Source organism: Lepisosteus oculatus, chromosome 9 (assembly GCF_040954835.1).
Source record: "Lepisosteus oculatus isolate fLepOcu1 chromosome 9, fLepOcu1.hap2, whole genome shotgun sequence".
Classification (NCBI taxonomy): domain Eukaryota; kingdom Metazoa; phylum Chordata; class Actinopteri; order Semionotiformes; family Lepisosteidae; genus Lepisosteus; species Lepisosteus oculatus.
Window position 1 is genome coordinate 2,214,096 of NC_090704.1, and position 127,762 is coordinate 2,341,857.

At 44.0% G+C, this 127,762-nt stretch overlaps 1 protein-coding gene and 1 long non-coding RNA gene across 7 annotated transcripts; one reads left to right on the forward strand and one right to left on the reverse strand.

Moving 5' to 3' along the window:
• Window positions 1-34,570: 34,570 nt before the first annotated feature.
• LOC107078363 (uncharacterized) lies at window positions 34,571-44,226 on the reverse strand. Its single transcript, XR_001479310.2, has 3 exons — window positions 43,955-44,226; window positions 42,813-42,949; window positions 34,571-35,470 (listed from the first exon to the last, which is right to left on the reverse strand). It is a non-coding gene; the product is annotated as an uncharacterized lncRNA (long non-coding RNA).
• On the forward strand, window positions 36,846-121,562 carry pbx1b (pre-B-cell leukemia homeobox 1b). Of its 6 annotated transcripts, none has more exons than XM_069193940.1 (10): window positions 36,846-37,329; window positions 39,107-39,180; window positions 103,686-103,930; window positions 105,911-105,976; window positions 107,369-107,559; window positions 108,773-108,908; window positions 110,327-110,486; window positions 112,151-112,263; window positions 114,269-114,358; window positions 117,148-121,562. In XM_069193940.1, the coding sequence occupies exons 1-10, from the start codon at window positions 37,139-37,141 to the stop codon at window positions 117,238-117,240; spliced, it is 1,359 nt and encodes a 452-aa protein (XP_069050041.1). In that variant the 5' UTR covers window positions 36,846-37,138; the 3' UTR covers window positions 117,241-121,562. The 6 variants fall into 6 exon arrangements, with proteins under 6 accessions (XP_069050041.1, XP_069050043.1, XP_069050042.1 ...); XM_069193942.1 differs by having other exon boundaries at window positions 110,327-110,375; XM_069193941.1 differs by lacking the exon at window positions 105,911-105,976.
• The last annotated feature ends 6,200 nt before the right edge of the window (window positions 121,563-127,762 follow it).

Genomic DNA, 127,762 nt, shown 5'->3' on the forward strand with positions numbered 1-127,762 from the left:
GACATCCCATTGGTGTCCCATTGGGACCATTGGGTGGTAAGATGCTCTTCTCTATCAGGATACAAGGGTTACATGGGCAACCTGATGATTTTAGAATAATTTCAATCATGAAGTGATCACTCTGATAAACAACTTTATTTCATTTCCACACCAGTCAAAACAGGCACGGTTTGTCTCTAACCTCTCGAGAAGTCTGTTATTGTGCCAAGACACTTGTACTGTTCACACCAGGAAGCAATTCTTTGTTTTCTAATCAACCGCCTGAAACCTGTAGATAATTGTGGAGAATGCCTGGAGATTACTGTTAAAGATAAAAATATATATGTGCTTACTGCAGAATAAATAGTCTATGTTTTTATAACATTCTAACTTGAAAACAATGTAAAGGAAAAAATAGCCTTTTTTGTATGGACTGGAGGAAAGAATGAAGTATAGTGCTACAGCAATGAACAAGGTTAAGTACTGCAATACAGGGAAAAATTTAATAAAAGATAACATATTCTTTATGGTATCTATGAAATCCCTAGTGATAAATGAACAAAGACAGCTACTTCACAACGCAATGTAGCCTAGCAACAGATATTGCGAAATTTAAAAAACATACTCCCATATTTATGTTTACATGTAAGAATGATTCGTCTGTCAGTTTGATGGCTTCTAATGTTTCCTACTCCTGAGAGCAGTTTGCTTGCTTTTCTTTGGAATGCGAGCTTCTCTGAAAGTGGCCTAAACTGCATGCATTATCTGTAGCAGAATCATGAATAACTAAATAAGCATGGAAGCTCTTGGGCTGGAATAGGGAATAAGATTGCTCAAAGCGAAACACAGCTTGTTCCACTTTGATTTTTTTTTTTGACGCAGCCCAATCTGTAGAGCACATGTGGAGACCGGGAGAACTGGGGCATTATGACATCATAACCGGGGCTTGGAGAGGGGGGGTCAATGACAAATGAAGGTAAAACGTGTTTCAGGAAATTGATGTGGAGTCTAGCTGGTATAGTTTGCCATCACTTACTCTGTAACAGGCTGTGCACACCAGCACTTCCCCAAACCGCGGGGAAATGGCAACGTCACCTCTAGAGTTTTGCCGTGGTTTACCGTGGTAATCGCAGTGCGACATTACAGCCCAGCAACACCCTTGGCAAAGTGTGGAGCAACACAGAGGCATGTGGTTGCGAGAGCTTGTAAGTTACTTTCGAGACCTGGCTGAACGAGACCCTCAGATCAGCTCACTACTGACTGCCACAAGAACTCGATGCGCCAAAAGGCTCCCTCCTTACCTTCTTATGTGTGAGAAAGCCCAAGGCACACCATGGGGAATCTACCCTTGCAAGGGAAAAGGAGACGTGAAGCAAAATACACTCTGTGCACCGGTACGCTGAGGTAAGCCTTTCTCAGGGATGACTGAGGTGATGGTAATTCAGGACATGTCGGATTATGAAATGTTGAAAAGCTGAATAACGTTTCAAAATTGCCGCAGCCCATCCCAAACCTTATTCAGCTTTTGTGTCATAATCCGACGCTGGCTGAGTGGCGAACCAGTAAATGGTATAGCGCGACTTGCAGAACTGAATGTGCCGTAACTCCAAGGCACAGGGATTCATCACCAGCAGAGCCGACGAGACATTGCCAGGCGAGAGGCTATTTTAAGAGACGTGTAAAGAATCTGAATCATTCGCAGTTTCCTTATACAGAGCTAAAAATAGCTAAATAAATACCTTTCCACGTGTTTCACACATCCGGCTGAAAGAACCCACCACCTGATAAGAGGCTCCCTCATGAAGGTGCTGAAAAGTTGTAACTCAGGGATTCCCCATGCTGGTCCAGGAAGACCAGTGTGGCCTCAGGTCTCCAGTCCAGCTGGTCTTATAATGGCCTGAATTAGCCTGTAATTGGTTAAATTGGGTCAATTTAACAGCTTCTCCCGTTTTTCAGCTGCTGCTTCTCTACAAAGCCCTAGAAAACGGGCAGGTGTCCCCTGGCCAGAACTTGGGAGTATTCATGGTAACTCTGTCATAACAGACCATGCCTGAAAATGACACACATTGCAACTTAGTTTTAAAATTTGCTGTTTCTTTCCAGTTACAGAAGATGGGATCATGAAAGATACTGGTATTCTAACCAGTCACTTAAAAAAAACCAAAACCTCCCACAACTTCTAGGTTTACCGTTCACGGAGGAAAAAGGCCATTTCGAATAAACAGTAGAGAAAAATGTGTTTTGGATGACCTCCTGTGCACCTTTATGTTGATGGTGTTTCCTGCATATGCAGCTAAATGTGTTGCAGTCTTCATGTTTAAAATGGCTCCTTTAGGGACTAATTTCATTGACTTGCAGAGTCTAGGTATTAGCACTATAAATTTCATTCTCTATCTGTTGTTTACTTAAGAGATTTGCTGTCAGGGTAACAAGATTAGAATCTGTTTTTCAGAAGAATATGTTATTATGTTATTATATTGCGAAAGGGGGGAAGTTCAGATCCAGTTTGTTTACCTTCATGACTCGCGTTGAAAGACATCATCAGGAGCCGACGTTGCTTTGTCTGAAGGCTCAGTTCTGACCATCAATCGTCAGTGACATCATTACATTCCCATTAAACTTTATGTGCCCCTTTACAAAGTTACTGGCTCACTTAAAGTTCTGTCTCTCATTCTCTCACTGTTTTCTGCCCGTCTGTGTCTGTCGCTGCCTGCTTAATATCCATCTTTCTGTTTCTCTCCCTCGTTCTTTCTCCCCATCCCTCTGTCTCCCCCCTCTCCCCTCTTTCCCTCTCTCCCTCTGTGTCTCTTCCTCTCTCTCATGTTTCTCATACATCTTCTCAACCCATGATACAGAAATTCCTACACACCTGGGGCACTGCAGGCCTTGTTAAGTTGTTTCCATAGTTACAAAGGTGTACTGGTATAAGAGAATTCTGGGCACTGACAGGCAGTTATAATTAATACTCTAGGTACCTCCCCTGTCATCACCCTGAAATACTGCAGTGAAAGAAACTACTGCGCTGAGGATTGTGGGAGAAACCGGGGGAAAAAACGTAAATGAGTGCATTTGTGATCGCGATGGTAATTTCAGGATGTTTTACTTTTTTACATCTGCCAGATTGATGTTTGACTTTACTTTTTTTTTTCTTTCACAGTGTCAAACTCTGTAATCTTGAATACAGACCTTATAGCTAAGCGACTTATTATAACCATTTCAGTCAGCGTTCTTCAATTCTTTTCTCAGATGGCACATATTTGCCATTTAATAGTTACGCTGATGAAATGCACAGCTCCAAAAGCTTTGAACCTTCAGTCATTTCTAATTTTAATTGCAGGGCTTTGTTATTAGGAGGTACCTAATTGCCAATTAAGTCGTTTGCATAGTCTAATAAAAAAAAGAAGAGAAAATGGATGAGCTAATAACCACGACAGAAACAATGAGGAAGCTGGAAGTTGAAATTTAGGGTTGTGGACCCCAATGCATTCAGAAAAAAAACCTCATTGTGCCTCAGTCTGCAGACAGAGGTCCATACAGTATATCATTGCCTGGGAGAAAGGACACTCCAGGGGTAATACTGCCATGTCCTTAGGTGATGCCCATTCCAGCACAACACTGCTAAGAGCACCAACTGAGCTTCTGAGCCCCTGTTCTGGCATGAAAAATGTGGTCTCAGCCCTTCAAGAGCTCCTGGTGGACAGCTGGGGCACACGATGCTAAATGTCACCACTTGCTGCTCCCCAGTTCTCCCAGCATGGGCACAGTTCTCCCAGTGAGACTCTCCCAACCCCTTCTATTCCAAACATTCCTTTGAGAAATCAGTTGCTTTACCGATATTTATCAGATATGTTCTGACAGAATCACATCATTTAAAAACAGGGGACCTCAGCACCCAAGAGAGCCTTTAAAAGTTTTCATGTCAGAGTAACTCATCGCAATTGAGGGTGAGCACAAACGCAGCTGCAGGGACTGCGAAGGGTTTAATACGAGAGAAAATGACTGCGGTGTTGTTAGCCACATGCTCGGTTCTTTGAATACAATTTATTGTAAGGGTTAACCAAACACTACTGCAACACATGACTGGGCTTTATGAGGCTGATGCTCAGAGAGAGGCCTACAGATGATGCTAAAGAGCCAATAATGACAGCAATTCAGAGCAATCCAATTATGCAAACGGGAATCTAAACAATTTCATCATCCCCAAATTAGATTGTCCTAATGAGATAAAGACACCAATTAATCCTGAATTAATTTCAATAGCTCATTTCAAGAAAACACTCTAATATGCAAATGCAAATGGGAAGCTAAGCCTGCAGTTGAATGCCAGAGTTCAAATCATTTTATTTTCATCTGCGTCTGGTGTACACAGAGGCTAATAAATCGGCCAGAAAAAAAGAAAAAAAAAAGCATTTGAATGTGCTCATATCACCATCGTGCTGCTGCACACTTGCTCAACCTGTAATTCCGCATGCCAGAGATCAGTGCCTCTGCCTCTCTCTGCGCCGCGTGGATCCTGCCTTCTCCACTGATCAGTCATTATTAACGCAGAAGTAAAGGAATTTAACCAAAACTTTGAATAAATCCCGCAGTAGTTAAAAGCATTGAAGCCACACGCAGGCTGTGTTGTGCAGATGTGCGAGAACTCTTCCTATTAATATTATTGACATTAAAAATAAGCCGCACACTCTTTTGTCCATGTCCTTCCTACTATTCTGTGACTGTCATTTAAAACCTGAGAGACTTTTGAGCACCGACATGAGGAAAAACACAGTCAAGCCTGTGACTGGAAGCCAAATGAAATGGCGAAAGGATTACTCTTCAAATGCAGAGTGGGGGAATTTTCACGAGAGAAAGTCCCACATCGAGATGGGATCTGAAAACACAGTGTGTGCTGAGAAATTGCATGAACACTGATGATGGGCTCATTTCTGCAGCAGACATTATCCGCTCACACACTTTGGGTAGTCCGGTTATAGTTCAGTGTGTACGCCGCGCAGTAGTTGTTAACCTTCAGTAAGGCCTGTGACATTGCTGAGCTGACAAGCTACAGACTGTAACGGGATGATGGCCTGTGGCTGTTATTAACGTATTGTATCCTGCTTAAGGCAAGAATTAATAACTGCGGGCTGTGATCTGCTCCAGTTTAGAAATGCGTGATGTACCTACAAGGATCGCATGAACACCGGTGGGCTAAAACTAAAAAACAAAACAAAATACTGTTCTGGTAAGTTGCAAAACAATGGAAAGTGTAATCAATTCTTAGCTCTCACTGAAGAGCTGGGGTGGCTGATGACAGCCAGGGATGCTGAGCCATCATTCCCTGGCAACCCTCCAGCACCCCGTGGTGACCCCATACAAGGGGGTCCCAGCCTCCTGGTCCTGTGTGGGTTCTGATTTTCTGACTATGCCTTAACCCCTCAACAGACCCCCCCCCAGATAAGATACAAAGTTAACCTATGGACTTCTTCAGAAAAAACAGTCCAACGTGAACCAGGTGACACAAATGGGAGCTTAGTGCATTAAAAACTGAGAACAAGAGGCAGGTCTTAACACAGTTAACACAGGAATCTGGAACAAAGTCAATGCACTTTGTCAATACATATCACACTGGGTGATCTAATTAACGGAGTATCACACAGATGACCATTAGGAAAAATGGTCTTTCTCAAGTACATAAATAATGTCGATTTTGGTACAGTATACTTATGTTACTGTAGTTTATTATAGTACATTAGTAAGCATGGATGCAAAGCAAATTCAAACATTTAAGCAGAATTTAAACAAGGAATTTAAAAGCACGGTACTTCTTTACACAGTGGGTAGTGGGAGGATGGAACAAGCTACTCAGCCACATCATTAAAATTGATAGCCTGACTTCTGTCAAGAAACGGATGATGAGGCCTTCTGATCAGTTAAAACCCAGCCAGTTAGATTTCCTGTCTGGCTGAGCTGATCTGGATGAGCCCATTTCACACCTTCTATGTCAGTTTGGTTTCATCCTATAGTAGCAAATCTTCAGAGAGCGTAGCCCTGCTGTGGCTCTGCAAGAAGGAATACATAGATGCACAGGCTCTGATTGAAGCCTTGAAGACAATTTGACAGGTGGGAGAGACTTGAAATTACAGTGAAATCATAGTAAAGCCTGGAGGTACAGTAAGGTTTTTATGCAAAGTGCAGGAAACCATGGTAACATATGGTAGATTCCTGGTAAAAACTCTTGTACGAATTTGCTGTGACACATTTTCATAAGGGATTGTGCTGAATTCACTTCCCTTAACGTACCATTGGAAGCCCGGCGTTGTTAATTAGACATGCAGCCACCCAGCCTTTTCCAAACCCATTAAGAGTTAATGTGACCAAAGGTGGCCAGACCCTGATGGTCCGTGGCACACATCCTGAGCCTCACATGTCCACTGACAGGCTGGCCGGGCATTATAAACAGATCATTTAACCCCATTGATCTCCTGCAAACGGGCAATGAAAAGAGGAGCCCAACCAGTTAGAGCAGAGACAGGCAGGGGGATCGATTTTATGACAATGGGAAAAGCCGGTGTCAAATCAAGCAGCAAAACATCTCAAGAAAGTTTCAATTAGGTCTTTGTGGCTGAAATTAGAGGCAACAATGAATTGTACAGCAGTGCAGCCCGGTGTAACGGACAGACCAGACCAATACAGGGACTCGTTCTCTGTCTGAACTCCAGGCATTCGACTGTCCCTGTCAGGAGAAGGGAGAATCTGTATTTTCCTTTCCCTCAGTACTTAATGACAGACAAAGGGATTTGGATTTTTTTTTTTACTTTTTTTAGATCTTTTTCACAGGTCGCTTTCAGACTTTTTTCATACACGTCAGATTCTATTTTTCTTTTTTATTACCACCATTCTCCCCGTTTCTTACGGTAGGTTATAAATTAGGTGTGCAATGTATTCATATCGGTCCTGATACACCTGGAGGTAGGTTATAAATGTGCAGTTTACGTAAACCTTTTTAAAGTGAAATATATTAACAATGGACTCCATTTGTATGTCCTAAGCAGCTGTTGACCTAAATGCTAATGCAGTCTATTTGCTCAATTTCCATTTTTGTTTTCCTACGTGTTTGTGCTGCTTCTGTGGTGTGTGTCCAGCGCGCTCTGTTGTTTTTTCCATGAAGACTTCAGATTGGCATGGCAGCAGACTGCGCCGTATCAAAGCTTCCTCTCGGAGGGTCTCCGAGCTGAACGCGGAGGCCCTTCAGCCTATCCAGCTGTTCAGCAGTGAGCAGCAAAGAGCTGTAGGACGAGCTGCCCAGCCGAGTGGCTGAAGCCGAAACCCTGGCTTCAGTCGAGAAACGTTCGGATGAGCCCCTGGGATCTATCAACTACTCTGGGGTTCCCCTTTAACGTCCTTGATGGGGACCGTGAACCGGGAACGTTAAAACGACGGCAAGTGAAACAACGTTAAACGAGGAATTGTTTCCCACAGGAAATAACACAGGGGTCAATGGGAACCAGGAGGCTGTAAATATTCCCTGGGGAATGGTTCCGTGTAAGAATCTGTGTATTTCAACAGTAACAGCGGCCAGGGCCTGAGGACGCAGGTCTGCAGCAGTGATCAGGGCCTCCTCGTTCTGTGTGTAAGCACTGTAACGAGCTGCCGAGCCATCAGGCCGGGCCCTCACTCCGAACATCTTCGGCAGGACGCTTTGTGCTCGTAGGATGTAAAGTCAGGACATCGAAACACCTCATAAAACAATGCTTCAATAATATGTTTATAATGATTTTATATAATACAAACCTGTTTGGCACTTGATTTTTCTGGCATGATTTTGCCAGACATTTTTTCTAGAAATATGCCATTCTTAACACTCTGGATCCTATTTCTTGAGGGTGCAATTTTTATCCTTTGGACATAAATTTGGGGAATTTCTACATCCACAGTCACAAAAACCTAAACAGTCACTTAAAGAGGGACAAACCGAGAATGCCTAATGGGCTCCTCTCATAATCTCCGAAGCTCGTCGTTCTCAGTTGATGAGGAGTATTTTGAGGCCCACCGACGAACTGCACAGCTCTTCTTCGCCCCTGCACCTCTGCATGACCTGTTTAAGATGATGAGACAGACAAAGCTGAATATGTTTGCTTTTGTAAAAGAAGAGACATATCTTGTTTATTTAAAAAACGATTATGTATTCCGTTCATCATCACCATCATTATGATCGTCACAGTCCTAATTGTTTGGCAGCCAGCTGTTGAGAGTTGTGATAATTGAGTAATATGACATTGTGAGACAGCATCCCGAAACGATCTCCCCATCATAAGCGAATGCTTGTTTGTTTGACAATTCCGGTTGATATGTGATACAGTAATTCGGAGAGGAACTGAAGCTTTCTGCTCGAGATTGATTGCCTGGTGCTTATTAATAAACACAAAGGCATGTTCTAAGTTTTTTCACACAAAAAAAATCTGGAGCTATTGGCTGTGTAACATTTCTTAAATATTAGTGCCAAGTTACTGTCCCTTAAAGTGTAGATCTCAGGCAAGGGGGTGCGATGATTACATTATTTAATTTGCATTTGCAAATGCAACTGCATAATGTGAATGATTTTTTTTAAATATGTGTAGTTAATTGTAAATGTCTGCTGTTTTTAGGTCTGAAGTGTCTTACAGATATTGCTTTGGAAAATGTGACTGGGAATCTGATGGGGCTCATGACTTTGTGAGCGTTGATCAAGGACCTTCAGGGCTGAATAAATTGCCTTTCCTTTTTTGTTACCTATATGACTGTAAATTCCATCACTAAAAAACAACTGACATCCCTGCCTTCTAAAAACCCTTAATTTCATCTGGAATATCTGATCCACTCTAGATGCCTTGCTAATCAGTTTCTAAGAAGGAAGCAAAATGGCCATTTTGTCCAAAGCAAATGAAAAACAATTCAAAAGCTGTAAAGCTGGAGGAAATCATGGTGCTGCAGACTGAAAATAAAGTGCAGATATTAGCTGCCCACGGAGGATCATCACCATCATCACCTGTCTGTGAGACAGTCATCCCCAGGTCTGAGATCTGCTGCAAGCCAATGCCCTCCGTTGAACACTGATTGCCTAGAATATCGCCAACACTGAGCAAAGAAAGACCACATCCTGTTTGTTGGATGAGCTCATGAGAGAAATTTAAACCCACTGCGATGCAGGATATGAGTGTGCTGCTAATTGCCAGGATTAAGTCAGTGTGTTACGGACTCCACTGCAAGTGCATCGCGATTTCAGTTTCTTTAGGCAAATTACATCTTATTGACTTTGAGTTATACCTGTTCAATTAGTTGTGATACATTTTGCACTGGGTGAAGGGTCATTTTAAGCTGCTTCTCTTTGTGTGTTGTGCTAAAGTAGTCGGTCTGTGCCAACGTGAAATGCTGGCATCTGTAACAGTGAGGAGCCCTGAAGGTAGCTGGATGTTAGTGGGATTCCTGCAGTGTTTGAGTCTGAGTGCTGTGGCAGGCAGGGAAGACAAAGCGAAGTCTGATCTAGCAGCCACAGTGGCTCTGAAAGCTTTAAAATGGAGGAAGGCCGAGTGTGCAGTGTTCTTGCGTGAACCTCAGGGATGGGGCTGATCTTGACTGCACCGTGCAGGGCTGTAGTGCAGACTGAGACAGCAGGAACCAGCCACACACAGACTGGGCCAGACCACGCCCAGTCCCTCACAGTTTCCCCGGGAGCCGCGGGCTCGATTCGGTCACTTCTGTTCATTCTCTTCTATCTTTGTGAAGCTTGACACGACCATTCCAGTTGATCTGCTGCTTATTTCTGTTAAGGGCATTGACTCATGTCTCTTCCCTAATTCCCTGGTCTTCCCCTTCCCGAGAAACTAATCCATCTGAGGCTGTTATAAGGAAAAGATCCAGAATTAGGAATAAAGGGATTGTGGCTTTGATGCAATAGAAGGAAACTTTAATCCCGGCTACTCTCTTTGGTCAGTAAGACTGCAAATGCTGTAACCGTGGCAAATGCTAAACGTGAAGATCCTTTTATTTACAATGTCTTTGTACCTTTGTAAAAGGACTTAATCGCCCTGTTTCTGCTTCCATGACCACATGATAAAAGCATTGAAACTTCAGATCTATAGCTGTGAGCTGACAAGGGCTTGGTTAGCACCAATGTTGGATTGCTAAATGTAATGAAGGCTATGTTATAGAGCAGTCTTGAGTTAGTCTTTGACTGTACTCTCCAATGCTAAATCGTTAGCATGTGCCTATTTCGGTTAAAAAATGTGCTTATGCTTTTAAAAGGGAAAGCTAATGATCTAATTAAGGAGCCAGGTTTATTAAGGGCAACTATCATGCAGCTTACCCTCATTAAAGAAAATGATTTTGTGAGAAGCTATCTCCTCTTTTGGCACTGTCCCTGAATATAGCAATTATCTCTGCTCTGAGAACCATTCCTAATGTGCCCAACAACATAATCCTAAAAAGAAAAAAAATAATAATAGTTTTGAGAGTGTCGGCGCTGATTGTTTTTAAATACGTATCCTAGCTCCTTTCAACTGTAATAATTGATGCTAAGTGATCAAAGGCACGTCTGATCACGTTGACGATGGCTGTAACCCCAGAATGATTCACAAGTAAGAGAAAGATCCAAAGGACTGGGAATTGGGAGGATTCTCATCCCAGCCTGGCATGATGCAGGCAGCCCAGTTATTTTTGTAGCGCAAATCTGGAATATCCTTACGAAAGAAAATACCATTTATTTTGCACCAAGGACAGAGAGTTTATAACAGAATTTCTTGAGCAAAGTTAGATCCTTATCTCGCACACTTTCGCTTGCCTGCATATATAAGACTTGCACCTTGGACTTCCCTTCACATAACCCCTCCCACCTCCCCATCTACACCCCTGGAGCAGCTCCCTGGCTCATTCCTTACAGTAGTGAGGGGGGTTTGTGCAGCTTTGATTTGCTATCACATTCATTAGGATCTTACCGAGCTGCTGGTCTCAGAATACAGTAGCATCTTGCTGTGCTCAGCTGTGGAGACCTGCCGGCGCTGAGACTGGGAGGTTATTGTCTTTTCTACCCCTGGATCCTTTGTCAGGAAGAGCACTAAATGCCACAGTGCCGGTCGTCCACTGAGGCTCCAGTATAAGCATGAAATCCTTTGTTACCTTAACCGGCACCCCAACCCCAACTCTCTGCCGCTTGCAAATTTAAATCAGACTTTCACAAAAAAGCATCTTCCTCTTTTCTAAGAAAATGACAGACGCAGGGCATTGCATCAGCACTGGCGTGAGGCAGGAGCCCTCTGTGTGAACACAGAGGTGCAGCAGCTTGAGTGATTCATGAGGAAAGATTGAGCGCTCGGTGCATGCAGGTAGAGCAGTTCAACCGTCTTCTCTGCTGGGATGAAACCGAAGAGGGCACGCCGTCGTAGAACAGGAATGATGAAAAGCTGGTCTGGTTCAGAACAATGTCTGTGGGATGCATTTCATAACTCTTAACTGACAGGAGGCCAGAGTGGTGCAAATAGGGTCCCTGGTGAGAAGATTGTTTGAAAAAAAAACACTGTTGCTCCTTGGAAAAAGAAATTCAATGGAGAAATCATGGCTGGTGACACTAAGGGGTCAGTCTGGGTTAGCAAAAAATTAAACCAGGCTAGGGCTAGGGATGTCATGCCTACTGGTCTGTGCACTCAGAGGAAAAGGGGATATTTTACCACATCTGCCTTCCTCACAAATCATATAATTATTCAAAAGGCTGCAGTAGTCCAGCTTCAAATATAAAAAAAAACATCTTTTTAGTTTAGCAGATTGTAAAGAAGAGCAAAATATAATGCTTCTTTCTTAACATTTCCCTGCTGTCGCTCAAGCTTAGTTGTATTGTATTAAGCTTTCCACACACTCAGCCGAGAGGAGCTGAGGAACAGAGCTGCACATGAACCTGGCGGCGTTCAGGAGCACTCAGGAGCTGGACACTGTTTGGATCAGGGCTGGAGAAACGGCTGCTGGATCCCATCTGGACAGAAGCTGCGCACACCACCCACAGGCTTAACCACTGGGCTTCAGATGACTGTGCAGCGCTGAGTTCCTTCCCCACCCCACTTCCTCTCCGGGTGAAGGGAATGGGCTTTGAAGGGAATGCCCAGCATCAACGTTAGAGTAGGAAGTTCGTCATCACCATGAGACATCTTGAATTCTGATTGTGGAAACCCAGGGAGAAAAGATGAGAAATCCAGGAAGTCCCAGGTTACAGCTAAAGCCACTAAATTAGGCTCGATGGGCAAAATTAAGTTCACTGAGCTTTGCAAGAGCCCTGTTCGTGGAGCTGATCAGTGCACAGCTCCTGCAGAAACACCACGTCCACGGCCTCACCACTGTTGTTTCTCATCACGTTTCAGACACAACTGAAGAAGAGAAGGTTTGCATAGCAAGCGGCCAGAAACTGATGTGACCAACATCCTTTACTCCCCTAGGTATCAATGTTTGACCAGATCTGGGAGGATAACGAGTGCAGAATGTTGTTTAAGCATGAGTTGCAAGCGGGTTATGAACAGTGAATCACGAATAGAGGGCACCAGTCTGCACAATTGAGTTGGTCCGATGTAAATTACCCCTATTTTTATAAATTTGTGTTTCAGTGACCTCCCGGGTTTTTCTTAATTTAATCTGGCCTTAATTTGGTCCATTTCGTCCGCTCTATGGCTCTTTTAAAAAAAGAGACTGGCACGGTAAAATGCTAAATGGTTTTCTTTCTGGAGCGGCTGTTGAAAGTAAAAATGAATCACTATAATTACAACAGTCAGAGCTTCTTTTTTTTTTTTAGTAAAAAAGAGTCTGAAAAATAACAAGCCTTCCATCCTAGGGAATTTATCTGGGGTCTCTATGCTGCTTGGAAGGCCACCAGAACGTCCTGGACTGGGGCGAATGGCAGGAGGTGAGCAGATCGTGACAGGCTGGGTGTCAAGACAGTGTCCCCTGGGACCCGGAGTGGGGGCATGATCACCAGTCCACTTCCTGATACACCACAAGTACAGTGGCAAGGACCTGAAGGAAACAAAATGTGGAAAAATCAGGAACCCTTCTCTCCTGGTACAGCGGAGGAAGTTATTTTTCATTACAGTGCACTGGCAGTAAATACCTTGCTCTTCAGACTGTGGTCCTGGGCTGAACTCATGACCTCCCATCTCAAATGGCACTCCCAGGGTTCCCTGCTCAAGGCTACCGAAAGCGCCTTTTCTAAAATGCAGCCCTGTAATTCACAGCCTGCTAGATCGCCTGCCAGCAAGTATTGATTTTTGTTTCCCAATCTCCAAGAGAGAAGGAAAGAAAAGATTAAAAACACTTTGTCAGTTTGGAGTTGAATAAGAATTCTGCACAGGGGATACCTTAGTGTGTGAGGGGTCAGGGCTGAGGTATGTCTTTATGGCTTTAACTGTTTCTCTTCTGAAGCAATCCTCTCACATCTCCCCGCATTACGGAGAGAGTGGAAATCCCTGAGTGGGACAGAAGACAATTATGGCTGTGTTTGCTTGTCTAATGCGCTCTCAGATTGTATAAGCCCTATTTGTACACTGATGCCAAATGAAGACTGAGTGTTCTCGGTGCTGGTTATCTCTGTATATCGGTTTGTTTTAATGAAACCAATCCAGCTTAAGGGCTGCTGATAAAAACAACCTACAACCGTCTTCCTTAGATAAGCCCACATCAATGCAGTATGAAAAGGAGCAAAGCAAAGTATATCATAAAAGGGCCAAACAAATTAGTAAAAGAGTCGCCTTATCTCCGCCATACTGTCCTGCTACATTATAATATTTTATTTCTGCCTTTTTCCCCACGGGACTTTAAAAAGATTGAATTCTAGCTTGGAAAGGCCTGAACGTCGCATGTTGAACGGCTGGGTCAGAGCTAAGCTGCAGAGGAATGAGAGTGAAACACATTGTTTGGGCTATGAAGCTTCAGGTGTCACAAAGCTCATAGGTCTTTTCCCACAGCTTACCAGTTCCTCATTGATTCTTTAACGATCGCTTGCGTTCGTGGTCTTTTGGAGCTTGTCACAGTGAATGAAAGCAGTCTACATGGGTATAATCTATTTCCAGCTATTTAACGCGGGCAGGCTTTGAGAAGTTTTACAGTGGAGACCTTTTTAAAAAAATCTCTTTTGAAGTAAGGTTAAAAGTTCAGAAGAGCACCACAGCGCCAGCCCGTCCTGCTGCTGAGGCTGAGATGTCGAACGCGGTCCTCATCTCCTCCTTCAGTGTTTAACTGATAGACTCCGCCCTTGCGTCTCTCACGGCGGATCAGAGTTCTGGACGGCGAAGTGTCCTGCTGCAGGTTTTGGGCCGTACCGTCCCTGCCCCCGCCCGTCTGAGGGCACGGTGCCACGGTGCCCCGTCTTCTCCACGAGTGTACCTGGAGTTCGTGAGGCACGCTCGCCCGTCTCCCGTCTTTGTGTCTCTGCCCCCCGTGGAGTGAGAGCTCTTCCTCTGCCGCCGAGCGCCCAGGCCTTTCCCGCCAGCCTCCGTCTGCATCCCCACCAGCGCGCCGCTGTCATGTCCTCTCCACAGAGCAGGCTGCACTTTCCAGGCCAGCTCACTCTGGCGGAACGGATTTCACTCCCAGCCGAGAAGCCGGCTTCACGAATGACACTCTTCCCTTAGGTTTGGTTAAAACTTCGCCAGGTGGGGTGGCTCAGGGAGAATTTAAATGGAAATTTTCACATCAAGGAGTCTGATTCACGGGCTGCTGGACCATTCCAACGGACTTTTAAAAAGCCTCCAGTAAGCAGCTTGCATCTTCTTCAGATACATCCTTGCTCATTTTCATTTACCACGTTGTATCACAGAATAGTTAAAACAGCGTGCGTGTGTTTACAGATGTCTGTGATATTGTCTTTGTCAATTTATAGATTTACAGTAAGGCCCTGCCCGGGTGATTTCAATCAGTCTATAATGTGGACTCCTGGAGTCAGGGACGGTGCACATCAAGCTGTGCAATTTCCGCAGTGCACAGAAATATCACAGCGAATCTGCAGCAGCAGTGAGTTGAATTGGGCTTTCATAGTAAAGTGGGCTGGAGATGCAGCTGAAAAACAATTGATCCAGCTGCAATCATCCATATTGTATAGCTCTGTTTTAGTTTCGTCATGGATTCTGAAGACAGCAGTCTGGCAGCAGCCTTTTAAGCTATCACCAGTAAATACCGATTCTGGTTCTCTTTCTATACTCATCCTTCTTGATCTCAGTGCTGCTTTTGACACTGTTGACCATAACATCTTACTTTCTCATCTTGAGACTGTGTTTGGAATTTCTGACACTGCTCTCAAATGGTTCAAATCTTACCTCACTGATCGTTGTCACTTTGTCTCTCTTAATGGGTATAGGTCTGAAATTGGACTTAAGTCTGGTGTTCCTCAGGGCTCAATACTGGGTCCCTTGCTCTTCAGCATCATTTCTACGCTGACGATACTCCAATATACCAAACTTGACACTGATGTGGCTGTCTCTTTTCTATCTAATTGCATCTCTGACATAAAAAGCCTTTACTTAACTGGTTCCATTCTTCACCCCTCTGCTTTTCTTTGTATCCACGGTCTCCTCTGTGTGTTGTAATTGTGTTTTATCTTGTGTGTTCTTTTTATTTATTGTTGTTGTCATTCTGTAGAGCGCTTTGAGAAGCCACCTTTAAAGGCGCTATATAAAATAAAGTTTTTTATTATTATTATTAAATATGTTGGAGTAAGTCTGATTTAACACTGGCTTTGCTACAGTCATGTGCAACTGGAAACCACACGCAGCTGCCTCAGTTTCTGAGGTTATTGGAGCAACGCAGATCGGTCATCTGATTCTGGAAGTGGTCACCAAATTAACGGCTCTACAGGCTAACGAGGCACAAATACTTTTTAATTTGCTTATATACAAGAAGGCTTAAAATTACGAGTGGTGTCTTTTTTGGAATATAACCGAGGCACACAGATAAAGTGTTGTGTATCACGTAATTGACATTAAACAGAGTAAAGATGAAGACTAAGGTAAGAACTTATTAAAATCAACTGAAAAGCAATAGAATTCCACATTTTTGCTTAAATGTGTGGTGCCTAAATCCCTCCTGAGGCACCTCTTCTCGTTCTGAGTAGACCATGTAGACAGCCTTATTACATTTTCTTACTGTTATGTATTGGCTCAATTATAACAAAAATATTGAGCTTATGCTTCAGCCTTATTCAGTTGTGTCATTTTCCCCATAAACTCTTGTCAAGTGACTTTGAAAGCAATTTATTAAATAATAGCCCGAACCGTGCTGTTGAGACACCTGAAGTGTTTCCGTGCAGAGTTGCTATGCTGTGCACTTTCGTGGATATTTAAATTTCCACGAATGACTCTCATTTTATTCCCTTTGGGAATCTGCTTCGGGAATATGATTAGGTCCTCTTTCTCTCCGTCATAAATTAAATCCTGTACAATTAAAAATCCTCGCTGACTAATTTATAGTGGGTTGAACAAGTTACAAGGATTCAAATCAGAAGTTCTGTTTGGAGAAAATATGTCACACTGTTCACGTACCTGTGTTCTATTATTAATTGGTATTTGTTGACAAAGCATTGATTTCCCTTTGGGATGGGATGTGTTTCTTTGACAGCAAAAGCTTTACTGTTGATATTTTACCGACATCCACTCCCATACCCCCCGCCAAAAAAATGTTTCTTGTTTAAATATTTAAGGTACACGAGATAAACAAGGAGCAACACCTAACGTCGTGTACTGCAAACAATAGAGGCTATTGTGGCGCTCTTGTTGTGCAACGTTAATTAATTGATCAAATCTCAAAATCCCCTTGTAATTAAATCACAGACAGATGGGAATAAAACTAATGAGAAAAATAATTTCTTATTAAAATGCTCTGAACACATTTGTAATTTGTGAATGGTTTCCTCGTATGAGAGGTGAATGCCGCAAGACTATCCACTTCTGTCGCCTGCTTCAGCATTAATAAGAGCAACCCGGCCTGCCGGCTCATTAACCGTCACTCACAACGATGCGACTTGCTCGGCTCACTTCTAATCAGATCAACCCGATAAACGCACGTGACTGCAAGGGAAGGGGCCGACGGGTCCCTCTCAGCTGCGTTTTTATTTTCGCAAATGGGTCTTAATTACTTAATTGGTCTCTGTAAGCTCGTCATAAATTAAATTAAAAGACGCGGAAAGATGCATACCCCCCCTCTCTTCTCCCGCCGTGACGGTGCTCGCAGGCTGGATCCAGGCAGTGTGGGTTCTTGGGGTGTGTCACCGGCAGTTTCCACCCAGCGGGCGTTGAAAGTTAAGGCAAAAAAAAAAAAGTTTGTTTTACGTTCTCGTTCTCGGCGAAGCACGGCTGGTCACGGCGCACCCTGGCGAGGGGCACACAGCTCGGGCCAGTCTGCACGCAGTTTTCTCCTGCTGCCAGCCAGCCAGTCGGCCTGCCTTGGGGCCGGTGGGAATGCACTGAGCCCATGCTGGCTGCTCATGGGGGGGGTGCTCGCTTGGTGCTGCTGTTGCATATTCATGCAGCCAGCCTGGGAGTTTTCACAATGTGCTTGACTGGATAATGACCCACCCGGTTAGACCTGTAAGCATAAGTATCACATCTGCACTCGTTTTCCAAAAAACGCATGTAATGAATTTATACACTTTTTTTTTCAGTGGGGATGCTGGCCTCATCTGCTCCTAGCCTGCCTGCCTCCCAGCCAGGTGAGTCTGGTGTGAACGTCACCAGGGATCTGTGCTACACTCCCTCCCTGAACGCCAGGCTTCGTCTTTCATCCTGGCACAATCCCGAGTGCCAGATGTTCACATACATTATCATACTTTTACTGTGCCACGTGTTCTGTGTGGGGGGGAGCTGGGTCTCGCAATGGGCCGCTGCAGCTTACGATCGACACAGACCGGGCGTCAGTCCCCCCCGCGTCCAGACCTCTCCCGTCCGGGTCAGGATCTGAGCCTCCAGCTCGGACACGCCGCCTTCGTCTGAACAGCGGCCTCGGCGCGGACAGGCAGACGTCTGCTGGACACTGCTGTTGGTGACGCAGTAAGCAAAATCATTTTTCTTACCCTTCGTAACCGTGAAACCTTTTGCGCTTCCCCAAACGAAACCTGCCCCATGAAAATAAAAACGCAACCGAACTCCACTCGATCAAAGGAATTCCTCAACTTATAGAAAGAGGAAGGGATTTTAAGCACATGATTACTTCATTAGTAAAAGCAACGTAGTTTTGGGTTTACAAAACCTCTTCAACAGAAGCTTTCTTAATTTCAATGAGAGAGAGACGATTGTAAACATTTAATCGCAGAATGCAGTTCATTAACAAAACATTCTCTTTATGCAACTGTTTGTCAGTTGCCAAAAGTAAGTGCAATATAATGTGGGTTTTAAAGGTGTCTGTGTGATTTTTACATTAAAATAAAAAACTACTTTGACAGGTTGCGCAGAGCCCAAATTAAAATATTTCTGTTCATTGATGCACTTAATATAATCTGTTCAAAAAGCCTGTAGGTCTTATTTTTTTTCAGTGCCTGAATATATATATATATCTGTTAAGTTCCTTACGATATTTACATTATTTTCACTTAAACTGTTCATTCAGTAAGTGGTGATACCACTTTCCCTTGTTATCGCATACACACAGAGATATGGGGAAGAGTGTACTGGGGAAGCTTTATTTTTATTGGCTACTAAAATTTTATGGAGATATAAACCTGATGAGAAAAGAAACACGACCACTCTGCCGAATGCAAGGACAGTCTTTCTTTATCTCCACGTCATGTTGAACCCCTACCACAGAGGTGGTGATCTGGAAAGGGCTGCATGATCTGTGCCGGTTCTTTCACCTTTCCTATAAAAGTCTCCGGGGAAGCAGAACTCTTCCATCTCTTGTCCTCCTTCACTACATCACGACCTCTAAGAGGTGAATGCCGATAAGCTATGCAGCCTTCTTCCACGATGATGAGTGTAATACGCCACAATATTACCCCCATTTTAACTATAGTTGTGCCAAGAGACGGGTAAAATGAGCACCGCACAGTTTAGCGTCTCCTAAGTTGCCCGGGTCTCCGGCAACAGTCATGACGCACTGTGTCTTTCGAGGGCAAAACGTGCGTCGTTTCCTAAAACGATATCCAGGAAAGACCTGCTCCCCTGTAAGGCCTTTAGGAGGACTCCTGTTAATTGGCACCAGTTTTACTGGGGCACGTCCGTCAACTTCATTTCCCACGCTTTCCGGCGTAGCATCCGAACTGCCAGTAGTCCCATTTATTTAATTAGGAGTCAAACAACAACAACAACAACAACAACAACCCGAAAGGAGACAGGGACGCGCCTGAGCAAGGACTCCAGATAAAGTTCTCACATTTCAGCCTGAATTGGTGCACATAACTATTGGGTGTTTAATTGGCTGATCATTATTTTTAACGATGATTAATTGACCAGAAAATGTGTGTTCATTTCCGACCTTATTACGAGCGAGGCCGCCTGAGCTATTTCTGCGCGATTTTTTTTTTCCCTTCTCCATCGCCGAGTTCGCGTTTCCCGCGGAGCAGATGTGTGGCACCGAAAAGACACGGGGCGAAGCATCCACCGCCGCAGCTGCTGCTGCCCCCAAAATGACACTTCTTTTAAAAAAAACTGCCAGGGAGTGTATTTGCAGGTGAGTGCAGCAAGAAAAGAGGGGGAATAACAAAAGGAAAAGCGAGATAAAAATACAGCAGCTGAAGCCCAGGTGGAATTTGAGCAAGCTGTTCTCGTCAGCATCCCCACTCCCTCCTGTCAGAAGAGCTGTCAAACAGGCAGTACTCATAATGAAAGGAAAAATATTTTATTCAGATTTATTAATTTGAAAATGAAGCATGCCTGTCGACAGAGGGACAGTTCTTCTCAATCTGTCATCGTTGAACCACACGCGGCTGACATTGGGATTCATTTGTCTTGTCGGCTCTGACAGTCGGATTTTCCCAGAGCTCTTCCGCGAGGGATCGCCCTGGGATTTTAAACTGGATAAAACACATTCCGACAAGGAACAGCCTCTTTATTAATGCAAATTACCAGAGAAAAATGCTAGCAACAGCTACTGGCTCCTGATTTCTGCATCAGTCACATTTTTCAGTTTTAATAAAAGCCCCGAGTGCTGTTATATATATGGATCCTGTAGTTTTACAGGAATAATGTCACTCCAAAGCAGCGACACGGTAAATATCTCTTAGTTAAAACAAACAGTTGTGCAGGACGGCATGCCAGTGCCATTTTCCATTACTCCCTCATTCTCAAAGCCGATCACGCAGACAGATCGCGGGAAGAGGTCATCTTTTACCAAACAAGCCCCATCTACAGTAGCTGGTACACACTGCGTGCAGTAAACATTCCGCATTAAGTGAAGACGATAACTGCAGTGTGCTGAATTATTTAACATCTTCATCAGGGTGCTGTATCTGTATAGTGGATTTAGAAAGAGGAAATATTTCGTATTGGAAGGCTGCATTCTCCTTGGAAATATTAAAGATGTCGTGTTAAAAGCGCCTTTCGTGAAATAAACGAAGCGCTTGTCGGTGAGCGTTTATACGTGTATGCACATGATTGTGCGCCCTGTACGTGTGGCAGCACCGGGTGTGATGGCATCCGGCGTGTGCTGTCTGAGACGACCTCAGCCTCACTGCGTGGCCGTGATTCTGGCCCTGAAACCTACCGTTTCCGCTCTCCCAGCGCATCCTAATTGCTAGTCTGAGGTGAATCAGATATGATTCATCGGGGGTCGAACTGTACCGCGGCGAGGCCGGGGGCTGATGGATCTGAACTGGAGAAGCCGTCGTGCCCTACCAGTCTCTAGGAATGCCTTCTCAGCTGGAGACTCGCCGGAAACTCTCATTTATGCAAATCGTTTTGCATGTAATCTGTATGGATAACATCACATTTGGGAAGTCATTGTGATGATGCCCTTAAACACTTCCGTGTTCTTTAGTTATTTTTTTTCCCTCATTTTCTCTGTTATACGAATGCAGACGCATAACTCTAGCGTGCGGGTTTCGGGTTCCGGGGTGCTTCGTGCCGATTTTAATGCAGATTTTAAAATGTTTTGCCGGTTGATGACGGTAGCTGATGTGCTCCATGCACAGAAAAGGGAACAACTGCACCTGCCTTTGTTTTTTTTTTTCCACGGTTGCTTTGCTTTAGCTTGGAGAAACTAGGTGAAATGAAACATTGCGGTGTGTTATTATTTCAGTTCTGTGTTCCCTGCTGTGTCCTTTGACATTTAACTCGCCTCACCTGCTATCCACAGATATTAAATTAAGCGTGACAAGCGCTCCCTTCTCCCCCGGTCCATCAAGGCCCTGTGCTCAGCTGACATCTTTCTGCCGGCCGGCCAGCTTTCCCGTGTGACATTAATAGCATGACTGTCCACACGGTGAAGGGCCTTACCTTCAGCCTCAGCGCAGCCCGGGAGGGCACAGCCCCCGAGCCCCAGCTGGGCTGTCAGCAGGCCGGGCTGCAGGGTGTGAGGACAGGCCCTGAGTGCTTTACCTACTCTGGCCTGAAAGGGGGAGGGGCTGCCGGCCAGCTGTGTGTGAGGTTCGACAGTAACGCAGCGGCGAGCGCAACCCAGCTGTACCGAGGGCCTGCTCCCCCTACAGGACATCTCGGGGGGCCTCGCTCTTCCTGGTCCTTCAGTTCTCCCCCAAACCGGGAGGACGGGGGCTTGAGCCGCCAGTCCTTGGAATGGGCACCAAGGAGCACCTCATCCGGGATGTGGGCAGGAGCCTCGGGGGCCGTGCTCCTCCGGCTTCTTCCTCTCTGCCGCCTTCTTGCAGTTTCGGGGGGGGGGGGGGGGGAGAGTGGAATCTGGGCTGCGGTGGGTAAGGAGTTCAGGAAGGAGCCCCGAGTGAGACAGGCTGAGTCATTCTGCAGGCACCTTCAAGTTCAAGTTCAAGTTTATTGGCATTATGCTCATAGACAGGTAGATTTCATGGCATAATGAAATGCTACTTAGCTAGCTCTCGGGCGATAAGTAGTACAAAAAACAACAATACAATTGTATAAGAAAAGAAAGACAGTGACAACAATAGATGTGCAAAACTCGTCCATCAACAGAATGAAATAAAGGATAGTAAATTATAGGGGGTGAGCTTCTCGACATGTGAGGTGGAGGTAAGGGCATCTAATGAAGCCGTGACTGCTGTGGAAAGATGGGTCACGATCGTCCGGAGCTTCAACTTTTCCTCCCTTTAAATACTGCCTTGTGCCCCTGTCCTGCCTCCCCTTTATACAGGAAATGGATTCCCTCCATTTACAGTCCATCTGTAGGGCTGTGCGTGTGTGAACCTCGGCCTTATTGTAGGCTATCCCAAGATTCACCCTGCTCCCCGTTTTTCCGTCTCTAGGAGGAAACGGTAGTTGTGAATTTGGCCCCAGTGCGAGCTCTCCTACCACATCCACACCCTCAGCCCCTTTCCTAATTTTAAAAGCCTCTTTTTATGTTGTTGTTGTTGTTCTTTCATATAGCGAACGGAGCCATAACTTAATATTTTAATGCATGTTAATGTGTTGTTTAACCTTCTCGCAACAATCGGCCGCCTTTAAAAGGTTAACCTTGAATGTGAGCCAGAGCAGCACTGCGAATGACGTGTCAATCTGGGGGAACATCTCAGTCTAATGGATTGGTAGTTGATTGCTCAGCCCATCTTGAGTTAGATGCTGTATATATTGAATAGACATTAAAAAGAACATTTCTCAATTTCTCAGCACCACACTCAGGGTCAATGGATCATTGGGGCAGTGAAACGCTGAGTCAACTTTGCCTCTTAATTTATCTCTGGTTTGATTAAAGCTTAATTCTGAGTCCAGGCTCACACCACTGACTCTGTGCAGTTCACGCTACAGGCAGAGTTTAGAGTTGTCCGAGTATTACAATTGATTCATTTATTCATTCCTTGTTCTAGGAATGTGCTGCCTTATAGTATAAACGTAAGCGATTGCATTTATTACTAGAATCGCTGTGGAAAGGCTTTGGCATGTGGGAGCCCTCTTGCAATCTCTCTGAATCACATAATAATAAATTGAAAGAAATATCTGCCTATTGTTATTAGGTAGTGCTTTTCATCACAAAGGATGCCAGAATGATTAGGTTATTATTTTGACCAGCCCCCCCCACACCACCACCACTCGAATTCCAGGTCCGGTTTTGGGATTGCAGGGGCCCGGTGTGAAATTTAGCCAAGACGCTGGAACTCCTATGATAATTTTCCCTCCCTCTACCAGGGAATTATTGATCTATTTGCTACACTGCCAAGGACAAAAGTCACGGTTTTTCCGACTTTTCTTCTCCAAGCTGTATACCGGGGTGTCTGCTACTGTTTGTCAATGGGTTAACCATCAGTCTAAAGTCTGGTCCTTACTGCACTGCTGGGAGACATTTATCTCAACCCCACTCTATTGCCTGCTTGAACTCCCCCTGGGGGTGGCAATGGAATTATGTGTCAGTGCCCCAAAACCCCTCAACGCGATTGGCTAAGAGGAGTCTATTATTCTTCCTGAACTGAATGAGATCAGGAGCCCGAAAGCAATATCCCAAGGAACACTAGGAAAATTACTTCTCTGCCCCGGAGTTATATACTAGCAAGATCCACAATAGTATGGAAAATAAAATACACGTCACATATTGTATTTACTTTGTTTTCGAAGGCTAAAAATGGGTGCTGCTGGCAAAAAAGCCAGCCTTTAACAGTTCACTCTTTCTCAAGCCTCTCTCATTTCCGAAGGGGCAGACAACGATGAGAAACACTCTCTTCAGGACCTCTGGCCCCAGCCAGGTAAGGCGGCGCTGTCCACCAGGCACAACAAGCAGCAGGAGATCTTCCTGAGGTCCCGAGCAACAGAAAGCCACTCTGAGCTCAGCAGATTTCCATTCCTGGCACTTTCTGGGCTGGGCTCTCGGTGTTGTGGTGCGGAGAGTCCTTTCAAGCCAACTCCACTGTCTGGAAACCTCAGGGAATGAAGAAAGATGCCAGGTTTTTTTTTTCTTTGCTGCTGGTGAGTCCTCAGCCAAGCCCAGCAGTTCTGATGCCCCACACACACGCTGCCTAGCCTGGTGTGTTGAGATGGGACACTGAAAATCCCCCAAACCCTTTTTTTATATATACAACAGGAAGAAGGATAGAACAATGCACAACAATATGTATGTGCACCAGGGGAGACTCCTGGGAAGACTGGCCCTGCTGTGAGAATGTGTGTCTGAGTGTCTGCACTGTGATGGGCCTGTCCCACACAGGATGTACACTGGCCTGAACCTGTTGCTTGCTGGGATAGGATTGAGCTCCCATGTGCTGTGGATAAACTGGTTAGAAACCGGACGGATGGAACAAGGAACCTTTCTGGGGCCAAAACTGTCTAGCTCTCTAACGTACTTGAAGATCAGTGGGAGTGAACCCCTTTCAGATATTTTTTTAGCAGTCTTGGAAAGCTCTCTGTTCTCTGACGGGGAATGGCGTCCCCCTGCACACGTCGAGGTCAGCGGGAGATTCTGGTGAAGCAGAAAATATGGAGGAGTTATTCCGAAGACCGTCCGGTACGTATAGTTAACGTTTTGTCACCTGTTCTTTGGTAGGACTGTTGATGTTTAAATCTCCTGGCGTAGCTTGTGGTCTTGTGCATGAATGCACTGACTCTTTCTCGCCGCAGGCATTAGAACCTCTGTTTGAAGAGCGCACACACACACACACACAGAGCGAGGAAGAGACCCGTCCCACGAAGATAATCCCTGCCATGCTCAAACTGGGCTGTGAGTGATGTGACAGTGTGTGTGCTCCAAGAGCACATTGTCTGCTCTAACTTTCCCTGTGCGTGAGGATCTGCGATCTCCATGAAGTGCCTTCCTGCCTCTTCTTCCTCCTCTGGCTGTCTGGTGCGTCTTCTCGCTGTCAAGCAATATCTCCGGCCTGATTTGTTCCTCTTCTCCCCAGCAGCTTATTCGGATAAGACTTAACGGCAAATTATATTACATGCGTGTGTGTAGCCCTGTCGGAATTTGTTTTTTCCCCAGAATGTGTCCTCCTGGTCAAGTGACCAGTTGAATTTTATTACGAGGAGAGTCTCTCGTGGGACTTTAATAAAAGAAGCGGCTTTCATAGTATTTGAAAACTCTGGTTCCTTTGAAAAGGATTTGGGGGGGTGCATGTTTATTTCATCAATACAAATTGAAGGAAAAAGAAAAAACGGCTATGGAATACAATGTGAAATTCGTTGCGACAGCAGTGGAGCAATTGGCTTGTCTTTCCTGAACTTTCCTGAAGTACAGTTTCTGCTTTGTTCTGTAATGTATTGATCCATTCAGAGCTCCCGCCCAATGAGGTTGACTCATGCTAGCTCTGTTTAAGCCTGTCTGCAACATGGCTTTTTTTATTTCTCCTTCCTGGCAGCCGGCAAAGCCTTCACAAGACTGTACAACCTTGGAGCTCAATTTTTTTTCTACTCTTCACTCTGGAACACTGCCAAAGGCAAAAATAAAAGGGAAAAAGACACACACACACACGCACACACACACACAACTTCAGCATAGTTTGAAGTTTTCACTGAATTCCTCAACTGAAAAGCAAGTTCTAGTCAAAGTTGATGTCCTGGTGAAATGATTACTCTCATTGTAAGGTATATAACATTGTACAAATTCTCTATATCTTGGCCTCTTTAATACAAGAAAACCAGGAAAAAGTTAGCATTAAGCAATGTGGCTGGAACAGAGGCCTCTTTATTTTCTGCATGGAAAATAACACTTTGCTGGACTTCAGCCCTGATAACCCAGAGACGCTTACCTGGAAGTGGAACTCCATCTGATTCTCCAAGTCTGTGTCTAACTAGAAATAGGGAGACTTTCAGAAAGCAAGGAGCTGACTTAATTGACAGTAGAAAAACTGTTCCGAATGCTGCACACACATACAAATAAATATATACCGTGGGTCCCCGAATTGGTATTTTGAAGTCCATATGATAATAGTTTGGTAATCACGATGACCGCTGTGATTTATCCATCCAGTCAGTTTTGTTTAAGGCTTTGTACGTAGAGGTCCCGGTCAGGTGGTGCTTGTCCACCTGGGAGGCACAGGACACTACAGCCTGAACGAGACACTAGTCCCTCACAGGGCACATGCACACTTAATTTAGGCGCAGTTTAGGGCAGCTACAGTAGCTAACCTGGAGCATGTCGCCTGGACCTGGGCACTCCTTGCTTACACAGGGAAATAAATGCAAACTCCAGAACTTCACCCTGGGCTGGAATCGAACCCAAGAGCTGTGAGGCAGCAGTCTTTAATTCCACCCAGGTAACGACTTATGTTTGGGTTTATTCCACTTGATGGTTTCAACAGTGGAGTGTAATTTAAAAAAACACTGGACAGATGCGTCTTTAAAAACAGTCGCCATTCTACTGTAAACGTTGCGGATGTGTAGTAGACTATAATCCGAAAAACACTATTCAACACACTATTGGGACACACTAATATTTTCTGTATTATACAAGGGCAACAAGTGCGATTACAGTTATAACAAAGTAAAACATTATGAACATGGTAGTAGGGGAAATGCACAAAACTTTCATTTAGGTTTACTTTCTTGTATTAAATATTGGACTTCTCTGCCTGCAGACTTACAATGCTTGACTTCGTTAACACACCTAATCAGGGAAAACCTGATCTTTCTGGCAAACAGTCATCAGGGACTAGTGGAAAAAATAATCTAAATGTGGATTTAAATTACTCAGATCAGGGGTCACAGTTTTTCAGCATAATTGCTTTATTTTACCATCAAGGATATTTAAGTTTGCATGTTTGAATGACATTGAGTGATTATTATTGAAATATAAGAGAAGTAAGAATTTGACCTCTGACTTTCATTTACCAGTGATCCCAGTCTTGTAATCTGTGTTTGAAAACGCTGTCCCCACAAGGGCTTGGAGACACTCTGCTAAACCTAGAAGGCTCTTCAACAATGACCTCCTGTTCACTCCAGGTTTCAACATGCTATGCAATTTGGAACGGAGTTGTGATGAAGAAAAACTCATGGGCTCAGACTTAAAACACTTTTCATGAACAGAAAATAATCCCAGTGTATTCTGTAAAAAAACTGAGTTTTCTTTGAAAAAGACCTAGGCAAGAGTGGTGTGAAATAAGGAGTTTCTGCAAACATTAAAATCACTGATCAAAGCAATCACAAAATTCATTATCTTTTTTCATTCTCATTATTCATTACCAGCTTTTACCGGTTCTTGTTGGAATTACATTTTACTTAGAATACATTTCTCAAATCCTTTTTAACACTTCAACCATACTATCCAACATATGTTTTGATGTGTTCATTTATATACATAAATATAGACACATTAATATACATTTTATTTTCTGCCCTCTCTGATACAAAGAATGGAATGCTTGAAGTACACAGCTGCCCATTAAACGAATCTGTTTGAGTGAGCCTTGAATCAGTAAACTCCGTCCCACTGAACAACAGGGACTTCTTACTGGGACTGATGGATCATTTCCAGTATTGACTGATTGATTGGTTTTTGCCCAGCTGTTGTATCGGGAGACCATGAGTTAGAAAATAGCACTTTAAATGGTTTGGGAAACCAATGCATTTGAAAAGAGACACTCTATCTGCTTAAGAGTTTAGAATCATTGCCTTTTGAAATCAATAAGGTCCTCTAAAATATGATACTTCCCTGTACTCTGCCACTTATGGAAAAAAACCCAAGATGTTTTCAATGAAATGATCATTGCTTTAACTGGTGAACTGGGAGACACACAACAAACTCAATGCAGCTGCAAGCCTGTACTTATAAAAGTGATTAGTAGTTCTTTGATGCCGTGAAAATGTTTTGGTTGGTTTGGAAACTGAAGCAAAACTGATTGAGACAATAGGGAGGTATTTCGTATTGTCTGGTCACAGAAATCCTTCCAGATCTTTGTGTTAAAGTGCCGGACCATGTCTTTCCCAAGTCTGGGGTCTTATCTTCACCAACAAGATAAAACTCAGTGCTATGGATTTTCAGGTTATAAATATTTGCTTACAAATGTAAGATGAAATGAATCTCCCGAGAGCAAGAATATTTAAAGCAAAAGTATAAATATTTTTCTTACTAGACTCGCAGAGTTAATACAGCAGTAGATCTGGGGAAAAGGAAAGGATTAACATTTGAAGGAAAGGGATTTGAAGAGCCTGAGTAGTTTCTTCAAACAGTGCAAGTTCTTTATCTGTTGATGTCACAGTCCTGTGGATTATCAATGGCCCCGGTTTTGAAACATCAACACTGAGAGAAAATATTTCTGCCAAGGTCTTGGGGGTTGGGGTGTTTGAGTGAAAGCTACAATCAGCATGACAGTCCTTACAGTGTGCTTTTTACTATAAATATACATGGTACAGCGCAATTGTGTATTCCTTACTGTTCAGTGTGTCCCTTGTTGATCTTCTAATGCCCTATTTCTGAACAACAGTCCCCTCTCAGAACGTATCCAGACCTGCTTCAGTGGATATTTGACTATAATGTCCAGTTTTTCCCTTTTTGAACTGCTTGTACCATAATTTGGAACATAAGGATTTCTTAGATGTTATTACAAATATTAAAACATATGATCTTACAGAAGTAGTGGTTAACATTGCTATCTTACAGTGTTGGGACCCGGAGTTCAATTCCTGGGTGTTGTCTGTGTGGAGTTTGTATGTTCTCCCTGTGCACCGGTTTCCTCCCAAAGTCAAAATGTACTTGTGGATTAAAGGCTCTGGCTCCCTTGACCCTGAACTGCATAAAGAGTTTAGATGGATAGTGGGATGTAGTAAGTACAGTGTTCCTAGGCTTATTGTGCTATTTATAAAATGTTTTTCTAGGGCTGATTTACACAATTCAATAAAGCTCCCAGAGCATTTCAGCATATTTGATTAATTAAATGGTTTTGACATTCTTTTTCTTCAGCTATTTTCCATTACCACACACAATGCCGTGTAGTTCTCTCAGTGTTTTCACGGTGAATGCTAAAAGAATTTCTATACAGAGCTCTAGTTTACTGATTAAATGAAACCGGCATGCTTCAGTACTGCTAATTGTCCCTTTGTGACCATTTAACCTGCGTTTTCTGTTTACCCTTCCAGAACCTGAGGGGGAAATGCTATTGTGTTCATCATGACATTGGGGTGAAGGACTTGGATCACGGTTTTGTCTTTTTGTGTGTGTGTGTCTCCTTCTGGAGCTGTAATGATGAAAAGGTTACCCTGTCTGCGTCCATACTCATAGAATGTCTCCAGCTGTGCAAAGCCGCTGTGATTTTTGCCCAAGAGCCAGATTCTAAAACAGCGGATATCTAAAAAAGTCTGGGCAAAGGAAGCCCACAGCAGTGAAGGCTGTCTGCTGACTCTCCACAAAGTCTGGATGGCCAGGAAGGCATTGCAGGTTCACTAGACAGCTCAGCCGTAGAACTGTGTGATCCGGGTGCTTGATATTATTGCGTGTGTACACAATCACGTGCCATTGGCTCCTCTTTGTTTTAAAGGAGGAGACGTACGGGGTTCAGAGAGTAGCTAGCTGCAGACACCAGCCGGCTGTGGAGGCAAGGAGGCTCACACCTGCTCCAGTCTGCTTTCTCTCAGCAGGTGTTTCTATTAGAAATTATAGTTCTCAGGAAGGTGCTCTGGGCTCCAGCATTCCTCGTACAGGCGATAGGAAATAACCAGCTGAGCAATTCAGCTGCTCACTCCCCTCAGGAAGTGTCTGTAGCAAAACTTATATCTGTGCTTGTCTCCCTTTTCATTTCTGCCAGGGAACTTTAGTCCAGCACTTTGGTGGGCCCCTCTCTGCAGTGTTCAGTGTTTGTGTGGAACAAGACCATTTAGGCATCCAATGCGATTATGCTTTGTAAGTCTGCCACCTACAGTTGGTTAGGTCGCGGGTATTTGAGATAGAATGAAAGACTCATTTCACCTGGCTATGATCTGCATTCGCGATCACCGAAGCCTCCTCATGGCCGTCCGAAGGAGACATCTGGGAAGAGGTTTTGCCTCCTCCCGATCCCTTCAAGACCAGAGCTGAGTATATCTGAGGTTCACACATACTGCTTCCCTGGTACTGCCCAGTGCCCTCACTCTACATCAAGAGTCTTTCTTCTCATTTTGTTCCAATTGTCAGTTAACCTCTCCAACAGCCACTGTCCCATCAATCTAAATTCACTTCTGATTTACCTCCTGCCCTACACTGTGCACAGGCTCATCGAGCGCTGCTTAATCAAGTAATCCCATGTGGACTGAATGTTATGTTCACAGTTCAGTTATGTTCGGTTTTAAGAGCGTCTTCTTTTTGCTTAATAGAGGGCAGGCTCAGATATATACAGAGCACAAAAAAGTGTTTGCTCACTCCGCTCGATGGAAGCAGCCCTTTTCCAGGAGAGCATCAATCCAGTAATTCGTTTGTCACCCGAAATTACATTTTTAAAGATGGGGAACACTTCGAAGATACTGATGAATTATGCAGCTAGTATGTTCAATTAATGTATCTCTGACCCTTAGGAACTGACAGTATCTGTTTAAAAAATGCCTTAATTACTCCGTTTAACAAATCACCTGCAACTGGCCACAATGCAATTGTTTCAAGTCTTTAAAAATGGATGATTTAATGTCATCCTGTAAATCTTGCTGCAGTGGAACTGCCTAGGGGACAGGGCTGGAGGAGACCCCTGCTTTAAAACATCATTTAAATATTAAAAAACAGTCAACTGTATTAGAACACTTGATGTGAATGAAATACGCATTGCTATTTCAGTAGTTCTGCAAGCTTTATGCTCATTTCAAAGCAAGTGAAAAGTCCGCTGCTTCACATAACCCTCAGAAAGAATGCAAACAATGGTTCCCATATGCTTTTGTTTCAAAATACAATTTTTCTTCATTTTTCACAATTGCTCCGTGAAAGGCTTGTATCATGGTGAACAGGGGGCTGAAACACAGTGGTCCATATGTAACCAAAGACGTTTCTTTGTACAGTTATTTGCAGATTATAGATTTGTGTATTTTTCTTCAGTTTCTGTTTTTTCTGTTTAATTATTGAAATGTCAACAGACAAAATGATGCTGCTGCTGCTGTTGTTGCTGATGATGATGATGATGATAATGATAATAACAGAAAGACACAGCTTCACAGTTCCATAGCCTAGACTGCCTTTAGGCTGAAATCATTATCATACACATTAAATCAGCTTGCATTCGAATTTAGGCAACAGAGACAAGCATTTCCTTAATAACAGGCCTCCTTCCTGTCCAATATAAGCATTAGCATACTTTTCCATCATGCTGTCCTTATGTGCACATTTTTATATGTGCAAATAAAAATACGTTAGGTACCAGATCGTGTCAGAAATAATCTACACGAGGAGTTAACCCATTCTGAAGCACGGCGCTAAAGTTTTACATTCAGAATATTCAAAACTGAACTTCTTTGTTCAATCTCCCCCATCCTATTTAATCGTGATTAATGAGTTTTTGATGTCGGAGGGGTATTTGTTTGCTTAGAAGCCTGACAAATGCGTGGTGACATCCTAATGATTTGAAACAGCCTTCAGTGTAATTCTTTAAAAATTCATAGAAGCAATTTTTAATACCAACAATACTCAGCTGTACTTTTCCACAGTTCTGCTGCAGAATGAGAGGGCAGCACCGTATTTCCCTGACATAAGGTAAACACGTGTGAATATTCTCATGTTATTAGGCCCCATCAAACTGAATAAGTCCAAGGAATGTTATAGATCTGCCCCTCCCTTACTGGTACAATATTAGATCATCACGAATGTAATAGGTTTGACTGCCTATTGTCTCATCCCTGTCCAGCTACAGGGAAAACTACACACTTCTTGTTTCTAACGTACTTACAGTACAACCTTCTCTACAACCCTGAAGAAGAGAACTCTGTAACCCTGAGCACTCACTGCAGAAAATGAGACAGTCAAATCAAGAGGAAAGTACCGATGCACAGACATACACTGCACTATGAAAATGACCTGAGGCTTCAAGGGTGGAATCCTGTCTGAAGCACCGAAGAATGTCAACTGATCCACTACCAACTGCAACATTGTCAGCTTAGATTTGATCAGAGCTGGGCTACAAGACGACCTTCAGTGGAGAATATCATGCCTGTATGTGCAGCTTTCTAGTGCAGGAAATGAACAGGTGTTCAAGACTCTTCTTGATGCCGGGGTCATCTGAGCTGTCTTTTGTGTTCAGTAAAACAGAATCTCCAGTAGGAGGAAGACAAGCACTCCCCCACTTTGATCTGGAGGGAGATAATGGGACATTGTTTGTATTCTGCAGTATGAACCGGAAGACCTAGTCTGGACTTTTAACAAGTCATTGCAGGGATGGCATCCAAATTAATTTACTAGCCAGATTAATGAACCAGAAATCAAAAGGTAATAATATCTTCATTATGTCTATATAACATTATACAAGTACTGGTGCAATAGCTATTTCATGTGTAAGGAAGAAACTGCAGGTATATTAATTACGACAACAATACCAGTACAGAATGAAATGAAATGGATTGGTATCAGTACAAAAAGACCATATGGAACACAAAACCACAAGAAACACTGCAGGAGGCTGTAGTAATTATGTGTAGTGGGGAAGTCTAACACAGTCAACAGCTCTTGTTGGTAGTATAGGAGATCCCACAACAAAAGACCCAGTGGGTACCCAGGCTTCTGGATCTGAACCATTGGGAATTTATTTCTCCAAGGCTGCCTTAGGTCAAGATTGATATTCTGAAAGGTGAAATATCTGTAGCTTGAAACAAGAGCTACAGAAGGACAGCTGGTTGCAAATAAACTGAACTTCAGAACCTGATTGGCACAGGGTCTCAAACTGGAGGAAGGTTTAGTGTAAAATGCATTTGTTTTGCATGATAAAAACTATTCCTGGTCTTGTATGCTCAGTGTTCGATGAAAATATTTTCAAGGTGTTGCAAACTTGTATGTGGGATAAAATGATAAGTCCTTTCTTGAAAGCGAACAGGTGGACGTGCCAGGACTGTACTCTGCACTGGTGTTCTGCTCAACAGAGCCAGTCCAAGCAGCAGGTCTCTCGAGACATCGGGCAATTCTAGCACATTACAGCGCAATGGACAATACAGTTCAGGATCAAATATAACAGCTACACCACTGAAAGTATTCCGTATTATATTTGTAATTGCAAGTTGCTACTGCAAAAAAAAAAAGATATGTTATTAGTTTTTCTTTTTTTCCTGTAAAAGCTAGCCATTAAATCATTTCAAGCAATCTTTTCCTTAAATTGTGGGTATTTTTTTCGCACTACAAAGTCATCAGAGAATATTGATTTGTTTGTGGCAATTGGTATTGACTGTTGCTGGTGCAGCTCTTGCAGCCTCCTGTTAGATTTAAAGAAACAGTGTGTATTGTGAGGGGATGGCTAAAATCAGGGGTGGTTAATCAGTACCCTTGTTTTCAGATACGTAGATGTTGTCATTCATAGAAACAAACAATTGACTTCAATGTAGTGAATTCAGCATTGAATAAATGCAAAAGGGAGTGCAGATAACTGCCCCTGGTCTATACGACAAAACCACAGGTACTGTAAATGAGCATTTCAGAACACTTTGACAGACACATCTCTATGTGAATAGATCTCGGGCAAATCTGATCCCAGATTCGGTAGATGAAGAGTCATTTGACCCCACGACAGAGTACCCAACTGACAGACACTAGATCTTTGTATGCAAATAAAGACTCCAATAAATAATTTAGTTTTCTTCTTGAAACGACTTTCATCGGCCATGCATGTTTTTAATTGACCACTACCACTGTTCCAGGCTGTCGTATTTGGACTTGGTTCTTCACAGGGGTGAGCGAGGTGTTTTGGAAATGGAGACGTGTGGATGCAGAATTCCACTGATGTGTCTTCAGTGGCTCTGTGGAGTCAAGGATGGGTTGACCATTGCCTGAGATACAGCCCTAAGTGATTTTAAAACCGGAATGCCAAAGACTAACACAGCACTCACTAGAACCGAATACGCACAATATGGAAAAGCGGCTTTGTATTGTGGTTGAACTTAATTCGTGTTGGGTTGGATTATTACTAGCATTTTTTCATTTTCCATTTTGCGTTTGGTTGGTTGGTTGAGCTATGTCCTCAGTTCAGAACCAAACTTGCCTTTGAACATAAAACAGCAGATCATAATGTAATGATATTACTAATAATACAATTGTATTTACCAGCGCAAAGGTTACAATGTGTTCTGTGTTCCTAACATCTTCAGCGTTATATCCTTGTAAATGAAGACCCATTTGTCCAATAGTGTAGAAGATTAAAATAAATTGTATTGAATATCTAATGGGTTGTAGCTACATACGTGGTTCTTGGAGCATGAGTCCCTGTAATTTGGACTCTCTGTATACTGAGCTCATTGATGCAAAACTGGTTGCTCCTAGATCATTTGTTTCTATGTGGATATACATTGCAAATGAAGGCCCTTATGTTTTATTAGAATAAATGTACATAATGTCATGTCCCTTGTGAGTGGGCTCTCAGTCTGTTCCAAATAGAGTCCGGCTTAGTTGACTGATGTCATTAGCCAACACATAATCAGAGGTTTCCTTTATTGCATGTTAGTGCATTGCGCTGAAGACATATTGTGCATTTGTATGCTGAGTTTCAACAAGCCAGCAAATAGGCCACAAGGTGTCTGAATCATGGGCTATAAGCCACTCTCACCCTCTGTTGCTCGTGGTTGGTTATCATAACCACTACAATGACGAAAATAAGGTTTGCGGATGAGACAAGGCCATTTTGGTAGCTCAGTCAGTAGTTAATTGATCCCCAGATCTCATCCAGCCATTTTCTGAAGGAAGCCAGGGTATCAACTTCAACAACATGTCTGGGTAGCTTGTTCTATACTCCCACAACCCTCTGTATAAAGCGCATGTGTTGTCTTTTTTAAATACACTTTGTTCTTACCTGTGTTCTTTATCATTAGACTCTCTTCCTGTTGTATTACGGTTACTTCACAATGGCAGTTTGCTAATTTTGCTACTCCACCCATTTACACTTTCTTGCAGAGAGACCCCCCATTACAAGCACTGGCTTAATAGGGGGGTTCACCTGATGGGATAGTATTGGGTACCCCCTGTTTTTTCTCAGGCCCTATTCAAGCAAAGTCTGCATCACAAAAAGCCCTGCACCGGAAAGTTGCTCGTTTTTCAGCCATCATTCATTTACTTATCTGACATCTAATTTACTTATTAATTTACTTATCTACTTATCCGTCGATGCAAAACAGTTCTTTAAGAGTGACTTAATGGCCGGCAGAGTGACGTGTCCGGAGCTCAGTGGAGCACTGCGGGCCCCTACAGCTGCAGCAGGTGAGGGCAGAGCAGGGGCGTCTGGAGGTGGCGCAGCCCTGATGCCCCCGGGAGACTGGCTCCACCGCGGGGGCAGCGTGAGAGGCCGAGGAGAGAGGAGACGTGGGCATGGAGATGGGATCTGGAGGAAGGAGAGAAGGACGGTGACAGACAGGAGCACCGAGGAGGAGACTGATAGGAGCCGATCCTGAGGGAGCTGTTTTCTAAAGAGCAAATCCTTTCGGTGAGATTCTTACAGCGCTCGGATGCGTTGTTTTACTATTCAGCAGCTCTGACCCAGTGCGACATGCCGTACGTCTCTTTGTGGACAGACGCCCAGGAAACGGGGCTGGCGGCGAGGACTGGGGGCAGAGACCGGTCCGTCGCCGAGATGACTCCGCCTGTCCGTTCGGAAGGAAGACCCTCCTGGTCTCCCCCCCCCTCGGTGGCGTTGAGCGGTGGCTGTCCGCTTCTCTGTTCACTGAGAGCTGGTGGCAGCGGAGCCAGTGGGGGGGGGGGTCTGCTGACCGGTGCCCGAGGACGCCCCTGTCACAGCCGGAGGGTCCGCTGGGTCAGACCGGTCCTCTGGGGCCTCCTGGCGGACAGTTCAGCCGGGTCAGGCTCGGGCCCGGCGAGACGGCCGAGCACCAATCACAGAGACCCCGGTGGGCCCCCGGTGAAGGGCCCCCCATTCTCCTGTACACCTGGGAGCTGAAATGTGCCACTGCTGTGTAATAAAATATAACTTTTAAAAAAACAAACAATGGGGAGCTTTTTTTTCTTTCATGTTTGTTTCATGTGTACATGTAAAAGAAATCGGGAAATGAAGCATCGCTCCTTGTGAACTCCTTGGCCGGGAACCATAAAACTAAAAACGAGAGAGCGCTTTTGTGCGGTGAATATGGGCTGGGGGGGGCGGACGGGCTGCAGGGGGCTGGGGGCGGCGGGGGGGGGGGTGTTATTGCTTAGAAGAAGGCCACAGGTGTGAAAAGGGCCGGCCTCTGGCGTCCGGGGGCTGCGCTTCATTTCCAAGTTCAGGTCCAGCACCTCTCGGATCGTCGCCACCCCGTCTCTGCGCTCCTGTACCCCACCTTGCCTGCCTCCGGCCTGACGTCTCCCGTCGGGGGGGTGGGGGGGTGCGGGGAGGGCGGGGCCCAGGCATTCTCCTTGGCCAATGAGGCTGCGGGGAGGGCGGGGCCGGGGCTCCATACTCCTGCTATGTGCCAGTTGCCAGTCCGGAGCGAAACAAAAGCAAAGGCGAGCAGAAACGCACGGCGGCTGAGCCTGGTCGCGGAAAAGGGGGTGGTGGTGGTGGTGGTTGGAGGGGGTCGGGTTTTCCGTTGTTTTTTTTTTTTGCATCGCAACTGCGAACGGCAGCTCTTGGAGGATAAGAAAAACAGGAAAAAAAAAGTTTGCGCTTTTTTTCCCGGGGGCCGGTATTAATCAGGAATCGGCACGCAGGGTTTTTTTTTTAAGTTAAAGTTGAACCTTTCTTTTTTTGGAGGGGGGGGGGGAGGTTGTGTTGGTGTTAGTGGTGGGGGGGGGGTGAGAGAGCAGAGCAGAGCAGGAGTGGCTAAAACCTGCAATTCAGATCAGATTTCACTCAGACCAGCTGGGGAGAAAGATAGAGAGAGGAAGAGAGAGAGAGAGATAGGGGCTTGCGTCTTCTGCTTTTCTCCCAGAAAGAGAGAGAGTGAGATTGAGAGAGAGAGATCCGGAGGAATTTGTAAAGGCTTCTCCTCCTGCCTTTCGGGATAAGTGCGTGTTGCCTGGAGCCCAAACGCGGCGGAGAGGCGAGGACGGGCTGGAGATGGACGATCAGCCGCGGCTGATGCACTCTCACGCCGGAGTAGGGATGGCGGGGCACCCCGGCCTGTCCCAGCACATGCAGGACGGATCGGGAGGCGCGGACGGGGAGGGAGGAAGGAAACAGGACATTGGTGACATTTTACAGCAAATCATGACCATCACAGACCAAAGTCTGGACGAGGCGCAGGCCAGGTACCGTGCTCGCCTTTACCTCCAGCGTGCGTATCCGGGGACGCGTTACAAAAAAATAATAATAAAAGAGGCAGGAAAAACTGACATTTCCCCTAGGATGCCCAACAGGGACAATTACAGCTAAATCATGGATCCTAAAACACTTGCAATTACTGTACCGTACGCCCTCCAGCAGCGCACGAAAAAGATACCCGACTGCGCTTTCAGCGACGGGGGGTGTTTCAATCCCGATTGTCGTGTAGTTAAAATTTAAACTTTTCCAGAACACCTACAGTAGCTGTCTGTCGTGTTTTGTGCGGCTGCAGCGGAACAGCAGCGAGCAGTCCATCACGGGATTGATAGCTGTCATTCCATTTTCGTGTTTTATTTTCCTTAAGTATAAATAGGCAAGGCGCCGCATTGCCCTGGCTTGTGCGGGGGGTGTTTAGGGAGATTACAAATCTAAATCCCTTTAACAGTTTATAATTTCTCCCTGCGTCGGGCATCAATGCAGCCGCAGAAACGTGCGTCTGTAACACGGGGGGTTTTGCAGTGCTGTGGGGACGGACACAAGCTGAAAAGATATATAAAAATGTCTCGAAAGCAGTCCATTTACTAACGATCTTCAAAAGTAATCGTGCTTTTCCTGCACTTCAAAAAAATACGTAACCTATGCCACAGATCGCAGATACGGAATAAATAAAGCAATCGCAACTTTTGTGCTTCGTTTAGGACAAAAACACTTGGAAGAATGAAAAACAGCAACAAAAACAGAGCACAGTAGGTTTCTAATGTAAGAAGAGAGTGGAAACGGAAACTCGTACACGTGTTTAATCCCTCTGTATTGTTTATAGAAACAGTCTGTAGCGGACAGTAAAAATATGCTATCAACACACACTCACGGAAACATAAATTGAAAGGAAGTCTTTAGCGACTCTGTTACACGCAGAAATGCTTTCTGTAAACACTCGGGTTGAGCCACGGTTATTTAAAGCTGCCCTATAAATATAAATTATTAAAAATATGCAACAGTAAAACATTGTGCAACTAAAGGTTAAAAAGGTAAACGATACAGTTAAGTGAATAATAATAATACGAATAAATATTATTTCCCTAACACATGAAAGGTTATGAGGGGCGTAAAATCATTTTAAATTACAAATCAAAATAAACATAACTGTATTCTTTCAGGTTTTGTTTTACTAATATTATTTTAATAACAATTATTAGAATAAAGCAATAAATGCCTTTAGCTTTTAAACGGAAAAATAATGCCCGTGCTTTTAAGCTGTGTTTTCGAAGGTACATTAAAAAAATATATTTTTTAATGTAATAAAAGGCAAATAAAATTAAAATGGTGAGTGTGGATTTGCGTTAGCTGTTGAATGGCCTTCAATCGGTGCGTCCAGTTGTTGTCTGTGGAGAAGTCAGTTTTTCTGTAAAAAGATGAGTATTAATAAAAATGGATTATGTTTCAAGAATCTAGTTTAGTTATATAGTATCTGTGCAAAAGTACCTTAAATTGAGTGAAACATAATAACAATAATAGCTTTATTATTATTATTATTATTATTATTATTATTACCAGTTCATGTGCTTTGTGAAATATTCCGTGCATATTCCGGTGTATTTGTGGTTGCTGTGTAAACAATTTTTGAAACGTCTTCCATCAACAATGTGACATATTTAATATATATATGATGATCAGGCTGTCTGTGTCTTCCGGACGGACCCTTATGGATGAGCGTGTCCCGTGGACTCGCGGACTCGCGTGAGCCTCCCTCTGTTCTCGTTGCAGGAAGCACGCGCTGAACTGCCACAGAATGAAACCTGCACTTTTCAACGTCTTGTGTGAAATCAAGGAGAAAACAGGTAAAAAGCAAGCAAACAAAAAGCTTTCTTGGACGTTTCGAGCGGTAACTGCTGCGGCTGTGCACATTGCCCGGTGTTTACAGTATGGCGATGAGTGTGGAGGCTTTGTCGACTTTTTTTCCCCCATCCCAAAAAGATCTTTAATGCCCGCTTGATAAGTTTGGAAGGTCGACGTGGCGAGAGTTTAGGTTAGATTTAGGTGCGCCCTGCTACTTGGAATTATTTAAAAAAAGGCGTGTGACTGTATTTGCTATGCACAGAGACAGATAGCAGGTTTTTCTTTAACATTATAGGCTGGATTTGTTTTTGTTTTTTTGTTTGTTTTCAGTGAATAGGCCAGAACTCGTGCAAAATCCGTGCAAAAATACTATTTTAAGAGCCTGACATGAATCGAAAAAAATGAGTGTCTGGTATTTCGCTCTGTGGGGACTACAGCATTATGAACAATAAGCGAGCGAAAAAAAAACACCAAATCTTTAAATACAGTATATAGGCAATACAGCGGGGTAAAACATTTGCTTGGCAGCTCCAGATTAAAACAGGGCACCGAGGTGTCACGATCCATTAGCGTGGTAGTGAGGTTTGCAGCTGACACAACAGACAAGGGCCTTCAGCCCCTCACGACATCCAAGAGAATCAAGAGGCATAATCTTCCGTTTTCCATGGTGGTGAGAATTTAAGCTTTCACTTTGAATGCGGCCCTCCGCGTATTTGAATGGGTAATATTTTTATTTCACGTGCTCTGTGGGTATACTCTATTATAAGACCATGTTCATCCACTGTTTAAGTGAAAATCAATGGTAGTTTTTTTTTTTGCAGCTGCTGATTATGCAGTGTAATGAGCTTTGTAAAAAAAAAAAGAAGCAGTACCTGTCGCCCTTTTTTGCAAGAGTTTAAACGACCTTTGACGATTAATAAAAGTCTCGGATGGCTGGAGAGAGACGCTGTCGGTTTCCCTTTTCAGAACTTTGGCATTTATTGTTTAACGATCTGTGGAATTCCCAAATCCCAGCACCATGCGCCCTTCATGAGTGATGTACTCCTTTATTGGTGTGGGTGCTCAGTGGCTGATTAATATTTTTGAAGGATTTGGTGCCATTTGTTTTGGGGTTGGCTGTTCGGCGAGCGCTGTGGGGAGAGGGGATTTGGTGACATTTGTTCACCTGCAATGCCGGGAAACAGAACGTGTGAAATTTACCTTGGAGTCTCAGCTCCCTTCCCTGAGCTTGACGGAAGCTTAAGGATCAGCTCCCTGGATTGTGTGTGCGCGCAGTTTTTTTTTTATTTCCCTCGTTTAGCTGAGCTTTTTGTTTGGTTCCATGTACGCCAGAGGGGATCTAATGCTGTCTTCGAAGTTTTATTAAATTATGTTATTAAATGCAAAGTGTAAGACTTTCAGAGCTGAAGATGATGAAATGTGTGGGCCCAGATTACCGTGTACAATGTGAAAATGTTTACTGTACATGTAGGCTGTGGATTCTGCTCAGTGTGTTTCATTTACATCTGTTTTTCCTCCATTTGTGTGTTATGAAGGCACAAGTAGCTGGTATAATGACACTAAGAGCAGACCTGCTGACATTGTGAGGAATATGGAAGTCGTATTTCTAAATAATTTTATGTTGACACTTTTGAAATTGATACAACTGAGATGTTGCGCTCTACAGACCAATATAGACGGTCTTTTGGCCTCATTTTTTTCTTAATTTTCTTCGCAGAGCATCATACAAAGAAACGCTCTGAGATCTTGTTTACTGAGACAACCGCAGCGGTCTCGGGGCCTGCAATGAAAGCACTGGTTGTGCGGTTGGTAAAGTATCACCAAAATTTGGGGCAAAAGGGAGCATAGGTGCTGTTTTTACGAAGCGGCCCTGTATTTCCCTCCTAATTAGCCCCAAAGCTGAATTTATTGAGACTTCATTGCTGTGAAGTGAAGGCTGGAACCCAGCCACTGCTAACAGTTTTGTTTAAGGATGCTGTACTGGCATGCAGTTTTATTGAAGAACCCCCCCTGCCCGTAACTCAGTGTGAATCGAGCCCTGTCTCAGGAGAGCAGGGAGCCTTTTGGCCTGTGGCTTTCTTCTGCTTTTTGTGTTGTTCAGCGAGGTTTTCGGAGGAGTGAAAGAGTTATGCGGAGTGTTTCACTCCCTGGTGCTTTGCTGGGTTCATCCAGAGTTCGTATCCAGATGGAGAACAAAGTGACTGGGACCTTTTCCTGAAGGCTTGCCCTGACTTCTCCCTGCTGCTGGCAACTGGGAACGGAGGCTTTGCAGACAGGGTTTCCTGTTGTGTTGTTGTTCTGTTTTGTTGTTGCCTGAACACCTGCATTGCAGCGTTGCTTTCACTCTGTATTTTGCAACTGTGTTTTTTTTTTTTGCAAGGAGTTTGCTTTTTGATCCAACATAACTTGACTTTAATGCGCGCACGCTCGACAAAGAGACGGGATGTGTATTTGTGTTTATTAATCTCGAGGAAGTTTTAATTACTAGGAATGCTTCTGAACGCGGAGCACAAAGGCTGTTTTGTTTGGGAGTGCGCAGTGTATGATAGCTTGCTTTTCTGTCTCGGACAGGCAGGGCCGTTGGCTTTTAATGATGAGCCCCTGTAGGGGGAATCCCTTTGACTTGTGAGCTACAACCCTCCTCTCTCCCCCCCCTGTTGTGTTTTTGTTTTATGAGACATCGTGAAAAGAGATGACATTCATTTTGGAAAAGGAGGTCTTCCCCCTGTGCCTTTTTCCCCACCTACCGTCCACCAGAATCCATCACTGTTGCCATGCATCCTTAAATTGCTGGGAATTACATAAGAGCACACATTATAGAATCTCTGCAAGGTTTTTTTTTCCAAAGATTGCTCTCCTTCACAAACGCAGAATAGAATGTTGTCGGGGGTTTTTTTTTTTGCGTTACCTGAGAACAAGAAACAGAAAATCCTCCCACCTGCCAAGATTCTGAATGGAACAGATTTACGAGACTATAAAGTAGTTAATGAAGGTGAACTAAAAGCAATACAAATCTTGTGTTTTTTTTTAAATACTTTTTAAAGTTCATTGTATGCTACCGATGCCTGGAGAAAATCTCTTTTGTCGAATAAACTATGACTTGTCTTTCTAGGCTGGCCGCCAAGCTTGCTAAAAAAGTCAAGACAAGTTCCCTTTAAAGGGAGGCAGTGTCCCCATTTTTCTTGGCTCGTGACCATCGCAGTCCGAAACTGCCAAATGCCGAGTTTTCTCTGCATAGTTCTCTGAAAGCTTTGCTTCCCAAAGCCCCCGGAGCCTGAGCTGGGGAGTTCGGATTAAGTTGGATTTTCGAAAGCCACCAGTTTCTAAATCAGTGTAATGTAAATATGTCATGCTAACATGGCGTTACCGTGGCTGGGTGGCTAAAAAGTTGGATTCGGCTTTGGAATAAATTGTTTTAAAACCTAAAATATTTACAAAAGCACAAGACACATGGGGCTGGTTTGTTCTTTTTTTTTTTTACATTTCTTCACTGCTGAATGCTTTCATGCTGGGTCATATATATATATACGTGCAGTTTTCATTTTTTATATACAACATTTGTTATATGTGAGGCAGTTTACATATTATGTTTTAGGTATTCGCCTTTCGAAGCCAGTTGGCTACTTATCGCTACCTCTGCCGAGCTCCGGTCTTAAAGGTGGAAGGCGCTGGGCTGCTCGTTGTGGTCTTCCTGGGGCTGGTGCAGAGAAGCAGCGGGGGCAGAAGAGTCACTGCGCAGCCTCAGTGGTGCGCACTCCCTCTGTAACACACCTGCACGATGAAGATCCCATATAAACGCACCGCCTTATCTTCTCAAGCGCAGCTCGGTCCCAGAAAGGGAATTTTCAGTTACTGACTCTTTTTTTTTTTTGCTTAACCACACTAGTTACAGGTCTGTTTCTGAAGCCTAACTCCCATGCAGTGTACTGTAATATCCTGTGACATTTAAGACATGGCTGTTTTGTGTAGTGTTGACTGTGAACATGCTGACCAGCACCGTGTGATGATATGCCAGTTATTTTTATATTTGACAGATTTAGCTTCTCTCTTTTCTGATTTTTGGGCTGGCACGTATAGATCCCTGATGACAGACTATGCAAACTCACTGTGTGCTCTTTAAATGACCACAGATGAAGGGGGGAATATGAGAGTGTCTGGAGAAAGAGGACACAGGGATTGAAGTCCTTTTGCTTTTATGTGTGAGCTGCTATTCTCAAAACTTAAAAAAAAAACAAATGCAACAAAAAGGGCAAAGTTTTAGAAAGCATAGCACGGGTCACCAGCAAAAGCAGCTCACGAGGGGGTGGGGGGCATCGTGGACTCCTATTTAAATAAAGACATGTATTTTTGCTGTCTTTATGAGCTGTGTCGGGTCTCGGCTGCGCCTCACGGGGCTCTTGGGTGTAATCCCCAGCCAATGCAAGCAAGTACGGTGACCTGTGAGTGCGCGAACCCCCTGATCCCGAGGTGATTTACGTTGCATTTGCCGCAGGAATCTTCTGCGCACGGTTTATACGGTAGATCCGTATATATAACAGGACCGAGGGCCAGCCCCAGGCCCGGCCGACTCGCTCTGCTCGACCCCCTCTGAGAGTGTGTCTAGAGACGCTCTGGAGCGCTGCTACACAGAAGGTAGCACAATATAAACACTTGCCAAGGAACCTTTGCCGGCCGCAAGGAAACAGCTCCAAAGCCGTTCTTTCTTTTTTTCCCCTCTGTGCCCCCAGCGCACACTTTTTTTTCCCCCCGCCCGAGCCGCTCCTTTTCGTCCCAAACCTGCTTTTTGTGTTGCTCTGTGAAACGAGGAATGCCGGGTTCCTCATTCCTGCGCCGGGAGCCGAGGCCGGTGCGCGCAACAGCCATTGCGCAGGGGGGGAGCTGGCACGTACCGGGCAGGGAAGGGGAGCCGGGCGCGTCGACGTGAGCCGTTTCTGGGGGGTGTCGGGTTTCAGCCCGGTGCTCCCCAGCCCTGCTCCCGTCGGGAGAGGCCTGCCTTGGCCCTTGACCGTTGTGAGGAGAGGGGGGGCCCCCATCCCAGCACTCCTGTACCCGGAGAAAGCGGCGTGTCCTTCCTTTGAAGTTCAGTCGCAGGATAATAGACCACTACTACCCTCCTCCACTTTCTCTTTTTTGTTAAAAAAGTGCTGTTTAATTATTCCCCCCCCCCCTCTCTGAATTAAGGAAATTAACGGCGCATGTTGCAATAAAAGAAGTACGCTGTTTAGGAATGCAAGTATTCTGGTCCGGGTTTTTTTTTTCCCTCGCTTATTTTAACAGACACCTTCTAAGATAACTCGCGGAAAAAAAGTATCGCGTCCAAATCATTTAGCCATTGAAGTATGCAGCGCGGGTCGTAACGCTTATGTACAGTACGTGAGGTGATGTGAAGTTCCCATTAGTTCCACAGTTGCAGTCTTTTATGACATAAACAAACAAAGGTTAAATTAAACGAGAGCTGCTTTCTGTTTTCCATGACTAGCAAGTTTGTTTCAAAGTGACTCCTGTTTTATTTAAAGACCGCCACCTAAGGACTGTAGCGACTTTAGTGAGTACTTTTTTATTACTTTAATGATTATTAATGTTTATAGGTGAATGTTAAGGCAAAGAGAAACTTCATGAAGTAAGGCACATGAACTTGTGAGACAGTACCTACCCAGGACATGTTAAATGTTCAGACTGTTCTCAGTGGTTATCAGAGGCGGTAACTTGTGACTCTGGTAGTTTGCTTTTTCAGTTCGTGATCTGTGACTTTATAGGCCAATGTCATGGGTGAACATTATGAAATGTCTCTGGGAGAATTTCCAAAATCTATTACCAAGTTTTTTTTCAGAGAGGGTTCATTAGACATTTCTCTTCCAGAGTCGTTCCCTTCCAGATTTTTTTTTTTAAAATAAGAAAATCATCCGTACACTGCATCTGTTGTTATGCAAATAGAATCAGGCTGTTGGTACTTCTCAGTTTATACAGCTATTAAACTCTGATTATTAAATAGCTTTTTAGCTGCCTTTTAAAAAAAAAATAATCAGATGTAAATGTTACTCCAGATCATATAAGTAAAAGAACCAAGATCAAGACGCAGAGATGAAACTTTTATTTATTGCTTCTTGACTTTGTATTGAATTAGTTTTATCAGTTTTTAAATCAGATTCTTATATTAAATCAACAAACATTTGTTTGAATAAATACTCCACCATGTATCATTTTAATAAGTTAGTTATTGAAAAATATTTATATGCCAAAACAGTTACAAAACAGATGTTTTATTTAACAGAATAGCAGATTATCTTCTAAGATATACATCTTCTTTTATTGCTGGAAAGGTATTTGTTGACTTTTTTTTTGTTAAGATTCTCAATTGTAAAGGCGAGCTGTGACGCGGGTTTGGAACTGTGTGCTTTTGAAAGATAAATCTGATCACGTTATTGTTGTGTTCATTGTGAACAGATTTTGTCCAATAGCATCATCTGGTTCTAAGAGGTGAAAGGGTAGGCGCAGGTTTGATAACAATTTGGCCTTGCAGCTGTGCACTGCTGGGTGTGTGATCAAAGCTAATCCTGACTGGTACCCTGTGTAAACAGCTGGCCACTAAAACCCCGAACCTGACCGACAGTATGTCCTTATCAAAACATCTGGGGGGAAAAAACATGACTTATTTTGGTAACGAATATCCTCATTGTTTCAATTAAAATATTTATGAGGGGAGAGTTTGTGTTTATAGATAAGAGATCAATTCGGCCCTGTTTATGAATCTTTGACAGGGTCTCTAATGTCATTGGTCTGGATTAAATTAAAATGTTAATCCAGTTGCCAGTTATAAATTCTAGACATGTCACTTTGCCAGAGGTTACTTGGGTCTACTCCGTTACCTTCAAGAGCCAGTTTTGTCATTTGTAGTTAGCTGTTGGACTTAAGTTTTGGTTTAATTTGGCTGTGTTGGCATAATTGTCCAAACTTTTAAAGTACCTCGGTTTCTAAAAATAGGGACAGGAGTGATATTTAGTGTTGAAAAAGGTCATTTCTGAAACTTCTTGTAAAATTTAGTATGATTCATTAAAACACATTTTACCGCCCGTATGAGGTCTTATTTTCTCCCACTAAATTAAGATGTACTATAAATTGGATTGTAAAGTTCGTTTGGGATCATGGAAAGTAATGTAGCATAAATTATTTTAGATAACCAGTCAGCTTTTTCTGCTGGAGTTCTCCAACTTAAGAAAATTGTCTTTGAAGCTTTAAATGAAGTCTTGAGTGTGCATTGATATTAAGAAGAGGAAAGCTTAACAAAACTATTTATCTGTGGTCTTTGTTGTTAATGACTTTTGAACAATTCACATTTTATGTCCATTTTGCATACTTAATCTAAGTGTGTGTATTATTTTTAGAGAACAGCAGCTCTCTATTTATTTATAGAAACCCTAGTGACTACTTATCTTTAGCTTTTTTCTTAATGCATGTTGCTAATTGCAGGGTCAGTAAAAATGTAATTTGAAATCTGTCTTGTATTTTTTGATATAGCACCTTGCGAGGCATATATGGACACCCTGCTGAATAACATGACTAACATTAAATCTTTTGAGACGTTACATTCGTTCTGTACTAGAAAGGAACAAATGACATTTCTATAAACTCATTCAGACCTAGAAGAAAACGTTCCTGAAGTCACATAGTAAGGCTTTTCAACATAATATAATCCTCTGCTGTACTGAAGGCCTTATAAATGTCAAAGCAATAATTAGATTGTTTTTGGAATAAAATCAGAATAATCCAGAAAATCAGGCATATTGCAAATACAATCAAACTGCGTCCTACCTTTCTAAAGTCAGAATGTTGTTTCATGTAACACTTTAAATGTGGAATAGTTTTCTTTGAGACTATAAAAGCTATAAATGTACAGTCATTGCCTGAAAGGCAGATGGGCCACCAATTGTCGAAAATACTGTTTTTGCTACATACGTCTGTTACATGAAATTTCGTTGTTATGGCCTTAAGAGCCAGTTCTTTATCTTTCTTCGGCTGATTCTTCAAAGGTCAGAGACAAAATTTTCTTGTCCTCTTATTTCAAAATGCCCTCATTTTAAGAATCCAGATACAACGCATGTACATCGCCTGTTGTGCTGCTTTTTTAGCTCAAATGCTCCTGTGTGAGCTAAGAGCAGCACAGTATTCTTTGTCTTTCTCATTAGTAGGTTGAATTCTCTAATTGTTGAAAAAAGTCATTTGGAGTATGCTACATGAATTTTGGTTAATGTCCAGGGATGTCGGGCTGATGTAGAAATGCCGTTTATCTGAAGTTTTTGTTGAGGTTTTAATTCTCTTTAACAAGTACGCTGACAGTTCTTGGCCTAATTTCAGGCTTCTTTTGTCTGAACAAACGAAAGTCTACTTTACCTTATAGGTGTATAATTTTCAGCAGCTATTCTGAAGCAATATTCTGTTTTGATTATTACAGGTCCTTCTTTCTACATTTAGCTAATTTCACATTACTTTAAACAGTGATTTTCCTTACTTCAATCCTGTATGCTTCCTAATCATGTTTTTCATTAGCTCTCCATTCAGTATAGATCAACTGAATTTTTTATTGCTTGTCTTTGCAGCTTCATGCTTTAATTAAAGAGGTATTTCATTTCCAGTTAAAGTTTGTATTTCGTACGAAGAGAATGCATATGTGCATTGATTAAACCTCAGATAGGAAGGAAAAATATTTTAGCCAACAACGTTTCAGGCACGTCACGTAATTAAAAACATCATTATTTAGAAATAACAGATATTTGTCGCATGAGATTAAGTAGTATCAAAATAAAATCGCTTGTGGTGTTGAAAGTAAAACTTCATAATCGGATGTGTGTAAAATCATCTCCTCAGGCAGGTTCTAAATCATGAGTCTTCCAGAGACCCATCAGCCTCTTGGGATTCCCCATAAATGTTGGACATGGTTTAGGAGCATGCTTGTGTTCAGAGCAGAGAGCCCGTGATGAGCCGTGTCGTGCTCTTTAGTTTCACTGATGGGGAACAGTTTAAAAAAAATATTCCTTTTCTGAATGTAAGTGTCTCGGGGAGCCTTTGGATTGGTGCTGGATCTTTGGGCATCAGTCTTCTACTCGGATCATCTGACAGAAGACTTCGGCTTCTTTTTGCTTAAAGTCAGGCTCATCTCCGTGGTTTGCGAGTCTTTTGGATGGGTCACCACAGTGGGTTTTGTGTGTCGTGATCAGCTGGGGGTGGATCTTTTGCCAAAACCTTTTCTATTGGAGAGGCTGATGCTGGTGTCTGTGGCAAGATTCCTGACTGCCTGACTTGGCGTTATGAGTCCTTAAGGCAGTGAATTGGCAGATCGTTTTGCAGGCTTGATGCATCTTCACCTTAATGTAGAATAAAGTTGACCGGATTTCCCAAATTTCCCTTCCTGTGTTCTCCCTCTACCCGACAAGGCTGTTGCTGTGGATTCAGTATGTCCTGAATTTGGACAGTGATTTTCTTTTCAATAATCAATTTAAGCTTTCTAATGGTTGACTTCTCTGCGTTTTCCTGATTGTATGTAGTGAAGCTGCTCCTTCAATTATTATGTTTTCTTATAGTTATTCATTTTATTAATTATAAGTTTTGGTCGTTTTCAATGGCATATCTGCAAGCTGGGGTTGTTCGCAACAACCTGTTTGATATGAATCGAAAAGCTGGCGAGACAAGTGTGCACAAGTATGCAATATTTTATTCTGACCATACTGTGAATCCAGCATAGCTGTAATGGCTTTGTTGGCTCTGTTTCAGAGACATTATTTTTCACTTTACATTGAAAAGATTGTCCCACTTCTTTTGGGTTTTGCCTCGATGAAGGGATTGGGACACCAGGTTTCTCTTGCAGCTGCAGTTTGCACGATTCTTTTGGATCACTGTTACTACAGTTCTGCCTGTTTGGACATGGAATGTCAGTTGCCTGCTACAGATCGAAAATGAGTACGGTGTGGAGATCATGCTCTCCCTTTGACACACGATGCCCTCTTTCATTTTCATTTTGTTTTCGGGGGAAGGACTGCTGTTCCTTTCTGTGATGTTGTGTGTAAAAAATGAGAGCACTGGCTACCAGCGATGAGATGGAGGAGGAGGGGACAGACAGGAGAGCTGGTTGAACTTGTGTCCCCTGATCCTGACTGCCTCTTCGCTAGCTGCCCCTGCAAAAGCTCTTTTCCAACTTGAAATATCCACGTTTGTACCTATTCTCAGTTATATAATTAAAAGGAGCGCTTCGGAGTGAAAAGCTCACTTCAAGAACAATGGACCCTTTCATAAAGAAGCTGCAATATTTCATAAGAAGACGTTTTGCTAGCTTTTTGAACGTGCGGCTTGTTTGTCTCTGAGGGGCAAGCCCGACAAAGCTCACCTTCTCTCTGGGTGGGAAGCCCCCAAGTGCTTTTTTTCACTTCGGCACCCTTTAAACTTGAAATTCGAGAGCTGCCAAAAAGCTCCCATCTGCGACTCGCACAAACATTTAGACGATTATCACCTTCACAGTGCGTCTTGCTTTTTGAACAAATACCGATTTCAGGGCAGCTACATGAGAGCCGACGCTGCCTTGACGTGCGTACTACGGCCTGTTATAACGACGGAACTCGTGAGGAAGCCCGGTTGTGTTTTTAAATGTGCATGTGGTCACGCTGTCGATGAAAAGAATCAAAATCCCAACAGCTCCCCGCCAAAATAACATTATCGGCACTGCTTTAAAAAAAGATTATTTTTTTTTAAAGCATGAAAAAAATTGTCAGTTCCTGGGAATTGTTGTTGGTAGGTCAGGAGCAAGGTGATTAATCCTTTTTTCCACAAGAACAATTAGCTGCAGTTTGACAAAGGGCTGTGGAGTGTAAGTAGAGAGCCATTTCTAATTAGCAATGTCGTTCAGAGGCATGCAATCGTTCTGCATTGTTTTCATATTCAGCACTAGAACAGTGAGAGGCGGGGAGATGAGTCTTTTGGTTTTCTTCTGTATTAATACAGCTATTTATAGTAAGTAAAAGTCTGGTTAATTGGTTTCGTGAAAAACTAAGGGAAAAAAAGCCTTGAATTAAGGGTGCCTGATGGATTTTTTCCCCCGTTATTATTAAGGCTCTCTGATGGTTTTTGAAAAAAATGTAGAAATGTCAGGCCCAAAATTTAAACCATCTGGAGCCTGACTTTTAAGGCTGATGAAATATTTTTTACTGAATGTGAACTAAAAACCTGAGACATCAGACAAATGAACTGGAAAGCAGCAATTTTATTTCTATTAGTTTGTTGTAAAGCATGCACAATGAAATGGTTACAACTTTGAGTATGTATTATTAATTTAACAAGGAGATTTTTTTTACCATAACATGCTGAGGTTCTTATGGTATTTGTACCAGAAACGTAGGTTGAACTTTTGTTGTAGTTCAGGTGGAAAAACAAATTCTGCTCAAACCTATAGTGATTGCATTTCTTTATAATCCTGTTTTTTTTCATGTGTGTTCTTTCTTTCATTGTATGAAATCATTTTGACCTTGGAAGTATTTTCATATGAGATTAAAAAAAAAAACATCTTAAAGGAGTAGTTGATGGGTTTATTTTTCAGATTGCTTTCTTTAACGACAGAAAAATCAGGAGATACTGTAGTAGCTCCTGTAAGCATACAGGAGTTTTTTTTATTTTTCATTTAGGCTTACTTGTCATAAATGATGTGGACATCTTAAAAACGCTAAAGAAGCAAATTTACGATGTTTTCAAATAGAATCATTCCTCCAGTTCTGCGCTGCTTTCTCTTGAACTTCAACACAATGCCCACTTTTGCTGTAGCCTGTGTTTAAATAGTATTAAGTTTCAAGCCTCAGGGATGACCCATTTATAAATATGACTAGCAGCATGATGTAATGTTATTTTTCATGAGTGAAAAGCGAGTATTTTACAGAGGTCAGCAGAATAATGGCTGATGTTGGTGAAATGAGCCAAAGATCTAATTTATATAACTGGATGCATTGTTAGACTAGTTCCAACCCCATCAACTATACAGCACCTGTCTGTTTGTGCGAGACTGGAGTTGGTGATATCCTCTTACCGTTCCTCTCCTTTGTTTCACAAGGACACTGAACCGACTAGGTAGACCTTTTTTTATTTTACATTGTACGTAGTACAGGACCTGACACGCACTAATTGAGCAATTGTCACAATTTAAAATGTATGAAAGCAACTTGAGAAATAATGAGTGTAAAGCAAAGGCTTTGCACTGCTTCAAGCTACCAAAGAGTTATTTTTGTCTTCCCTGCATGAAAAGGTAGGGTAGAAAAAAAAATCCTTGCTGTTGTCTTCAGCTTCGTTCCGATGACTAAAGATTGGAAACTGGATTTCGGTTTCTCTGGGCAGTTGTGTGAGTACAGCTCTGTCTTGGTTTCACTTGCATCCTGCATGCTGATGGTTTTAATGTAAGAAAAGAACAGCTGTTCTAAAATAACATTCCTTCATCAACGTCCGAATGTATTTGTGTTCCAGGAAAAAAGAAAAGGTTGTATACAATAGCAAAAATAATTATTTTGTGAGAGTGTCTAGAAGAATACATTTGAGGGTTTTCCCTTCTTTTATCTGAAGTGTAATTATTAATCCATATATTGGCAGTCACATGGACATGCTTCACTAATGGCATAATGCATTTTGTGTTCTGTTATTACCAAGCTTAAAATCTGAACTCACGCGCAATTAGGGCTCCTTATAAATTATGCAAATTATCACTGGCGTAATTGAGACATGTTAATCATATTTTAAGAGCTTAATTGCGGAAATATATAACTGTGGTGTGATTTGGTAATTAACTGTGACAACAAGTTTGCAGTAAAATGATTGTGGCAGCATTGTTGTGTCGGTGATTTTTTTTTTTTGTTTTGCTTTGTATTTTCAGACACTCAACATATGCCTTAAAGGTCAGAAATAACTCCAAAGCCAGGTTTTGTCCTGTATTGTATGTTTACGTGGATGTATCCTGGACATTTGCTTAATTATTTCTCTTATCCTTCACTTAACATCTGTCTCATGAGAAACCAGGCTGTGGCCTGAGGAAACTAGCAGAAACGAGACAGGTGGTTTTGAGCTGAAATGGCTAATCATGACTGTAGGATTCAGTAGACAATACTTCCTACTTCATCTGTTTAATGCCTTGGTAATTACGGTGGCTGTGCCGTGTCATCTTCAGCTCCGTTTGAACGTGTGTGTGGCTTTGTAGGCCAGTGGAAGAATATAAAACCGAAAACAAATCCTTTTTTCTTTTTAAAAAAAATAGGCCAGTCAGGTGAAGTAATGTACAGGAAACTGCTCGTTTCCCCCTTGTGATGAATGCACGCTGTATTAACAAGACGCAAGTCGGATACTACACATTTTATTTATCTGGGGGAGTTTTTATACCTTTAAGTGTTGTATAAAAGTTTTTAAAGACGTTACTGCAACTATAGAGCCGCGGAGGCCTGCCAGTAGTTTGACTCCTGCACTGGGATTGGGGTTTACAGTACTACACAAAGCCTGAAATGGAAAATCTTATATTAAATCATACACTATACCAGCTTTCGGGATATGTCTTTCAAAGGTTCTCTTTGTTTTGTGTTTCTGTGACTTGAAAACCCTGCTGTATTTTTTTTCCCCTCCCAGCAACGTTATCTTTCTCGCTATCTAATAAAATAATGCTGGTTATTTTAGAGAGCTCCGCTTGATTTGACAGTTGCTGCTGTACTTAAAAAATGTTTGACAGATATCACACAAGAAATCCATTACAAACTAATGGACTGCTACTTATTGTATTAGACGTTGTTTTGTCAAGAAATTTGCCTTACACTAGATATTGTAGATTTTAATCTACCCCCCACCCACTTAAATGTTCACTAGGTGTTTTCATTTTCCGTCAGCGCAGGATACAGTCTCAAAACCCTTAAGGATTGCGTCTCTCCCAGTTAAGTGTGGAAACCCAACAGCTAAAAGTCTTATTTGGTTTTATTTTCTCTCGTTTGATCGCCGTGAGATCTCCGGTGTGCTTGTGGCAGACGACGGCCCGGGCCCGGGAACGTCAGAAGTAACATTTGTGGGGAAAAACAACAACAACAACAACAACAACAACTACAAAACAAAAACAAAAAAGGAACTGCCTTCTCCCACCACCTCCCCCGCCCCGCATTTAATCTTTGGGAAATGCTGTAAATGTATTAAAATCCCCCACCAACATTTGTTATGTACGTTTAAATTTAACAGCCGGCTAGCGCCAGTTTCAAACGCGGTTGCCATACCAACACCCCGGGAGTTCGTTTCCGTTAATTCCGTTAAGTCTCGTTCAGCCCCCCCCCCCCCACCCGCGAGCGCGGGAGCCGTTAAGGACGGCGGAGCCCCTAACCGCCGCGGCCCGGGAGGGGCCCTCTTTCTCCCGGCGCGACTTAGTAAAAATGACACAAATTAATATACGCTACTTAAACCAGACCAAGATTAATGGTTCCCTTTCACAGCGGCTTAGTCCAACTGTCAGTCGCCGGGCGCTCGTTGGACAGAATCAACACTAATCAACATTTATTCGTCTTTTGCCCTGGGCTCGGAGGAGGGAGAGCCGGTTCCCCGCCCGCCCGCCTCGCCACGCTTTTCACCCCCGATCCGGCGCGGCCGTACATCACGGCCGCCAGCCGCTCCTCGCTAGCATCGCGCTGCTCCCCGCCATCAGGCTACATTAGGGACGTGATGGACTTTCTCTTTTCATTTGCATGCGAGGGATTTGACGCGCCCTCCTTTCCCCGCCGTGCGTCCGTCCGCGTCTGTTCACCTCCGTGCGCGTTTAACCAGCCCGAGTGGGAGTATTTGCCCGTGTGCGTGTGTGTGTGTGGGGGGTTGAATTGCTACCTTCGACTTCCATATTGCAGTCTGTGGTGTCGATTCTCCACAGATCTTTTTCCCCCGAGACCTGGCCGAGTTGCCATTGTATTAAACCCACCAAGCGAGAGGCTGCAAACCCTCCCGTGTGGACGCGATTTTTATTTTCTTGCACCAGGTGTGCGTGGAGCACAGAGAAACGCGCAAGGAGACGCTGGATTTCCTGCCCCTTTAGTCTCCCTCCCCAGCTTCACGGTTGTTTCCTGGGCTGCATCCATGTGATGTCTTCTCTTCTCGCAGGGCTGCGACCCTTTTTTTTTTATGCTGGCTTGCAAATGCGCCGTAACATTGTAACGGCGTGTAACGTCATGTAATGAAAGAGAAAGATGCCTCTGTTGGGTTTTTTTTTATATTGAGTTTACATCAGGTTAAGTAGGTGGCCAACTCCCCCCCCTCTCCGAGTTAAACGTTTAAAGAGTTGCACGGTGTGGCCTTATTTTCCCCCACTCCCAGTGCTTGATGCACACGTTTCACGGCATTATTGAGGAGTACTGCACGCCGTGTGTGTCGCCGTGCTCCGGGGCCACATCTGGAGGGGCGTTAGGGGAGGAAAAGACGGCTCGTCGTGCGAGATTGTGGGGGTTCACCTATCGATTTCCTCGCCTCCCCCGGGTTTGAAAGAGTATTGAAAGAGAACACCGTCGATGGCTGTTTTAGGCGATCGGCAGTGAAGTGTCGTGGCTTGTTAAATCCCCCTCTGCCCGCCTGCGTGTGCTGGTGGCGAAGGTTGCCGCCTGTGAAATTCACGGTGTCTTTGAAAGCCATGCCTGGCGATGAGGCGTGCCTCGCTGTGCCTTATGCTAATTTATGTTAATAAACACAGTTGTTATATTCCTTTCCGAGCACGGCGAGAGACAAAGGCTGTGCCAGGGGGACAGGCAGCGCGTTTAATGGAGCAGTTGATAACACTGCGATGGTCCGCCTCTTAACTTTCGGTTGGACCCACGCCTTTCCCAGATTCCGTGCCTGCCTCTGTCGCCCCTCTCCGTGCGTGTTTGGGACTGGCAGCGAGAGGCGCATTTGGTGTCTAATGTTTTGCACAGGGGGCTGTAGCACACTGCCAAGCCGATACACAGGGGTCCTTTTGGGGGAGGCCGGATGGGATCTTGGCGTAAACCGGGAGCATGATGAATTAAAACCCTACCCCTACCCCCCCCCCCTACAGAGTCCCGGGCTGCTCCGGTGCACGGCTTAGCTCGCTTTCATGTAGCAGATCCGCCGCAGAACCGGACACGAACTGTCGCTTTTGCTTTACGCTTGTTAATATAGCCTTTATATGCAAATCGCTCTTAATTACACATGCTAATGTATAGCAGCGATAAACCGCTGGTTCTCATTATATTCTGTAACCTCCCCGCGGTGTACAAACTTGAAAAGCCAGGGTTGTGTGCGGACCGGTAGAGAAAGTCCCCGCGGAGACACGGCGGAAACATTTCAATGGGCTCGTCTTTACAAAATGGAATTTCAATAAGGGCATTTCGACGCAAAAACCAAATCAGCAAGAGGGAAAAGGCAAGCTAGAATCGAATACATTTTCTAATATTTTTACTATGATGCCGTGGTGCTTATGGTAGGCAACTCAGGAGCAATTTAATAGAAAACCCCTCTTACTTAATTAGGAAGTTTTAATTAGGTGTGATGCGTAATAGGATATTTGTCAAACACTATATTGAACGAGCGGGTGACGAGGAGGTGGGGGGGTGGGGTGGGTGAACACAGTGTTTCCCATATTTGCACTGGACCATACATTATTCATAATCCAATAAAATGAAAAGCCGCTCCTGTTATCTTCCCTGGTGCCTGTAGTGTGGATTGGCTGGGCCGAGGGACGGTAATATACAGGAGGATCAAGTCACATCGTAAGGCAGCTTCTTATTCCGGGGTTGTTCCCACCTGAAACCCCTCGAGCCGTAGGAGAGGAGCGAACGAGTAAGCAGCAGCAGCAGCAGCAGTTGAATTTGGTTTATATAGCGCCTTTAGAAGTGGCCTCTCCAAGCCCTTTACAGAACCAAATAAAATTTGCACTGAGAGGAGATCGTAGGATGGGGGGGTGGGAATACAGGGGCAGATAAAAAGCTTTGCCTTTCCCTCATTTAAAGTGTGTTGGATGACACGAGTGGCACGCCAGACCAACAGAGCCTTCTTCCTCTTCTGCCTGCGCTCCACACTGAGGCCTAACTCGCAAAGGGCGTAACAGCGGGGTCCTACCGGGAGGCTCTCGCTATTTCAAGAGGGACGTCCGAGCAGCTGCTCACAGGACAGTATCCCTCGCGGTCAAGTGGGCTGCAGGCTCCTGGTCAGGCCGCCAGGACGCGCCGTCAGGATCGGGAACTTTCCCCCCGTCGGCACCGGGTTCGAGCTCCCTGAGCAGTAGCAGCTCGGCCGCCCCCGGTCCCCTGCAGCTCGGGCCGGCGCCGGCTTCGGTGAGCTGGTCCCGCAGATGCTCCGCTGCACCCGGCCTGGGAGGAAAGGCGGGCCGCGTTCAGGGCCTCGGCGTCGCTGTCCTGAAGTCGTGCCCAGTGCGGCCCAGCTGGGAAATCCTTCAGGAACGGGGAGGTGTTGCCCCAGGACCCCGGCGGGGCGTCTCTCTGCACCAGAGATGATGTCTGCGACCAGCTGTGGTCCCATGCCTGCCTGTGCGTGCCCTGCCGTGGTCTGGTGTCCGGTCCAGGGGGTGTCCCGTCTTGTGGCCTGTTGCTTGCTGGGACCCTGCATTGGATAGGGAGGTTGGAAAAGAAGTGGATGGGTAACGGGACCCCTGACTCGTAATGAAAACATAACTGCATTTGTTCTACGTTTTGAGAGGGAAAAAAAGGTTTCAAGAGGAACAGAGCGGTGCCACACGAGCCATGGGCCACCAGCGGAAATGACGTGGAAGTGCATTCGAAACTGATCACAGGAGGCACTTCTTTACGCAAAGGGTTGTGGGAGTGTGCAACAAGCTACCCAGCCATGTAATTGAAGCTGCTACCTTGACTTTCTTTCAGAAATGGCTGGATCTTGGGCTGAACAGCCTCCTCGCATTTGTAGCTTTTCTTAAAAAAATAGTGGGATATTTTTATAGTAGGGGCTTCTGAAATGGTGAATGGAATGTGATCTGAACTCTGCACTTGCGCACAATTATTCGATGGCATTAATGTTGATTCCTGCCCTTCTATCACTTAAATTTGTCATTTTTACAGTGAACTTTATCGAAGAGCGGTAGCAGTAGGTATAAACGTTTTATGTTTTTTTTTTTAAAAAAAACTGCTTCAGATTTCTTATTGCTTTGAAACATCATTTATGTCTGCTAATACAGATTTATATACAAGCTCTCATGTGACTTTAAAAAAGGACAAAGACAGATCGGTTTAGATGACCTGAACAGTGATGGAATCAGAGACACCTTTCAATATGCACATTAATCGCTGTGGCGTCTCCTCACTGCGGGGCTGTTTTGCATTTCTGAGCCCAGTTCCACCTGCGGGACCCCTGCACCAGCCGGGCACTTGTGGGTACAGAGGGGCGGGCGTGCGAGATGGGCTCCTTGGATCTTTAAATAGGCTGATACCGTACAGCACACCTAGGGGAAAATTAGAATAACCATACTGGGCTTTATTCTGCGATAAATAAATCTGTTGCAAAGCAGGATGTTGAGAGTTTGGCTCGCATCCCAGATACGACATGAGTGACATGGCAGGTAGCTCCTACCCGAGCAGGGTGAAATACGGAATCTTTCGCAAGGGTCAGTGCTTGGCACGGTCATTTGGCAGCCAAAGCACATGAAAGTTGTGTTGCTAAGCCAACAAAGAGTACCATCTGAAGAGCACTTAAAAAACGAGAGGGAATTTAATCAGGAAGCAATTGCTGCTAAAATACTACGGCACTGGTGCATCGAGTGTTTGACATATAGCCTTGTTCTTTCAAGGTGACGTTTTTTAGAGCAAATTTAGATTTTATATTACTGTAGATGATTATCCAAATAGTTATTAACTATTTTCAGATATTAAAAGTCCACTTTTGAAAGGCTGAAGCTGTGTGAAAAAATGGAAAATTTGGGCGGCTCGCACATTTAACTGTTACCACCAGTTCCTCTGTTTTTCCCGCGAAACGTTCGGAAATCTGCAAGTAATTGCTTCCAGAATCCACATCTCCTCTCTGGAGTGCACGCTCGTGGCTGTACAGATGGACAAGGGGAAAAATCTCCTGCTGGCACTAAGCTTGTCCCCAATGGTAGTAAGGCGATTGATAAAGTGAAGACTTTGACTACCTGTGAGCCGTCTCATGTTTCAACATGAAAGCACACCTCACAGACTGGACATGTTTACGGATGCCTCCACGCTTTCTACTTTGATAGATTGTCCATGGATCTGGACCATAACTTTTTAATATTTATATTTATTTAGTTATTAATACTATTTAATATTTTATATCGGCCCCCGCCTCCCTGTGTCATTTGGTGTACCTGTAGGCCTAAATACAGTCGACCCCCCTTCTGTCTCCAGATTGCTTTCGCCTGCTTGTTATGCTCAGTTAACTCCCCCTGCCATTCAGCAAATGACTCTTTGCTTCTTCCTGTTTCCTTCTTTTGCATAATCAGCATTGTCATACACAGGGCTTTGTCCTTGCACACGGTGGTCTCCTGGGCCTCCTCTCTCATGTGCACTCCTGGGGAGAAGGTGTATGAACTCGCATCTGGACTCCCTTGCAGAGGGGGAAGCTGATAAGACCAGTGCAGTCCCATGCCATGTGGCCTTCAGCTGTTTTATTCTCCCCCTGCGTGTCCAGAGAGTGAGAGTGCAGTGGCTGTCCTAATTTAAAGCCTTTTTCTTGCGTTTCACAAATCCACTCTCCCTGCAGTGTGCACTTGTTTTTGTTCTGACATGTGCCGTCTTTCGCCTGTCCATTTATTTGCTTTTAAGATCAGGAGCGTGTTCGGTACAGGTACACGTGTGTGTTGTGGGTTGTGTTGGTGAGTTTCTTCCCGACCGAGACTAGGAAAGGGCGTGGATGTTGATGAGATCAGATGAGGTTTTCGGTGTCGTGCTCAGGGCTGTGGGGCGAGAGGAGGTCTGTGAAATTGCTGTGACTAGACATCCTCCCGAGAGGCAGTATAACTACACAGAGGAGGCCCTACACTGGGTTGATATTTCTGCACTAAACTGGCCTCCAATACTAATTGAGCATACACATTGCAGGAAACTGAAACACGTTTGTTTTATTCACGAAGTGTCGGAGCTGAGCTTGGCTTCGGTGAAAATGACGGCGCGAATCCCTGAGCTGTTTATAGGGCGACGAAGATGCTCGGTTTTGTTTGCCGTGCCAGGATTGGAATCCCCATAAACGAACACTAAAAATATTGTAATTCTGCAGTAATCTGTAGTTATCAGTCTTATCCGTCCCAAATTAGTGATAACAAATAAAAAATAAATAATCCTTACACTTCTATAGCACTTTTCTGAGCGTTCTACTCGAAGAGCTTTCCAGGTCATGGGGAATCCCACTGCCGCCACCAATGTGCAGCCCCACCCGGATGATGCACCAGTACTCTCCCCACACACCAGCTCTCAGTGGGGAGGAGAGCAGAGTGATGAAGCCAGTTCAGAGATGGGGATTATAAGGAGGCCGTGATTGGTAAAGGAAACTCAGTTGGAACTCAGTTTTATGTCTCATCTGAAGGTTGGCGCCTTATTTACAGTATAGTGTCCCGTCACGAAGTCGTGCCCCAGTATCTAGCCAGCACCAGGCCGATGATGACCGGAGAGCACTGGGGGTTTCTCTTGTTGACCCACGTGAAGGGCCTGTTTTCAGCGAAGAGGCCATTTTTATATCTTTTGATCCCAAGCACCACATGTAACTGGGGCATTTCAAGAAAAAAGATTTATTTGCATTTATTTAAATCTTTGGAGTTCTGTAATGGGCCCGTAGTGGCCCAGTGTCGGGCTGATAGGCAAAGCAATGTGGGCCCCAGAAAGCGACTGACCTTGGGCCAGTGTTGGGACAGTTGTCATCTGGAGCCTTCGGCGCAGGTCAGTGTCTGCATCAGCAGGTGTCGTTTAACCCTTCCTGCTTGTTCCAGAGCAGTTGTAAGTGTTCAGTGTTCTGCAGTTCGGTCCTGAACCTGGTTGAAAATCTCGCTTCACGGCTCTTGAATCCGTGCGTGTGGACGTGTTGTAAGTTATTTTCACTTCCTGTACTGCGCAACATGGGGAACAAAAATCCTGATAAGATTGTATTGATAAATTAATATTCTGACTCCAGACGAGAGATAAAAAGGGGTTAAGAGCTTCTGGGATGGTTTAACCTTGATAAAACAGTTGTTTCAATGAGACTGATTTTCTCCCATCTATCTTCATCCATCATGGCACTGCTGAAGTATGCAAATGAAGCTAACTGATAGGAGTACAGTGCAGTTAAATGGGGCGTTTCAAATGTTCTGTGTACCACGCTGACAGGGTGATACTACTTACTGCCCAAATTTAGTGCATCTTCTGTGAGTGTTTTTTTTTATGCTTTGCTTTAAAGATATACAGTGCAGCACTGAAATATAGTGACTCATACAATATTAATAGTGTGAGGAGTTCTTTTCTCTATTGCTGTGCTTTTCTTCATCAGACGGTATGGCAGCACAGACTGAGATGGTACGCTGTATAAATTCATAGATGTTCATTTCCATTCCCGCCGTGGGCCGGCAGCTTCCCCTGAAAAGTATTCCAGATGCCATTTGGAAACACCTCTGTTTTTGTAGCAGGTTTTGGGCAGTCAGGTAATAAGTGAGTGCCCTCACTCCTAAGGGCTAATGCTGGCAGTAGAGAGACCTTATGGAGGTCAGGGCCCCTGTGGAGACCCTGGCTTTAAGCTTCCTTGAGGGAAGGTTTGGGCTGGGGAACCCTGCGAGACCAGTGGCTGAAGGTGTAGTTGTCTTGCTCGTCAGGATTCACCTGGAAGCGGAGAAATTGTATTGGGCTTTTGTTTTTCCCATCAGGTTTCCTCCAGCATTCTCCCGGCTGTGGGGAAAGATGTCCCCCCCCGCCCCCGATTTTTTATTTCACAACAGTGTTTCAGTGCTTTTGGGTTCTGCCCTTTGGAATGTATATCATTCCTCTGTCTTCTGCTGCCTGGGTTACTGACCCCCCGTTGGCATGAAACAGATGTCACTGCGGTCCCCTGCGCCCTGCCAGTCGAGGTGACCCGGGTGAGCTCCTGAGGAAGACTGCGCTGCGGGACAGGGGGGTACCTCTGCTCCTCCCCTGCGAATTTGACCATTATTCTGAAGGGGGCCGCCTCTGCACCATCCCTCCCCCGTCTGGGCCACTGAAAGGCTCCTCCTGTCCGTTTCGCTGTTTATTGAGATAATCTGAGATTTTTAAAAACCCAAATTTCTTGACCTTTTTATGGTCCCAGTTCCTGCGCTTTGCGCTGCCAGGGAATGACGACGTGTTTAAAATGTCAGCCTAATGATCCTGCTGATGTGATTTGACTTTATTTTCCTTCTCTCCCCCTTTAATAAATATGGTACAAGACCATAATTTGTGTGGTGACAGTTTGTTTTAATTTATCTTCTAAACAAAAACACTTTTTTTTTTAAACAGCCCGTTTAGATTACTTATATGCTGTTTAGAACTCTATCATTGTGACCCTTCAGACAATTTTGGCGTTGAATTTATCCCTATCTGGAGTGGTGTTATAAAAGAAAAAACACTCAATGCTGCCATTCTGTTTAATCCTAAGATAATTGTTTAGTCCTTCCCTGAGTGAAATTTACAGCCTCTTGTATTAAATTAATCTCCCAATGCTTTAGGAAGCAGAGTACCTGGTTACAAATCATTTAAGTTCTCTGATTTATCTTCTCCTGTTAAGACGCTTGATTTTTATCTTGCCTTTTTTTTTCCAGTTCACAGCCTATTTTAAAGTCCATCAGCCAGGAAGAGCAGGGATGGGAATAGTGTCTGTTTTTTCGCTGGAGAGTCCCTGTGACGATATAGCTGTCAGTCAGTTCCTTCTGTGCCTCTTCCCTTTCCAGTATAGATCTTGGGTGGGTCTGGATGAAATTGATAGCAGCTGTAGCCAATTGGGCAGAGAGCCTCATTCGTGCCCATTCAGGACACACTAGACTGGGAGACTGGCCATATATTTCTCACCAATGTCTGCCACTAAAAATATTAGCGTTAATGAAGGATGGTTAAAAATTCTCATGGAGCAGCACCGAATGAAACTTTATGAGGCCGATGTCTGCCATAAAACGTTATGATTTATTTAGTCTTACTCAGATATGTCAGTTATTAGATGACATACCGGCAGAAGAGGTGGAATGAACAACTTCTTTTCCAAGGTGTTAGAGCTAAAAATTAGCATTGTGGCAGCTATCCACAGCACTGAAGAGCATTTGAAGTTTATAGAAGTCCAGCCTTTGTAAAAAAAAAAAAAAAGAAAGGGGGTGTTCTGAATACAATTCAACAAAGATAAATTGCACATTTAACAATTTACACAGCATCTTCTTCTGCCAATACCAGCTGTATTGTCAAAACCCTATTGTCGTTCTCTCCCGGAGGTCTCTGAATATATTGTAATGAAGAAAATTAGTTTACGAGCTGCACCCACCTCTTTTATCAAGTCAGGATGCGTGTTTTTCTTCTTCTTATTCCTTACTCTTTGGTTAATGATGATATGTGTTCAGGTACCTGTCGGATTGAGTGATTAATTAAAGAGAGGACCCGAAGCAATTTGTCAAGATTTTCCTGGCCATGGCCATAGCACAGGGGTAGGTTTAGTGACTCTCTGCTGATTCTTCATTGAAATCGCACCGAGAAGCATCAGGAGTTTTCAATATGCAAATTAGACCTTTCTTTCCTAATTAGGCTGTTTCAAGAGCCCAGAGTCCTCTGGTTTCAGTCTGAGCTGTGTGTGTCTCACCTAGTCGAGCCCACACTGAGCGTGGCCAGGAGGATAAAATAAATGTTTTTGCAGAACATGAGTCAAATCAACAGCTACTAATTGCTGTTAATCAGACCATCCCTCCCAGACCGTTAAACACCATCTTGTGCCATTTGAAGGGTTCTGATAGCTGTGGTGACACCGGGAATGGAAATCCTAGCTGCGGTCAGATTTGTCCACCATTGTCGGCACTGATCAGTGACAAACATAATTATCAACAACAGATCCTTTGTCCTGAAAACTTCTTTTTGATAGACTGCCTGTTAATCTTTTCATCTTTAGTTTTAATCAGCGATGACTCCTGCTTGTTAAAGAACATGCTAAAAAAGACCATTTTAAAGACCCCAACCGTGTGATCAGGCCAGTGTGTCAAAGACGTCATCTTGGATACCTAAGCCTGCTTCTTAGCAAACCGAATTCTAGAGGAATGTGAAAGAGGTCTGAAATAGTGTTGTGTGCCTCCACGCGTTGCTATTGTTTAAATAATCGCTTGTGTCCACGTGCCTGTGCAGTGAATGTAAAGAGTCTGCCTGGCTTGTGCTGCTTGGGGAAAGGACTGTGGCTCACAGAGGTTAGGACCGATAAAGAAGCTGTGGTGTGTTTACAGAAGAGAGAGTGGAAGGGGTTGTAGGGTTGATGGAGTTTGATTAATCACCGAGAGGCCGTCGTTTGAGTCCCTTAAAAAAAAAAACGGAAACAAAAATGTCAGCCGATTGCGCTGCGGTGAGGACGCGCCAAGGGTGGTTCGGGTTTGATGTCGACGACTCGAGCACCGTATGTAGGGCCCAGAGAGAGGCCGACTCCAGCGCGTTCAGGTCGGGACAGCAGCAAATGGAACTGGAGGTTAGCCGAGTTCTCGAATGAGTGAGAGCGCTGAAAAACACAGGCCCGGAGTTCGGCGAATGAAGGCAAGGCCTGGACGAGACAGTACTCTGTGAATAGCTGATGGAAGACCTAACATATTGAACCTGATATCTCGGCACAGGGTGTGACATGATGTCCCCCTCCTACCATGTGGTCCCAGGCTTGTCAGAAGTCCTCTAGTATTTGTCACACACCTGGCTTTCCAGAGACAACACTAGTGTCACAACAGAGCAGAGGCTCGGAGAGACAGGTGTCATTGTGTTTCGGGTGATGTCTGCTTTGATGGTGAAGCTGTCCTGAAGCCGAGCAGGGATCAGAGGAGAGCCGTTGCCGGTGGTGACAGAGGTATGTAGCACTGAAAGGCCGAATGGCGTTTGTCTCAGTAAGACAGGCGCCGGTTGCGACGGAGTTTCAGAGACAGTGTGCACCTGAGAGCCGTCTCCTGGCCTGCTTTTCTGGGTCTCATTCTCTGCCCTGTTGCAGAGGGGTGTAGTTTCATCAGCTCTTCACATTTATTACGTCGGGCCTCAGTCACGTCAACTTTAGGTTTCTGTTTTTCGCCCCTTCAGTTAACTCTTGCGATTTAAGGAGGCCTAGTGCATTCATACACCATTGCTGGTACCCTGTTCCATAAAGTGCTGCATTTTAAAGTCAGATGACGTTTTTTGATTTCCATACAAGCAGCCCAGCTGTTAACTCTGGCTGATTCGTGACATTTCTGAATTTCCCCTTTAAAATGTTTCGTGCTGACAGGTATCACTTAGATCCTATTAAAATAAAAAGAAGTGCCGGGTGAGATGAAATGCTTTTTTTGGCAAGGCATTTCTTTTTCAGTTCGTGGTGTATAACTGTAGCCAGTAGCAAACTGTCCTGTGACAAAATGAATGCAATCTCATCTGTGTCTATTTTACATATTTTTCTCTGCGCAACGCTAAAATAAATGACATTTGACTACAGAGTCTCTGTTACGTTATTATGTAGGTCTGCCTTCTTATATTATACAGTATATGAATTTTGTCAGCTTTGTCATCTGTATATTGGGTTTTAAAGAGCCCTATGTTTTATTTACACCTGTTCTTCTGTATGAATCCCAGAAATGGGCAGTTTATAATCTGCATAGGGTTTTACTCTGGATAAGGTTCTGTGAAGCCAGGGATGTCTTTGAACAACTTGGCTCTCCACATGTGCTAGGATAGCCAGAGAACCACCGTCTTGTTTTCACTAGAAAACATTCATGCGCGAAAGCTTTTTATTCAGTTTTGCTGTGATTCAAACAGTCCCCACAAATGTTATTGAGTAAATGTGATTTTTTTTTAGGTCTAATTCTTTTGGATACAATATAGTACATCATAGAAAGTCAGCATACCCTCTGCTGTTTATCAGTCATTCCAGTTTTCAACTGCACAATTCCTATATAAACCAATCCGTTGATTATCTGTACATCCTTAAAGGCTAGTTAATTACTGTCGTTGCTCAACGATATTTAACAGCTGTTTCTTTATTGTTAAGGACAGACACTCGTGCGCAAGTCAAGTCAAGGTGCTGTTTGTCTTCCAAATGCCAGAGTGATTTTGTTCCCCTGTTTCCCTGCTGGGCAGCCTGGATGTTACTTGTTACCTGTGAGTTCTCACTGGTCTCGGGTTCGACTGCGGGCTCTCTTTGACCTTCGGCCGAACAGTGGGTCACAATTGCCTGTCGTGGTCTGTATAGAAACGGGACTTAAAACTGGGTGGTCCTGCTCACGTCGGGAAAGGCTGCCCTGAGGTGACCCAGGACAGTCCCATTAAGCGAGTGTGTGAGAGGCCTCAGGCGTCAGCACCCCGTGTTGGGAGACGAGAGAACCCCCTGAGAGCACAGCCTTTCGGGAGAACGTCGATCAGTCATTGAGGCCATTAAAGAAAGTACAATTCAAAACACAAACGCAGGTTCTCTCCCTTCTGGAAGCCGGGGAACGTTTTTCCCCCCATTAGGGTTGATCGATATGGCCCTGGCTGTTCTTCAGTTCATGTTAGATTTTGCATTTTTGTAAATAGGGATCGTAAAAGCGCCTGGAAAAAAAGCACAGGCTCTTCATTTTAGAAGCAATTTCTTCCAGTTCCCCGCTGTTCTACCTGCCAGCGTGTGACACTTCTCTCCTGCTTGGTGACGTGAAATAGCTGTAGCAAAATTACTAATGCAAATCCCCCTGTACACTCGTACCTTCTTATTCTTCCCTGTGATGTATAGCTTCCTTTTTCCACCCTTTCTTCAGAGGTTTGATTTGAATTGATCAATGGGGTGCGAGGCCCAGGTGGCAAAGACTTTAAATACTATTGATGTCCCTCGTGCAGTACCATAAAAGGCACAATTTGTGCCATGTAAAGTATTTTTTTTCTTCATCTACCAGAAGACATTTCCGAGGTGCCTGCGAATCCATTAATAATTTAATTTTGCGCAAGAGTGTTCGGATTCCAGCGGGGCACTCTGCTGCTTGATACTGTTTATGTGATGTTAACGAAGAGTGGGCTGCGGTCCTGCTGCCCATAGCATGACAGTGCATAAGCATTTCTCCCCCTCTCTCTTCTTTCCTCCTCGTTCTTTATTAATTACGCCTCTTTCTGAAATGCGGCGCAAAAGGGAAATATTGTTTAGCTTTGCAAGCTGTCTGGTGTGATCTTAAGGATTGAAGGTCCTTACCCAAATCATTCTGTCCCTTCGCCTGGGCTGTCACCGCTGACAGTCCTCATGTTTATTTCATCCTGCGTTTCGGCTGTCTCGTTTCCCTATCCTCCGATGTCATTAACGCACAGAGAGCGGACCCTGCAGTGCCGAGCTTAATGAATTCCGCTGCGGCTTCTCGCTCCCCACCTCGTTACCAAAGCTCAAGGTGTCAAATTAAAAGCAGCTTGGAGAGGAGAGGAGGGGGGAGGAAAAAATGGAAGTCAAGGGGTGGGCAGCTGTGAGGGTAGCAGAGCCAGAGAGCGCCGAGGCTGGGCTCCAGCTGCCTGTCCGTGCGTTAAGGGAATGAACAATGGCAGTTGTGCCAGCACGGGCAGCGACCACCGGTACAGGCCGACCAGGGCACCCTCCGCCGCAGCGGATAACAGTGATGGCAGCGATAAGGAACCCGAGGGTTTCGTTTGACTGTATTTGAAATATGTCTGTTGCTTGTGCAAGGCGGCATTACTCATTTTAAAGAGACTTTTTCCACACAGGCAGGGTTTTTTTTTGAAGGGATTGTAAAAAAGGTAGCAGCCGTATAAAACGCATTTTCATTTTTTTCTTTTTTTCTCCCATCCTTTGTCTTTCCCCACCACAGATATAAAAAACAAAAACCCGAAACGCGGGCTCTGACATATCTTTTGTGCTGTATTATTAGGATGTCATTTTTTTTCCCTCAGGGTGACAGGGCCGTGCCATTAAGCAGCCAGTAAACAAAACTGTACTACAGTTTTAGAAAAGCGAAGAAGGCCGTAGTCCAGAAATCTCTGTGAGATTTATTTCCAAAGTTTACTGCAAACCTGTTAGTTTGCTGTGGCACTCCATGAGGGGTACAAGCTGGGCTGTGCAAGCAGTAGCCTTGTTGAATCATTTTGTGTTTCTGCACCTGTGCTTTGCCACAGACGCGGAAACACGGGGAAGTCGGTGTGAAAAAGAACAAACACGGTGTGTTTTTATAGATCACCTGGACGGTACAGCACGTCTTGGAACAGAAGTAAGAGACTACAAGGCCGATGTTGTACTCCACGGCTTATTCCCCTCCACCACAGATTGTATCTTTTTCCAATCGGTTTTCCTGTTACTGCTGTTTTTGCAGTGGCAGTGCTATTGTGTATTGTGCCATTATGTGAAACACCCAAACAAGCGTTACGCTGTTCGGATGGATCGAACTCCGAGAGCACCAGGGGTCACAGTGGCCTGGAATTCTGTCCAGTCACAGGAGGGGGACGCTCACTGGCTGAGGTGACCGTCTGCAACGTGCTCCAGACCTCCAAACCACAGCACCTCTGCCCCGTACTGCCTTCAGTTCCCGGCAGTACTTCCCTTCCGTGTCTGCTTTTGGGATCATTTTCTTTTGCCCATTTCCAAGTTTTTTTTTTGTCAGTGAGATAGTAGCCTTGACCTTCGCCTCCATCTGCAGAAATCCCCCCCCCCCTCCCCTCCGTTTTTAAGCTAAGGCCATAGGCCCATACGGGCTGCAATAAAATAAAGCATTCAGAACTTGTGCATGTGTTTCAAGGTAAAAGACATGTTGGGAAATGTAGCTGAAATGCATATAAAATCATCTGTCCCCTATTATTCCAGGACAGTGCAAACTAGAGTGTCTCCCGGCCCTCTCTGCCGAAAGCAGAATCTCTTAATTCTGCAGACGGGGCGCTTCCTCAGAAGAGGTGCGTGGCTGTGCGGCTCTTCAGTGACGGCACAGGCAGATGGAAAATGGTGTCAATCAATTTATCAGTCAATGGATGAATCAATCTCGGGCGGCAGGAGAGCGAGCCGAGAGCGAGCCGGGGGCCGCCAGCAAGGGGGGTGGGGTGGCAGCGGAGAGAGGCAGGGGGGGAAGAAAAAAACACTGAGTTCTATTCTACAGACGGAATGCATTGGAGGGAATGAACCCCATAAAGGTCCCGTCTTAAAAAAAAAAAAACATTTACTGTATGGCGGTGAGGAAGACCAAAAGCCATGCTTACAGAAGATGAAATCCAGCTTTCACAGACGGTATTTCAGGTGTTGTCTGCGGACTTGGGGTTTTGTTTGCACCTGGTTATTTTTTTTTTTGTGGGTGTGTGGGTAAAGGCATGGTGCAGGCTGTTTAGTTCAGGAGAGGGCGGCTCCTGCTTCCAGGACGCCCCGGATTCTCGTGTGTCGTTTTGGGGTTGTTTTTTTGGGGGGGGGGGGGGGGTGTATTGCACGGCCCCATTCATGCGATACAGTGAAAAGCGGCCTCGTGTGTGTTTTCCCATTTGTGTGTTGAATGGGCCAGTGGCTCAGTGACTCGGAGCCGAGGAGAATCCGGCAGCACAAGCAAGCAGTCCAGGCAGGATCACCTTGGCAGACACAGCCCACAGCTTGTTAGACTAGAAGAATGTGCCGCTTTAATTAATGATATGTAAATATCCTTGAATGGGCCACATTTGCATATTAAGAGAGATTTGCAGAATCTGTGGAGTAATATATTTTAATTAAGGATTAATTAAAAATAATGGGAATTTCATTTCGCCTGGCAGAATCAGTTTAAATTTTAGCATGCGTCTGCCACAGCTTATCATGTGAATATTGAGCATCCAGAAACGTGGAGCGCGGGAGCCGGTACGCGCAACGACGTCACCTGCACGCAAGATTTTCTTTTAAAAAATCGCAACACAAACGCACCACATGCAAAAAAAAAGTGTGTGTGTGTGTTGGGGGGGGGTGGAGGGGTTCCCTGTTTGGTGTAATTTTATTTTTTCCCTGCTTTATGAAGGAAGGGAATGGCTCAGAGACACGGAACACTAGTTGTGTTGGCAATTATGTTAATGGGATGCTATTAGGCTATGATTCTATATGAGCGATTGGGGAGAAGAAGCGCTTCGGCAAGAGAAAATGATAACAGACTTGTGCCTCATTGATACCGCTCCAGCAGTCGCATTTGCATAATCAAACCCGCCCACCAGCAGTGGGAAGACCCACGCGTGACTCTTTCGGCCGGGGCGAGGGGGTAGAGTGCGAGGGGTCTTGCTAAGAGGGCACGGCAGATGGTCACGTTTCCAAAACCACCCGCACTCCGCTTTGGCGTGGCCAGGTGTTGGGCGGTCTATTCCCAGTAGCTCTTTTAAGGTTTTTTTTTTAATGTATTACCTCCCCACTCCCGCCCCCGTTAACGTGTTGTGATGAAATCGCCTATTAATAAAGGCTGCTTGGATCGGTTCAGAGTAATGCACGCAAATGGGGTTTCATATCCCAAACGTTTCCACCTCCGCAAACAAGTGTAACTTGATTTCCAGAGCGCTGGAGTAAACTCGTAGTAAAAACGGTCTGGTTGACACGGAGTTCGTCGGTTCTCGCTGGGAGTGACTCGGATTTTAGCGGCTGAATTCTGAGCTTCGTGTGGGTCTCGACGTCAGGCGCTGCTCGGTTCTTTGTACCTGCCAAAGCGTGTCACTTTGTTTTTTTGTTTTGCCTGTTTAAGGAATCATAATGATTCAATTCTGCTTCATTAACTGATTTATTACTATGATTAATAAATACATAGATTAAATATAAACAAATTAGAATTTAACTATTATTTAACAAGTTAAAATAATTTGTTTAGGGAATAATTTAATGGTATTCTGTAGCACTTTTCACCTCAAAACGATCCCAAAACCCTTTGTATGCAATATAACTCCACCACTGGAGTGCAGCCCCCCTGGGAGACGCACAGCGGCCATTCTGCACCAGCAGCCCCACCTGGGAGACACACAGAGGCCATTCTCTACCAGTATCCCCACCTGGGAGACACACAGCGGCCATTCTGCACCAGTATCCCCGCCTGGGAGACACACAGCGGCCATTCTGCACCAGTATCCCCGCCTGGGAGACACACAGCGGCCATTCTGCACCAGTATCCCCGCCTGGGAGACACACAGAGGCCATTCTGCACCAGTATCCCCACTATACAGCAGTTCAAGCAGTTCAGCAGGTCAGGCCATGAGAAAATGCACATGAGGGGCTTGGCACCCCTGTATTTATGAGCTGTGCCCGGTGATCTTTAATGGCCAAGTGGTCGGGACCTTGGCTTAAAGTCTCACCTGAACAGCAGCTCCACCTGCAAAACAGTATCTCCAGCCACTGGAGAGGGGCGTTGGTTTAGATTGTTGGTCAAGTGGGAACAGTTCCTCCTACTGGTCCGCAAACATCATTTTTCACTTGTGGATACGGGCTAGCAGTCGCACTTTAATTTTTTCTGCATGGTCAGGAATATTTCAGTAACTCCAAAAAGTAAAGTGCTGTTACTTTATTAGTTGCACATGTTTTCATTTTCTCAAAGAATATAGTCGTGTGCATAACGCGTTAGCATAACAAAATAGTCTGGGCTGTTTCACACTGTGATTTTTGTTTTGCCCACCTTGATGCAAATACGGTGTGGTTTTTAAACTCATGCGTGATGCACGCGGGTTTTGAAACCTCCGGGCAGCTGACGTACCTGCCCAGGTGCTGAGCTGACCCGGGGCGGTCCTGCCCCCGTGGTGATGTCATTGCCCCGGCCCCCCCCAGTCCGAGCGTGCAGGCCACAGTGTCTCCCCACCGAGCTGTTTGTGGAGTTGCTGCTCACTGCCAGTCGGTCCGGCGCTGGCCTGAGGTGGAACAAACATGTCATGCGGTTTATTCTCAGGGCTTAAGGATGCCTGCGCATGACCGGATTAGTCAAACAAACTGGGGGGAAGAAAACCCACAACTGAACCCGAAACGACTGGGGTGGTGAGATCGTAGCTGACGCACAAGTCTGTGCCGACTCTCCAGGATTACCGATGGCGATAATCCATTATGACTGGCCACCGGAGTTGTCTTTTCTTCCTGGTTTGTTTTTGTTGCGTATTTATAACAAGGGTGCTGATATTATTGATCTAGCCTTCAGAATTCATAATTAATTTTGTGTAGCTGCGCCACATCTTTATTTATGTCTCCTCTTTCTCGTCTTCATGTATTATTCTTTTACTGCCTCCTTATTGTGTGTATTTTTCTGTGGATAAGACCTGTCATCTTTAGGCACTGCCTGGGGATTTGATCAGAGCGATCTCCTGGCCCTGTGGGAGACATTAAACACCTCACAGACCCTTTGCTCTGCCTCAGTCTCTGAACCTTTCACTTTCCCTTAATGAGAATTTCTCCTAATTATTTCAGTGGCTACAGCAAAGGGACCGCAGTGTAGTTAGATCTTGATACTCAGACGTGACTGTTATGCTGATAAAGGCAGGAGATCAATAATTTAGGCCCTGGCCTTAATGGTAGCGCTAAGAGCTTATATGTCTGAGTCTGAGATTAGCCTTTAAAGGTATAGCAGAGATAAAATAAAACAGCAAGGTTTTAGTTAACCTCCAGCTCCATGTGGCTTGTTTTACCTGCTATTTTGAGGAGAAAACCATACTGTAGCTCATAGGGAAATACATATGTATGTGTGTGTTTTTATACAGATGAACAAACTGTATGAGTTTAAATACAGAGCCTAATTTCAGTTTGTCCCTTTCTTTTCATGAAGGTGTGATTGTTTTCTGAGATGTTTATGGCTTTCCTAATTTTCATGTTAGATATAAGTACTGTATGCACATATACAACAAGAAAATTCCAAGTCTTAAGATCCTGCTTAATTAATGACGAATGCAGGCAAGCAGAATGTATGAGTTAGTAAGATTCAGTTCTGGGATTTGAACCAGCTGCCTTTCATTTATATGTTGTCTTTCTTTCTTTGTGTGTGTGCGCACACACACATGTGGAGCATTTTTACATCTATGGATACGATGTCAGAATATTACCTTTCAAATCTCACTGCTCCTGAAGCCCATCCAATCTGTTTCACTCTGGAGAAGAGTAGGATTCTGGCATTTTTCAGGTCACCTTCCCTTAGGAGTGGATACACTGTTTGAAACAAGTTCCATTTTCCACAGTCCTAGTGGACCCCTCAGGGATACAGATACATGCATTTTTTAACACGATCTGGACCACAACGTCTCACTGTGTGGCCCCTGCCTTCAACTCTGTTACAGGACTTTAAGACAGAATTAGAAAGCTGATGGCTTCCAAATTCAATTTAATAATACATGTTAGCAGAATCCAGTAGAGGCATATGAGAAACTTTGTGTTGTAGTGTAGTGTGCCTGTAAGTCACGCTTTCATAATTAAATCAACAGGGAGATATATATATATGTGTACGTACTTTTCTATAGTCTTCCTAAATTAGCTTATATCTAATTTGTTCTCTAAAACGGGGAATGGAAAAAAGTCATTTGGCATTAAGTTCCTCTGGTCAGGCTGACTGCCGATCAGATCCCCAGCGTAGCTCGCCAACGGCCGAGGAGAGATTCACGCTGTTTTTCGAGACGCCTGCTTCTCTTATCACGTCGGTTTATGTGTTGTGTTTCCATTCTGACATTCCATGAGAAAAGGTTACACAAACAGAGCTGGGGTGAGAAAGGAGAAAAGGGGCTGCAGTGTGACATTATCAGGCCTGCTGTGGGTTTTTTTAAAATGACACGCGTGGGTCGGTGAGGCACGACGGGGAAAACCCATATTGGTTTTTGGGATTTTTTGCTTCAGACTTTAAGGGGTGGGGGTCACAGCTTTCCTACATGATTGGAAGCTGTAGAGCTGCCCCCCCTTGTAATATCAGACATATTAATAGTGTTATTGTAAATGTTTAGCATTCATGCGCTATATTTAATTAGTATGTGAAAGGTTCGGAGCAAAAGGGAAATATGAACTGATAGGCACTGGAGACCTGCCATACAGCTTGTGATCCATATTAGCATAATTGGAAGGATAATATCCAACACTCTTCTTAAAACAAAAATAAAAGAGTGTCCAGTTCTCTTTCATGGCAGTTGTATAGTTTGCATTTTAATGTGCTTCGTTTTTTTTTCTCTTTCTTTCATTCTATCCTTTTGTCGTGTTGTAATATTTGTGTCTCACCTATTTTGTGGAATAAATGTGGTATATGTGTTCTCACAGGACCCCCTTGGAAAGGAGCTGGTGCGTCTCAAAAGGGTTTTTATCCTGTCAGTAAACTGCGATTCCACTCTCGAATCGCATTCAAGAAGTGCAATGAGCTGAGCTACAGGTGAACTGGGTCCAGTTCTCCTGTCACGTCTGGGGTTCTGATCCGGTCTCTGCTACGCGTCCGGTTGGAGCAGTTTAACACAGGCGAATAGTACAAAAGAGTACATGTTTCTATTTGAAAAAGTCAATATGAAGGGTTTATGAATTTGCAGATTCTGCCCTTAACTTGTGTTGATAAAGTGCGAAATTACTTTTTTCTCTGTTTCATTAAAATAAGCTGGAGATTTACACTCATAAGACTGGTCATGCACTCTTAAACTAGAAATCTTTCACCCTCAGGCAACAATATCTCTTAAACTGAAACCGAGGACTGTTTGTTGGGAATGTGGCCGTCTTAAAATGTTATTATTAATTATTAATATTCATTTAAATACAAGTCACATTTTGAGTAGCTTATTCAGAGGCACGGCGTTTTCGCTAATGCCAAGAAAAAGCTACCATCAGATTGAAAAATAGGGCTATTGTTTCTCTTGACTTGTGCCGTGCTACAATGAATGATAGTGACAAACTAAAGTGTTTAAACGGTGAATTGAAATTAATGCTCCCTCATTGCTGGCCATGCTGACAATACATTAAAGTTAATACCACAGTAAAGTAAAACGAATGTTTGTTTATATGTGTGAAATACACAGGAAGCTCTTGTTCACCACGACAAATGGAGGACTGATTGAATCTTGCAGAAGTAAATCTTCTGTTAGTAAATCTGAAAAGAAAAAAAAAACATAAGCTAGTCATTAGGAAGCTGATGCCGAACGAAGCCCACATGGTATTTATTAAATAACATACGCTTGTTCTATAGTGAACTATTTCTTTTTTCCCAGTCAAAGAAAAAATCTGGGTCATGATTTTCAATTATCAGCATTCTTTAACACCTCACAATTGTACAAATTAACCCGTTTAAACCCCACCGATTCAGCGATTGTGTGGATTTAGCTTTGTAAATGTGTGGCTGAATATCTTAAGCAATGAAGCTAGTGTATCTATAATGCTGTTGTAATCCTTCATAAATAAAGATTTGTGGCGTTTTTTGTACTTGAGATGCTAAATTAGGGTTTTCATGAAAGACCTTGGATGAGAGTGTATGGGCATCAAATCTTTCTCATGTATTATATTTTTATAACCTCATTTGGCATTTTTACAGGATTTGGTTAGGCTGAAGGTAGAGTGGGGTTTTATTGAAATACAGTAGTTTATGTGAAATATTTTACCTCTGGAGTCAGAAAGTAAAAATAGCCACATTATCCTCAGGCATGGATTTATGAGAGATCCCATTTCTGTGTGCAGGTTGTCATGGATGTTTTCATTGGTAATCATGGCACACTGTATATAAAGCAGTTTTTACATAGGACTGTTTTCACTAATAAATTAAGGAGAATCCCTGACAGTGAAATAGTTGCTGAATATGCTTTACTGCACCATATACGGTGTTTATTTGGTGTATTATACCTGTATATGTATATACTGTATTTGCTATAAATAACCTTAGGGGATTTTTAGTGTATTGCTCTGCTTGTTTTTATAGAAAAGGATATTTCCTTTTCGTCACCATGGGGTAACATTGAGAAAACAAGCACTCACAATAATAAAAGTAGTGAGACTGTAATGATCTTGTGAGGGATAAGCAGACTTTATTGAAAAACTCCTGCAGGTTTATGAATGTCAGAGACGCTGAAAGAAGTTACACATCTTAAAACCTCACAGATCTAAAAATGCCATAGGCCATTTGTCGAAAATTATGTATATAAAAAGGGGTAGCTTTTTTTTTTTTCTTTTTTTGAAATATAAATTTACTGCCGATGGCCACAGTGTTATTTATTTTCTTCAGTCGCTGCTCTGGTATCTGAGAGTTGACAGAGTGGTTTTGTAGAATAGAAACATTATAGACTGTTACTGTCAAAGTGTTAAATGTGATATATAGAATCACAGGAGGGGGAGGGAACTCACTGCAAGCCGTGTCTGAGCCAGAGTGCTCATGGGAGAATAAACCATCCACATATAAGAAATGAATGAGGTAATGTGGCAGGAGGTAATGGGTTTAGGCAACATACTGGAACAGAAGAGCTCATTAGAGACTCCGCTTAACCCTGCAAGTCCTGTGCTGCCTTTGTCATCCCTGACATTAGAGGAAGATGCCTAATATCTGCACAGAAACCCCCAAATATACAGACGAGAGCAGGCACACTACAAGCACTGCACTCACAGGGCCAGCCAATACTGATCCTGGCCGCACCTCGGAAGGCATATTTAAGCAACGCTGTTTTTTTTTTTTTTAAATCGTGTGCTTTTTCGGTCATGTCCCCAGACCCTGTGTTTAAATTCTGAAGCGGGTGTTTCTTGAAGCCCCCGAGGTGTCCGGTAATTTAGCGAGCAGATGCCACGGACGGTCGCTGAGTTTGTTTCGGTGGTAGTGTCTCGATTTCCTCTTGCTGCTGTCTCCATCCGATCTGGAGCCAGTTTTTTTTTTGTTTCCTGCTGCTTTCATTTTTTTTTTTTGCTTTCTGAAGCAGTTTTCTTCCCATAGTTCCCTTTGCTTTATATGCCGGGGGCAATGACAAGATCAGACCTTGAAGGAATGTATTTGTGCATGCTGATGAAAATATCCTAGAAGAGAGAGTCAGGAAAGTGCGGAGGATCGGGGGGTTAATGTTTTGGGTAGTGCCTTAAGTTATTGTTGTTTCCATCCTTTTGAGCTCATTGTAGGTGACTGGGAGGACTGTGAGTCATTAAGGCCTGTGCAGAACGCGCTATCCAAGTGTGAAATGCAGAACCTTTGAGAAGCTGGTTTGCTTTAGTCTGTGATTCATGCAATGAAATAGTGCATGGACAGAGAGGTGGCACTGTGTTCTCTGGGGCCATAACAATCGGATTTCTAAAACTGTTTGATTTTTTTTTTTTGGGGGGGCCAAGGTGCTCTTGGACCTTGTGTTTCATGTTTGCCCATCCCGCCATTCTGAGGAGCCTGTGTGCACCTCGCCAGTGTCACAGTGACCCCGAGCCCATTCAGGAAACGCAGGGGGTTAGGAAGGGACCTCCCCCTTGCGTGGACGCCCGGTAGTCCGCAAGTGCACAGAGACAGTTCAGAGATGCCAGCTGACTTCAGCCAGCCCATTTCAGAGTAGCCTGGTGCAGCCAGCCCGGCCTTAACCCACCAGTAGACTTAGTCCACGTGTTTTCTGGGAGCAAACCAGAGCCCTGGAGATTTCTCCCGTGGACGTGGGGAGACCGTGTAAGCTTCTCACGGAAGATTCCCCGGTCCGGAAAGCTGCGCGGTGGTGGAGCCAACCAACAGGAAGCCGCTCCAGCCCCGTTTCACTTCATGTGCTGCTGGGTGCAGCGAAAGGCTTGTAAATAATCCTGTGGATAGAGCTAACCTGATGTAAAACAGACCCAGTATCACGGAGAAAAAAAAAAAAGATTGCGGCGCTTTTGCTGACAGTACAAAGGTGTCACGCTCAAGACGGATTGACACGTTGAAAAGAGCCTTGTGGGAAATATGATAATAACAATAAAGCAGACCAATTATTCCCCTGATGACAACTTCCAAACCTTTTTACAGTCAGTTCAAACGTATAAAACTTTATTGCACGCGTGGAAAAAGGGGACAGTGCCTTGTTACACAGCTTTCCCAGGACCAAGTTTATACTGTCTGTGTTATTGCTCTTCTGTGACATTTTAAACTTTATTGAACAAGACTTTTAAATCTGGAGGAAGTATATAAAATGAGGAATTTATTAGTTTTTGTCCAGATAAGTGTCTCTGGCAATTCAGTTCTGCAACTCTGGACTGCAAACAAACGTGCATGTCTGCTGCGCTCACCGATAATATAACCTCAGTAATTCTGTTAGAACTATGTAAGAAATTTGATGCATTACAATTTATGCCTGTTTTTCTTCTTATTTTGGTTGAGTTATCTTATTTATTGTGGGGTTGCCACAGCATCTACACAGCCTTAAGAGATTCCTATAGGAAGCCTGGCAAGTCTTGAGAAATTAATTATTAAATTGCCCATTAATTAAAATCAATTTCTGCTCAAACATGTCCCCGTTTTTTAAATAAAGGTATAAACCTGGGAATGTTTTTTAATTCACTGTGGTCGATTGCAAAAATATAAATCTCCGATCAGACAAGCAAATAATTAGTCTTTTTTGAGATGAACACAAATGCTAGAAAACATTAAGAATTTAGCACAGGAAAGAGGAGTGGACCTACTGTTGATTTACATATCTAGCTAGAGTATCTTATCTGCCTGTCTATCGACACGTTTTTTAATTGAATTCGAAATGAGACGAGCTTATTAATCATCCGCTGTGTTTGTAAGGAAGGTTTTGAAAGACACCTACACTTTGGAAGTAGAATTACGGAACAGAGCGATAGGGAGACGTGAAAAGCAAATGGAACTAGGAAGTCAATAAGACCTGAATCTTTTATGAACCCATAGATATTCAGATCACAGCCCAGCTGACAGAGAGAGCGGGATGCTGCTTATATAAGAGGACAGTGCAGAGCATGACTGAGGCCTAAATCTCTCCGTGATTTAGTGTGTTCCTCCCTGCTGTTGTTGCAATATTTTAGTCTTCGATCTGTTTAGAGCTTGTGAAGACAACATGATATTTTGGGGCAATTTGCACTGGCACACAGAGATTTGATGAATGTTTTTTTTTCTCCCATAAGTACAATTTATACGGCTGGCCTTCATATTATTTTTAATTTTCGGCTCTACATTTGGTTTGGTCCAGTTTCCAATGGGGTCTTGTGTATTTTCATGAAATGTATTTTCAAGTCTTGCCTATACTTTTTAAAGTCATTTTTGGATTTTTTTTATTACTTATGCTTTTTTATTACTTATCCAAATCCACATTCCCATATTTCATCAGCTGTTTTGTATATGTGTGTTTGATTGCTATTGCTTTCTGATTGTAATGTGTTATTGCTTAGGAGTATTAGGATGTTTTCTAAGCATGCACATAAGATGGTTTAGTAAATAATTCTAAACAGATGCAAAGCCTCTGTGACGTTTTGGGTATTATTATTGCAGGGAAGATGTTATTCTGAGTGAGAGGCATCTGTTTAGTGGTCAAGATCGTTGTGTTGCGAGCTTGCTTTCTTGTTGGGAGGATCCTATGGATGGCATATACTTAGAAAAAAAGAACTGTGTGTTCTTGCACGCTGTCTCAAGCATACATTTCATCTTGTACGTGCAGTGAACCGGTTTAATATTCTGGTGTTGAGGAATTAACATGGCAAACGTCATGGTGTTTAAAATGGTATTTTCTTAGTCTGTTTTAATGTGGAGGATTTCTGACTGATCTGCCGAAATGCAGCAGGAGGTAATTACACATTGTGATGGACACACAAGATGTAGACTGTGCTTTGTAAAGGTGATTTTTTTATAGTCGTATAGTCTTAATCACCTCCCTTAGGCAAAGCTGCAGAACATTATCATGTGTTACGTTATATGCAGCTGAAGGAAATCACCTTGTCTGCATGTTTTCTCACATAAGCTGTAGTGTACGGGCACTGCTTGTTTGTCCCTGTGAGTGAATGATAAAGAGAAGGACAGAACACCTCATGTGTCTGAGGGCCATTCTCGTCTGATCTACAGTACCTGCCTGTTCACATTCACTGTGAGCAGAGAAAAGGTGCTTTATGAAATAGGAGGTTGTACACAGATGCAGTGCTTCCTATAAGAGAGGTGCTCTATTCCCCTGTCCTGCTTAATTGAATTTATGGGTGGTGTCATAGTCCTGCCCAATTAACAAGGTGTTGAAGAAAATCCAAAGCAATGTTCTGAAAGTCGGAGGAGATATCCCCCTCTTACAGAGAGAACGAACAGTACAAAGAAGCACAGGGAGAAATCCCAAGGGTGAGACGCTCAATGGAAATAATCACACACCACAGCCGTAAATAAATTTGGAAAAGAGGAGGAATGGAGCGTGTGTCTGTGTGTACTGGTGTGTGTGTGTGCGAGGGGGGACTTTATGCATTCAGTAACTGTTTTTCAGCCGTTCCCAGGAAAAAAAAAATTAAAAAACGTATCTCGACAATAAAAGAAGCAGCTTTCCTTTGTGATTTTTCGAGATGCTCTGCTGGTACTCATTGCAATTAAAATGAAGTGTCCATCAGAGGCTATCTTCTCTGTGTGGCCCATATGTTTCTGTGCTGATACAGTCCGGATTATTCTGTTTGGGAAGCCGATAACGGCTGTTTATAACCTTGGCAGAGACTGAGGTCTAATCTGGCAGGAGCACATTTTCACTGACTCACTGATAACGGCCTGTTAGCGGCTTTATCACAGGGGGAGATAGGCCAAAATGAGCAGATCAGCAACACCAAACTCAGTCTGGAGGTGAATGCGTTCTGGTGTTTTATTTTTAGAAGCTGTTTTCTCCTTCCAACTGGAGAGCAATCAGTTTTTAAAATCTTCGTTTTGAGGCAGAGACAGTAAAACGGTTAATACAGAAAAGCAGTGGGAGACATAGGGAAGCGCTGTGTCTCCTTGAATGCCCCCTTCGGATCTTCCTATAAATACGTCAAGGAAGAGGCCTTTAGCGTCGGGGAATGGCTGTGTTCTGAGGGCGCCCTGGGTCTGGACGTCTGACTGCGGTTTTGAGTTTGGCCATTTTAATGGACTTTTCCTCCTTTTTTCAAATCTGTCCATTCGTGCAGCATGTGTGTGTGTGTGTGTGTGTTCGGGGGGGGGGTTTGGGCACCTCATGACACAAGTCAGTATTTAGGGGACCCCGATTCGTGCCCGGCGTCGGGGTTGTTGTGATGCACAGCTGTACGAGGCTCTTCCGGACCGGCCTTTTCTGAATGCGGCTCCTCGGCGCTGCCGCTGGGCGGCGGAGGGGCTGGGGGAACAGGCGGCCGCGGCCACAGGAGACTTGAAGGGTCGCCATGCTGGACAAGCAGACCAGCTCGGTCTGAGCAGAGGACCCGTGAGGTGGTGTCCCTCAGCATCAGTCTCTGCACACTCCCAGCCCTTTAGTTAATTGCTTAATTCGTCATGTTCAGATCTGTTCATGTTTATAATCCCCGTGTTCATTCAGAGTCCTTTGTTTCACAATGTTACCCGGCTTTCATGTTTTTAGATGTGTTTTTGGTTGTGTTTTGTGCCCATTCAACTGTTAGTGCTTTGTTCTTTGTTGTAAATATTATTCCCCAGGATTTTAATTTTGAATACAGCTTTTGTTCTTTCACATAACTTGGTATTAATTAAGTTATAATTATTTATCACGTTTAAATTATGTAACTCTCCTTGCTGTTTGGAGACATTCTTAGTTGTAGCATTTTTTCAAGATTTTGTTGTGCAAAAACTATGGAAAAACTTGAAAACTGATGTTCTTTTTGATCATCCTTTTGGAATTATTCTTTGGCAACTATATGTTCAGTGTTTTTTAAAGCAATCGTAAGCACTAGTAAGCACATAAGGCCACAGAATCCTAATAAAGTGTTGCAGGTTTCTTTTAATTAAGCAGACCTGCGACTTTTCTTAACATATATTGTATAGCAAAACTGGTCTTCAAAGCTTAAAAAAAACTTTGAATGGAATAAGTCAAAGTGTGGTTAGTTTCATAGCAGGCGAAGAGAAAGCTATGTTTATGCTAGTTTTGAAAAACATCACCATGCAACACTGTTTTCACAGCTTCCTCTGTGCGTTTGGTGTCTGTTCTCGTGAGCATCATCTAGAAACCAGAAGGACTAGGTGGGTCAAATGGCTTCCTCTCGTTTGTAACCTGTCTTGTGTTCGCATCTTGTCACAGCTCCAGATTTGTGCAAGGCAGGTCAGTACTAGGATGGGGGACTCCAAGGAAAATGGCTTTCAGTGCCATTGGTGGACCTGTAGGTGGCGCTGTGGATCAAAATGTCACATTTCAAGCCTCAAAGCCCCAGATGAAGCATTAAAGCTGATCCCGATCTCTCGGTCATTAAGGATGCCGTGGTGCTGCTCATAAGACTAAGGGGTTCAACTCTGGTTCCTGGCTAAAGTCCACTCTAGCCTTGCTCTGTCATGCCTACCTAAATTTCCTTCCCAAGTAATTTAGCGGAGCAGTTTCTCTCTTCACCTCGTGGGGCTGCTTCTGTTACCCCTGTGGGGCCGCACTTCTGTGGAGAATGACGTGAGTCTCCTTTACAAATGTCCAGCAACAGGGGCTCCCTTCGGGAGAATAAGTGCCGTAGAAGTGCCAGGAACATATGAACGAGACGCTTTTCCGTCTTTTAAAAAAAATATAATCTGAAGTTTTTCCTGTTCTCAAGACAGGAGAAATGGCATTAGAAAAGGGAAATCGAGACAGAAATGTATCGGTTAAATGGTCAAGTGGGCTGAAATTAGCAGCTGGTGTGATGCGTGGGGTACTTGTCGATTTGTTCTTTCTGATACCCACACGGAGCCCCCGTTCTGCAAAGTCTTTGTTTTTTTTTGCCTTGTCCTACACCCACAGTTCAGAAGAGAACATGACAGTGTGACACTTCGCCCTTTGTGAATGTACTCTTTTGTTCCCAAACAGAATAATGACAAATTGGGAGTGGGGATCGGGCTGGTGGAATCTCGCATACGCTATTACGCTTCCTAATGGTTCCCGTTCCTTGGCCCAATTATAAAGTGCTGTTTTCAAAAGGGAATGACAAAATTGTCAATTGCTCTCCAAATTGCCTGTACTTTTCTTGCAGCAAAAAAAAAGATCATCCATTCACCACCTCCTGTGCATCCCTCTCTTTAAAATCGCTCCCCAGAAATCAATAGAGCGCTGTGTGCACTTAAGGGTAAATACAGGTAGACTACAGCATTAGTATGAGATTGCTCACAAAGACTGTCAGCCTCTCGGTAGCTAACATTTTAACCCTTTTCTACAAAGCGTGCCAGGTGCACAGAGCCACAGAGTTAAAATGGGAGGAAAATGTGGTTCGGTTTTCTGCTCGTGATTTTTGTTCGTTGAGCTGTGCAGCTGCAGCAAAAATATCACACCGTGATTTGTGCATGAGAATGCTTTTGTTGTCCTGCGTCTTGATAAACAGCTAGGGCAGAGAATCTGCCGCCGATGTTTCGTGCTGTATGTGGTGACTTGCAGCCTTACCCTGTTAACGACAGTTTTGTTGCGTTAATTGTTTTTTATTTATTTTGCTGTAATGGTGCCCGGTGAATTTCGGATTTCCAGACCTGGGGCGTGCACGTTATCCACCCTAGTGAGGCTGTACATGTGTGATTCCGATTTAGGTGAATTAAATTTGTAACAAGGGAGTAGCAATTTCATTTGTAAAGCATCCTCTCCAAATAGCTGATTTGGCTGCATTTGCCTTCAGGTACAGACAGTCATGCTTAGCAGTAGCAATTTTGACACATGCCCACAATAAGCCATTAAGCAAGCCACATTGCTGCTTCACCATGGAGATTGTAAGAGTGTCAGGAAAACTGTCAAGCAATCACTTTTTTTTCTTTTTTTTTTGCAAGGAGACTCGATAAATTAAAGTTACATGCTGACTGCAAGTTCTGGCACAGGGGGTTCCATAGAGAAACTTGAATCGGGAGTCTCTGGAGGTAGCAAGCAAGTAGGTCAGACAGATATTGTAATCCGATGACTATCTCAAGAAGCCAAAAAAAAAAAGCTTCTTTAGTGATCGTCAGATGCAAAGCTTGTGAAGCTACATTCTGGAAAAAAAATCAAGCCTTATACCTCATCTCGCTAGAACAAGAAAGGCCATATTCTCATGATTTATACAGTGCTCTGCAATAGAGCGATCTGAGAGCTTCATAGGTTGTAAGAAATGTATAGTGTGTGTAAATATAAAAACCGTATAGGGTTTTTAATTTAAATATTAGGGAACTACAAGTACCTAGAGTTCCTAGAGCCCAGGCAATGAGTAAATAAAATTGCAATAATAAAAGATTTGTTTTAAAGTTTGGTTCCGTTGCATAGCATGTATTGCGTTTTTATATTAATTTGAAATTTTATGCAGTTTAGCGGATATAGTTCGTATGTATTGACCAGGAGTTACCAAGAACCACAACTTACACAGACAGATAAAAGGGGAAAAGAGGTTTTTTTTTGCAACAGGAGCTATTCTGTGCTTCCAGACCCAGTGTGTGGTGTACACTATGTGGCAACGAAGGTCATTACTCCCAGAAACAACCATAGACGAGATTGGCACGTGTTGTAACGATGTCAAACTTTCTTCAGAGAAAATGGCAAAAATCCAAAACGAGAAGACCAGCTAAGGGCGTCTGTCGTTGAGCAAAAACCCCTGATCTTCCTCACTGCCTGCAGTTGACTAATGACTTTTTGCACGATAAATTATTCAGGGCCATGGACTTCATGAAATGGGCCAGGGGAGTGTGTTCATTCTAAAAAAAAATCAGAACCCGAGCAGGACGGGCAGCTGTGGGAGAGTTAGCGAGTCAGTTACACCTTGTTTTTATTTACTCGAATATTCCAGTGGAAAGTGTCCAAACTTCTCTGTGAAAACACTCCACTCCCAGCAGGTGTTCAGTTTAAAACAGAAGCTAAAAATACTTCCAGCAGCTGGGAGTTATTCAGAGCAGTGGGACAGGGGGCCTGCTGGATCCCAGTGTTAGTGGCAGGTGTAGAAGATTACGAGCGCAAACCTCACAAACTGGTTGTCGTAAGCAGCATTCAAATCAGCCTTTCTTATTCAAACACCAAACACGTTGAAGTATGGCAGTGCCGAGCCCCGGATTGGAAAAATAAAACCTGGATTTGCATATCCATTCGGACAGAAGTTATTTCAGTTTCCCTCGTTTTTCCAGCCTGCGAAGGGGTAGAAGGGTCAAGTTGGTTTGATGTGGGCCTAGATTTACAGGAATGTCTGCCGTAAGCCCAGACATGAGGATGATTTTATTCCCGGCACTCATGCTAAACAGCTGCACATTGTAAGGCAGCTAGATTCAGCCCGGAGAGGATGAAAATCCATGCTTTGTCTCCCTCGCTCGCTGTCCTGGTGCTGACTGCCTCTGGACCTGTTTTCTCATCTGCGGCACCTTCTGCCAGAATCTCTCGCTTTGTCTTGTTGGCTTTCAGTAAAAAGAACCTTTTGTCCCTTTCTTGTGGCACTGAAGGCCTGATACTCTTGCAGTGTTTCCAAGCCAAATACAGCTTTTTATTTCATCCCACGACTGCCACGCAAGGGGATCCTGGTGACCTACATTTGCATTTGTTCTCTGACCCACATAGGGGTCTAATCGTGAGCCAGGAAAGCCTGAAGGAACCCGAGTTCCTCTGTCCTTTTAATCAATCAGAACACAGCGCCGTCACCACTCAAGTATCACCTGCATCCCCAGGGCCTGCGACACCCACTAGCAGAGGTCTTCTCTCCACCCACGTGACCCTGCGTCCTGAGGGCTCCACTGCTGAGTGCTCTCGTTGCCCGGACAGGCAGGAGGAAAAGGCCTCTCAACAGCAGTTGAGCAGTTTAAAAGTAAAAAAGAGCGGAATTTCACTGGCAAACATGGGCGCTGTGGGCACTCTCTACCCAATTCTTGGAGTCCCACCATTAGCTGTGAAAATCTCACCATCTCGCTGATGACTTGGGAGAAACTGTGTGGAATGTGAGCTGTGTCTGCAGGACCATCCGATGCCTGTCATTATAGCCCAGGCTTTTCCATCCTGTTTTTAAAACAGCAAGTCTCAAAAGAAAAGGCAGTACATTTGAACACAGTTCGGTGAAGGGCCCTAGGGGCTTTGCTTTTTGGATAAAGCAGAGAATCTGCTCAAAGCTTTTTTTGTTGCACTTTGACTTCCAAGTGATGGTACTGATAAATGATTATAGCTTCTGGAAGGGTAATTGATTTGGTATGTGATAATGCCTTTAAGATGAACACATGCTTGTGTTAATGCAGAGATCCGGTAGGTGTTTTAATAGTTGCATTCCTTAAGCAGCAGACAAGTGAAGATGTTCTTTGGAATACTTTTTTAAAGTTAACGAACTGTTGGCTCTTCAGATGTGCTGTGTTCTCACAGGTATCGCAGAATATTGGACTTCTCTGAGCTGGTGTCATGTGTAAGGGAGCTATAATCAGGTTTGATATTTTTTGATAGCTTGCATTGTTTTTCAAGCACGCCAAGAGCAAAGTTAGTACTGGCAGCGTTTTATATACACAGAAACACAAATGGAGGCTCCCTTGAGAGCCCTCTGTAGACTACAATGGCAGTTATGAAACTTATCCGAGATGCAACACAGTAAACTTGAGGTATGTTTCGGCACTGCTGTCTTCACATGAAAGTTATCTTATAAGTATGGAAAACAATTATTATGCTCTCCTTGTGAACAACGAGACGCAGAAGAATAAATAATGGCGAGATGACACTTTTTATGAAAGTGATCCAGTGTAGCATCAGGATGCCTTCGTTAAAGCATTATTGGAGTGTCAGAACACATTACAACAACATGGAACTCTCTGTAGCAGTTTTCAAACTTTTTTGTCGGCAGCATGGTGCAAGTACTTTTAAAACGTGCCCCGTCCATGTGTCGAGTTCTTCCGGGAGGATTAGTGTTAGTTCCTTGAAAGGTTGTTGGTGTGGTTTTTGGTGTGGAAAGGCTGCTTTATGGTGACCCTTCAGGCACCTTGGACATAATGTGTGTGGAAGGGCGTAGGGGTGATCTTTTTGTGTGAGCAGAGGCTTTCCTCTTGGTAGTTCGAGATTCACTGATGACTGTAGTAAGAGTGGAACCTTCTAAAGAGTCTAATTTACCTGCCTAATTAACGCCAATAACAGGTTCATGGGTAAAATGGAGATCTCAAGGTCTCGGTGAAAGAGTCTTGCTTCTGTGGCCCCATTTAAGTGGATGAGGCCTTGAAGGGCAGAAGGGTGACTGTGATGGAGCTTAGTCTTTTGTGTCTTTGAAACGAGCAGGACGGTACTTTTCTTCAATGTATCAGCGTCAAAGGGGCAGGGCCCATTGCCGGTTCTTCTTCTAAATTTGTTTACTGTAGATCAGATTGGTCTGAAAATCTTTGATCACGGACTCTGTGTTGGGCTGCCGGAGAGGAAAGGTCCTGAGCCCCATTACAGCGGCAGATGATCCAGCTCTGTGTGCTCAAGAGTTCCTTCCTAATTCCCTGTGGACTGCAATTAAGATGACATAATTTCATGAAAAATCGTTTCTGTGCTACGTGCTGTGCTTCACTTGGAATATATTATAATCATAAAGACTTACTGTACATGCATTATGTAAAATGCAAAATCCTATTATTTCTATCACTATATAATATCAGTCCCACAGGCAGCTTGTGATGTTATAATGAGGACGAGAAAGACATTGCTCTCCATTGACTGCTCCACTGAATTTCCTTAAACTGCCAAGTAAGAGTAACATTAATAATTCATCTCATTAAAGTGTGTAATTAATCCAGAGATGCATAATAGGGAGGGACCTGAGCAGAAGGCTGTTGCAGGAATCGTCAGAGAGTGTTATGAAGACACCTTTGAGCCCAGCTGTGATGGCATCAGCGCTTATAGGGTAGTACAGTGCAGTCTAATCTTTTCTAATCCATTATTTATTACAGTAAAAATGTAAAAAGCTGTAATAACGGGGGCAGGACTGCTGGCACACACAGTTACATCTGAGGTACCTCAGCTGAACACCTACTGCTAATACAGTAACAATGTATAGTTCACTGCAGTTTTCCTGAAACCTCTGTATATTTAATAATGTACACCTAACGCAGGGAACTCTGCTGTCTGGTGCTACTGTAAAAGGTCTTTTAGTGCAAAAACGAGGTTGTTAAACCAATTAGATTTGGAACGGGGAACAGCTGGAATATAAACATAATTACGGGATGCTGTGAATTTGTTACTGTCTGTAAAAGGAGCTTTTGTCATTTAGCGTGAAGTAAAATGGTTTTAAATGACCAGTTGTACTGTGCATTTTTGAGCAGGGATCTTGGGCTCAATTCCTGTTCTAACTACAGTCTCAGTTACATACCTGTTCTCATTATTTAATTAGCTGCAAAATTGTAATACTTCTAACCTGGCTCTGGGGGTGATTTATACAGTAGGTAACTATACCTCTAATAAAGTAAATATCTCCTGCAACGAACAGTAAAGACCTTAAGAAAAATCCAATATGCTTAATTTAGAAAATACGTTCTTAAGTTGGAATACAAGCTTTAAAAAGAGCAGATGGACATCATGCAGGACTTAAACGAATCAGAATGAAAGTGTTTGCCATGTTATGAAACTACGCGTCTGCTAGTTGTTTTGCTTACATTTTAAAGGTATAATGGTTTTAATTGCTTCTCTTATCAAACGTTATGATCCATACACTCAAGCACTCCTTGGGACACCAAAATTCAAGGGCAGGTTTTTTTTCTGGAAATCCTGATACAACAGGTACAACAAGTGATTGTGTCCTTATCTTATCTTTGTCAAAATTCCTCAATTCCATATGTGGAAGAGCCTCTTTAATTCTTGGTAAAAGATCAAGCTTTCTTCACTGGTATAGAGAAAATAGTTATTTCACTGCATGAGCAGTTTTAGGCTAAACTTGCAGAGAGCAGACATCTCTTTTGTATATATATGCTCTTTGAGCATCAGACGAATCCTATCACTTATATCCGCTGCAGAGTCACAAAGAAATGATCAGAAAAATGATCGTCTTTTCTGTAGCAGTTGCACTGCCATTTTATTGAACAGGCATGACACAGGCAAATTCATTATGCGGATTAACAGTTGTCATTTGCAGGGATGATCGTCAGGGGACCTGCTGTGAAAGTCATAGGCTTGAAGCATGTGTGGCCACCACTGGAAGCATTACAACATCCTGGGGGATTGTGCAATGTTACTCTCTCAGAGCCTGGACAGGCATGTGTCTGCTCCCCGGGTGCTGCACGTCATCCCTCTTCCTCCTGCAGTGTTCAGTGGGGCTCAGGTCCGGTGAGCTGTGCGTCCCTCCCTCTCGCACTTCGCTGGGAAGTCGCTGGGTTGGGATGAGCTTGCAGGAGGAGCAGCCAGCGAGGCCCCACAGAGAGCCCCTGCTCGATCCTCCTAGCAGTCGGGTTTCCCCGGCGCCAGTCCGTCTCGTGTTCCCGGCGGCGGTCTCTCAGGTCTCGGCCATCGTCGACGGCCGATGTTTGTGACGTCTTGCCAGGCTAGACATCGACAGTGTGCCAGCTTCATCCAGCTCAGAGCTGGGCCACCATCATACCAGTGGCACAGAGGAGTATTGTCCTTCATAAGCAGAGCATTTTGGCTCCTTGAATGGGGTTCAATCACCTTGCTGCCTGGTGGGCCTCATCTTTTTTCCACTAGCGGGGTGATTTTGTGAAAAAGCAACAGTGACTTTTCAGTCTACCAGTGTGGTGACTGACTTGGCACACAATGAATCAAAACGACACCAAAAACATTTAACCAAGGTCCAAATTCTGTATTCTGCCGTTGATTTCTCGGAAAAACACACGTGTTAAAAATAGAAAAGGTTTCTTTTGCTCTTCAGTGTATAACCAAACCGAAGCCTGGTGGGGTGTTTGTGATTTCGCAAACCAGACGATGAAATGTTCCCCCCCCCAGTTGCGACGGATTGACAGGACTTCAGAGTTTCAAAGGTGCGCGGTAGAAACATCAAGGGAGCATGTTAATAAAAGCCTCAGCACTTCTGTTATTCATCACAATAAAAAATCAATTAAAATGTTTTTCAGGTTCCTTTCCGGAATCAGTGAATAGCCTCGAAGAAGTGTGGCGCAGGAATAGAGGACCTTTTCTATGACAGAGAAACAATATGATAAAAGACTCCCGTTTGTTTTGTTTTTGTTTGGTCCAATAGCATGTGTGTGGTGTGAAAAGATGGTAAAATGTGTGTGTGTGCGCTGACAGGATCAGCACACAGTAGTTCAGGCGTTTGGAGGCCACATGGTTGCCATGTGTTTGTGTGCTTGTGTGGGGGGTTTCTTTGGGGGTTAACCCCCCCCCCCCCGATAAATAAGCCTCATGCAAATCAGAGTGTGTGTAACAGGTAGACTTAAACAAATGCTGTCAGATGAATTCAGTGTCTCTCATTGTCACTGCTGCCTGCCTGCGTTCGGAAACCCTCATCTGCTCCAGATGTGGTTTAATTTACTGCGACTTGGCTAATTACAGTAATTAAGGATTAATTACTGTTAATTACTTTCACATAAACTCATCGCCAGTCAAAGAGCGGAGCCTTATGAAAGCTGCCATGCGAGGGAACACAAACAGGGGCGGCCTGCGAGGCGGCGGCGGCCCCCCGTTATCCGCGCGGAGGGCCGGGGAAGGGCCTGGCCTCTCCCCACTGCCTCGTGTCGGAGCGAGGGGGCAGCTCCCCGGTCGCCTGGAGCGGCGTCGCGCGGCTCCGCGATTTACACGCCAATAAACCGCGGTGCTCGGCCTCGTTCGCCCGCTCCTTCCCTGCGTCTCACGCGGGAGCTGCTTGTGACGAGCGCGGCCAATTAAGCTGAGCGTTTCTTCTCACGGTCGCTGACTGCGTATAAAGTGCTGTACCACAACAAAACAAAAACATCGGTGGAGCATGTTGGTGGTGCAGGTCACAACGCGCTGCTTCCGGAATATTAAAGAAGGAAAAACGGTTTCTCCCAAAGCAGTCCTCAAGGCAAGAAATAAAATCCCAAATCGCACCTCACGCCTGACATAAACAATGCAGGAGGCGGGAGTCACATTGATCATGTCGTTAAAGGAAAAACAGGGACTAATTAAATGAAAATGAGTTGCACACAGCGGTACCTAGCTGTGCAAGTGTGGTCATGTGTGTGTTTGTCTGACGGTATGTCATCACCTCAAAAAAAAAAAAAAACGGTTTTACTAGTAACGATAAGTGTCTGTTTAAATTATGAGGGGGAATTTTAGGATGGCTATACTACAGGCAGTGCCATACTGTTGTGAACATAATTAATAAAGCCTAGCTAATTACCCTTAGGAGTAGAGATTAAGTAGAAATGACCCCTCCCTTGGTAAACATCCCCCAGAAATGTGGGATAAATGACAAAAATATACTTTGGGCTGGCAATATTAGATTTGGAAAATAGACTTGGCAAAAAACACGCATAATTAATTCTGACTTGGATCAGCGTCGCGGCCTCTAAAAGGGATAATCTTTCATTTATAGTTGATGAGTTCAGTGAGAGATCCTCCCATCGGCACGTGACAGGCTGTGAACAGGGGGATCCCGAAGACGACAGGAAAACAACCGGCAAGGCCCTTAAATTCACGGGATCTCGACCGGTCGACGGGGGAGGTCTCAGGACAAATCGATACTCCTCAGGAATCCCCAGAACCTATTTGGGATTTATGATGAGGGAGGAAAAAGATCACAATAAAAATAACAACTGAGCTTTCGAATTGAAATTAAGTGTATCTGTAAGAGGCCCAACACCGCTTTTTATTAAGGACATAAGAGAGGGGCTACAGACCCAAGGGGGCCTTTCAGTAGCTGGTAGCTGACTGATCCCCACATCTTATGCAGCCATTTCTTGGAAGAAACCAAGGTACAGTGTCACCTGTGACAGCGTGGCTGGGAAATGTGGCCCAACCGTGTGCGAGACCATCTTGCGTGAGATTGGAACCGAAGCCCGGAGAACCGACTAAGACACGAGCGCAGCACCTCAGTATTAGGAATTAGTACAGCACTTTTCCTGCGTACTGCTGTTTCAGACTGTGACATAGTCGTTTGACCTTTTGAATGAATGGCTTTAATAAGGAGAGGCACTCGAGGTGAGGGAGCACTGTGGACTTGACAGACCCATCAGCACTTCCCCTCAGGACACAGAATCCCAGTCTGGGATACAGAGCTCTGCTCCAAGTGCAGACAGGCTGAGATAGGAGGAGTGCACAGTCTGATTGTGCTCTGTGCTGTTAATGAGTAGAGGGTTATTCTTTCCAGAGCTCTCTTTCAGGTTCTATGAAATACCTCTTTGCATCTCATGCACAAACACTCACTAATGCAATGCATTTAAGCTACTGTATACAAACAGCTTTTTGAACACGTTGATGTGCTTGGTATTTGCATAATCTTAAACATGGCTCTGCAGCTTTTTTGTTGTTGAATGCTTGCAGTGCAATAAGTTACTATCGTTTAACAACATTGTTGACGTCGTTTGGATTTGAATTAAAAAAATCTTTTTACGTCACCATTATGCATTTCTTGCTTAATTTTACAAGAAGCCTACTCGCACACTTAGATTTTATTTGAAGCCTTAGGACATTCAGACTCCATTTACTGAATGTGTAGAACATTAGTCTGATTAGATCAAGTGGATACATTATATATTTTAAGACACACTCACAGGGGGGAAAAAAAAACCTTAAATGTCTCCGGGGCTAATCTATTGCCTATTTTGAATAAAGAATACCATTCTTTTAATGAACCCCTTTCACTTAAAATAGGGGGTAAAAAATCTCTTTCCTGTAGCGCTGACTGCTTCATTACAGCCTGCCCCTAGGCCAGGTTTGCCCTGCTTAAACTCCCGATGATTGTAATTACCATTATTAGAGATAGCTGCAGGGGAGGTGTTGGAACACCAAGCCGGGTGTGTGCCTGTCCGCTCGCCTTGGAAGTACTGGTTGGAAGCTCTCGGGACTGCCGAGGACAAGAAGCCACCAAAGCTGGCTAATGTGATGGCTGTCAGGTCCACTCACGCCAGCTGTCAGATGGAGAATTCGCCGGGGTTCATTTTTTTAATTGACACCTTACTTTCTTATTCCGTTTCGCCCCCCTCCCCCCCCCCCTCCTCCTCCTCCTCCTCTTCCTCCTCCTCCTTCCCCCCCTGCTCCTCTATTGTTCTCTCTGCCTCCCTTCGCTGCTCAGGGTCTGAAGCTGCAAGCGGGGCAGGGAGGAGGCTGCCTTACCCCCCGAGGAGCCACGGTGGCTTCGAAAGAGCAGCCCAAGTTGTTGGCCTAACCGGTTTACTCCTCACTTCATTTGCTCCATTGTGGGAGCAGGCCGTGGCGGTCTTGCTCGGCTGCTATCAGTCCTCCGGCGCGTTCCGTACTACCTTCATGCTATATTGTTTTCGTAGCTGCTAATGCATTAATAATCATCCTTTTTTTCATCCCTCCCCACCGTCGAGCTGTGTTCCAAGATGGAATTTTAGGTCACGGCATCATTGTGGCAGATACTGAAGGAGCTAAAAAAATAAAAGATGGAAGCAGTCCGCTTAATTGCAGTGGGTATATTGTGTTTATAATTGCTACCAATTTTCCCTGCTTTCAAAAACAACTTAACAAATTAGCCCGGTCTGTGACATTTATTGAAACGTGGAGTTAGTGCGCAAATTCATCATCCGCCTCAATGTTCCCTTCTGTCAGAGCTGCCTAAATCAGCCTTTTAAATAAAATACCCCCGTTTTTTTTTTAATTCAGCGTCATTGTGTTTCGTTAACTTGTTTCATCGGGAAGACTTGTGCGTTGAATTGCACAAGACTGAGTTATAAGCCTAATCTCTGTTTCCACAAGGTAATATTGCCGTTGCGGTAGGCGCTGGATATTTTCATTTTGTTAAATTTGGAAAATAGTTCTTCCCAAATTAATGTGTCCCTTTTTTTCTGAAAAAAAAAAACCTTGCATTTTTGAATAACGGAGTTCCTCAGTCAAAAAATAAACACGCTTCGAACTATTGTCATGTTGAAATAGTTTAGGTTCCCTGTGTGTGATGTGTGTACCTTAAATATATTGGCGTGTACTGGGTGTACAATGTGCACTGTACATTCTTAACATTTTCATAGACTCTAAGCGGTGTGTGCACGACGAAAGTAGACATGTAGTGCTTAGATTAAAATTCAAAGGCAGACCAAGTTTGGAAAGTTGGAATGTGTTCTGCAGAAAGAAGAAAGTGTCTGATTTTAGCAGTCTGATGGCTGTCATCTTATGCTGTGTGTCTTTTGGATCCTGTATTTCCAGTACATTGCATTACTATAATGAATGATGCTGATGGTGAATTAGCATGTAGCTGTCACTTTTGTTCTGGTCTCTGGTATGTGACAGGCCATAAAGTGATTTATGAACTGCTAAAGCCACAATGAAGTGCTCCTCCTGAATCCCCAAAGCAAACAAGCTGTACTCCTTCGTCACCATAAATTCTACAAGCATTGCAGGCTATAGTGCTCACACACAAGGGTTAATCGATTTTCAGCCTTCCTCTTCTGATTGAACTTGCTGAAAATCAGCGAGTCATTGACACACCTACTGCAGTTCGAGTTCTGCCCCTTGCGATGCTCTCATTTCTGAAATGCGTACCGAAGAAATCATTTGAGCTTCAAAAATAGTCATTTCACTGTGTTGAATATCAATTGTATTGAGTGACTGTTTTGATTGGGAGTCTACTGTTAATCATTTTAAATTCATTTCTAAATTAATTTAGTCATTTTTGTAAATTTTTCAGGGGTGGGCTCCTTAAAGTAAAAAGTAAAATTGAGGTGCATTAATATTTGTGCTCAATTTTTCTTTCTTTTTGTATCAATGTGTGCTGTTTTAGGGGCCTTAAGGGAAAAATCTTTGGTCATATGAAGTTCTACCTATGGAACATACCTTAACAATAAAGAAAGGCATATTTGTTTGTCTTCTGCCCGTGTGGCGGGCAGCTATTTTAAATAAATAGTGTGAGGGATTAATAAAAAACAGGGTCCAATACTGATTTGTTTCATTTTAATGCCTTTCAGGGTCTATGAGTGCTGAAGAAAAATGCCAGTACTAAATTTAAATAAATTTCAGTGTGTTAACTCTGGTTAAATTTCATGTATGTATTGTACGTCGCCCCAGATAAGGGCCCCAGCTAAGCAAATTAATAATAAATAATATGGTACTGAAATAAAAGCAGCTTTAATCTCTCCTGGCAGGTACTGAGCACTGGAAAGAACCTCACAGAGCTAATGAATGCAAACGGGCACACAACAAAGGAACATAAGGAGCAGGATAAGCCACTCCACACCCCAGCAAAACCTCCTAAATATCAAAATACGCTGCCGTTCCTCAAAAACAGAAAGTGTGGGTTTCGTGCCTCTTCCCTGTGCCCCCACCAGATCTGTACAAATGGGAAACTACAGCCGCCTGTTTTGAGTTATGGCTGTGCAGCTGCTGGGCATGGCGTCCTCTTAGATGTTTACAGTGCGACGTGGGTCTGTCGGAGGGCAGAGTTCGGGTCTGTCATGGTCCTGTGGACAGCACTAGCCATCGGTTCAAGCATCGTGTTCTGTCCCTGCAAGTTTGACATTGATTGAGTCGTTTTGTCCTGTGTTCCTTCGTCTGTAGACCTGAGACCTGTATTTGAGGAGTAGAGTCCTGTTAATTTTAACATGAGTGAAAGACCAGACCAACAGAGTGAGAATAGAGAGGGAGATGTGCTGTATACTCCTTGTTTGTGTTTTATTGTTTTTGTATTTTGCTTTCATAGAACTCTTTACAGGAACCCAAAACTGCAAGGGAGAATGCAGTAGCCAGATGTAATTGTCCGTCTGTGTGGGTATCGCGTATGTGGAAGTTCAGGAATGATTAAAATAGGTTTGGACGCAGTGCTATTTCACAGTGCTGGCTTGTCCTACCGTCTGTCTGTTCCCAGGCTGCCCTGCTCAGGCCAGTGGCTGGCGTCAGTGCGGTGCTGCTAGTGCGTTCTTGATTTTTTTTTTCTTCGTGAGGAGTGGATCACGTTACGGTATTGATGTGAAATGGAGCTGTTCCAACAGCCAAGTACCTGCCAGTCTGAGATGGGAGAACTTTTATCATTTCTGTCAGAAACATCACAACTTGCTTGTTTGACCATACATCTTCCTAATTGTGACAGAAGACTCCAACATTATTAATTAAACATGGTTTAATTTAACAGCTTCGCAAGAGAGAAGGAGTGGCTGATATGTCTTCCATGAGGCTACAGTTTTTTATTTTTTGTTTGTCTATTAATATGATATAGTTTCTCAAAGATTTGATATTGCACTGTTGGAAAATAATGACCTGGTTTTGCCGTGTGGATTGTAAAGATCCTTGTTGCTTTATACACAAATGCAGCAGAATTCCCTTATTTTCTCAATTAGTCATTAAAATGCAGGGTGGCCTAAAGTAATTTAAATATTTCATTCTGCCGGCTGTGGATGCACAGTGCTCTGCAGATGGTGCTTGCCTGATCCTGCTGGACAGGGTTCAATTACAGATGAATAAAGAGAACCCAGATTTCTTTTGTCGCTGTGCAATTAAAGCAGCAGAGACTAGGGGTTAAGTTGCACTGACACGGGTCTCTGTTTATCGCGGCACGATAAATATTTTAACATCAGGGTCCCCTAGCTGGAGTCGGCAGCCTCTCCAGAGCAGCTTGTTAATGGAGACAAGGACAGTAGTGAAAGTCACACTTTGTATCCAAACAGGGTGAGGAGGGGGGCTGTTACAAGGGGGTAAATAAAATCCTCTTTGGGGCGTAATGCCTTTTCGTATGACAATAAAAACAGATGTTTCCTGAGCTCCCCTTCCCCATCTAAACAAACAGGCTTGAATTGAAAGTGTGATCTGACGTGAAAGCATAAAAAAAGAAACTCTCTCAGAGTCCTACACCCCGGCTTTTATTAAATATTGATTCGATCCATAAAAGGCCAGACGCCAGAAGCGTGAAATCATATTGTGCGATTGTGGTCTCCCGGCCTTTTGTGTAGAAGGAAGAGCCGTGGTCCGAGCTGGGATTGTGGAAGTGGGGCGAAGCTGCGCGAGGGGGTGTCCTTGCTGACCTGCGGTGACCTCTCGCCGCTTCCTGCTCCTGTCCTGGGGGCTGGCTGCCAGGGCAGGGAGGAGGTATGCTCCCTGCAGCATGGCCTGGGGCGTGGGGGGGGTTTGGGGACAAACTGGTCTATGCGCAGACATGGCAAACCAACCCCCCCCAAAAAAAATCAACAGAGCAGTCTATGAGGCTGATGTTTGCTTTCAAGTTTAATTCTCATCCACACGCAGCTGACTGGAAAGGAACTACTGGGTAGTTCCTGCCGGTATCGTAACCAGACCCCCTGAATCCAAGTGTCGGCAGAAGAGGTTGGCTCAACGGATACCAAGTGGGATTCGCACATCAGCGGTCGGGGAGAAGAATTAAGGCTTGTCTAACAAGTCATCTTTGAAATAATTCCAAGTGGGAAAACACATCCATTAGAGACTTCAATATTTCCTAGAAGTGCTATTTTCACAGAATTAGGGACGGTAAAAAAAGTAGATAATTGTTTATCCCTGGGAGGAATGTTTATGTGCGTCTGCGGGTGGTTAAGTAAGTTCAACAGCACTCCAGTTGGGAAAACTCAACAGACCTAAGGCTGCCAGCATTAGGACAAATCAATTAGCTTTGTGTTAAAGAATTGAAATAAAGTGGCTTGAAATGGTTAGTGTAATTATGACCTACAGCAAAGTACATTTTGAGGAAGCAGGGTTTTTATTAATTGTATTTATTTAAGATAATCCATTTCATGCTTTAAATGGTGTGCTGTAGGACAAGACTGGAATAAATAAATCATCATTTAGCTTCATTAAACTTTGTTTCCAGTTGAACTGGTCACACTTCAGATCATTCACGATATCTCGTACTCAACCAGTTTTATTTATTTCCGAACCTTGGTGGCTGGTGGCAGTTTTGGCAGACGTCACACGTGAATCTAGCTGTTCATGAAGATGGTAATATAATGGTTGAGAGCCACCATATCAGACACAGGTCTTAGCGCTGGCTTCCACGGGTCATGAAACACGGATTGGTGAAGAATATTATTATGAAATAAACAACTAGACTGTTCAGCTAGCGTTTGTGTCTTTCTAAAACATGCAAGCAATTAATTCATGTTTTCAGCTTGTGGAGATGTATTAAATGGCAAGCTATGTTGTAATTATTATTAGTAGTAATCAAGCAGTAGTAAGAGAGTTGAAATAATGAGGCTTTAATCTTAGGGTTCACACCCTTTATTATTCATTGATCTGCTCTGCCCATCATCAGTTCGACAACGAAGGAGCTGGTTGTAGCAAAATTGGTAATGGAATGGCTTGGCAGGACTGTGGGTTGTGTTGAGTGCAACCACATCACTGGGTAGCATGTTACAACCCCTTGAGTGAAGGAACTTCCTCCTGTTCTCCAATTTAAGTGCGCTTCCATGTAGTTTCGACTTGTGACCTCTGGTCTGTGTTGCACTGTTGATCTTGAGGAAGTCCACTGGGTTGATTTTGTCATTCCCCTGAAGGATCACGACCACTTGAGTCAGTTGAGTCCCCTTTCTCCTTGCTGTCTTCTCAGTTCAAGGCTAAAGAGATTCAGTTCCTTCAGCCTGTCAGCGCAGAGCCTTCCCAGGAGTCCTGGCATATTCCTCGGGCAGGCACGAAGAGGTGTGCAGTCCTGGCTCCAAGTGCTGTGGTCCCGATGGCCCAGTGGGTCTCTCTGAATCACCTGGTGGAGATGCTTGAGCGTTGCCGTGCTCGCTCGGTTCAGTTCTGTGTCCCTGGAGGACGAGTCCAGCCCAGCACTGCTGTAGACACACGCAGGACAAAGTGTGCATCAGAGTGAAGCAGCAGAGCAAAACGCTGCCGCAAAACACTTGGCACTTTGAGTCTGAGTCTCCTTTTAGGTTTTTTAAGGTATTTCAAAGGGTGAATTTGAAAGGTTTTTTTTAAAAAGAGATCAGAGCACACTAAAAAAATGTAGTGTTTCAGTTCAGCTGCTAAGGGTCTCCAGGGTAGCCCCGCAGGCTGACAGAGGCTCCTCTGGCTTGAATCCTTCAGCTGGTAAAATGAGAGGAGGCAGGAGTTGCCTCACGCTTTAGGTGGATGAGCTGGAGTGGAGACACACTGTCTCCTGCTGCCCCTGCCCCTGTCCGATGCTTCTTCGTGAATGGCACTCGGATCACCGGGAATTTCAGTTTTTAACTTTGCAATTTTTATTTTCTCATTTAGGCCCATGCACTTCTGTGTTCTTGACAATTTTTTTCTTTTTCCTGTTTTACAAGGATTTGCATGCAGAACACGAAAGCCACAAGCAGGATTGGATACTTTGCCTTTTTTGGGAACTTTTCCAGGTTTCGGTTACAGTGGTTTGGTTGCACATACAGTACTACAGTGTCGACGGATAAATTAATTTTGTAATTTCTTTGCTTTGCTTTTAAATCCCTTAAGAGCAGTGCATATGAACCGCAGATTTCATGTGTAATGGAAAAAAGTCCAGGTCAGGCATTGCTGATGCCTGTAGTTTGTGCTCTCAGCTATCTGAGAACAAACCCTTTTGTAGAGCCTACTGCTCAGCCATACATGGCAGGCAGCAAGTCTGTGAAAGACTGATTGTGGGAGTCGCTACACCAAGTAAAATAAACATTTCTAAATGCAAAGCCGAGGGCTGGCAGATACAAATTGAAGTGTTGCATGAGCAGAGTGAATTTTTCTGTTCAGTTTTCATATGACAGTCTAGACGTGTGGGGGAAAAAATCCCGTTCTTCATGTGCACGAAGGTTAAAAGTTACCTCTGAAAGTATTTTTCCCGAATACCAAACTTTCTACCTTACTTGAAGTTGCAGGTAGAGTTTTTCTGCAGCTCAGATAAGTAGTTTAAATTCCGAAGCTTGATTTAACCATTGTTGTTTATTGTTTTAAAAGTTGGTTTTGGTGGCTTGTGAGAATACACCTAAAATCTGCAGATAAGAATCTTGTGTTTTCTGCGGAGATTAGCTTCGAGTAATGGATCATTAGACCGGGCTCACCTTTTAGGGTCAGGGGCCTGACTGGATCTTTACCCGGTCTGATGAAGTGAAGGGTTTATTTATCCAAGAATAAAGTGGAGGATATGTTTATTTTTTTTAGATCTGGCATGTTCCTGTTAGTATGCTTATCATATTACGTTGTGAAGCTTTGAACGACGAGCTTGTTTTCTGCGTTCGTGGGTGCTGGCATGTTGTTCGAGCTCTTCTTCCAGACTGTGAATCGCTGGGGTTGAAATGGTTTTCCCCCATCAAAACGTACTGGCGAGTTCAAAGAGGGGAAACGACACATTGCTGTTTTTCCTGAAGGCAGAGCCCTGTCCATCGAGTTGTTCCTTTGGGCCTGAAGGCTCAGGGAGAGAAAACAGGATCTTCGGATTCTTCATAAATCACGTTCCAATAATGTTTATAGTGACAAGCGTTCTGTGTTTAAAACTTAATTGGTGGTACCACAGACCTATTGGAAACAGATGACGATGGGGTCAGTGTGTAGAGGACTTGGGTTTTGTGGCTGTCCTACTGTAGGTAGTTGAAGGTTTTTTTTTTACCTTGTCAGATGGTTTGAAGGACTTGTGCTAATGAAACAGGATGTTTGTACGGTCTGCAGATCCCAGGAGTAATCAGGCCCCTCCTACTCCTCCCAGCTAAGAGCCTGCTGCCTGAACTCCTGACCTCTCCCTGTTAGAAGAAGTCTTGACATTTATGGTCGCATACAAAAAGTAAAAGAAAGACCGCGAGACTGACTATTTGTTGATACAATTATTATTAATATTATATATTAATATATGACTGTTATACAAGAGCTCGGGGTGCATAACAGCTTTCTCACTCCTTTCGACAAACATAAAGGGAGATCTTAGAGATCTTTTCATCTTCAAAAAGCAGCTTCAGACAATCTCTGTGATTTTAGAGAAAAGAAATTAATGAAAGATGAAAAGCGGAGCATTTAACACACGAAGGCTCCAGATTATATAGTGTGAAGAATTCAGTTTGATGTGTTAATATAGACATCTAAGTTTTTAATCCTCTGAAACTATGCGCTGTCACACACAAGAATGTTAAGGGAATCATTTTTTAATTGCAGTTATTGCAAATCATTCTAAAGTAATCTACAGTGGAGCATAATGGGGGAGCATGACAGCTCTTTTGTCTTGGCCTCGATTCTGGCCTGGGACACCTTCTGGTGGAGATTGCATGTCCTTCCTGCATGCGTTCTGGTTTCCCAGAGACATGCTGGGTGGATTAGTGGGTGAGGGATGGCTGGCAGGGTACATTTTCACCCTTCCTTCGTGTGACTGACCAAATGTTTTGCAACATGAGTCCTATGACTGACCAAATGTTTTGCAACATGAGTCCCATGACTGACCAAATTGAGGTGTTGCCTGCATGTGTCCGGTCTAACTCTGAGAGCCCTTTTGCTGGATTTCAGAATTGTAATGACCTAAAAAACACCGCTTCTTGCAGGTAACCTCTGAAACCAAGACAGCCTTTCCTTTCTCTGTGATCGAGTGCGAAAGAGCGACCTCTAGTGGAAAACAAGGGCAGCAGCAAACCCTCTGCAAGCTATGCTGTGGGCTGCTTGGGATAGATTTACAGTTACAGGGCAGTAACGTTCAGCGGGAAAGCATTTCAATACTCAGCGAGTGCATATAAAACAGACAGCCCTCTTGCCTGTAACTGTGTCCTTGTGCTGTAAGTGTAGGTGAACATCCACAACTGAGGCTCTGGTCACGGATGTACAGTGCCTTGCGAAAGTATTCGGCCCCCTTGAACTTTTCAACCTTTTGCCACATTTCAGGCTTCAAACATAAAGATATAAATTTTTTATTTTATGTGAAGAATCACCAACAAGTGGGACACAATTGTGAAGTGGAACGAAATCTATTGGATTTTTGAAACTTTTTTAACTAATAAAAAAATGAAAAGTGGGGCGTGCAAAATTATTCGGCCCCTTTACTTTCAGTGCAGCAAACTCACTCCAGAAGTTCAGCGAGGATCTCTGAATGATCCAATGTTTTCCTAAATGACTGATGGTGATAAATAGAATCCAACTGTGTGTAATCAAGTCTCTGTATAAATGCACCTGCTCTGTGATAGTCTCAAGGTTCTGTTGAAAGCACAGAGAGCATCATGAAGACCAAGGAACACACCAGGCAGGTCCGTAATACTGTTGTGGAGAAGTTTAAAGCCGGATTTGGATACAAAAAGATTTCCCAAGCTTCAAACATCCCAAGGAGCACTGTGCAAGCGATCATCTTGAAATGGAAGGAGTATCAGACCACTGCAAATCTACCAAGACCTGGCCGTCCCTCTAAACTTTCAGCTCAGACAAGGAGAAGACTGATCAGAGATGCAGCCAAGAGGCCCATGATCACTCTGGATGAACTGCAGAGAACTACAGCTGAGGTGGGAGAGTCTGTCTATAGGACAACAATCAGTCTTACACTGCACAAATCTGGCCTTTATGGAAGAGTGGCAAGAAGAAAGCCATTTCTCAAAGATATCCATAAAAAGTCTCGTCTAAAGTTTGCCACAAGCCACCTGGGAGACACCCCAAACATGTGGAAGAAGGTGCTCTGGTCAGATGAAACCAAAATCGAACTTTTTGGCCACAATGCAAAACGATATGTTTGGCGTAAAAGCAACACAGCTCATCACCCTCAACACACCATCCCCACTGTCAAACATGGTGGTGGCAGCATCATGGTTTGGGCCTGCTTTTCTTCAGCAGGGACAGGGAAGATGGTTAGAATTGAGGGGAAGATGGATGCAGCCAAATACAGGACCATTCTGGATGAAAACCTGTTGGAGTCTGCAAAAGACCTGAAACTGGGACGGAGATTTATCTTCCAACAAGACAATGATCCCAAACATACAGCAAAATCTACAAAGGAATGGTTCACAAATAAACGTATCCAGGTGTTTGAATGGCCAAGTCAAAGTCCAGACCTGAATCCAATCGAGAATCTGTGGAAAGAGCTGAAAACTGCTGTTCACAAACGCTCTCCATCCAACCTCACTGAGCTCGAGCTGTTTTGCAAGGAAGAATGGGCAAGAATTTCAGTCTCTCGATGTGCAAAACTGATAGAGACATACCCCAAGCGACTTGCAGCTATAATCGCAGCAAAAGGTGGCTCTACAAAGTATTAACGCAAGGGGGCCGAATAATTTTGCACGCCCCACTTTTCATTTTTTTATTAGTTAAAAAAGTTTCAAAAATCCAATAGATTTCGTTCCACTTCACAATTGTGTCCCACTTGTTGGTGATTCTTCACATAAAATAAAAAAATTATATCTTTATGTTTGAAGCCTGAAATGTGGCAAAAGGTTGAAAAGTTCAAGGGGGCCGAATACTTTCGCAAGGCACTGTACAGATAATGGCTTTAAAAATGAATCACTGGTCTGAAAAAAAACGTCTGGCTTTATACGGGAGAAAAACAGTAAACATGAACTCCTCCTCACTGTATTAAATGTAGCAGAGACTCCCATTTGCTTAATTATTGTTGCTCCATGAAACGTCAAGAAAGTACTTGACATTCGACCACTTTTGGAATCGGATGTGTTTATTCTAGGTTTGCAATTCCCAATGTTATTTCTGTTGCGCATTTATAATTTTTCAGCCTTTTAAAAATGTCATCCTTTTTTTCAGGTGTTACTGCACTTTAATACTACCTTCTAGGTGCCATGGAAGAAATTCCTAAGCTGCACATACTAAGGTCTTTCCGCTGCCCTGGGGGCAAATTGCACACATTCCTGCATAATGAATTAGGTGGACATTTTGCCCACCAAGACTATTGGGCCCACATTCTCTGCTGCTCTCCCTGAAAATACTGGAATTGCATTTCAATTCCAGGCCCTGAAAGCACTGATGTGTGTGTGTGTCTGTAACTGCAACCGTTCCGGGTCTTTGGGATTGTGGCTGTCCGTGTCACGAAATAAACCTTCAGAGTCTCTGGAAATGTTTTAACTGATGCTGCGAGATTATGATTAGACTACCTTGTACGTCGCCCAGTACCGCAAGCTTCTCTCTGGCTCTTACTGTGTGACACAGAAATGTGCCACGGTAAAAATGCTCGTGATTTATCAAGCGGAGGAACTGTGCTAAGTGAGGCAGCTTAAGGCAGAGCTGCTGTAGTGAACTCAACAAAAGCAAGTTCCAGTACCGGTGAGAAACCAGATATAATGAACCAGCTAATTAGCCTGCACATGTGTGTGCTGGGGGGGGAGAGAGTGATCTCTCCCTGTACCTGCCTCCCTCTGGCAGCGGGCCTGCCTCTGTGTGCGGAAGCAGCAATGCTCCATCGCTTGCACGCCTCTTGCTTTTCCAGAGGCCCTGTCCCGAGACCCCTCTCTCTGGCTCGCCTGCTCACCCCCTCCCTCCTCCCCCCTTCTCTTGTCTTGCAGTGCTCAGCATCCGGGGCGCCCAGGAGGAGGAGCCCCCAGACGCCCAGCTCATGCGCCTGGACAACATGCTGCTGGCCGAGGGCGTGTCGGGGCCGGAGAAGGGCGGCGGCTCGGCGGCGGCGGCGGCGGCGGCGGCCGCGTCGGGCGGGGCCGGGTCCGACAACTCCGCCGAGCACTCGGACTACAGGGCCAAGCTGTCCCAGATCCGGCAGATCTACCACACCGAGCTGGAGAAGTACGAGCAGGTAAGCGCCCCCGGTCCCCCCTGCCCGCGCCCGGGACCGCGTCCCACCTGGAGCTTCCATCCGATCACGGCATGTTCGCATTTCAGCACCGCCGTCCGCTTGTCCGCATCGCCCCGCCCCCCGCCCGCTCTAGCCAGACCAGGGGCTCTCGGGACAGGGAGCGCCCGTAAAGCTCCCCGGTTTGTTTTTCGCTGCCCTTCCTCTGGTTTTCATGAGTTTTGCCGTAAGTCTCCGTTATAGAGGACCCCCTGTTCTACTGGCACCCCTAGAGTTATAGCACCTCTATCACTCTGCCACTGGAGCCCAGCAGGCGCGAGCCCGGCCAGTACCTGGAGGGGAGACCTCCTGGGAAAGCCCAGGCTGCTGCTGGAAGAGGTGGCAGTGGGCCCAGTAGGGGGCGCTCACCCTCCAGTCTGTGTGGGTCCTGATGCCCCAGTATGGTGACGGGGACACTAGACCAGAAAGAGGCTCCGTCCTTCGGGTGAGACGTAAAACCGAGGTCCTGACTCTCAGTGGTTGTTAATTCTTGTAGTTTTTTTAAAACGCTGCATCGCGTGCAGGCGGGGTGGTGCTTCTTCAGTAGGAGGGCGAGGGCCCCCACCACCTCCGTCGCCGTAGTCTCGCGCTTTCGCATGATGCTTCGTCCGCGAGGGCTTCCCGGTAGCGTCGTCTTGACTTCTCCCTGCCGAGCCCCGCCCGGTCACCCGTGGCGGTGGGCCTGTAGCAGCTCAGACCCAGCATCGGTCGACAGGCGTGGATCCTCATCACCACTCATCTAGAGCTGTCCGACTGCAGGCGATCACACTGCCATTTCCACTTTCCCGCGGCACTGCTGTACTACTGAATTGATGAATGCAAACTGAATTAACTCCTCTGCGGATTCTGTGCACCTTGGTTGCTCAGCATGGGTAGAACATTTGATTTGAAAAAATCTGTGTGATTAGCTGGATTTCGCAGCACGTGATGTCTGGATGTACAGGTACTCCCGGACTTGCATCAATCAGTCTGTGTATCTTCCCCGGGTTCGCAGTTTTACCTTCTTAGGCTTGGCTGAATGTTATTCCAGTGATGTGAAGGGCGCTAACTCAATGAAAAAGAGCCATTCAGTTAGTCCACAAGCGTGCACTCTTAGTATTAAAGTAAATTTGCATTAGTACAGTCCTAGTACATCCTTAGTATAATAATAAGGATGATGATAACAGTTGTGAGCCGCACAGTGGTGCAGTTGTTAGTATTGCTGCCACACAGCACAGGGGCCCTGGGTTCGATTGCTGGGGTGCTGTCTGCGTGGTGTTTGTGTGTTTGCCCCTTGTTCACATGGGTTTCCTGCCACAGTCCAAAGACATACTGGTGGGTTAATTGGCTTCTGGGATAACTGGTCCTGGTGTGAGTGTGTGTGTCTGTGTGTCCTGTGATGGACTGGTGTCCTGTCCAGGGTGTGTTAGTGTGTGTGTGTCTGTGTGTCTTGTGATGGACTGGTGTCCTGTCCAGGGTGTACCCTGCCTTGTGCCCACTGCTTGCTGGGATAGGCTCCAGCTCCCCTGTGGCCCTGTATTGGATAAAGTGGTTTGATAATGGATGGTTAATAGTTGTAATTGTGAATGTGTTACTGTATATAAAAGTGCTTTTTAAACTTAAAAAATTCAACTCAATTAAGGTTGTGTGGCAACCTTAAATAAGTCGGGGAGTACCTGTACTTCTATCGCTTGTCTGTCTGTGATGCTGTAAAAGTATAATCAGGAAATGTGGGTTCTCGAGCTCAGGCTGTGCTGGTGTTTGCAATGGTAACTCTTGTGTAGTTTCCCATGGATTTGTTTGTTCTGTGGAGAGAGCGTTTGAGATCGCGGTCCCACAGAAGGAGGTGGCCCATCGGATAACAGGGTTGCCATCGACTGGTTCACCTACGGGCAGTTTGAAAGAAAGAATAATCCAATGGAATGAAGGTCCCGCCATCACATGTTAACAATTTGTATGTTTAAGATGGTATCCCTGTGCGGAAGGAGTGGCAATCCGAGTTTCTCAGGAAATGCTGCCAGCGGAAATCAGGTACAATTCTTAGTCCACATTTCTTCTGTATACAGTCCGGTAGCGAGGCTTTGATGATGTTTGCGAACTGTTACGCTGTCGGTAGAAGTAAAGGAACAGAAGATGGCAACCCTGACTCTGATCTGCACTCTTTCAGTAGCTCTGCATGGAAAAGCATAGACATGCGTGACCTGTCTTCTCCACCTAAAATGTCACGAGAGGTTTTTTTCCCTCTCTCCTGGTGGCACCTGCACTAGTGGCATTTAGCACAGCAGAATGAAATATTACCTTCTCCCGTGTCTGATCGTTAAGCTGATCACAGCTGAGAAGAACATTATCTGCCTTATCAGAAATACTCCTGAGTGTTTTTAGCTTCTTCCGATTAACAGTTGCTTTAAAAAAGCATTAATCAGGTTTGTTTGATGTAATATATTTAAAAAAAAACAGCTCACCGGCGGTCACTTATTCATTGGCTGCTGACTGATCATTGTGATTATTGCATATTAATGCCTTTTGCCTGAGGTGGTGTTGCTTCATTGTATTTACAGAATATAAGAAAAATTGTTCACAGTAATATATATGAGGCCTTTGGCTCGGCTATATTTTACTGCTGTTTATCCTTCCCTGGTTATTAATATTGGTGCTGTGCTGGATGTGAGTGTTTCACGAATTCAGTGTGCACCCATTTTCATTTACAAATAGGAGACAGTAGGAGACAGGCATTTATACCACACCTTCTTAGGCTAAGACTTATTTCAGTTGGCATTCTCATCACAGTGACTGTGCTCCATCCTGCGTTAGACAGTCCAACCTCCTCAGTGACGCTGAACAGGAGTCCCTCTCCCGCAGTCTGAAAGCATCTGACCCTCCTTCTGCAAAAACGAAATGACAGTGAGATCAGGGCAGGTTCAGACATCAGCTCTCTGAGCCCACACTGAGCTCAAATCGTCAGGGGAGAAACAATCCCTAGTTCCTAGGGGTCTGTGGTTACACAGACGCTTTTAGAGATAAAGTGTCTTTAGTATTTGCTTCTTTTCCGCAAGTCAAGTAAGAGAAAGAGGGCATTTTTCCCTCAGTTCATCTGTTTCCGACGCGTAGTCCTGGTTTGGTTGCGGGGCTGAGTTCCGTGCATGCGTCGATCGTTTTTTATTTCCCACACACTCCAATGCTGCTGCGTCTCACATGTTGTCGCCCGACAGTGTCCGAAGTGACGAGTGTCGTTAGAATCGGCGGCTGCAGTCACGCCCAGCGGTTTCGTCCAGCACACCTGCACACTCGGCTGGCGAATACTGCACGTGGTCTCTTCCCGGCCTTGACTGTGAAAGAGTTTCTTTCTCCTCCAGGGTGCTAGGATTTCCAGACCCCCACCCCTCGCTTATGGCCTTCCTTTGCTGTTGTTTTTTTTTCTTCCAGGCCTGCAACGAATTCACCACCCACGTGATGAACCTGTTGCGTGAGCAGAGCCGGACACGCCCCATCTCCCCGAAAGAGATCGAGCGCATGGTCAGCATCATCCACCGCAAGTTCAGCTCCATCCAGATGCAGCTGAAGCAGAGCACCTGCGAGGCCGTGATGATCCTGCGCTCCCGGTTCCTTGATGCAAGGCAAGTGTGCAGAGGTGGAAGAGAGCAGCTCGGATGTGATTCGGCTGTACGGGCCCCAGAAGCCGAGTGTACTGCTCAGTAAATCGTAGGGTTTTGTTCTGTCTGGTGCCATGATTTTTGATTAACATGGTTTGGGGTTTCGTGACCTGCACATTTTTGTGTGTCAGGCACAATATGGAGAATTAAATTCCCAATATCCTTTTTTTATTCCGTCCCGCCACTTGTGTGAATTAGCACAGGCAAGGCCCCACGACAATTTTAACAATCACGAGAGCCCAAAAACTGCTGCCTGTGCAAAAATCTCCAGCCTTCTGCACTGTGCCTGGCATTTTGGGTTTGCTTTGTTATTTTTTGCTCTATTTTGAAAGTATTTTGTGAAAAAAAAACCTGAGCCAGAGGGAGTGGCATCGTGTTCAGTCTCTATTGTTCCAATTCTAGATGGCTTCCAGAAGGCTCAGTGTGCCTTACCTAATGAGAGCACATTTAGGTGGACTAATTAATCTTTCATCTTTAAAACCCCCATGCTGTGCACATTTACATGTTTGATGTGTGTGTTACAGGTCAGGGAGGATGATTTGCCATATTTTTTTTATCCCCGTGGCAGTGTTTTGGCTTTTAAAAAAGGCCCTTACTAGATGTTTTGTGCCTAAATGGTTTCTGCTGCCCGGGTAGATATAAGATATACTCCTTTAATTTAAAATGGCTTAAGAATTATAAACAAGAATGCCTCCTGGATGATTTTGTCATAAAAAATAATGTGTCTGTATTTTTTGTTTTTATTTATTCAGTTTTATTTAAATATATTATTTGTTTGGATTAGAGCTCCATTTAAAGACATGCCTCCAAATTTGTGATGTTAGAGCTTCACAACTCCAGTCCTGGAGGGCCAGAAGGTTTCGGGTTTTCTTTCTGTCTGAGCCCTTAAATCAGTAGTCAATTGAACTCAACACTTGCTGAACTGGACAGGTTGGATTCTTTCCTTGCAGCTAAGAAGCTGGAGATTTAAGAGAGACCTCTGAGTCTTACCGGACAACAGCAGTCCTAGAGGACTGGAGTTGGGGGCCCCTGTGGCAGAGATTTGTATGTGTTGATGAGGCAGGTGTGTTATTGGACTGGCTGTGATTTTGTCAGGCCACAGGCTGCCCCTTCCACAAACCAGCGTGTGCTCACACCTGCAGCGTTCTCCTGTTTTCTGTGCGTGCGCTCTCCCCAGGCGGAAGAGGCGGAACTTCAACAAGCAGGCGACGGAGATCCTCAACGAGTACTTCTATTCGCACCTCAGCAACCCATACCCCAGCGAGGAGGCCAAAGAGGAGCTGGCGAAGAAGTGTGCCATCACCGTTTCGCAGGTATCCCACGCCGGCACACCGCCGCCGCCCCTTGTCCTGTTCCCGCAGAAACAATCCGTTAACTGCAAGACGTGTCTGCATGGGTAAATTAAAAAAAAAGGAGGGGATGGATTTTTTACAAATATGCCAAGGGGGGAAAATTTCCAAGTCAAATTGGTTCGTGTTTTCATCCCCAAAAGCAACAAAAAATAATAGCCTTTGTTGTTACAGTCTATTCAGGCTTCAATCCTTGGTTGTGTTTTTTTTTTATACCCAGTCGCCTTTGCTCTCGTGCGTAGGGAGAGCCCCTCCAGCACGGGGCTCGTGCCTCATTAGGGAGAGCGTTACTAACGCCGGGCGCGTGAAATGGACTTTGAGGCCGTGTCGGCTCGCGCATCGTGCTGATCTTGGGGGGCCTGCGCGGCCTCCTTCCCTCTGGCCCTGTGACGTCACGAGACCCCCTTCGTGGAATACGGCCTCGTTCTCGATTTCACACCATCCCCTGTCACTTATATTAAATTCCGACCTGAAGTACAGCTCCGTCTGGTTCATGCGCAGGGCGAGATTAGATTTGTATCGAGTGGAAAGAAAGTTTCTCATTTGGATTCCGTTTCCAAAGGAGGATGTGCTGAAGCCCCGGTAGATTTATTTTGTATTATTATTTCTCTTGGAAAATTAACATCGAGATCAGGATGTAGATCTCAATAATAAATATAAATAAGATTATATTTTGCACAGTGAGTCTCATGGGGTATTAAAAAAAATGAATAAACAGACTATAGTTATTATTCTTTGTCGAGCTTATATATGGTAAAAGCACTTATATATTTCCTAGTGTATTATGTTTGTTACTGTCCCAAATATACCAATAAGGATTCAGCATAAGGATTCTTTTAAGCAGGAGCAACATGTTTCCTTGCATGCGAGTTGTGTTCAGTCTGCCCAGTTTTGTTCGGAAGGCTTATCCGTGTGTAGGCTTCCTAAGATGTGATAAACAACATCCAAGCCTTGCACTGAGTGAGCGTACAGTTTTGCCTCCGCCTCTAAGGAAGACCAGCCTCAGGCGTGTATATTAGGCAGCCCATTGATAAAGGAGAGAGACTGCGCTTCTATCTCCCCGCAGTGCCCTTAAAGACGAGCTCAGCTCACGAGGAACCGGGTACAGATGTTAACCTTGATGTAATTCAGATGCAGCACCCGGGGAGGCTGGGGCACGCGTTATTTTCTATTTAAAAAAATAGGAAAATATTTGGTTTTGTTTTAAATTGATTTAGATTGCAATTTAATAGCCAGCAGTTTTCGCTGGGTGACAGGAGGTCACAGATAGGTCACAGTGAGTGAACCAAAGATTCAAAGGAGCACCAGAACCAAAGACCCGTTGACCTGCTTAACGGCACGCGTGCGTTTCTTTGTTTTTTTTTGTTTCCCCCAATCCGAAGGTGTCAAACTGGTTTGGAAACAAGCGGATCCGGTACAAGAAGAACATCGGTAAATTCCAAGAGGAAGCCAACATGTACGCCGCCAAAACCGCCGTCAGCGCCACCAACGCCTCCGCACACGGGAGCCAAGCGAACTCTCCGTCCACCCCGAACTCGGCAGGTCGGTGCGACCCGCCTCCCGAACCCGGCGCAGCTCTCCTCTTCGGCACCCTGTGGCGGGAGCAGGGCTGAGACAGCTCGCGGTCGCCCTGCACAGCAGTAGTCCAGTCGCACCCACACTGCGTTAACACCGCGGCCTGTTTTGACATCTTCGCTGGTGCGCCGATGTCACTGCTACTTCAGACGAGGAATATTGTAATTATCTCGTCCACGTAGGACAGGAATGCAGGGATAGGTGTTCCTCAGGGATGGAATGTGTGTTTTGGAAGCGTTCCCGTCTAGACAAGAGCAGGAGCACTGCCGGGCACAAGCCACTTCACCGTGGTTGTGCGGAGGCTGCGTATATTGTGTCTTTATTAACACGCTACATGTGGTTCTCGTTAAACCAGTGCGAAGTCATCTGAAGCTGAGAGTGAAGTTTATAAAAGGGGATCACGTTTCACAGCAAAACCTACACCGTTATACACCGACTCTGGAATATGTGTGTGCTTTATGTCTTAATGGCATATTTGTATTAAAAAAAAAAGCCTATAGTGACCAAAGATTAGCTAACCTGGGCCCCATTCCAAAAAGCAAGTCTCTGGCCTTCATTGCTTTACCTCTTAACTAATCAAACCCCCATCCTCTCTGTTCACTAATACTGCCCTTTTCTAACCTTAGCTGAGCTTCCATGATTTAAATTATGCTTTCCCTGCGTCAACGTGCACCTAACTGCAAGGTAAATCTAGTTTTGGCCACTAGGTCGTGAGTCTCTTAGCCTGTTCTGTAGTGGTTTTCCATAAGGCCTTCAGTATGTGATCAAGATGATTACAGGGCACTTGAGTCACGTACAACTTGCTTAGATATTAGACACCTAAAGAAGGCACAACACTCAAAACATTTCTTCATTTTATTTTTCTACCTTAACTTGTTCCTTAATTAAGCATCACTTACTGTTAAAACAAAGTTCAGCCCTTGTAGCCACTGTGTTGCAACAAGAGTTATTTATTCAGTTCAGGTCCTCCTGCTCTAGGCCTGTGCCTCCGACACATGTGGAGCGCTCCACAGCTTTGCTGTGGTTTTCCAGTGTGGGGAAATTATTGCAGGCAAATAGCTGAATCTGTGGAATTAGCACCTAATTACATGAGCGTGTTTACAAAAGTGCTAGCGTGTAAAGAAATATTTTCCGGTTTGTTTGATTACAACCCTGCAAACTAAAGATTGACAGATGGTTGGTAAGGCTGTTTTAGGAGACAGAAACGCCAACTTGTCTTGTAGCCTTCTATGGCATTGTCCCTTACTCCTAAAGTTGTCTAATGAGACACTGGTCTGCCCAGAGATCTTTTCTGTGCTTAACGAGAAGTGAGCCTCCCTCTGAATGGCCTCTGAACATCCTGCCTTGCAGCTGCAGTGTTGACTTTGTGAGCTGCAAGAGGACTAGATCCCATGTGTTCCACTTACCATGGACTTGTCTCCCTACTCTCAGACACTGTCTTTTCAGTCCCTCCCACCCCTTGCCTGCTCCTGACCTTACTCTCCCCCCTTTGCTTTGCTCTGCTCTGCAAAACTCACAGCCGACTAACACCACAAACCATCTGCTTTGCATGGTGGCTACCTGGTCTTGTGGCCAACACAGGGCCGTTCCTCCTTCTCTCTGTGATTCAGGTGCTCACTCTTTCCTTTCAGGTTCTTCTGGTTCTTTTAACATGTCAAATTCCGGAGACTTGTTCATGAACGTGCAGTCACTCAATGGGGACTCTTACCAAGGGGCCCAGGTTGGAGCCAACGTGCAGTCGCAGGTAGGGACCCTCACAGCAAAGCAGGTCTCTCAGAGTTCAAGCTTCCCCTTTCCCTGCCCACACCCACCACCATACACACCCTCTTAATTCCTCCTCTCTTCTGGTTTAGATTTCTACAATAAACAAAGCCTTTCACCAGGAAAGGCCCTTCCAAAATTGCAGTCCTCTTGGGTCCTGGATGATAAACAAGGGAGAATTTCACTTCACATGTAACAGAAGAGGAATGTGGGTTTTAGAAGGCTTGACTGTTTGTTCCAGTTTCTGAATCTGTAAAGCTTTCTTGCAGCTTCTGAGGCAAAGTCTGGCAGCACAATTAAAAGATTTTGGCCAAAAGAATTACAGAATGCAACGTCAGCAGCAGTCGCTGACTGCATCGGCGTTACGGTAAATGTGGTGGATGTTCTGTCTTTTAGGGTGTTTTAAATTGAATTCACTAAACGTTTAGTGTCGTAAGATGACACGGGAGGTTTACTCGCACAATCCCAACTTTTCGTACAAGTTAAGATTGAAAAATCCTTAAAGGAGGAACGTTCCAAGGACTGATTTTTTTACAACTTTTTTTTTTCTTGCTCTCGTCACTCATTTTGACGCTTGTGTGCACTTGGATCTTCCACTTCACCCACAGAGCTGCCTTGAAGGAAGTAAAAGTTCACCCGATTGAAGTGTTTGGGACCCGGCTCACTAACAGCGCTAATAGGAAAATGCAGGAGATACAGTTTGCTCTGTTCATAGCTATTGTACATATAAATACACTCACCCACAGGGACTGATGCTACTGATTGACCGTAAAGGAAATTGGGTTTCTTAGTTTCTGTTTCTGAATTCCACCTTGTGTGATTTCCGTTACAAATAAAGCTATTGAGCTTGTTGACAAAAAAGCTCCAATGATGACATGACATTAGAGTCCATCAGAGTCCCAAAATTATTTAAGGATAAAAGAAGCTCGGAATTCGTTTCCAAATCGGCACGAAACACCCGAATGCCAAGAGTCCCTGTGTAGCCCTTCAGGTTTCCTCTTTCCTCAGTATTCGCTCCAGGAATTTCATTTTCGCAATGTCGGCCAGCAGGGCCCATTGTTAGCTCTCAGCGTATTGTGTTGTTGGCATCTCTGCCGTATGTCTTGTCACCTTTGGAATATAAATGATCACAGACATTTCTGGAACCGGAGCAACACTCGTCCTGCTGCATTGACTGCATTGTGCTGGGCGGTTGGCAACGCCAGGGGCACAGTCTGGGGAAGCACGCTGCTCTCCTTTGTGTTGGGGAAGATATTCTTCCATGTTGCTCTTCAGAAGATGGTAGTTAAATCCCTCCCGACAGCGACGCTTCTCTTGTTGTCTTGTTTATTCTCCCTCCCCTCCCCCGTCAACAAAAAGCTTCAGTTCCAAAAGCTTTGAGTGGTAAAGGGGCTTGCCCCCGGAGGACCCGGAGGTGAAGCAGAAAGGTCTCTTGGGAGCATGGCTTGGTAGGCCCAGTGCTCTCCTGTGTGCTGAGGTCACTGTGACTCTAGAGAGTACTGTAGCATGAGACGCTCACTGTGTGTCCAAGGGTGGGTGCATTCACTGTTCAAACAGCACCGGACGAGCGGTGTCCTCCTCTGAAAAACATCAAGCAGCGCAGAAAATTAGGAGCAGTTGTCTTGCCCGTTGTGGTGAAAAAAAAGATGCATTTCCTAGAGTGAATAAACTCTAAGCCTCTGCATTGGGAGCGTTTTCATTATTTTGTGCCTGCGCTGTAGTAATGTAAAATAAACGACAGTATTATGGTGTACGGAGTGGAATGCGTACGGAACTGTAATTCCATACAGAACATTCCTCGCAGAACATTCCTGGAGCTGGAAGCCGCACAGCCGCTTGTGTCTTCCAGTGACTTAGTTGTCTAATCCGCCATTGACCATCGGTGACCATTTGCAATCACGCTGACCTGTACCGGAAACAAGACCGTGCCGAATCTGGAGGGGAGCATGACCCTGTGTTTGTTTTTGTTTTTTTTCTTCCTGTTTCAGGTGGATACCCTTCGCCATGTTATCAGTCAGACAGGCGGATACAGTGATGGGCTCACAGCAAACCAGATGTACAGTCCGCAGGGCATCAATGTAAGAAAAATAGGCTTGTTTTTTGTTTTGTTCCCTCTACCAATTATTTCAAAGCCATAGGGCTCAGAATGCCACTTAGTAGGACTTGTCTGAGCTTCACGGTCACCTAGTTGATTGCTTCTGTATCGGTCACGCCATCGGCAGCGCGCTGCCCACGAAAAGTGGTGATCGGGCAGGCTTCACGCAGGCAGCTGGCGTCTAAGCCTGTCAAATGCAATCAGTGTAAGCACGGCACCTGCGGCCTCATGCGCTCAGCCGAGAGGAGCTGGGAAACAGGTGACACCTACTGCGACACTAGTTTCAAATGTCACCAAGGACCGGACCGCGACTCTCCGTCCGAGGGCCAATGGCTGGAAACCGCCGGGACGAGCTTCGGGTCCCTCTAAAAATAAATCTGCTAGCCAGTGGAGAGAGAACAAGGGGGAACAGCGTCTTCCACTTGTTTTTTTGGGTACGCTGGCGGCTGTGACTGGCATGAAAATTCACAGCGACAAGCTGTGTCGGAGAGAGGAAAATCGATAAGACAGACACAAGGAAAGCTGAGTGTAGATTTGGGACAGCAATCCAACTGCATTGCTCGGATCACGCGTCTGCCATCTTAATGGCGCTGACAGCAAGCTGGGATAGGAGGACAGTCGCAAACATAGACGTGTTCTTAGCGGATTTTCAGCCTCCTCCACTGGCCGCTTGGTAGCTGTTTTTCTCGCTCTCAGATAGAATAATTTTGAATCCTCCCCCAGTCTTTTAATGAACGTGCTTCTCCAAAGAGCAAGGCTAGCTTTGGCACACTATACAGAACATCAGGATATGCAATTTCTTTGTGTAGACAGTTGCTTTTCTGTATTTCACATTTTTTAAATGATGCTGATTTAAGACATGTTTAAGAAGCGTTCAAATTGGCGTTCTCATGTGCCGACTCAAATGATTGCAATTGAACGGGATTCGTTTTTATTTTTTTTAAAAAACCGCATGGACCAAAAGCACGTCTGTGGAGCAACAATAAAATTAATTATAAACACAGACAGGTCTTTGCAAAAATGTTGAGTCAAAGTCATTCCGACAATATTACAGACGATTTGCTTTTCTGGAAGAAATTTCTGTTTTGTCGGTAACGGCTGAGAGCTTTGCTGCATTTGCTCCACAGAGACAGGGAGACCTCCAGTTCCCATTGACTGAGGTCTCATAATGAAAAGGCATGTTTTTAGTAATTGGGAGCCCCAGTTGGGCATGTTATCCACAGTTGATTCGTGGGCTTGTGAAGGCCAGAGATGCAAACAGTTCAAACATCTGCCCACTGTTCCCAGAGGTCCGTTTCAGGAAGAGAATATCTGAACAAATCCTAAAAATGTTACTGTGCACAATCTGAAGTGCTCAAGACTTCAAACATAAAAACAGCACTGCATTATTTATTTTGGTAATAGTTATTCATATCAGTTTTAAGAAATAAATGTTGGCCACCAAATAGAAAAAATCTTTCTCTTTGATGTCTTTTCATTTTGCTCTGCAAGTTCAGAGAGCACTTTGATGGTCTATGCAGTAATACAATTCCTGGCACAGTATTGTGCACATGTGTAACATTTCAGGCTCTTTACAATGCGACACCATATTGCCTTTATTCTTGTTTTTTTGTAATGCCAAACAGAATATTCATGGCAATGATGAAACTGCTCACATTTAAATGGTTTGGCATGACCTTCATTTGCGTACAACGATTTACAGAGAGAGAGCAAGGTTTTGAGTGTGGCAGAGTGAGTCCTTTTTTGCTAAATTATTCCTTCTCCTTTCAGTTGCTGGTAATGACCAAGCTAACACACAATGCATTTATGTGGTAGACTTTCTTCCTCTATCTTGAAACAGTAATTATGGCTTTGAAATAGATGTAGAGTGTCACTAAAGCTGAAGATTTTGAAAGTTTTTTTGATTACAGACTGCTTCTACCTTAAATAACAGGCTTTGAAATAAGGGGCTGCCAGAGACCATTTTCAGGCTTTTCTGATGGCATGAAAATTGCTATTAATGTCCCAAATGCTCTTTAGCAGGCCTGTCTGAGGGATTTGAAATAGGTTCCACATTTCCCATTATATTCTCATTCCAATCTCGAACATGATAATTTGCGATAATTGATTCTTCCATTGCTTGTCTTTTGAGTTTTGTTTCGGAAGGGACTTGATACATTCTCAATATTGTAATTTGTGTTTGTTGTCTTTCATGTAAATCACCCTGTCAAGATGGCTAAATGCGATATTTAATTCTGCCGTGCTCAGGCTGTGGTTGAAGGTGTAGAATTTGGGATAGGGCTGAGTCCAGTGTTTTAATCTGCAAGGATGGTTGAGTTCAATAGAACAGTATCCAAGACAATGGTAGTCGTTGTCGTTAAAGAAAAAAATATTTTAGAAAATCAATATTATGTTAATTTGGACATGACTGAAAATGCTCTGCATTTTAAAAAGTTGAACAGCAGGTGTTTCATAACAGCTTCAGCAGTGGATTTCTAATAAGAATAAATCACATGATATCCTTTGCCAACCATGGGAATATACAAGGAGAGAACAAAAATGATTTTTTCCCCTGAAAATCACAGCACCCCGCTGCCGTGTCTTAAGAAACGAGTCTCGGCTTTGGCTTTTGCTAATGTGTAGCTGTCTCTGCTTGTTTGACTAGTGCCCATTATGCCCACAGGACACGCACACAAACATTCTTCTGTTTTTGGATTTCTAGTATTGAAAAGGGACCTCCGTTGTGCGCGGAACATGTTCCCAGACTTGGCATTTTGTTGCTCTTCTCTGCAGGCAAACGGAGGCTGGCAGGATGCTACTACCCCCTCATCAGTGACGTCGCCAACAGAAGGACCCGGAAGTGTTCACTCCGATACCTCCAACTGATCTCTTCGCCACGGCTCTCTGCCGGAAGATGGGTTTCTTTACAGCATCCACCAATCAGAGCGGAGGTCAACCAACCAATAACGACATAGGGTTTCCTTCTGCTTGGAGTGCTTTAAAAATTAACACCAATACTGACAGTTCTTTATACCCCTTCTTTTGTCTCTGGGTAGAAAACCTGTATCACCGAAGAACATTCAGAAACCAGTATAGAAATTTCACACGCAAAGAATTGTGTTTGTACAGTTTTCTTAGTGGAGCCAGAGGACCAGGTTACCCTCTTAGTAAAATACCTACAGGCAACCGTTATCTTTAGGTTTATATGCTTTCACACTACCTCTCAGCCAAAAAAAAAAAAAGAAAATAATCATACAAAAAGCTACTTTTTTTCTAAAGCTTTGTTACTACTAGCAGAAAGCACCAGATCACCCTCTGCTGTCCAGTAAGTTAGACTTTAAAGGACACTTTTACTGTATGTCTTCATTCGGTATTTATCTGTGACTGTGTTTTTCCTGAACCGCAAATGCAATGTCAAAGTATTTACCTTTATCACCCCTGAAGTTGGAAATGAATACAATAAAATAGCGTTGCCTTCTTCCGCCTGGTTTAAGGTCGGCACTGCCTGCGTTTGCTAAGGCCGGACTGAAAGTGATAAATATCCACGCGAGTCCTTAGTGACACCAGGAGGACGAGAGATGTAAGAAAATGAAACCGTGCTGCTGGTGACTACTAGATCATACAGTTCGCACCTCTCCAGTGATCGGCTTTTAACGCAGAGGCAGCTGAACACAGGGCATTCTTAGACTTCTGCTCACAGTAAAGAAGTTATCCTGCATATATCATTGTTAGGCAAATATTCTGATTATTGTTCTGAATGTTTGAACCCCCGGGCTTAATAATATAATTCTAAAACAACTATAGTGTAGGTGCAAGGGACATTTCAATTCTTGTTTTTGAATAGCACAAGAGACTTACGTTGTTTTTTTTTTCTCCAAGAGGGAATTAGTTACCGGGAAGCGAAAAGCTGTACTGGAATAGTTCGGCACAGCTCCCCAGTTCAGAAAATGAATTTAATGGGCATTTGGCTGTGCTGCACTACGTGGTTTGATCTGTGTGCTCCTGAAGTCCGACGAGAAGCAGTTTGAAGCACACACGCTTGTTTCTCTTTTCTCTGTCCTTAGTCCTTACTGTGAGGTTTCAGTTCAGCATTGCCTTTTCATTTTCTATCCTGATGTGCTTCTGATTTTGGTGTACTCAGCTGTGGCGGCCTATCAATTACAGTCTGAGAAAGGGATGGAAGTTGTTACCATTCCACTGCATGGCAGAAAACACGGTATTTGGTAATTGGCGTACATTTGCAAAGGTTGCCTTTTTTAAAGGCATATATTCATATACTCTCAGTGTATTCTAAAAGTCCTTAAATTTATTTTCTTTTGCTCTCGAAGCATGTGCAAACTGTTCCCTGTAATGTGACGTCTACAGCAGAACATGTGCTCTTGTTGCCAAGCTATTACTCTAAAGAAAACACTTTGCGTCTTCTTGCAATTGTGCTTTGTTCCCTGTAAAAGGATGGCTTTATCTTCTTACCACATTTCCAACATGGTTTGTCAACACTTTGCCCAGTAATAAGTGCAGACATATATCCATCTGTATGAAAGATCCAATTCAGTCAATTAGTACTTGTTTACAGTTTCAAATCAGTTTGGCTCATATAAACAGTGTTTAATTATAGTCATATGAGTAATGAGAAACCTATCTTCTTCACTTTGTAATTTAGTACATTTTCATATTGTCATCGCACAGTATCCAATTTGAGTTTGTGTGTAGGGGAAAATTACATCTTTGCATAAGAGATCTCACTATAGCCAAATGCTGCTGGTTAACCAAAACACTTATGTAATAAGTACATAAGAATACATTTTTTAAAGTATTCTGACCTGTAAAAAGTCATATTTTTCTTATTTTTTTTATCACAACCTACACAATTAAGGTAATTGAAATGCATTGAACTTGTCTGACTTTTTCATCGTTGTTCAAAATTTGCTTCACTTATACTTTGCGTTTTTTCCTGCTGTTATTTCTGGTGCTACAATCTAACTGCATATCAGGCACACAGTGATAGGTAATTGAAAATAATGTTTTTTTAAAAATGCAATAGAGTACTAATCTCTGTTGGAAATACATTTATGTCTGTCAAGGGTTTCAGTAACTAAGTTTGTTTTTTTCAGCACATTGAATCACATCTAGGCAGAATCTACTTAAATGTGGAAGTCATTAAGCTAATAGGATTTAAGCATTTCTCCAGTAAGTCACAGCTCTGTTTTTAATTCAGGTAATATCAGGGCATGACCACAGAACATAGTGGTCATGAGATTTCTTTACTGAAATTGAACCAGAAAGCACCTGCGTTCTTATTGGTTTATGGGAGGAATCCGAGACTGCAGAATATGACATTAGATACTGCTAACTCCACGCTGCAATAAATCCACCAGGAGTAATCCCTCTCATTTTAGCAAACTAACCCAAAATGTGAAAATATAGTACTTTAATTCTTATTAATTTACGTTTACATATTATCGAGTTTACACAATTTTCTACTGGTTGCCTTCTCTTTCTCAATCTTACATATCGGCCCAGATCACGACTTTGATACCAAAAACTGCAGAAGTTTAAATTCTAGACACCGTCAGCTTTATTAACGCTTGTTTCACGGTTTCTTGCAAATTGTGTCTTGTTATTTGTAGTACTGCTGAACATTTGATGTGAATGTTCTCGTATACTCCAAACCAAAAACGCAGTCAGAACTCAGAAATGTCTGTTAAAAGGAAAGAAGGAAAGGGAGACCCTAATTACACAGAAGTACAGAAATTGTTTGGGTATATTTGTGTGTGTCTTTATGTTGCAGAGAGAGAGCACATTTATTTCTCCTTTTTTATTTGTTACAGCACAGGACTACCTATAATTTGTTTTCTTGTTCTTCATCTGTGAATTAGCTCAAGAATGCTCTATATATCTAGACGTGCACCTGTGTTTCTGTTTTCACTCTTTTGAAAGGGACAGTATCCATTTTGCAAATCCAGTGCAGCTAAAATCTTTATATAAAGATGGGGGGGGATGGGGTAATTCCTTGCACATGAGGGGTTGAATCCAGCAGATTTTCATTGTACATTCTAGAGAATAAACATTAACCTGTTTTTAAAGTGGATACTGTCTTGTGAAGGTGATGTGAAAAGTTAGTTTTAACACTTAGATTCCTTTTAAGATGTAGTTAACGAGACCAAATCCTGTTTAACAATGTCATGCAAAAAAAACAGCAACTCCCGTGAAAAAAACACTAAACTAGTGGCAACTCGGATTGGCTGGAATGGAGTCACAAAAGTACAGCTAAAAATTCCAGGAAACCTTTAGATCGATAAGAGATTTCAATAACGTGTTTAAGAGTAACCTAACTTGCCACTCAATATCCTTAGAACATAATACAAATGTATTCCAAAAACATTCTATGTAGGCCTAGAGTGTAATGTTATGTTACAATGAACTCACGAATTCTAACTTTTAAGCTTTTTTGCTCAGAATAGCCATATTTCAATTATTTAAAACATTGGACTTGATACAGATAGGATGCCAATACGCTTATTTGAGCTGCATTATTAGACATAAGGTTAAACATCTTGTTCCCTGGCGTTCCTTCATGTTTATATCCTGTGTGTTAAGGGATAGTTCGTTGCAGCTAATTATGATATGAAGACGATCTTGTGTTGCTCAGTAGAAGATTAAACTCCCGTTCCCTGCCACACTATTGTGAAACTACAGTATATTTTTATTTTAATTCAGTTTGCATGAGGAGCCTGCTTCAACACAGAGGGCTCTTGGTTATTCCCATTTTTAACTGGACTTTTCACATTGCCTGTCCTCTACCACAGTATAATTAAAAGCTTCATGTAATGATGCTTTTAGTTTTTGCAAAAAAAGAAAAAGAAAAAAGAAAAAAAAGCTGAGCAATTTGTAAAACATCAAATGTTTTCTTTGTTGCATGTCTTTTGTTCTTTAAAAAAAATACTGCAGTGTTTTTTGAATGTTCCTTCTTTTTTATAACGACTTCAGAGTGTGAAATCACTGAGCCCTTCTCTGGCGCAGTTTTAACTTTTAAGATCTCTGCATATGTAAAAAGATATAAAAATGAAAACACAAAACTAGTGTCTTTTTGATTCCAACTTAAAAATCTTGTGTTCTGTGAAAAAAAAAAACTAACAAGGTGTAGGTTTTATGGTCTTTTAATTTGTACTGGTAATGCATATTCCAAATAAATAGTTTCTTTTGTTGCACGCATTGCGTATTGGTGTTTATTGTTGACATAAGTGGCGCTCCCTCCTAATTTTTAGGAATCTTCCTATTGATTCTTTACACAACGTGTTTTACATCACACAGAAGAACAGCTATAGGCCATCAGCCCTTTGAGCCAGTGCCTATACGAGGAGACTCGGGCTTGACCTTGCATGCTTGAGTCATGAGGGGAAAAGCCATCTTAAGCGTGATCAGGTTCTTGCTTAATGGAGATTTTTGAAGCTGCCAATGATAAAGGTGGTTACTGGTATTTATGATTAACAGTTCGCAGAGAGCTGCGTTTTATTTTTGCAAGCGAGGTCGAGATGATTCAATTGAGATAATTGAGCTGGCCAGGGGAGTGCTTTCTTGAAGCTGCCTTGATTGAAAATCACACGTCCACCCATTTTTTTACTACCCACTTTTGAAGAAATCGGAAAACCTCTGAATATGAACGGCTAGGTCCATAGCAGAGAGTGACACACAGCTCTGAATTCTACTGCACCTTAGACGGCCAACATTGCGCTTGGAATAACAGCTGAGCTCCCTGTGCACAGGGTTGCAAATGTCTAAAGAGGCTCTTGGCTTCAGCGGCCATCTCGGAGCCCGGGGCTTGGAGAGATGGCAGAGAGGTCTCCACCCGGCATCAAGCCGAAGGAAAGATCATATACTGTAGCTCACGGAGCACTGGAATAGCTGCTTTCATTCAAAGAACTGTGAAGGATGCAGTGTCATTTCCCATACGGCCATAATGCAGGTAAAGTCATTATGCTGGTCAGCATTTGTCATCACTATGACTCACTAGGGTGTTCTGATGTGAAAGTCACAAGAAGGTTGAAAGGCTGGTGGTGCGTGCGGCCACCCATCAAAGCAATACAAGTTTGAGATCGAGCGCAGGCTTGGTACCAGGTTGCAGATGTTTTCTGCACCTGCTGGTCTCTCAGGCACTTATCATTCCAGCGCATCCCATGAATGATCAACGAGGCTCAAGTCTGGTGAGGAGGAAACACATGGCACAACAGTCACTTCGTCACCATGCAGGAAAGCCACTGTTACACGGGCCCCTGTCCTGTTAGGATGAGCCAGCTGGTCTCGGTCATGACTCGATCAGTGTATTGCTAGGCAGTCAGGCTGCCATTAATCACTGCAAGTAGTGTCCTGTACCCACTAAACACTCCTGCCCAGACCATCGCACTTGGACCTCTCCATTGATCTTGGCGTGGAGTCTTAACTTGTGGTCTCCCAGATCATGACCTGATATTGATGAACTGTGTTTGATTGGTCTTGTCAGGCTGTGAGCACCCACAGACAGAGAGTGGTTGTGTGCTGACAGCCTGGCCTCCAACATTATGGCACAAAGGCACTGTTCTCAGGACAAGCAGCGCATATCAAGTTCCCTTCTTATGTTTCTTTTTGGATTTTCACCAGGCCTGACATTCAGCAGTCTAAATACCCTCATCACGTGACCTGTCAGCTCTCTCTCTGATGAGGTGACTGGGTGTCCATACAACCCAACAGTCTGAGCCACTCGGCTGAATCAAGTAATCAGAATGATGCCAAAAAACATTTTTACAGTATCAAGATTGTTCAAAATGTGTTCAAAATCCATATACTTTATTTTCCTAAAAACAAGAATGCATAGATGGAATGATGATGATGATATTCTTTCTATGCGGATCAAAGGCTATCTTGTGACGTCTTGCAAACTGAAAATCCTGAGTCTGTGAAAGAGAAATTTAGTGCAATTTGAGTGCAGTAATTCTTTACAAAATTGAGGAGTTGCCCTGAGCTATGAGCGTGAGGAGGGGATGAAGGGATGTGATTATTTTACCCAGCAGGCATTCCTACAATTAACGCTTTGTGTTTTAATACCGAGAGCACGGGATGCCTTTTCTCTCCGTTCTCCAAAGAGAAGTTGGGACTGGCAAGGGCGAAGAGTCACTCCCTCAGCCTTAGAGATTCTGGTCCCTCCAAGGCAAGATTTATGCGCACTCACCCGGGGATGTGAGGAAGCTCACTTATCTCTCTCCTGCAGATAAATGAGGAAGGATTTCAGTTTCAGTTCTACCAATCTAGGTCCTTTTTGAACTAAAAAAAAAAAAAAAAAACAACTCTGGGATTAAGAATGGTTTCCAACTGTGCAAAGGAGTGAAGGCACACGAACACGACAGGGACTGTGGGAGTGGCACAGCTGAGACGTGATCAACTATAATCGCATGGGAATGCCGTCGTGTTGATATCAAAGGAATTTCCTGTGCTTGTAGGAGACGATGGAAAGCGTTACGTGTGTATTTTAAAACCCTTTGCAGATACATCTTTTCTCCTTGCTATTATTTCAGAATTTAATATAGTAAAATATTCATTTATTTCATAATCCAAATTTTTATATCTGGCAGGCAGGAATCTTGTTTTCTCAACATTTTACTATACTTTTTGTTGGTACGTTGACCACTTTCATGCAATGCAGAAAATCAGATAATCATAAAAAAACTATAAAATTCCTTTTGTATACAAGAAGTGGAGTTGACATATCCTGCCACTAAGTGACTTTACAGCTGGACAGAAAATCATGTGAAACCTACCTACAGCTCAGTACAATACACAGCAGAGGCATATCACTCACATGGAGTAAAACGTAGACTTCAATAACCAGCCTAATACACAGAGAGTGGTGGGAGGCTGGAACAAGAAGCTCAGCCATGTTGTTGGAACCCATGCCCAGGCTTCTTTCAAGAAACACCTGGATGAGATCCTCATACCAATTAGCTACTGACACCAAACAGGCTAGAAGGACTGACTGTCATTTGTAAGTGTTCTCATGGTACTGACCTTTAATCCAAACAGACAAAACCACTTCAATACATGTTATGGAATCAAAGTCAGAATTTGATATACAAAGATTTTTATATTGGGAGCCGTTGTTGGCTTGTCACTCCATGCAGTGGAACAGAAGGCTCTCATGGTTAGGAGTAATCTGACATTTCAGTAGCTCTTTTAATAAACTCTTTTACAGTCTGCAGTTCGTAAATAAATTGCCTACAAAACAAAGTATTTTGCAATATCTGCTGTTTCAGGAGCTTCACTGGAAAGGTCAGCAGCCGAGGGACAGGCATCTGTGAAACGCATTAAGTGAAGAAGATAAATTTAATCTAAACCGGTGATGTTTATTGATGGCAACTATTTACATTCCTACAGTGCAATATTTTTCATACTCTCAATACACGGCTTTATTTGAAAAAGAATAGCCAGACCTTCAGGGACGGAGATCCTTGGCCAGGGTGCAAAAAATGCAGCCTTTTAAATTCTTTATCTTTCAATGTGACTCTATAAAACTAAAATGACATACAATTAAACATGAAGAGCCATTTATCCTTACATGTATTTACGTAAAGACACTGTATGCATGCAAATATACCTTTATATATAAACATAGTTATATAAAACCCAAAAATAAACAATTAAGAGACGCCACCTAGCCTGACCAGCATTTCTAGGGGAGGTGAGAAGAAACCAGAGCACCTAGAGAAAACACAAGGAAACATGCAAACTCCACACACAAGGTGCCCCGTCCAGCATCAGACTCGGGACCTAAGAGCTGTGGAGGTCATACAGTTAAGGGTCAAGCCACTGTGCTGCTCTTCTTATTGTTGTAAAAATTTAAATAGTTTGCACTGTTTATTAATGCATGTTTGCGTGAATAAGCAATTAATTTATATTCGGTACATATATGTTTCAAACCCCCCCTGAGACTGAGAATGAGGATGATAACTTTTATGCACGGGAACTTACTGACCACTGAAGCTCATTTAAAAATCCTCACTTAGTTCAGCACCATGCATGCACAACCCTTTATGTGCTCAAAATAATTAGAACAAAGGAAAGCACATGTAGACAGCTTTAGAGAAATCATTTTAATTCCAGTCATTGGTGCCGACTGCCTGGTATCCCCAGTTGTTTCTTTTGTCAATTACTATTCAATCTCATACCTGACCTTTCTATTCTAAATAACACAGTAATATCTGTGTGGCCCAGCCTCCAGCTTGTGCAGGAAATTAACTATATCTGACTCTCACAGGAGACACCAGAAATCCCCACATCAACAGGACTAAACACTATTTTATAAAACCTGAGGTATTATCAGCCTCCCACACACTCTTTCTAATACCAGTCAAATATCACACTGCTCCCAGCTGTTTAATTCAAATAAATACGTGTCTGTTCTCCAAATACGGAGAGGCAGGGGGGAGGAGCAGGAGGGGGTGGGGGGTTGGTTTGAGTGAGGCTAAGGTCTCAGGTGGAAAAGTCATCATTTCTATGCATTTGTAAAATAGGAGGTCAGTACAGGCTTGCAAAAAAAAAAAGGCCTGGAAGTTTATTCCCTGCATTGCATGAGTTGTTTTCAGACAGATTCTAAAAGCATTTACTGTACATAGGCTGTCTTATTCTGAGCTCGCTGCTTGAACACCTCAAGGATGGGAACTGTGCTGCAGTCGCTCCTTGGGGTTAGTCAGTAGGAAGAGTTGTGCCACAGACTTCAGGGCAGAAGATAATGGAGGTTATGTGGCCTGATCCAGTTGCGAAACGTTAGCCAATATACCGTAAGTCAAGCTGATCTTATCACAGTTGCAGGAAAAGCTGTTCCTGTCACTTGTTTTGTTCTGATGATTACAAAGAAGGCCTCAAAGCAGTGAGAGCCCGGACATGCTCACAGCCCAGCGATCTCTACTGCGATAGCACAACCGTAGCTAGATCCTGAACCTTCCTGAGAGGTGGACAGAGTGATGAGGCCAGTTCATCGATGGGGATCATTAGGATGCCGCGATTGGTAAAGGCCAGAGGCCAGGACACCAGGGTAACATCCCTACTCTTTTTAGGAAACACCCTGGGATTTTTAATGACCACAGAGAGTCAGGACCTCGGCTTTATGTCTCAGCCGAATAACAGCAATGTTTTATTGTACAGTGTCCCTGTCACTATACTGGGGCATTAGAACCCACATGAGCCGCAGGGTGAGCGCCCCCTGCTGGCTCCACTAACACCTCTTCCAGCAACCTTAGCTCTCCTAGGAGGTCTCCCATCCAGGTACTGACCAGGCTCACACCTGCTGAGCATGTGGGCAGCCAGTTGTGAGTTGCAGGGCTGCCTATAATTTATATCCACCTGTAAATGCATCTCCACAGGAAATTAAAAGCTTTTGCCATATCTGAGCTGTTAATTGATAAACTGAGGACTGGGACTGCCACAGATGGGATTGAATTGCAAATGTTTAGATGTGGAAAACATGTGCAAAGAATTAAGTAAATGTGCTTTTCTCACTCTGGAGGACAACATACACTCTAGCTTGCAGACATGAGCCCAGAGCCAGTGATTTGTTCTGATAATGCGCCAGATACGGACTTTTTTTTGGTACAGATCTTGAGGGTTGTCTAAACAACTCTAGGAACTGGGGGAAAAAAAAACGCAAGAAAAACTTTCAGGACGCTTACAGTATTTAAAGTAGCGTTGCAGCATTATCTGCACTGAACACGAATCCTGGAACCGATGGAAATGTTTGTAAATATTAAAAGCGAAGCATGTTGCCGTGAGGGGATTAGCTCATCACGGGCTGCAGGGGACAAAGGAGAAGTTTGCGTCCTTACATAACTCCGGCTTCATTTCCTGCATGTGCAGATCAGTGCTGTTATTACACGGTGTCTCTCGTGCACAGCTCCTCAGGAATACCACTGGGAGCCTGTTCGTACGTTCTTAAGTGGCATCCAATGTTTACCCTTTATTCAGGGGACAGACGGGATATTGAATAACCTATTGTCTCAGGTGAAAACATACAAGGGTCTTTCTTATAATTCCTAAAAAATGAAAGATACAAGGGTATTCTACCTCCAAAGGAAAGAGGAATAGAAAATCATATTTCTAGTGGAAGAGATGTTTTTAAAATATCTTTAAACCATTGGTAAATCTGGAAGAAAGAGTTTTTTTTTCCTACTGTTTTTATTTGATTTGACTAAATGTAATAAATTGCAAATATTGACTGGCAAAGCTGCTCCAGCCCTGATTCACTTGCTGTGTCTGTTTTGTGCATGGACTGCACTGGAGTTGCTCTCAGCTATAGAGTGGGCTTGGCTGGCACTGTGCTCACTCTGTCTGTGCACAAGCTGTGCATGAGGCTGTAGCCAGATACAGTATCAGAAAAGCCAGGAACTAG

Bases quoted from the DNA above. Each gene is read 5' to 3' on its own strand.
- pbx1b (XM_069193940.1), top strand. From the start codon at position 37,139: ATGGACGATCAGCCGCGGCTGATGCACTCTCACGCCGGAGTAGGGATG. The intron at 103,931-105,910 runs GTAAGCGCCCCC...TGTATGTTTAAG, and splicing joins AGCTGGAGAAGTACGAGCAG to ATGGTATCCCTGTGCGGAAG. The intron at 110,487-112,150 runs GTCGGTGCGACC...CTTTCCTTTCAG, and splicing joins GTCCACCCCGAACTCGGCAG to GTTCTTCTGGTTCTTTTAAC.